The sequence below is a fragment of the Ischnura elegans genome, chromosome X (assembly GCF_921293095.1).
Source record: "Ischnura elegans chromosome X, ioIscEleg1.1, whole genome shotgun sequence".
Taxonomy (NCBI): domain Eukaryota; kingdom Metazoa; phylum Arthropoda; class Insecta; order Odonata; family Coenagrionidae; genus Ischnura; species Ischnura elegans.
In genome coordinates this window covers 90,928,901-91,044,692 of record NC_060259.1, presented here as the reverse complement: position 1 = coordinate 91,044,692, position 115,792 = coordinate 90,928,901, and the positions used below count along the sequence as shown (strand labels likewise).

The 115,792-nt window shown below is 37.9% G+C and overlaps 1 protein-coding gene across 1 annotated transcript; it reads right to left on the bottom strand.

Moving 5' to 3' along the window:
* Nucleotides 1-22,222: 22,222 nt before the first annotated feature.
* LOC124170909 (beta,beta-carotene 15,15'-dioxygenase-like) lies at nucleotides 22,223-67,296 on the bottom strand. Its single transcript, XM_046549957.1, has 10 exons — nucleotides 67,045-67,296; nucleotides 56,740-56,882; nucleotides 43,160-43,300; nucleotides 35,142-35,264; nucleotides 32,429-32,585; nucleotides 29,560-29,759; nucleotides 29,318-29,431; nucleotides 26,548-26,697; nucleotides 26,122-26,325; nucleotides 22,223-23,107 (listed from the first exon to the last, which is right to left on the bottom strand). Exons 1-10 carry the CDS (start codon nucleotides 67,103-67,105, stop codon nucleotides 22,841-22,843), a joined length of 1,560 nt encoding a protein of 519 aa, XP_046405913.1. The 5' UTR covers nucleotides 67,106-67,296; the 3' UTR covers nucleotides 22,223-22,840.
* Nucleotides 67,297-115,792: the final 48,496 nt, after the last annotated feature.

Genomic DNA, 115,792 nt, shown 5'->3' with positions numbered 1-115,792 from the left:
ATCATATTTTACATCTATCCAGTTTAAACCTGAATAATTTAAGGCGACATCATCAGCAAATGCTGTCACATGACCTCTAAAATGGAAATTACATAGATCGTTTATATAAACAAGAAATAATATTGGACCCAAGACAGAGCCTTGAGGCACTCCAGAAGTTATCATACTATAATTATTATAAACATCACCAATTTTTACAAACTGCATTCTCGATGACAGGTAACTGTTAAACTATTTCAGTGGTATTCCACGAAAAGCACGCCACAAAGTGAAAAAATGGTTTTAAACTACAAAAGTTTACGAAGTTGTTGTCAATATACTAGCCAAAATGGAATTAATTTCGCCAAAAACGCCGGTATTGAACTTTTCTGAGATTCACCATATTAAAGATAATGCTACACCAATTGTGTATTAAAGTATTGCAATGAAACCAATAATTTAGTGTTTTTAAAAGGTTACCTATTCTTGATTATTGGGAACTGAATATTATGATATAATTGTTAAATTTGTTGCGGATATGAATTATAATGGCGGACCCTGCTTTTCTAAGAGAATGGGCGTTGTCATGGATCAGAATACTTCCAGGAGTCAGCATGACTACTTTTTTAAACCCATTACCGGCCGAGTAAAGAAATATTTAAAAATATACAATCTTTTCTCTTCATTTTACCTAATTACATGCTTAATAAGGTAAATTGAAAATATGGGCCTTTCAAAAAATTTGCTTATGGTAAAAAATAAATGTTGCGTTTTCGCAACCAAGGCCGAATCCACTATCTATAGGAATTTATGCAACCCGCATTTCCTTATATTGCCGTCTCGTGGGAATACGCTGTTACTGTCATATAAAATCCTATGCCTTTTTATGCCACATATATGACAAATATCGTCATATTGGATAAATAAAATCCTTAGATATTATGTTTCCAATAAGATGTTGTATTATTTGATCTAGATCCACTATAAAATAGACATGTTTTACGGTTTGAAAGAAATAAGTCAAAGCGAATATTTTTACAGAAGATAACGTATTTTCCAGTTTTAACTGACATTTTTATGACTAACAATTCAATTATAACAAATAATGACTATTTATGGAATACATGAAAGCATTTCGGGTGCAATGGAACAAAAACTTTGTACATTCTTTCCGAATTAGTCCTTCCTTACTTCAAGAATCAGCGATATCACCGACTTCCACAACAAGATATTGGTCCAAAGGAAACGATAAGGCGTGGATTTGGATATATTGTTCAGCATAAGGGTAAATGGCTTTATTCGGCAAAATGATGGCTATTTTTAGGAATGACACAATGAATACTGTCAAAACCTGGTTCATACCATAAAAACAATTGAGAAACATATTCAATATGGGTTTAACTGTGATTATTTTTACTGATATGTTGCTTGCTGTTAAACGTTGAAAAGTTATACTTTATGTTTATGTTATCATAAGTACCATATGTATTTTGTAACCAATTTCATTCAAGCAGATAAAATGTATGGTATCATTACAATAATATAATAATAATAAAAATAAATCATCAACCCTAATGAGCAGCAAGAGGTAAGAGGTAAAGATTAAACTACACTATCACTAATAAAATTCATGGTGATTATACGGATTGTCATACCAACCGACGGACGAAGTGCTGTGCTTTAACTACCCTCCACGAAGTACTTTACCAGGCCGCGGGAACTCTTTGAAAAACCTTCGCATCTACTGGTATTTTATGGACGTTAAGGGTGAAAAGCTAACACTACAGCCACTTCACCTACCAGATCCTAGATTATTAACCTAGTAATACAAATAAATTATAAGCATTTCTTGTGCCCATGTCCAATTTTTTTTAACACAACGGATGTCGTATTATTGTTAAAGTACTCAATGTATCCGAATGGTCTTTAATGCCATCTGGAAGTTTTTTATTATTGAAGCATTCGCGAAAAAAATATAACGAAAATAATTCATTTCCTATGAATGAGTATCAAGAAGAGGAGAGAGAGAACGCCCGGATGCCCACCCTACCTTTCGCTGCGTAGCCTTCTCTTCTCTCCCCCGATGATTCGGCTCGGAGTCCAAAGTCTCTGGTCACACAACTTACACTACACCGCACCACTCCGGCCACAAGGCAATACTGAATCACCGCCGTGAGTCAGGTGGACTCCCTCGCTCCTCTCAACAATATGAACAATTACAATATCCATGCGGTCGAACGACACCTAGCGGCCTCTCTCTACATTTACTTAAGAACACAATTTTTAGCACTTCAAAGAAATCAAAATGTCATGGGATTAATAAGTTATTCGTTATTATTAATAATTGAAAATTAATGCATGATTTTATATCTATGACCTAAATAAATATTTTGCAATATCATTAGCCACATTCATGATTACCAACAAGATATCCAGGTCAAATTTTCCTCGAAGATATAAGACAGAATTCCCCGATTCTCGCAGAATTTTTATATTTACGTTGGATTAAAACGCCGAAATTAAAGTCAGATTTTAGATGTCGCAAGCCCATGTGGCTACTTGCGGCTCCTGGCCACAGTGAATACCGTACTTGTTGCATGTTGGGGAATGAGTCTTCTTGCCGACGATACAAGTCGAGGACTTCGATTTCTCTCGAATTCCGCGGGCCGCATAACCACGCACTTCTTATGATAAAACTTCATGCCACATTCATTGCATAGTATTTCTAACTTATCCACGAGCGTGCTGAGAAATGGAGGCGGGAAAGAACATTTGGCAAGTTAAACCTTCATAGATGGAATACCCGACGAAATTATGAAACGGTACACTCCAACAGTACCATCTACGTCTTTGCTTGAATATTCTACCAGCGAAGTAATGAATCTCTCCACTGCCCCTCAATTTCTACAAAGACAACGTTCAATTCAGAGTTGCAATGGTGGTAATATACCTGTAGATTCTTTGCTAAAACGGATTTCATGTTCTTATTTAGAAAGCACTGCCGATGTGACTGACCCTCAATTCAACAATTGAACATTATAAATTGTTAAATCGCCAATATAATACATCAAGGTATTACCGTGGTAGTTGCGGTAAAGTTCTTGGAGGGTTCGAATATGACATTTTCATACTTTTTTCACTTTTTAAAAGAGAGATCCTTATCATCAACATAATCTATGCAGATGACTCAAGAAAAACTTGGCACTGAATTTTTTAAACGACTGAAGTCGTTTCACCAAAAGTAGCCGCCGAGGTAATTCGCATTACGAAACTTTCAACAACAAATTTACTTAGGAGCGGTAACGACGGAAAAAAATCGAAATTCTAAAACGCGTACTCCAGGAAAAAACAATAATATCAATTTAATAAGCACTTCCAGGGTAATTCGCCCACCTCGAGCGTAAGCGTGGAAAAGAATCAACCGAAAGTCAATCCATAAAATATGACATCAATTTTGTCGTAGTTAATTTCCGTAGCATTTAAAACAAGAGCGCCAAAATGGAGCATAACTTTCAGGACTCAGACATGGTCATAGGTAGAGAGAGTTGGATTATAGAGGATTTATAAGGGATAGCGAAGCTTTTCCTCCAGGATATAAAATTTATAGATGCCATCGACGCGGTAGGACTAGTGGCGGAGTTTTTCTAGCCGTTCAATCACATTTACAAGGCACAGCCCACGAGACAGTAAAAGTGTCATAATTATTAGGGGAAATTTTAATCTCCCAACTCTAAATTGGGATTCTCTCTCTGATAATCGAATTCAAAGAATAGGGAAACTAACGTGATCTTACTTAACGCACTAGCAATTCACTCACTTAAACAAGTAGTTGATAGGTCTATGAAAGGAAATAAAACATTAGGCCTTTTAGCAGTAAGCCATCATAAGTTGATAAAACAAATCAGTATTATTGACGGTTTAAGTGATCATAGAGTAATTTTTGCAACCTTGAAAATTGGAGTAGGCTCCTTTGTAAAACAAAAACGGAATATTTATTTATTTGATACATGCAACTTGTTAAAAAAGGTGAGAAACTTAATAAATCGTACGCGGGCTTTGTAGCTAGAGCTGATCATAAAATCACTGACGTATCTTGAAAATACATCTTAGAAATTATACGCCAACGAATCAACTAATATATTCCGTAAAACTTGAAGTTTGATGGTAAACAAATTCCTCGCTGGCACAACAACGATGTTGGGTGGGTCCTAAAGAAACAGAGAAAACTGTACAACTTGTTCAAAATGTCCTTTTTATGCATTATTATTACAAGACTAGACAAGATTTGTTCATTATATACATAAATGACCTATAGCGATACATTTCTTGTGTAGGTCGTCCAACTATCCCCATGTTTGTGCAGTGGATAGTTTCAACATAAAAGCGACATATAAAGTGAAGACCGAGTTCTAAAGAAGTTAGAATTAGTCAAGCATATTATGAGAATATTCTCGAATGAGAAAGTAAAATATAGGTGCTATTTCGCTCTCAAAAACTGTTACGGGCGAACAGAGAGCGTTACACAGATGTTAAACGAATTATGTTGGAAGCCACTGGACACTCGGAGGCTGCACGCAAGGCTTACTTAGATTGCTTGAGCAATGGAGAATGGATATCTCTATGAGCGACGCGGAGAGCATTATATTAGGCCCTCACTACGTTTCCAGGTCCGATACGATAAATAAGAGAGATATTTTGCCGAACGGATAGGTATGGGAACTCGTTTTTCACTCGCACAATAAGGATCTTAATAAATGGTAGGCGTAATTTCGTTAGAGCATTTCTTTTTGTGTTTCAACGGCTGGTGTCCTAACAGTCACCGCCAAAAACCTATTGAGGCGGCTTGCGTTGGGGGAGTATGTAGATGTTTATTTTTTCAAATGATTATTAAATACTATTAATAATTTTACATTTATGAACGCAATTGATATCACCCATATCTACAAACTTATTAATCGCGCTCACCCCGGAGTTTACTATGAAGTATTTCGGTGGGGTGAATGAGCCGACTATGGTGTATTTCTTAATTTGCCAGGGGTAAAATGAGAAAAAACCTATTTATTTCCACCTGGTCCTTATAATAATTGTGGTTTGCAGACCCTCTGAAAGGAAAGCGTCGGTGCTTTTAATCACGTTGTTTCCCACATTTTTGTGACCAAGAACTAGAAAAATAAAAACTGATTATAGATCGAATTACAATTATTTTTCTTACTCATTAAATTGATTTGATATTCGGGTGTATCTGATTTTTTGGTGAGAATTTGAATTACTATGTGTAGGAATTACACTCAACGGAGATTTGACAGCAATTAGCCGAAAAGATGCGACGATACAACTCTCACCTCCCCTGATTATTTCTTCTCCGTGAACGAATCCGTTTGGAAATGTGTTTACGTAGATAAAGTCTTCGATTTAATGACTTTTGTCGTTTACAAAAATTCAGCGCTAACTTTTTCTTGAGTCATCTGCATAGATTATGTTGATGATAAGGGTCTCTCTTTTAAAAAGTGTAAAAAAGTATGAAAATGTCATTTTCGAACCCTCCAATAACTTTACCGCAAATACCACGCAAAGTATAGACCTACTCGGCCACGGAGCCACGTATTAGTAAGAGAGAAACGGTGAGTGGAAATATGAATCTAAAGATAGGAAATAAGCTCTAATAAAAAATTTTTTTTTAAAAACCAGCCTTTATATTTAGATTACAGGGGATGAGCAACGTTTATATATGACACAAAGCAAAAAAACTCAGTGACCCCGAAAAACCAAAAGTGACGTATTAAAAAAGTCACTATATTTATTACTACGAATCTGCAGGTGCTCGAAGGGAAGAAAATTTTTTTGACGATTTTCGAAAAAAATCTAAGTGCCGAAAAATTTCAGTCCAGAGTCCGGACCTGGGACGACGGAATTCGGACGAAATTTTTCCAAGTCCGAAGCCGGACCCGAGACGACGGAGGGACTTTGAAAAATTTTCGAAAGCGGGGGTCTCGCCGAGTAAGCAAGACGAATCCCCCAAGCTAGGGCTGAGTCGATGGGAAATTTTATGGTGGATAACTTTTACTGTGGTCGCAAAACACGAAAATCGACCATTTGGAACTTCTTTGATCAAAAACATGTTTTGGGGGGCTATAGGTTGACTGGGGGGTGGTTAAAGGGGGGTTGGAGAGAAAAATTATATTTTCATGTATTGTCATCGGAAATGAAGAAGTGTGAAAAATTTCAGCGATTTTGCTTCACAGGAAGTGAGTCAAATTTCAGTTACAAGATTTGTACCAGACAAACAGACAGGTTGGTGAGTTGATATAAAGACTGTAAAAACCTCGCGACGGAGCCCGAAATCAAACACTCCGACGGCCCAACGCGAGTGTGGAAGTGACTTACCACCATACATTTCATCTGCTAATCTTAATTCCGATTGCGCTTATGCTCCTGGAGTTTGACTCCAGCTTCGGTGGCTAAGTCGCGTCCGCCTCCGTCCTCGTCGGCTCTTGGTGGCATACGAGTGACGGATGCAGGTCGCTTCATGTGCCAACCTCACAAGTTTTCACCGAATCGGCCCCATCAGTTAAGGTGGACTCCTGGGTGTCTACATACTTTTGAAAACGATAGTACAACGACGTACAATTCAATTACAGCGCCATGACTCCGAGTACGCGAATATTCGTGGCGATAACGACGGACTCCGATGAGCAACGACACATATCTCCATAACAAGTGCACGGTGAAATCACAGAGACGTAGGAGCAAAAAAAAACCAATGACAAAATTGCCTCTATATAAATAAACAGTTTTCTCTTTCCTAGGAACTATCTTCGTGCCTAGAACTGGAAGCAATAAAACACTTGCGGGTAATGAAATGTCTAGGGCGGTAACGTAGCCTATATATTATCGTTTTCAATAGTATGTAGACATCCACGAGCCCCACTCAAGTGATGGGGCCGTGTCGGTGAAAACTTGGAAGGTTGGCACATGAAGTAACCTGCATCCATTGCTTTCACGAAACCAAGAGCCGATGAGGACGGAAGCGGACGCGACTGACAATGAGCTACCGAAGCTGTAGTCAAACTCTACGAGCTAAAGACGTAGCGGATTTCATATTAGCGGATGAAATGCACTGAGGAGACTCACATCCACGCACGCGTTGGGCCGCCGGAGTGTTTACCCTCTCTTTAGATTCATATTTGGACTCACCATTTATGCCTCACTAATACGTGACTCCGAAGCCGATTGGGTCTATTCTGTGCGCGGAAGATGCGGTGAAGTTCTGAAGGGTTCGAGTCCGAAGTAATAATAATTTATTCTTTTTTTGAAAAATGTATTCTTAACATCAATATTCTTTATGCAGATGACTCAAAATAACCTTAATATCGAATTTCGATAAACGACCTAATTATTAAAATGATGACCCTATGTACGTTATCAAATTCATTTCTATACAGATTCAATTGCGGAGTGGAAATAAGCAGAAATATATTGGTAAATCAACTCTTAGCACTACTTAATCCGACGACTATTAATACTCATTCATTTATGACTGAAATAATGGTCACCTTTGTCGGCAACCTTTTTATTCAAGCTCATCTATGATCTTACAGTGATACATTTTTCGGAGTATAATGGTAGAATGTCCACCTTGCTTTTACAGCTCTTAGTGTAACAGATAGTGAAATATTATAACTTATACGGAAACGGCAGAGAAATAAATCAATGAGTCCCAATAATGTGTCCGAGGATGCATTGTAACTAGGAGATGAAGCAATAGTTCCTTACATTCGAAGACTTTTTTTCGTCACACTAAATAATGGAGTTATAAAACTAAAGTAGGTAATTATAGACCAGTAAGCCTAACGTCAGCAGTGTGCAAACTAACTGAAAAGGTTATCGCTAAGTACTTGCGCTAATTCTAGGCTAAAAATGTGTGGCTGTTCTTGTATCAGCAAGGAAGGGCTTATCTTGCGAGACCCTGTTAATGGGGTTATCGCAAGATATTGCTGAAGTTCTGAATCAAAGCAGTGAAATTGATCATTGATTTCCAAAAAGCTTTTGAATCGGTGCTTGACGTTCAATTGGCATAGAAACTAAATATGGAACAGAGAAATAATATGATTGAACCATGTGTACAGTTGCGTTTTGTTTTAAAATGAGTAATTTTTAAGGGTGCCATAGCAAGAATGAATATGTTTAGAATCCGTAGCAGAGAAAATTTCTTTTCTATTGATAGTTTGTATTATTTTTTATTAAACGATTAACATGTTTTATTTTTCACGTATTGATAACATGGTTAGAGGAAAACTTCATGTTGTTCACATTTCTACGCATAAGGTTTTACACCGCATTACAAAACAAATTATCAACTTTAATTCTCCAAAGAGAAATCTTGCACCAACCTGCCTTCCCATCTCTCCTATCAAGTTATGTGCCTGAGTGTCCAACCACCCGACGCGGTGATTAGATGAGGAAATTTGTTCACCCTTAATTATAGTTGAGGATATTTCGCTAAAGATGAGACGACATTACAGTTTTCTACACTTGCATACATTATATATTCCATACGAGTGTTATTTTTTATTGTTTTAATGTGCAAATTACGATTTTATTCATGAGATATAGGTATATTACGGACTCAACGACTGCGCTGGCAAGTCAGACGCTTGTCTCGGAAAGCGCGCGGCTGCAAGGAAATAGTTTCTTATTCTTGGAGAACCCATATCTTACCGCAATGTACCTGCATTTTGCTAACCACACTCTCCTAGGTCTTTCATTGCTCCCATCAGCTCAATCATTGGAAAGGGCTCAAGAGTGGCGGCGGGCACTGCCCTGCCTACCGCGTTAACCCCTATTGTGCCCGTAAGCCCTACCTCAGTCTTACGATTTTTACCTAGCGTTTAAGAAGTTTGGTACGCAAAGCATAGCTGTCCGTTTGTTGAATCTAGCGATTTGATCGTTGGATTATTTTTCCTCATAGGATAATCCACTAAAATCGCTGGCACAGAAATGGTTTCCAGGTTTCGCTAGCAGTAGGACCCGCCCGCCTCTGTGACGGTGCGGGATTCCTCATCCCCGCCCTTCCTTCCCAATCCTTCCCCAGGAGGCGTCGTCGGGCTCCTTTCGCGGCGACGCCTCCCTCCTTTTACCTTACTTGTCCCTCCCCCCTTCTGTGGTGCAGAGGTGATAAAGTGAGCTTCAGACTTCGACCCAGAGGTGTATCTCCGCGAGCCCGCCCTAGGGTTTCGTATCCACTGTCCGTTTGTAGAAATGCCGCTTATTGCTTTATTGCCTCATTGTATGAAGGGTTTTTGCCATTTTGAGGATCACTTCTCTTCGATACGGGTGATTTCTACGAGGTAGCTTGCAAGGGGATTTCCACAAATGTTTTTTCCCAATTGATTGAAAAACTTCCCTTCACGATTTTACCGAGCAATTAGTTTTTACTATTGAGTGCCAAAGAATCTTAGCGCTTGTGCTACGAAAGCGAAGAACCAAGGTTTATTTTCCCTAGAGCGTGATATTTTAGCGTTGAGGACGAACTACCACTACTGGACGATATCTCGCAATGATAAAAAAGGTTCCTATGTTTTCCAAGATAAATATCTCAATGATTTTTTGTGTTGTATTATGCAGGGAATTTTATTCTAATTTCAATTTTCTTCTTCGGTGATTCAGATTGTTGATATTTCGGATAAGAAAAAATTGAGCGCATGAAAATAACACGAAAAAAATACATGACGTTATTGTTAATGGAAGTGGAAATCCGTTGTCCTCAAAACGTAAATTCGCCGTTCAATGTCTTCTCAATAAGTTTAACTTGGAGCAAGAAGTGAAGACGAAGGGAATAATGCAGAAAGTCATGAAAAATACTTTTTCAATACGTATTTCCAGAAATGGGACGAGAATGCAAGAGAACCAGCTACTTTGAAAAAAACGTCGATGTTGGCTAGAGAAGGATATACCCAGCTGACATGCATAATAATCTCCTTGAGACTCCTTGCTCAGGTAGTAACCTTTTATTGTTTAACGTATTCGTATTGGATTTACTTTCCTCTAAGGCGATTTTATATTAACTATTGCCATCTAATTCCTGGTTTTTCTGGGTAAAGCAGCAAAGAAAGGCCTAAGAAAGACTTTAAGAGGTCTTGTGATAGGTCTAACAATAAGAGAAGAAAAGAGACTGATTTGAGAAAGCATCAGCAGCTGAGCTATCGCTAGTCACATCTATGACACTTCGCTCGCAAGGGAATGAAGCGGCAACGAAGATAATCACGGATAGGTATGATCACGACCACCCCCACCCAAGGGAAACGGACATTAAAGAAATGGAGGAAAATACCTACAACTCAAAATGAACTGACGCCAGAAGAAGTTCTTTCGCCGTTTGTTGATTGCAATTTAACAAAATTTCTCTACAAAACCATTCGTAAGACTACCAAGATCTGTGGCCACCAGCTGTATCCTTGTTATGAAAGGGCTGGACGCAAAACAAATCTTCATACCCTGAGGGGATATCAGTGGAAGAAAAAAATTAAAGTGGACCTTCAAGGGCTTCTGAACCACACAGCCTCGGGCATCATAGCATCAATGCCAAGATTCAGTGATGATCACGGGGTTAACTTTTCCCTTAAATGAAAATGAAAACTAGTTATAGAACTGGTGAATTTATTCTCTATGTTTTCTTATGATTTAAATATTTTTGCTAATCTATTATGGTTCATTTATAATTTCATGTTTTCAGTTGCATTTTTCATAATATAAAATGCTTACGAGGTGATTTATGATGAGAGTGTTATCAGAAAAAATGATGACCCAAAGTTCAATTATTAATTAATTACTACTGATGTCTTGAGAAGCAGGTTTCGGCTCTCCCACAGAATTGTTTTCATTGTGTTCTGTTCCATTGCTTCTTTTCATCGGTGTTAATAAAAAGATATTTCTAGCTGTAACTTTAGTAACCAATGTTTTTCGCATCCAAGTGTGACTTTCAAGCAAGTTAGCTGACATATATTGTTACTTTTTATTAATAATTTATTATGTTAGTTGAATATTTTTCGCGAACGTATATATCAAATGAGAAACCTCTCCATTTTTCGTTTGCCACCCGTTTTTCCCTTCCGTTTCGAAAACTGCGGGTGATGATATCTCCATTACGTAAAAAGACTATATTCCGTCAAAAAAACATCATAAACCACAATTCATTATATTTTTTACTTTGTTTTATTCCCAAACCTCCGAATACAGATCTTATTGAGCAATTTATATTGGGTATTCAACAACTTCAACAATAAATTACGCGAACAACCAAGCCCTGGATAGGAGAAACCTACCCAGGCGGGACTGGAACCCACGATTTCTTGTTTGGCAGGCGAGGATTTCATTCAGCCGCCACCGAAGTCGGCGACGCGATTTTAACGAAATGCCTGCTTACATAATGAAGAATAACATCGTCAACAATTTCGGAAATGGTGTTAACTTAAGGGGGCGCCCTAGCACGGTTGCGGAAGACGATGCAGACCCTTTCTATTAACCAGTGTGTACTTCGCTCATTATAGGTACATAGCGGTTTCTCGACTCAGAATATTTTAAAGCTTAAATCTGTGCCTTGAGACAAAGACGGGTCTTTTACCAGGTTTCCTACAGGAGATACTTGACGCTTAATTTCACGAATTTCGATTTTTTTCAATGACTATCACCACGGCGCAAAATCACGTAAAGAAAATCCAGCCAGCTAAAGCATAATATAATCCTTCAACTACAAGCAAAGGCTGGACGTATGCCACACGTCGTAAATCAAAGCTACAATTTGGGAAATTGTGAGACCTTGCAGCCAGTTTTTCGATAACGCGCAGTCGTTTCGAGTCATCTTAAACACCTTTCCTCCTTCCGCGAGTCATCCTTCACTTCTTTGCCTCCCCTCCTGGCCCTCCCTTACGAGGCGCGCAGGCCCTCCCCTCAACAGCAACACCGGCAGCTGGTCATTCGTAAGTTTTCGTAGCTGCTTGATTTTGAGGTCGCATCGTCGTTCTTTCGTTTTGCGTATTTCTTTTTGTGGTGCGATGGAAGTGTCTAGCAACCCGCAAGGGAAACGACGCCGTCGAAAAGAATAGAAGTCTTGGAGAAGGAAGACGTGCAACAAACAGAGACTTCTGTCAAATTAACATAAAATGATCTCAATAATGTTTTCTTATATTTTGATAAAATTGTCAGAAGTATATGTCTACAGTTGCATTTTGTTTTAAAATGAGTAATTTTTAAGGATGCCATAGGAAGAATGAATATGTTTAGATTCCGTAGAAGTGTAAATTTCTTTTCTATTGCTAGTTTCTATTATTTTTTGTGAAACGATGAAAATGTTTTATTTTTCACGTCTTGATAACATGTTTTTTTCACATTCCTACGCATAAGATTTTATACCGCATAACAAAAAAAATTATCAACTTTGATTCTCAAAAGAGAAATCTTGCATCAACCTGCCACCCCACCTCTCCCATCAAGTTATGTGCCTGAGTGTCCAACCACCCGACGCTGTGATTAGATGCGGAAATTTGTTCAGCATTAGTTATAGTTGAGGATATTTCGCTAAAGATGAGACGACATTACAGTTTTCTACTCTTGCATACATTATAAATTCCATATGTGTTATATTTTGATTTTTTAATGTACAAATTACGATTTTATCATCAGATATATGTTACGGACTAGACGATTGCGTTGGCAAGTCAGAAGCTTGTCTCGGAAAGGGCGCGGCTGCAAGGAAATTGTTTCTTATTCTTGGAGAATCCATATCTTACCGCAATGCACCCGTATTTTGCTAACCTCATTCTCCTAGGTCTTTCATAGCTCCCATCAGCTCAAACATTGGAAAGGGCTCAAGAGTGGCGGCGGGCCCACCGCGGTAACCCCTAATGTGACCGTAAACCCAACCTCAGTCTTACGATTTTTATCTAGCGTTTAAAAAGTTTTCTACTAAAAGCGTAGCTGTCCGTTTGTAGAAATGCCGCTAACTGCTTTATTCCCTCGTTATATGAAGGGTTTTTGCCATTTTGAGGATCGCTTATCTTCGATACAGGTGATTTCTACGAGGTGGCTCGCACGGAGTTTTCCACAAATGCTTCTTCCCAATTGATTGAAAAACATTCCTTTCACGATTTTACCGAGTAAATTAGTCAACTTTTACTAGTAAGTGTCCAAGGATCTCAGTGCTTGTGCTACGGGAGCGAGGAACCAAGGTCTATTTTCCCTAGAGCGTGAGATTTCAGCATTTAGGACGAACTACCACTACTGGAGGATATCTCGCAACGATAAAAAGGTTCCTATGTTTTCCAAGATAAATATCTCACTGATTTCGTGTGATGTATTATGCAGGGTATTATATTCTAATTTCGATTTTCATCTTTGATGATTCAGATTGTTGATATTTCGGATAAGAAAAATCGAGCGAATGAAAGTAACACGAAAAGAAATACATGACGTTATTGTTAATGGAAGTGGAAAATGCGTTGACCTCAAAACGTAAATTTGCCGTTCAATATCTTCTCAATAAGTTTAACTGGGAGCAGGAAGTGAAGACGAAGGAAGTAATGCAGAATGTCATGAACAAATACTTTTTCAATACGTATTTCCAGAAATGGGACGAATGCAAGAGAACCCAGCGACAGGTTTGAAATAAAGCGTCGATGTTGGTTAGAGAAAGGTATACCCACCTGACATGCATAATAATCTCCTTGAAACTCCTGGCACAGTTTGTAACCTTTTATTGTTTAACGTATTCGTATTGGCTTTACTTTCCTCCTAGGCGATTTTGTCACTATTGCTATCTAATTCCTGGTTTTTCTGGGTAAAGCAGCAAAGAAAGGCCTAAGAAAGACTTTAAGAGGTCTAGTGATAGGTCTAACAATAAGAGCAGAAAAGTGACTGGTTTGAGAAAGCAACAGCAGCTGAGCTATCGCTAGCCACATCTGTGACACTGCGCTCGCAAGGGAATGATGCGGCAGCGAAGATAATCACGGAAATGACCATCACGACCACCCCCACCCGAGGGAAACGGATATTACAGAAGTGGAGGAAAATACCTACAATTCAAAATGAACTGACGCCAGAAGAAGCCTATTTCGCTGATTATTGATGGCAATTTAACAAAATTTCTATCCAAAATTATTCGTAAGACTGCCAAGATCCGTGGGTATCAGCTTCATCCTAGTTATGAAAGGGCTAGACGAAAAAAATCTTCATACCCTGAGGGGACATCAGTGGAAGAAAAAAAATTAAAGTGGACCTTCAAGGGCTTCTGAACCACACAGCCTCGCGCATCAATGCCGAAATTCAGTGATGATCACGGGGTCAACTTTTCCCTTGAATGCAAACAAAAACTAGTTGTGGAGCTGGTGAACTCATTCTCGATGTTTTCTTATGATTTAAATACTTTTGTTAATTTATAATGGTTCATATACAATTTCATGTTTTCCATTGCATTTTCAAAATATAAAATGTTTGCGAGGTGATTTCAGATGAGTGCTATATCAGAAAAAATGATGACACAAAGTTCAACTATTAATTAAGTAGGTACTACTTTTGTCTTGAAATGCAGGTTTCGGCTCTCCCACGGAGTTTTTTTCACCATGTTCTGTTTTATTGCTTCTTTTCATCGGTGTTAATAAAAAAATATTTCTTGCTCTAACTTAAGTAACCATTGCTTTTCGCATCCAAGTGTGATTTCAAGCAAGCTAGCAGATATATATTGTTACATTTTATTAATAATTAATTATGTTAGTTGAATATATTTCACGTAAGTATATATCAAATGAGAAACCTCTCCATTTTTCGTTTGCCACCCGTTTTTCCCTTCCGTTTCGAAAACTGCGAGCGATGATGTCTTCATTACGTAAAATGACTCTACATTCCGTTAAAATAATATCATAAACCACAATTCAATGCTGAAATTTTATTTTTTCAATTTTGTTTTATTCCAAAACCACCGAATACAGCTCAAATCGAGCCATTTTGTATTGAGTATTCAAAAAGTTTAACAATTATTTACACAACCAAGCCCTGGATAGGGGAATCCTACCCAGGCGGGACTCGAACCCGCGATTTCTTGTTTGGCAGGCGAGGACATTACCCAGCCGACACCGAGGTCGGCGGTGTTATGTTGACGACATGCCTGTTTACGTAATGATGATATCATCGCCAACAATTTCGGAAAAGGTGTTACCTCAAAAGGACCTTCGCATTCACAGGCCTATTTTTTCAGCGCATGAGAGAGGAACCAGAAGTTGGCTTCTAATATTTTTAATTGGCTCGCCGCCACTTAGGTGTCACATATCAACTCCGACTGCGAACCCTGTTCCAACGACCCGTATCAATTTTATCCTGAGTATCAAATTTCTCCTCGGAGTCGTCCCGGGTGAAGTTGGGAGGGGAGTTGCCTTTCCCCCCCCCCCCTTTCTCTCCCTCGAGGCGCTTCGGCTTCGGTCTCCATATCCCGGCGCTGCGGCTAGAGGCCTTCGTGAGCCGTTAAATTGGGAAATTCAAACGCTAGGGCGCCCCCTTAAAAGAACCTTCACACTCACAGGCGTATTTGTTCAGCGGATGAGAGAGGAACACGGCCCCCATACATAGGCTTCCACAATAGGGTGGTTTCCTATCATTTTTTTATTGCCTAAATCGAAAGATTATTACTCCTGGAGTACGTATTTCGCGCTTTTAGATTTTTAAATGACGATATCTATTTTTCGCGATTAAATGAAAAGTGAAAAATTTCAAGCGCGCAAAAACGCGACGCGTAAGTAGGAAAGTCCGTGCGACGCATTTCTGGTTCCCCCTCTCTCCTTGTGAAGTGACCTTGATCGAGGCTCTGAGCGTTGATAGGACGCAGGATGCTAGCGGATAGCTGAGTACCTTGCTGAATGGTAGCGCTTGGCTTAAAAAAGGTTTATTAATACCTTATCAAACGAAGAAAACTTTCCGACCTTAGCCAGTTTTAATAGGTGATTATTAAGACATGTTTCCCTGAGCTCTGTGCCTCATGCATGCATTGGTAACCTCAGACGATGTATAACTCCTATCCTCTCGTGTAGAAACTAGGTCCCTGTGACGTCACGCGGAGTGGAATCGCATGGGCGCCAATCTGGCCTTTTTCAAATGAGGATAAAATTTGACCCTTGCCATTCGCGTAAACCGGTATTTCAAAAACCAAATAATTTGTGTATTATGAATACACTAATGGTGGGTAACGAATCGCAATCAATGCCTATCGTTTTCTTTGATGAAGGAAACTACCCTATTTTTAATTGGCTCGCCGCCATTTAGGTGTCACATATCCACTCCGACTCCGACCCCTGATCCAGCTACCCGTATCATATTTTTCATGAGTATCATATTTCTCCTTGAAGTCGTCGCGGGTGAAGTTGGGAAGGGAGTTGCCTTCCCCCCCCCCCTTTCTCTCCCTGTTAATGGCTGAAAACTTCTATGGAAACATTTACCATCCACGAGATAGATCATACCCAAATCTTGATTCCATAGCAACCAGGTTTACTTTTTCTTAGACTTTGAATGGACATCTCTGCAATTGGCAAGCCGGTCATCTACCGTGATGCTAGGGCACGGCATATGATATTGAATGCATTTCGCCACAAAGTGGTCTGAAATTGTCCTGATTGGTTCTAATTTCTCATTTGAGTTCTTCATTCACCACCATTGACCATCTCCAGTCGAATCGAATATTTTGAAATAGGATTTGGAATTGATTAAATGGGCTTTAGGAATGGGATCTGTATGAACGATGGCTACGAAAGTTGTCGGAAAGCGATTCCCCCAGGCAACTCGCAATGAAGTTCATTATCGAAGTCTTCTATTTCGTCTGTGTCATCTATGGTTTCCGAATCCTCTTCACTCACTTCGAGATTCTCATCACTTTCTTGCAAAATCAATGCAATTCAGCCACTCTTTAGAGCCATCTTGTCAAACTAAAAGTGAGTTTGTGGCTGACCACTCACAGTATTATGTTGTGGGATTTCAGGCGAAGGTATAGTGTGATATACCTCCTTCTAGGACGATAAAATTCGTTTGAGTTCCCAACTTATATTGTTTCGGCTAATTTTTGTAACGTAGATTTTATACATGTACTATATTTTAGCGATCTTTGGAGAAAAAATTTCAACCGTTGAGTCGTATCTTGGCGAAACGCTGCCTCAAAGGTGCCCACGGCACGCCCCCCGACTCCCTGCCAACAGCCGCGCCGCGCGTTCCTTGATTCACGCGACACTACTTAATCCCGTGGATCTCCCTCCTTCCACTTACGTGCTGGCAGAGTGGATCTAGAGAGAGTAATAATGACAATCCGAAGCTCATATTCATTAAACCATTAGGGCCATTCATCACACGCTCAGAAAAGGGAAATGCGGTAGTAAAGGAATAACAGAAAAATATTAATCAAAATGACGGAAAACTTTAATGGATACATTTACCATCCAATGGATAGATCATACCGAAATCTTGATTTCATAGCAACCAGGTTTACTTTTTCTTACTTTGAATGTACATCTTCTCTGCAATTGGCAAGCCGGTCATCTACCGTGATGCTAGGGCACGGCATATGATATTGAATGCAATTCGCCACAAAGTGGTCTGAAATTGTCATATGCCAATGTAATTTATAAAATAAGTACACTTTAAGCGAAAAGAGGGAGGAAAACTAGAATTTTCACGAGGAAAATACGTTGAAACGACTGTATGAGATCTTGGTGCTTTTCATGTCTAGCAATCAAAGTTGACATTTTGTCATTGGGAAAGCTTTTATTATATTAAGACACCTCATGGTTCTTCTTTGACCCATTGTACCATCATTTGCAAAAGTCGTGCAACAAATCGAGCGGCGCCACTTTCGCTCCATTGTCGATTTCTGGCCACCACACATTCAGTGCGGATGACATATATATTGGTCATGAGGGCTTTCCCACTCAGGCGGATGACATAAATGTATGTCTTCGGGAGTACGTTTTTCCGCTGGTCACTAGGGTGCTCCGAGCGCGCCTAGCGTTACTTTTTCACCCTCCCGCAGTTCGGGATTGACCTTACACCATTGCGGAAGTGTCCGTTTCTAGTTCTACGTGTTCCTTCATTTTTAGTGTTTTTTTGTTTACTTTACTGCTGTTTTTGGAACAATTTGGCAGGTTGAGATTTTTCTTTTCATTTCCTTCGTCTCTTTTCCATCGTTCTTATCGTAAATATCATAATCATGTCTTACATATGGATTATTCTTTTAAATTTGTTTTTTTAACTTTATTTTTAATTTATTCATATTTTATGTGCTATCACAAAAATTATGATTAGACTAACTTTTTTATTGAAGATATTTATCCCCGTTTCATACTCACTACATTATAAAAAAATGATCTTAGTGCGGTGCTTCAGTTAATGATGTTATATTTGAATTTCTTTTGCTAGGAACATTTTTTTATTAATGCAAATTACGTTTATCCTGGGTGATTTTTTTGGGTCTTTTTCCTACTTTTACTGCATATTTTCTCATTCGTTTCCCTAGGTCAATTACCAATCCTCTATTCATTTCTATTTTATTTCATTTTCTGAGTTATTCATACGTGTTGGGTTAGTTGCAGATTTTCTTCCTTTTCATAAAAAAATAACATATTAATGGCGTATGCAACACTGCATTACATTATCTACAGTATTGGACTGTATTTTTTTACTTGTTTATTTGTTTCCTTAGCTTTGTAAACGAAATTGCGGAAAAAAATAGACTCAGAGGTATTTTAAGCATTACGGCATTTAACCATTATTTATTCCCTTGAAATAGTATTTTTATCTTATTTTTTAATTTATTCATATCTTATGTACAACCACAAAAATTATTATCAGACTTAGTTTTTGTTAATAACGTGTATTCCCGTCTCAAAACTTACTATTTTATTCAAAAATGTTTCCATGCGGTCCAAAAGGTCGTATTTTATACTTTATTAATAATTTTAAAATAATTATTGCAAATTACGTTTTTTTACATAATTTGGGTTTTTTTCCTAATTTTACGGCATATTTTCTCAGTCATTGCTCCGCATCAATTACTTGTCCTCTGATCATTATGGTGTTTTCATTTTGTAGGTCATTAATACATTCTAGGGTTAGGTACAGATAGAGTCTTAATTTTCATAAAAAACTAAGGTATTAATCACATATGCAACACTCCATTACACAAATTGTACTATTTTGCTTGATAATTTTTAAGGCTCAAGGTTGGAGTCCCTCCCTACCAGCGGCACTCCCAGAGATTATTTCAACTTGCAAATGATATTTTCTTTGAAATAATCCTCTCATAGACGGAGAAAAATGCTGTAAGCATTTTCCTCCAAAATCCTTCACCAAGGGCCTTCACTAAGGGCATAATGGATTGGAAGCTGTTAGACAGGGAGAACTGGAAACTTGGCTGGGCCTTCTTCTCCACATGGGCGCAATTAGGGTTAACACGATTTTTAACGATTGGAGGTCAGAATTAGTGTGAGTACCGATATTCGGGAGAAAATGTGCCGTGATAGGTTTTTAGGAATGATGCAGGCTCTTCATTTCTCCGCTAACCGTGAAGGCATCCGAAGGACAGTGACTGCAATTTGCCCAGAATGTGAAGGTCAACCAGGGCTATAAGGCCTTGCTTTCAAATATATCATTAACATTTGTGAGAATTTTTATTGAAATGTTTCAATTTTGCAATAACTCTGGGGTAACATAGATTTAAAAAAATGTTTATCCCATAAATTTATATTTTTCTTGCCGTTCATTGTGTGTTCTACTTCTGTGACTTGAAAAAATTAAATCTACGGCCGTTGAAACAAAAAAAATACACGTAAAGACTAATTCCAAGATATTTCCGCCAATAACCTAAGGAATCAATGGTAGAAGAAGTATTATAAACGGAAATATGAAAAGTTCACTCCTTCATACAAGGAAAATTGCATGTGTGTAATGCGGGTTGCGTGAATTGTCAATTACTGGTGACGGGTGGCATACATGTATGTCATTAGGGTTTTTTACTAATTGCTTGAAATAGAAACGAAAAAAATTGCAAATTCTGTTGTATTACTTCCAAGACCACCGTTATGAAGCAAAATCACCCATCCGTCACTGGAGGTTTCGGTGAAAATATCATCCGCATTGAATGTGTTAAATTTGAATGATCACTATCTGGGTATGAATCTTCATGGTAGCTCGGGAACGACTCACGAACGAGTCATCGTGTCACGGGAGAGAAATCATTGCGACGGTCAGTGGAGTAAACGAGCGTCGATATTATCTCTATTGTTGCGTCTTCGCGACGTTTGAGATTATTTTTATTCTCATAGTTGACTGGAGTAGAGATTGGGGAACTTGCATGAATTTTTTTATTTCACAGACGGGCAGAAAATTATTTTCCGAATTCAACAAAGAAAACCGCATGTAAATCTGAGTTTTCATTCGCGAAATATTCAATGATAAATATAAGTAACGAATTTTAAAGCGCGCCAAAAAATCCCTCACCCCCCAAGCCACTGCCGACGAAGCTCTGATGACGTCAAAGGTGCCTAAACATCACACGAAGTAATTGTTGTGCTTGTTTGTAATAGTTGCCAGCAGTTTTGAGAGCTTCGTTTGTGAGACGTGTTGATTATTTTCTATTTAAAGATAAATATCCGACGATAGAGGCTCGGAAGCCCTCACATTTTGTATTATTTATAATATTAATATCTGAGTAAGGGCATAAAATATTAAACTGTAGCAGTGAAATCAAATATCTTATAATATCTAAGTAACATCGTTGTAGCAGTCTGGGCCTAGGCCGTTGGAAGGGGGATACGTTAATTGTAAGCTGAGCTGAAAAAAAACCAGCATATTCCTATGAAACGGCAATGTATTGTAATGCGGGTTGCATAACTGCATACAGATACCGGATTCGGCCAACGCAACGTTGCGAAAACGCAAATTTTTTTTAAGGCCCATATTTTCAATTTACCTTATTTAGCATGTTATTAGGTAAAATGAAGAGAGAAAATTATATTTTTTCATGTATTTCTTTACTCGGCCGGTAATGGGTTAAAAAGTATTTCGTTTGCAGCATTTTTACATCTGTGTCATCATATAAGAGTAGCAAGCGAAGTAAAGAAGGAAGAGCAGGTTAATTTCAACAGGAACACTGGCCTCAAAGTAAGTCATACTTGGCAACCCGTATTAGGGTGGTTTTAATATATTTTTTTCAATGGGGTGGTTTCTTATTATTTTTATTGCCTAAACCGAAAGATTATTACTCCTGGGGTACGCATTTCACGCTTACAGGTTTTTTAATGACAATATCTATTTTTCGCGATTAAATGAAGAGTAATATTTGCCGAGCAATAATTGAACATAAACGTATGTAATATGGAAACAGTGACCAAGGCTTTTCAAGGGAGGCCTCACTGATTTGACCAATAGTAAAGAGGTACTTATTGTTAGAGAGAGGCAAATAGCCAGATTGACAAACCTCCGTTCCTGAGTATAAAGCTGTTCTATATGCTGTCATAATAACAGACATAGATAGGTAGTCAACATTCATCCTTGTCCTAGGGGTGTGGATTAAATAATGTTGCCGCATTTTACCCATTGCTTCAATTTAAAAAAAATCATTAATTTGGCGTTATTATATAAACCAATTGATAAATGCTGTGCATATGGATGTACTCAGGACACCATCTGCTGTGTAAGTACTTGGTTACTTGATACATTAAGACATGTTTAAATGCATGAATGGGTGAATGAACTCAAAAATGTACCGTTCAACCACCCAACTTTTACGATTGCTTGATCCGAAAATAGAACCTAATTTAGTACATACATTCGTACATGTACCGTTCCAGTCCACCAAAATCATTCATGCATCCACACATTGGTAATTCCTATGTGCTAATATACCATGTAACCAGACGTCATACATTTTCAGGGAATACTGACACTGCAGCAAATTAATTAAAATTTCAACTTGTTGAGACAGGAACGGTTTTCTATGTACGTCAACAGATTGAAGAGGCATGAAAAAAGAATCTCACTAGCCACTATCCAAACACTTAATTTTTAGCATATTTTTTTAATATGCTAAATATATTTATATATATTTAATATTGATATATAATATTATAATAAATATTTTATCTATACAATATGTGTACATATTTATAATTGATATATTAATTTAGAGTATATTCCAGGAATCCAACTAAGGAAATATAATAGATTTTGGACAAACAAAAACTTTACTGCTGATATGAGTTTCTCATTACAGTTTCACCTTATTTCATCTGTTCAATTTTTCTGGGACATACAGACATAAATTTAGTTTCCACATGGAAATTCACAGCAGATATTGTGCCTTCCCGCCGGCAATATAATATCAGGAGAAGAATTGGATGATCTACTAATTTCCTTCAGTTTGTTATCAAATTGATTCACGTTAACATTCAACAGAAATTCCTTCAATTCAACAGCAGCATTTTTTGTATCCTTTGCTTACTAGTGGACCAATAACTGATGAAATTTGATTCATCAATGCAAATTTTTTTTGTCCTCCTTTTCTGGTTTCTTCAAACTTTATTGTCACAAGGGCTTACTCAGGTGACACAGATAACATTAACAAATAATTAACAACAATGAAAATTTATGATATTTTCTGTAATGGCACAAGGCTGTAGCAAGTGAGGAAGGGAACAAGGGGTTTAACCCCCTGAAATGTTTGGGTTATAGGGTGTCAAATGTACCCTCTCCACAGAAATAAACCCCTAATATGTACCCCCTTTTCACTTGAACCTCTTCAATTTTTTTCAGGCCACAGCCTTTTAATGGCAAGGTACCTAATTCAAATAAAGATACCATGAATAGCAATCGGAACTTGTACCGAGACCTCTGCCCTTGCAATCTCTGTTAGATCCTTGGCATTCAGAATTAGGAGATAGTCTGGCTCTTCTCTTCTGATATCAGTGATACATGACAGGAGTATCCCATCATCTTCTTCAACCTGGGTGGATCCAGATGTCCTAGGAATGAATTGGACTTCACCTGCAAATGTGTATGGCCCTTCCTTCCATGTAGTCACTTCTCCAGTGAGAGTATTCACTTTCACAATCTGATATGCAAGAAGAATACAAAAAATACCAAATTAATTAAAAATACGATCAGGTATTAATACTATGCAATATGATAAAAAGATTAATATCAAATGGGTATAACGAGTCAAGAATTACAAACTAAAGGGGCAATTCAACTTCTTGGGTGGAGCCTTGGCCATGGACCTGAAACACCAGGGTGCAAACATAAAAAAATAGATTTTACATTCCTAGCTGAAGGCCCTCCAGTCCTTGCATGGCTAGAAATAGACAAAAATTGCTGGAGGACCAGGGATAGGAACTGGCTCCCCTTACCTAAGTGTATGATATTTATATACGACTCGTTCACCATATGCAAAACTTTCTCCAGAATTTTTATGCCATGCATAGCATTTGAATTTTTATACTGAAAACAAGAGGGGCATTCATGAAATTACAACACTTTTCTGGACACTCCAGCCACATTTGTCTGTTGCAAGTGACAACAGTTTGGCAAGCATTCCTGTTTTGATCTTCAGGTCGAAGGTGAGAAGCTATTTATTTTGCTGCCTTGTGTACTGAGTTCCGTCGTTCTGCTGAATGATGAATGCCTAGCACTCGTGATGATGTGACGTTGCATTGAGAAATTGGTTGGTGTGTGTTGCCTTTCAATATTGTATGGCATGTCCAAGATTACCATCACCTTTTCTCCAGACCATAACATCCAAGAAGGGTAGCTTGTCATCCCTCTCCTTTTCCATAGGGAAACGGATTTTTTGGTGCCGACTGTACAGGTAGTTTAGAAATTGTCCAGTTCTTCTGCTTTGTGAGGCCAGACAGTGAAAGTGTCATCAGCACACTGCAGCCATACTTTGGATTTCTTGTGGTAATTGCTGACAGCATCCTTCTTGAACTCCTCCATGAAAAGTTTTGCCACTACAGGGGAAAGTGACGATCGCTGCTCAGTCTGACTGCTTGTTGTAATCTCAATTCCACAGGAGGAGGAGTTATGAAGGCAGTATTCAACTAGTTCAGGGAAATCTTTAGGTTTTCCTGAGCTGATGAGTTTTCTCACAATCTCCACTGATTCTTTGATTGACACATTCTTAAAGAGTGAAATGGTATGAAAACTGATCATTATATCTTTTCATGCCACGGTCATACCCCTTATCATGTCTACAAAATGGGCGGAATTCTTGATGTAGGTAGGCAGTTTTCCTATGTGATCATGTAGCATTTTGGCCAGGTATTTGGCAAGGTTTGGCAAGGCATCGATCTGGCTTACAGTTGGCCATGGTGGTACACCTTCCTTGTGTACCTTTCATAAGCCATTGAGCTTCGATGGTCTGGGTGCTGATATTATTAGCTATCTTTGTTCTTCTGATGGAATGCAAAATTTATTGAAAGGGTAAAAATATTGGTACAGGAAAGCTGCTTCTATCCTAGGCAGATTAGGGAAGGCTTGGAAATACAAAAGATAGAAAACTTAAACAGAGACCTTGGCTACCCTATCAGCAACATGCGGAGCAGAGTGCTAGTAAAACAGCATTCAGTAGAACAATGGAACACATTATGTAAGGCGGTGAAATTATGAGCTTCTCGCCTCATCATAAATACTATCAGATGTCACGCACAATCATAAAATTTCCACAATCATAGGTATCCTAGGAATTTTTCCAGTGTTTTTTCATAATGGAGATACTACTGTAAAAGCAACACCACAGCTCTTCCTTTACAACATAACACTTTGGGTATTGGGAGAGAATGAGAGGTATACAGGGTGGTTGTCTCGGAGTCTTCCGTGGCGTACATAGTTCGTGGATTTCTCCATTTTCCGGGTTATCGCCGCGTTTCGTGGTCAGAGGTGACGACAGTTTTGCCAGGATTCCACCAGGTGTCTTCAGGTCAATGATCTTCGACCTAAAAACGCGGCGATAACCGGGAAAATGGAGAAGTCCAGAAAAAGTATATAGGGTTGTTTATTAACCAGCTACTTGATTTGAATTAAACTTTCCATACAAGAATTGCCATGAGAAAAAAATCCCCTGGGCCGGGAATCAAACCACGGACCTTTGGCTTCAGTGCCATCCACATTTTCCATGTAAACAGCCCATATCCAAAGTAGTTTTTAGCTATTTATTCACCAATATCTTCATTAAAATCCCATACCTTTTCTTCTCATTTCACTGTCTGTATAAACGTTACCAATTTTGATACATTTTAATGCATGCATACTGAAAAAAAGCAATTGACTGAGTTGCAATAGTTCTTAACTACATGTACATGATGTACTTAACTTTTAATTGCCAAAAAACAAAGCCATATGACACTTTGGCTTTGGAGGATTCTGCTTGGTTTTTAGTAGAAAGGCAATTAAAATGAAAAGGATGCCTGAGGGTACTGTTGGTTAGGTAAAACACAATGACCTCAACCTAAACTGGAAAGGTTACCATCACCCCTCCCAGGGCATTTTGACCACCTTAACAAACTGCTCCAAAATGATAGCTGACACAGAAAGTCTTCCAATTGAATTGGAACATCGGAGCAACACGTTTAAATGAAATTGATAATATGACAGAGATTTTCACTTCATGTTGAAAAGCATTGTTAAGACAAAACTGTTAAAAAAGTATTCGTAAAACATTGTGACTGGAAAAATATCATGAAAAACCATTGGGTATCCTTTATTCTTTCCTTTTCTCTAATTCTGGAAAATCGGAGGAATTAAGCAAACCCGTAACCTTCACATTTCAGCGAAAATTTGTGACCGGCAGTTAAAAGTTAAAGACAACCTTCCCCACAGGAAGCCTGCAGTACGCAATATCTTGGTTGTGGTATGGCCTGCATTGGAGTGACATTGTGCATGGTGGAAACCATAAGTGAACAAGAAATACTCTATTTAGACAAGAAAAATCAGCTTGTCAAAGCATAGTCTTGGAATGGCACACACTATAAATTTAAGAAGTACTGAATCGTTTGCCAATCACAAGAATACTCATCAGCTGAAGACTGAAAAGCTTAGTTATTATTAAATGATTGAAAGTAATAAACTTACAGAGTTTTGGTATCCTCCAACATTGAAGAGACCTACAGCATAAAAATACTTATACTTTTTGCCATAATAAGAATTGTTCATGGTTGGAAGGTCATATCCTGGCTCTGATATTATCTCACAGGTCAGAGTTACAGCATCTCCCACTTTCAATGCTGTTGCTTTGGTTCCTTTAAGGGTCACAAGGTTGGTATTTGCTTTCATTTCCTGAAAGCAACGAAAGAAAATTACTTTTGAAACTGTTTTCCCTGCATTAATCCACAAAAATATAAGCAATATAAACAGTTCATGTAACATCTCATTCTAATGGCCAAAATTTCTCGCATGAAAATAATAACATATAAATGAAGCATAACTTAAATCATTCCATGAGTAGATAATTGGCAATCAACGATGGCATAATGATATTATATTGAACTATGTACTTACATTTATGGTTTCTCCATCCTTTGGTAGGGGAAGGATAAATCTCCTGCCTCCCCCTAAATCAGAATAGTGAAATTCATTTGACCGTAGTTGTTCCAAATATAGTTTGTCCAGAAGCTCTGGGCTGTCATAAGCAATTATGTCAACGATAAGCTGAAAATGAAACAATTGGCTTATTAAAGATATATGCGTCATCATCTTCATAGCATGGTAATACATGATAAGCACTGCAACTATATTGGTGAGGGCCCTGTATTTGTGGTTCCTGGTTTTTTGATGCTCTCATATCTATAAAGGGAAGGACACTGGAAGGATATCAGGATAGGAGGCGCCGCCGTGATAAGAGCCGGACGACGCCTCCTGGGAGAGGATGGGATGGAAGGGAGGAGATCGGGAAAAACCCGTGCTGTCACTGGGACGACAGGGCCCACTACTAGGGAAACCATGCTTTGCTATTTTTACAGGAAGAAAAGATTTCCCTCTGAGGAAGAGAGACCCTTTGATTTTCCAATCATACTATGGAAGGACAGGGTAGTTCCTCAAGCGAATACAATGTGATCACAAAAAAACTGGAGAGGGAATAGTTTGGATAAGGAGGGAGGGTCGCCAAAAGTCCCTTCCAAGAAAAAAAGAGTTTGGGCCACAAAAATAAAATGGGTGAGTAAAGGCAGCACCGCCTGGAGGGAGATAGGCAGAGGACCCTTGGCACCGGCAAGGTAATGGTACCCTGGGGATTTGGTACCCTTCTCGGAGGGTAGCGCCCTGAAGCCCACGGGAGTGAGACCTGCCTGCCGTAGCGCGAAACCATAACTGAATCCCTATCTCCTCCCTTCCATCCCATCCTCTCTCAGGAGGCGTCGTCCGACTCTTATTACGGCGGTGTCTCCTATCCTGATATCCTCCCAGTGTCCTTCCCCTTCCAAGGTGTGCTAAGGAAAAGCAAAGGCTTAAAAATGCGGCCCTCGGAGGAGTTGCTGCTGGTTAAGATAAGTAGATGACACTTTTGTGATCTGGCCACATGCTATAGACAAACTCGAGGCTTTCCATGAACATCTCAATAACATCCATACAGACATCACATTCACGAAAGTACTTGAAGGAGGAGCTTCCCTCCCTTTCCTAGATGTCCTGATTCCAAGGAAAATGGAAGGAAGCCTAGGCCACTCATTTTGTATGAAGGAGGCCCACACCGACAGATATCTAAATTCAACACCCCATCGTCATCCACAGCAGAAGACCCGCATCATGGAAATGCTAACCCATAGTGCCAAAATGCACTGGGAATTGCATTGCTGCAGCAGAAGCTACATGAGATGGAACAAGTGATCTATCTCCCAAAGGCTTATAGAGCACAATAGAGCATTGCAACATCATGAATGTAATGCATCAGCGGTTGCTGAACATTATGCCTCCAGCCCTGGGCATAAATAAATGTTCAACCATGCACCAGTGTTGACAAAGATGGAAGATTACCATCCACACCTTATACATGAAGCCGTCAAAATAGAGAAAAATCCAAATTTCAATAGGGGGATAGTTATAACCTGAGGCAGTTATGGAAAGGATTCCTGGCCCATTCCCATGCCCAACAACTATCGTCTTCAGCAAAATATTCAAATTGGGCCAATAATGGGGTAACGGAACCTATGTAAGATCAAGACGAGAGTTTTTCCATGCCTCATTTCCTGAAAGGAACATACAAGATGGATAAAAAAGCTGTGAAAATCTTCAAATAACTATTTTGATGCCATATCAATTGAGGTAATGAGGTAATTTGGCAAACTCACTTCCACAAATCCAACACGTAGACAAGTATACCTATGCTAAAGTATTCCCTGGCTTATGCCTACATGGTCTAACATTAGAATGAGAACAAAGCTGGATAGAGTAGACATAATAAAATTTCAAATAAGCATCAAATGACATAAAATGACCACCAGCTGCTTGTCACACTGATACGAATTGAAGACTACTCAAACGTGCCATTTTGAATCAGAACTCAACCCTAAATCTTTATCATTTCTCCTTTTATACTTAATGAAATAGTTCAAATGAAGCAAGTCACCAATCATTTCAGCCTATCAATCAACTTTGCTAATACCCTTAGCTTGAATTAATTGTCTATTTAGGTAGCAACCGACATTGCATTGCATTTGGCAGCCTTGGTGGTAGCAAGTCCCTGCCTGCCCAACCAAAGGTTGTGGGTTCAGGTCCCACCTGGGGAAGGTTGCTTCTAACCAGGGCACTGGTGCTTGTGATAGTCCATCACTTCTGATGGTTGGAATCCCCTCATGTAAAGGCCTTCAATATGCTATCTTCATGGAGATGAATAATTAAAAATAAAAAAAATATTGCAGTAATCTTCCATTCAAATTTTGAAAGGCAACTGACTGCTGTGTGCAATAGTGCCAAGGAAGGGAAAGAATGACGGAAGGTGAGCCTGAAAAGGCATTAGCCTGCTCTTTAGCTAAAATTCCAATGGGATCATGGTTCTGTCCGGAAAAAGAAATACCTATGTACCAATATTGCTCTCAACACAGCACCAAGGCAGGGATTACGTTCTCTCTGAAAATTCTATACCAAAACTGGGAATAAAATCTGGACCTAATACATAGTTGGATGCCAACACTCATGCCCACACACTGACCCTTCATTAGCTTAATTTTACCTTCATTGCAGGCTCTATGGTGGAACAGGTGCAATTATAATCCCATCGTAATCACATCAGAAAATATGAATAAATTGAAGCGCACAGATTATTGAGGGTACTCACATGTCCGTCTTCTTCGTAGGTGTTGATGTGGTGGAAAAGGAAGAATGGTGCAGATGATTTATATTTTACAGGAACAATTTTACCACTACCCTTTTCAATCACAACAAATCTGCTCTGTAAATAAGGATACAACAGTTACTCCAAGGTGGCTTCAAAGAATGAAATATGAACTGGATATGAATGTATCATCTACCAAAAATATTTTCTATTAGCAAATATAAAATGTGAGATAAACAACTTACTTCTTCTTCTGGATGCCATTCCATACACTCTTTTAATGCTTTCCCTTTCAGAGGAAGAGATATTAGCTTCATGGCATTCACTAACATAGGCTGCTCAATGAGAACAAAATAATTTGGAGACATTCCAAAACTGTGGTAATAGTTGTAGTTCACTTTGTAAGGTGATGGAATATTTGCCAACACTTTTGCTTTTTTCCAGGCTATTCACCATGCCATGAAAAAAAATTAATGTTAATTGTACTTTTAATAGGTCTACTTTGCAGTTTTACAAACCATCAAAAAAAAACATAATATGTATAGATATGCCAGTAAGAAGACACAATTATTATAACAACACAAAATCCTATCCAGAAATTTAGTGGGTTGCAGCGAAATGGTAACATGATGAGCTGCAGGAGGAATTTTGTTTGGGAGGTCGAAAACCAAGAGGGAAATTAAAAAAATAACAGGGTAGTAATTGTAAGTAAAGGGTTTTTAATTAATTTTAACACTTTTCATAATCGAAAAAACTTAATTTGTTAAAGAAATATTTTTTAAATTCATGATTTTTCAATATTTTTTTTCTTTTATGAAGGAAAATAATTGTTTTTATATTTTTGGGGGGGGGGGGAATCCAGACCCCCTGGATTTTCCCCTGGCTACGCCACTGCTGCAGGATCCCATGTAGCCCTATAGTAGCATTTGTGTACAAGGGGAAGTTGGCTGGTCCATATGCAGTGAAAGATTTGAAGCTCTCCTGGCCAACGACTTGGATGAATTCTTGTTAAGCATTGCTCTGGGTCATGTAGGCCGATGATCTCTGTGATTCTTTTCTAGCATCCTCAGCACTCAAGCGGGTCATCATTCATTGGTGGAGTCTCGGCCCTAACTTTTTATTATTGGTTTATCAATGCTACCCAACAGGGGTGCAGCTAGGAATTAAGGCTCAGGGGGTTTTACGTTCAACTACCTAATACTGGAATTTAAATTTTAGGGTAAATGGCTCAAAATAATAAGATTCACAGCTTTTTGAGGGATACATATTATATTAATCTTCACAATGTTCCGTAAGTAGCATTAATGAAATTAAGTAGTATATGGATTGGACTTAAATATTTCTCTGAGCTCCATGAGGGGTTTTATCCCCCAAAACCTTGCCTTGCTGTGCCACTACTACTCAACGCTTAAATCAATGCTATCCTTTTTATCATTGGGTTCCAAATCTTACTAAGGGTAAGACCTTGGTTCTTATTGATATTATTGCTGTGGAGGCAGTTCTCAACTGCTTCCTTGGTGAGTCAGTCCCTATATTCTCAGGAACCACCCAGCACTGTGATGTCCTCCCAGTGGATGCAATGATTCTCTCTAATGTCGTGCTATTTCGCTGTCGGCTTTTCTAGTTGGCAAAGACAGATGCTCCTTCAAGCGCAATCTTTACTGTCTTAACCGTCTTGACAATGAAAACCTCACCACATTCACATGGAATGCGGTTAATTCGTGGTACCTTTAGTTCAATAGGGTCTTTTGCTCTTATTAGCCTGAGGCCTTGTGATACAGAATAGCACATATATATATAGAGAGAGACAGAACTGCAGCATCTAACCTCAGCCTTAAGAATGCTAGAAAAGAATTCTGGTGAAACATTGGCCTCCATGGACCAGGTGACCTGGTGTAACACCCAAGAAGAATTCATCTGAAGCCCAAACTAACAATCTAGGCCGCTACATTTCATGAGAAATGGGTTAAAAATTGTTCCCCACTGGGAAAAATAAATTGACAATTTACAGAAATTAAGGTGATGTTAGATGACTAATCTTTATGAATGTACAGTTGAGGAGCTCAAATCCGGAATCCAGAAACCCAGAAAACCAGATATCCGGAACGTTTGAAAATTCCTCTGCGTAGTGTCTTGACTTGCCACCTCGTGGCACCACTCTCTGAGACTTGTTCTGGAACCAGTAGGAAGTTAGCACACGCTATGAACTTAAACTAACAATCTCGGCAGGGACACGTAGGGATCTCAAATATCGAGCACAAGAGCCTGAACGCATTTATAAATTAATTAATTAACAAAATATGCCATGAAGACCAGAAAGAAAAACCAAAAACCCAGAAACCGTATGGTCCAAAGCTTTCCACATTTGAGGTCCTCAACTGTATAAAACCAAAAGGATAAGTAATGCTATGTTCTTAAAATGAACATTCTCAAATTTGTCTAAATTCCAACTTTGCGAAAAAAGTCACATGAAAAGGGAGGATGATCAGGCTGAGAGCACTAATGCAATAACAACCAACCAATATGAAATCAATGTCCCATTGCAGTGACCATCGAGGCTAGGACGGAACTAGCTCAGAATACATTTTAATTTCATTTAGGGGAGTTAATTTGATGCAATAGAGACTTATTATGGATAAGTATGGCATGTTGCAAGAATCAATTCATGATCAACGATCCGAAATGTAATATCAAAAGGATTTGGTATTTTTCCGATCATCAACAAGTTAGAAAGGAAGAGAAGTCTCTCAGGGTAGTCTTAAGAGTAACCTCATAGGTAAGCATTCATGAAAGAAGAGTGCCTATCTAAGCTGTTGTGAAAATTACCTCCTATTGGGAGTAATGGCACCAAATGTGAAGGTACGTTTGTGTCACGAGGGTACTCATAAATGAAAAATGAAATAAAAAGTATTCCACAAAATGTTAGAGCTGAAGGATCAAGCCTAATAGTAAGGAATCAGTCAAAGAAGGCAATTTGAAAACCCAAAGGGCAAAGGAAAATCAAAGCTGGCCGAGGTTTGGAATGATTTACCATTTTCACTTCACCATGGTCGCACACACTTGTGTAAAATTTTGCACAGGTAAAATTATCATTCAATTGAGGGATCAACTTACCATCATTTGCCTTGCCACTTGGGGACTGAGGTATTTTTACAATATGGTGTTTTATTCCTGACAAGATGGAGGATCCAAGGCAATAGCTGGTACCTTTTTCATCTTTCACCACATGGGAGCTTGCGATATTCAAGCCAACAAACTTGCCAAGGTCAGTCTAAGGATAAATAAGGAAAAGATAATGATATGCAATAAAGATTTACTACAGCATTAATTAGTATGTAATATAAACTGTATCTAGGCAAAAAATGTGGATTCTCATGCTCTATTTTCTTTCATTCACTGTTTTCACCAAAACTTTGGATGGAGGCATGTGTTACGTATGTATGCAAGTTGTGACAATTTGTGAATTTCATTATTCATCTGTTGGAATAGATGGATGCACGGGGGCCAAGTTGATTGGAGTAGTACGCAGGCCGAAATGTGGACATTGTGGTTGTGCTTTCCTATTTCTAATAGATTACAGTGGCAACGAGGAAGCCAAATTCTACGGTGTCGGTTACGGAGGGAGAGGAGTTTTGGGAGTCATGTAAAGAATGCTTGGAGCAATACTTCATAACAAATAATTTGGGGAGGAAGGATGTACACAAACCCAAGAAGAAGACAGTTTTGGTATTGTCCATAGGGCATGTTACCAGGAGAAAATTACATATTCTCTGTGAGCTAAGGATGCCTAAATTTTGAACAGTGCTTGTTAGTTTTGAGGAGGCATTTTAGTACAGAGCACTTTCAGAAATATTTTCCCTTTTGAGAACCCATGTCACCACAGGGGAACCACCATGTTAATGATGCTAGGTCACACATTGAGGTCAAGGATAATGTGTGTTAAACTTAGTTTGGGGGCTGCAGTCCTGGGAAAAGATGAAGAACAACAACAAGACCACTGTGAGGGTGTGCTGAAATCCTCAATGGAGATAGGGTGATGGTTTGCCAGTAAGTCAAGTGAGCCCTTTAAGCATCCTCTGATAGAAGATTCAGTTAGGTATTGGTGGAGGGTTGAGAAACCCTTTGAGTCAAAGATAGGTAATCAGTCCTCACATTCCTTCCACTTCAGTAGATTGTGGAAATGGGATGAAAAATGAGAGTATGAGGTGCAACAGGCATTATTCAAGGAAGAGAAGGGCAAAGGTGGTAATGGACTTGTAAAATTTATATTTTTTTCTTTGTCCCTTTTTATTTTTCTCTGGAGGACAGGGATGTCATATATGTATGCAAGTAGTGAATTTCATCCGTAGGAATAAATGGGTCCATGAGGGCCATGTTAGTTGGAGTAGGATACCAAAATTTAAATGTCCTGGTTGTGCTTTCCTCTGTTCAAATATATCATGGCATGAAAAATCTTAGAATACATTTTTTTTAAATGATTACAAACTTTTACCTGCATGCCATTCCAAATAATTAAGAAAATAGCTCATTGTTCATCTGACAAACTTCATACATACAATCTAGCAAAAATCTGTGATTAGTACATGCACACAGAATATATATTATGCACTTCCAGTCATTAATATCTTCACTTTCTTAACCTAAACTTGAATTTTATTCTTTTTACGCCTTTTGCACCAAACATAAAATTTACCAAATAAGGTTATTTTTACAAAAAGACACAAATGAAACATGCCTTGAATTTTCTCAGTCAAAAGAACATATTTCAATTTAAGCTCTCAAAAGATAGCTGCGGCAAAAATAATATATCAAGTGTGCTGTTGCCTCTACAGGAGCACCTTTGTGAGAACTTAAGCTCCTTCTTAGAGAAATGGCTTCAACACAATGACACCATTGGTACAACTCTGATAGGATCTATGATAAACCAATCATAATTCTAGACTATGACAAATAAAATACTTTTAAAAATAAAGGCACTCAAGATGAAGTAGTAAGAAAGCAGAATGTGACAGTAGAGTGCAAGGAGTTTGGTGGGCAGTAGTTACATCCAAAAACCATATCAAATAACAGAGCCCAATATCAAGTGACCTTGTTCATCAATTCATTGATATTGGTTCCATTGATCCAAAGAATTCATTGGACATGGTAAAACTACCAAGGGCCAATTGTTAGGCCCAAATTTTTACAATAATAACAATTAAATTGCGATTATTCTCTATGTGAAAATAATATTCACCTTCCACAATTATTCATATATTGAATTCCCAATCGTATTAGTGATGGGGAAAAAATCTAGATGTAGGTATGTATGTCTAAAATCTAGACATAAAGTTATGCAGTGGAAATAAAAATAATCTAGAATCTCACAAACTTCCTCAACGTAGCCCTGACATTCTTTGCACTTTGCATGCAAAATAGCCTGGCTAGACAATGAATCACTGACCCTTTCTCTCCTCAACCACTTCTTCATCACATTCTTCATATTTTTACTCCAATAAGCTACCAACCTTGACATAGACCTCAGTATGAAAATAGCATGGGAAAATGGGAACGAGAGGGCTCCCACATTCTAAATAATTTAATCCTAATTTTTTACTATGGTCACCATTAATCATTGGAAGATATATCAGTTTCTACAAATTTTTCAACCTTTTTACAACAGGGTCAAAAGCAATATTTTTACTTATTTATAGCTCATGCATTCAAGACCATGAGCAATAACTTTCAAAAAAGGCACAGAGTGTTCCTCATCCTCCAAATCACTTGATAGATTTGATATCATGATAAACTACTGCATGGATAAGAATTTTAAAGTTAGAGTGCAAACCTTTTCATGAGTTTTCAAATCTTTGGGATCAACTCGAATCAAAATACTTGTTTCTGATGCTACATACATGCTGTCCTCCATGGTATAGAGACCAATGACATTGTTATCTGTCACATCTGGAATCTGGAAAATAAAAGGTAGACTTAAGGTGGGAGAAATAGTTAAAAATATTTTTTTCTCTATCCAAAAACAAATTCCTGGATTTTTCATTCTATCACCCTGGGGTACTTCAATCTCAATACACAAACAAAAACATTTCCAATGAATGAAGCCGCTTAAAATTTGCACAATCATTCCTAGAGAAGTGATTTCTAAAATGTAACGGTTACTGCATAAGTATATGGGTATCTCAAATATGGGTTAACATGGGTAACCATAGATACCATAGGTAGATAGGTACCATAGATACAAGATCATTTGAAAAAAAAATCAGATATATGTATTCCCAAAAGTTACTCACCCTCATAATTCCCAAATAGATTCTCTACCAAGGGAATATATAACTCCAATCATGCATGAATGATATGCATGCAGGACACATACCTCAGAATGTAAATAGATGCTGGATTATGTGCAGAATTATTGGTGTTCAAACATATACATACAATTTGAATTAAAGATATGAGACCAACAGGCATAGGGTGCTCAATCATTTAATAAATGATACAACTAGGCATTCTTATGATAACGAATATTAACTGACTGATGATAGAGAATAGGTAAATAAAAATGCTAATTTTGGAGGTCAGTCATTATGTATTATCAATATTTTCTGAATGAAACATATGCTAGATTACATATGGCGGTGTGTTCGAGTAGAAATTATTACGAATTGTACATCTATAAAACCAATTCTTTTTTCAAAGCTGGTGTAACTAATGTACATTTTATTAGAAGGTATTTTTCCTTTTTTCTGATGGGATGTGGCAGTAATGATAAGGCAGGTGCATGCACAATCCAGGGTTCAGGAATATTGGAAAAGAATATTTAAAATAGACTTTTTTTGAAGATGTTCTGAGCTCTAAAATTCCTTAAGTAATTGCATAAGTGCTTTGATTTCAATGCTTTGAAAAACTTTCCCTTTTTTATCAAAAATCAATTTCTCAGTTTCTAATAATTTGCCTCACGCTTTGAAAACTTCTGCTAAATGATATGTTTGGCATATGAGGGTAAAAAAATTTATTTTTATCCATAGGTATTGCACATATATTCGAGATAATCAGAAAGAAAAACTAAAATAGAAACTGGGGTTTCCTCACAATTACAAAATTCATTCCAATAAGTGGATAACTCTTGAGGGGACAAAACCCTGCCCTGAACCCTCTCAGAACTCTTGCTTCTACCATCTTTTTTGATGGTTTGCCATTTTAGTTTAAAAAGCTAAATGATACATAACTTTTCGTGAAAATTATAATTTCTTGAGAAACATTTCTGGTATTTTTAAGAAATGTGGTTTGCTATTCTACCTGATGCATTTCACATTCCCTCAAAACCAAGTCCTAGTTACGTCACTGGTTGAAATCCATGGCAATTCCAAAACCCCTTCCCTCAGGTAAAAAAACCTGCAAAGGCAATCTCCTTGCATCCGACTGTACATACTCTGATAGAGGTGTGGGTTGGATGTGAAATAAATTTTTCATAAAACATAAGAAATAAATCTTTAAGAACTAGTTGCCGAGAAATAATCTGTACAAGAGGTAGGAATTATTTCCCCGGCGGTGGCTTGAGTGTTAGTTTCCTATCCTGTGGATCCAGGTTCAAATCCCGGGTAGCAGAGAATTTTTTTGATATTGCCCGGTAAGTGGTTTGTGGAGGACACTAGAAGCAGAGCTCATCGTTCATTGGATTCAATGTTAAGCTGTGGTTCCCTAGGTGTCTAAAGTTAAGGCTCATGCCAAAAAAAAATATCAAAAAATTCTCTGCTACCTGGTTCTCTATACATCCTTCCCTTCACTGACCGTGCAAATGACCTCGTATGTCGGTCTCCAAATACAGTAAATTCTAATTAACTGGGACACATCGGGGCTGGTGCACTTTGCCCCATTTGAGCGGCTGCCCTAATTAGGCATAGTATCCCGAATGTATGCATGACATGTCAGAAACGACAAAATAATATTTAAAATGCTAAAAATAACGATAAATAAAATCACAAATTTTTCCCTACTTAAAAGAAAACAAATTATTGAAAAATCATGAATTTACTAAATATTTCTTTAACAAATGAAGATTTTTCGATTATTAAAAGTGTTAAAATTAGTTAAAAACCCTCTACTCAGTACCATGTTTTTCAAAAATTTTCCCCCTGATTTTGGACCTCCACCTAACAAAATTCCTGGCTATGCCACTGCCGGAAACGCAATTAGGATCTTTTACCAGACAGTTATTCAATAAGAGAGGCAAGAGTAGGCTCCCGTGTGAAAATAAGACAGAATTTATAATTTAACCCTTAACGACTAGCACGGTTTTTTGAGACATTAGTACTGGTGTGGAGACATACCAGATCCCAAAACTATTTATTTAGTTTCTTAATAACTACTGATATTTTTTCAAAACCACTATACATTTTTGAAAGTTTAAATTGTTTTCAACAGCTGTAGATTATTAAATTTTGATACTTTCAATATTTATCAATTTTTTTTCATATTTTTAGAAAAACTTGGATTTTTTAGTAAAAACGTAAAATCATATTTAATTTTCTCTTCATTCAGGTCCTAGGAACTCATAATTCAATTATTATAAAAAAATCCAAAATGAAGTAATAGACACCACTTCATTTAACAATGGTAAACACTTCAATGCAAAAAAAACGAGGTATCTATTACGCAACTAGCGGCGCGGGGACATACCGAGTCCCCAAATCATTTTGCACAATGTTTACACTTCACGAGGGTGAGATAGACAAAAATCAGTTTGGTGGGAGGGGGGAGTAGACTTGAAGCTACTAAGTAACTAAGCGATGTTACCAATTCACCCTGGAAGTAAACAACAAAGGGTCTAGCCGGTTAACATGGTGAAAAGTGCCCCCAGAGGTTTTGAAAAATAAAAAATGTACACTTAAAGTGAATCAAAAATTATGTGTTTCCCCAAAAATTTCAAGCCTTAACAATGGAAATTAACCCCAAAAAAAATTGAAACACGATTTTTCGTTTTTTAAACCATATCTCCAGTTTTTATTTTTGTAAAATCCTTTTCTTAATTTTAAAATGTATACATAATTACGCTCTACCGTCCTGATTTTTTTTTTAATTTTTTGATGGAAAACTAAACTTTTGCATAAGTTTGAAATTTTCAAAATTAAATAAAAAATTTTAGGAGACAATATGGACACGCCGAAAAATATATGTCGTTATCCCCACATCAAAGTATAATCATAATTTTTCTCCGATTTTTAAAGTTGGTAGAACACTGTCAAAAACACGAATAACTGCTTTGCGCCATTAGCACCTGTGTATTCCAGGGGGATATTTGATTTGATTGTTGACAGCAACGATTGTTGATCAGTTTGTAATATTATTGATTAAGAATAAAGATTAACATAAATAATGCCTATCACACTTTGATTAATCGTAATTATTGGTTATAACCATACTGTAAAGCTTTAAGTTCGTCTTCAAGCTTCCAGAAATACAGCGTCTGCCAAAAATGATTTTTTAGAAGAGAATGATAATGGTGAAAACGGTTGCCTGATACGAAAAAAAAATTAATTTCATCGCAAGTACAGAGTCAATGACGCCGACTTTTGGCCCATTAAAGCGGTATACCGTCCCAGTCAAGCGGAGGAAACTCCTGGATATTCTTCCATTGGGTTTTATTCTTCAAGATTTGCCCCAATTTAGCGGGTTCCCCAAATGACCAAGCGAACAGTACTATTTCAAGGAAAATATTCGCTAACGGGCATGTGAAAAGGTTAGCATTATTGAAGACTACCACCGTAGGCGGATTTAATGGGGGCAAGTGACCCCCCAGACGCTTAAATATAGACGAGATTTTTAATGCTGTTTTTTATCTCAAATATGAGAAGACCGTTTGCCTGTCTGACCCCGGTCCTACCCCTGTTGTGACCCTGGTGGATCCCCCCCCCAGAAAAATTCCTGGATCCGCCCTCGGCTGCCACCGAAACTATATCTCACACGTACAGAAAGTTATTTTCTCATTCGTAACGTTTGCGAAGAGCGCAATCATTGTTCAAAATAGGGTAGTTTCCTTCATCAAAGAAAATGAAAGGCATTTATTGCGATTCGTCACCCACCATTAGTGTATTCATAATATACAAATTATTTGGTTTTAGAAATACCAGTTTAGACGAATGGCAACGGTCAATTTTATCCTCATTTGAAAAAGACCGGATTGGCGCGCATGAGATTCCACTCCACGTGACGTCACAGGGACCTTGTTTCTATGCGAGTAGATAGGAGTTTTACATTGTCTGAGATTACTAATGCATGCATGAGGCAGGGAAACATCTCTTAATAATCGCACATTAAAAATACCTAAGTTCGGAAAGTTTCCTTCGTTTGATAGGGCAATAATAATCCTTATTTAAACCAAGTGCTACCTGCTAGCAGCCTGCATCATATCAGCGCTCAAAGCCTCGCCCCAAGGTCACCTCACACGGCGACAGCGGGAACCAGAATGACGTCACACGGGCTTTTCCCAGCATTCATACTTAGCCGTCGCGTTTTCGCGCGCTTGAAAATTTTCACTTTTCATTTAATCGCGAAAAATAGATATCGTTATTTAAAAATCTAAAAGCGTTAAATGCGTACTTCAGGAGTAATAATATTTCGATTTAGGCTATAAAAAAAGATAGGAAACCACCCTATTTGGCGGGGCATTTGGGATGACGTGACGACGGCAGCGGCCTTGGCCTGTTGACCCCGTATTCGTCCGCCTGGCGCCGAACGTGTTCGCTTTCGACGCTCTCCCAAACACGCTGCTCCAAAGCACGCTTTCGTTTGGTAATCTCTTTCATAGCGACGCGCCTCTTCACCACTTCCGTATGCATTCGGAGTTCTCGCGGCGTGCGGTAATGATTATGACTGCAAAGAGATGTTTGGACATGAGCTACGGTGAGACAGCCATAGTATGTCAGCTGATTTATATCGTCACGCTGCAGGTAGGTCCCCAAAGACGATTCGAGAAAGAAACAGCTCCGGTTATTATGTTACCCGTTATACGGTTCCACTGAGTATTGCCATCTACTCTTTAAATTGGTAATTATTAAATTATGTGTCCAGTTAATTAATTATTTAAGAGACACATGAATTCATTTTCACAATCCTCTGCGTCAATTTTCTAATGGCTATCATTAGAATATAACTAACTCAATTATTCAGCCATCAAAACGTAATTAATGGACTGTGGCTAGGGTGTTTTATTTTAAAGAAATCCTCGAGAAAATTTGGTTCTCACACTGCCCCTATTAAAACATAAATTTAATTCTACAACCACGGTGGTATTTTTAAAATTCACAAATTTTTACCAATTCCATACGCAACGTTTATTATTCTGGCACAGTATTTCATGGGGTTTTGCTTCTAAAACACCCAGAATATAAATTCCATTATTGAAGTGCTGCGACTTACTGATAAAATTAATCATAAAATCAGGATCTTACTTGAAATTCCTGCTCGTCATTATTACTATCCTAGCACTGTATTTCTCGATAAATTCATACTTGAACAACTCAAAGGAGTTATTAAGTAGTTAAGAATCCGCTTACAGTTAAAGTTAATTCACAAATATCACTTTTTTAATTTTTTAACTCCCCGTACTAATTTCCGTGGCCCCTCATTTCATACAGATTTAATTTCCAATGACCTTAAAGGAGACTGTTCATATTTTAAGTCTGCTGGTAGATAACTGTAAAATTTTATTCGTATTATCTCCATCTTGAATCTTAATTTTTTTAATTCTCTTATATTTTAATCGAACTGCATTTCATTATGATTTTATTTCAGAACAACTCACGGGGGAATATTAGGAATTCAAAGCGCCAAAAAACTAGCACCAAAACCTAACGCACAGCACCTAAAACGATATCTCGGAAAATCATCGGACACCTCCGAAACATGAGCTCTTAGAATGGGGAGCTAATCCTTTTGCAATCACAACAATTGCTCCGTCCTCAAGGAAAACATCGAAATACAATATCACTAGAAAAAATTATACGATAAATGCGCACATATAAATTAAGCTTAAAACTTTAATCAAGCCGATTGCATCAAGTAGAAATGATAACGAATATACGCTTAAGAAAGCGAAAGAATTACTATGTTCCCCCCTCCTCCCGTCAATGGCGTAAATGTCAGATGCAGAAAAGATTCTGAAGCATCTTGAGCGGAAAGAATTCTTTCTCACCTTTTTTATAATAAGATTCTTTGCCTCTTGAAGAGTAAAATTATTTTCCACGGCGAATTTTTAAATCTTCAATTACCTTAATTTTCTATCGACAGCCTTGATATATGTTCTGAATAGAGAAATATCCCGAAAATATGGCGCAACATCCGCTTAGAACATACGATTGTGGTCGATGGTAGTGATGGTGATTATAGTCTCGAGACATTTCAAGCAAGTTTCACATTTCTTTTCTCCAGGAGTAAAACCAATCAGGAATGGACTCCTCAGGGAAAAACATGCGTGACTTCAGTGGTCCGAGATGGTGTTGGCTTCAAATGCTTCGATAGAATAGTGTATTAAGTTTCGGTGGACGTGTGAAAAAAAATCTTCTCGGGCGGAACACCAGGAGCAGCGTTAATTGTAGCCGACGACGTTTCAATGCACCAACGAACTGTTATACTTACAGCGTCGAAGCGTTTGTGTCAAAGAAAATTGCGACCCGGTGCACCGTCTAAGAAGGTCTAAGAAGCTCTTGACAAACTCAGCTCCTGCGTTGAGCTCGGCGTCCCTCAGGAATAAACCCTCCAAAGAAGCTTCACAAGATTAAAGATTAAGATCGGCTCGTTCACTCGGACTCAATACCACTATTCATTATAAAAATTCGGTTGCAAGGGTGGATTCAAAGGGGTCTTGACCTCCTCCTCCAAATTTTAACAAAGTGTTTTAATTTTTAATAGTTTAACAGTTTTTGTATCGTTAAATGTCTAAAATTGTTCAATTTCATCTCTTATTAGTAAAAAGAATGAAATTTTTGGCTCCAAAATGCGTAAAAATATGAGCATTTAAAAAATTTGCAAGGGTGAGCGCCCCTCTCTCCCCGGGGGTATTCCCTACTACCATGGCCCCGGTTATGACCCCTCCCCCCGAATTGTATGTTGAATCCGCCCCTGGTCGGTTGATGGAGGGAAAAGATGCTCCACAGGACGACATAGGACGATATAGGACGACAAGAAAAACCTTCGTCTTTCACCCAAATTCTCAAAATGTTGAAATGAAAACATACGAAAGTTGCCGCCCACTTTTCATGAATTGGTGACGTCATTGAAGTCTTGGCTCATTCACTCGTTCTGAGAGAACCACCCTGTGAAGGAAAGAATCGCTCACATGAGTGCAAGTGACAATGTGTCACGAGAGAGCTATGCGTGAGGCCGAAGAGTAGGGATGAAGCGATGAGCAGCTCGGCAAGCGTCTGTGACGTCATAGACTTCTACGAAAGGGTTATGTGTCCGTGGATTTTTCGCAACAAAGAGATAGATAAGGAGGCGATGGATTGACAAACGGAAATATACGCGTCTCTTTTTACCAAATTCTATCACAATCGGCAATAAAAGAAAACTGGTGAACGCGTCCGTGCCTATCCGTTTGGGTATTAACTCCTGTCACTTGATCGAACCCAGAGGTTCCTTTGAATAGGTGAGGGTAGAGCTCATCTTGGCATAGGCCATAGGTATATGATAAAAATTCACCTTTTAATAAGGACACTTCCTTTCCCTTAAACCTCCTACAACGCAAATTCCGAGCTCCAGTGTTAAAAAAGAATCTTATTATTACTTATTATATTATCATTAATGTCACATATTATCCCCGTTATTAAGCCGAGGAAAAGTTTTTGTACTTACCAGAGATGACATCATTCTGGAAAATATATTTTTACAAGGATCAGGATATGACCTCGTCCCATATTCAGTAAACACAGGTCGACCAACGCAAACCGCTCTTTTATAAGCATCCGACTGCAAAAACCTTTTGGAGAAGGTGACCTGAAATCGAAAATTGATTATACATTTCCGAGCATAATTTCAACAAATAAACAGTACTTATAACAAAATTATTAGAACATAATGAACATTTTTTATCTTATTTGGGTCGTTTGATTATCTATAGATATTAATTATATCAGATAAACATAAAAAACAAGTAAATCAGAAATTAAACTAGATGAATTTTTTAAATTTGAATAAAAACTATTGTTGCCCGTATTAAAAATGCCTTTTTCGCACTTTTCAGCTGTCATATTCCTGAAAAATGGAAAATTTGGGCCTTGTCGGCGAAATTCTTCTACCTCTTATCTCCGCGGAAGCAATACAATGGGATTGGATTTGAAAAATATGCATTACAAAACACAAATAAAATACTAATTAGAGATCTTAAATATAACTACCACCCTACTAATGCAAATACGGTTAGATGTAATAGGATTGTAAACTTGCCTTGCTCAAAATGACCTGTTACACTTAAAATACTTCAACCATATCGGAGCATATTTGTCAATAATACGTGCAATTTTTTCTATTTCTAACTTGCAAGAGATATTCAAAGAATTATGATACTTTGTAACGATTGAAGTTATTAGCATTCTGGAGTGGCAAGAGATGTGACAGCTGTTCTTCCTTGCATTGCATATTTCAGAGACGAAAATCCGCGTCTTCCTACAATGCAGACTGCTTCTAGATTTCAATTTTAGACGGATAGAAGGTGAGTAACATAGGACAATTTATTTCCGGGTCTGGAATAATTTAAAGTCAAATTTTGTGCCTGAATAAACACTATTATTGTCCATAAAAATATGCCTTATTCCAAATTTCCAGCTTTCATTGATCTGATAAAAGGGAAAAGGATGGGCCCTGGGCTACTACAAACGCTGCAATTCTCTTACCTCGTATCTCCATAAAAACGAAACAAAATTTGTGAAAATGTCAAAAATGGAAAATAAAAACTTCGGGTCACCGGACTAAAATCTAAAGCAATCTTGATTATATGATAGAGCAAGGTAGGTAACTCGTCCGCTTTTTACTTCTTATGAGAGTATTAATGTCACAGCAAGGAGTACGCTAAGATAAAAACGGATGCATTTATACCCAATGGTACATACTATACATACCAAGGCTACAAACGGGAATGTTTTCTGAAGAAAACTCATGCGACCCACATCACACACGCTGAGATTAAAATTGACCATTTTTTACGCGAAAGGTCAAGGGTGTCAGCTTTGGACTTCAAGGTCAGTGCCTCTAACCTAGTGAATGGTAACATTTTTCTTTTTTGTTAAAGGCGTTTGGAATCAAAATATAGAATAAAAAGGAAATATTTACGTTGACTATAGTCAATTGCTCAGTAGTCCAACACGCATGATTTAGAAGCAATGGGAATCTGTAAATTTCCCAAGAGATCAACTACAGAATATCAAGGCCAAAATATTCTCAAGAGCCTATGATTTCATCGACCGATTACTTCGGCCTATCATCACAGTGTACGCTACTTAAACAAACGTTTCTCGAGACGTTTTACCCCAAGTAATTAGGATTTTACGTTCACGATAAGCACTTTCAAATTCTAGATGCCTTGAATGTTTCTAAGAATTTTACGAAGCTGCGCTAACAAAAAATTAAACGATTTGCTAAATTTTGGTATAGCCCTTTATTTTTTCGCTGATTTTTCGGTCAAACTAACATTTTATGCCATTTAACACTTAAATAATTAATATTATGTTCAGTTTTCCGATGAAGCCCTTTGAACAAATGGTTCTTGGTCAATATTGCGTCGAAATACTGTATATTAAGGCCGTTTTACACGGGACACGGAATTTCGTAGATTAGAGCTGCATTCATTTCTAAAATGGCATGGAATTGCGCGAATGCATGAACGAAATTAGAATAGGGGCTATTTTGCCATCTCACGTCCAGGCAATCTCGCATGCGTTCTAGCAACTCACCGCTTTGCACGATGCAATTTTGACTGCGCCTTAATACACACGTCAAATTGTGCAAGTACGTGCCCCGTATAAAAAGGTCTTTAGGCTTTGAAGGCCTGAATAGTTTAGTAAGTCTGTCGAGCTACGAGGGGCATCTCGTATAGGAAGGATTGCCATTGAAGGTCAGGGCAGTCTCTGCCTCCGCGCCGGCGCAGCATTTGCCTGCTTTTGAACTTACTGCTTTGGACGAAAAGCGTATTTTTAAGTGGTTTGTAAAATTACACTAGACAAGACGCATTCACTGACAAACGAAACATATGATCTTATAATGATGCTTGTGTTTCTTGAAGATACGGTGAAAATCCGTCACCAGATGAGAAATTAGAGAATAAAATATTGATGACTTAAAGAGAAAAAAGAGCGAGTCAATGACAATATTTAGAGGAGACTTGATATAGACCATAATTGGTCATCGGAGCTAAAATTGACCCCGTCGGATAATGCAATTAGCTATTGTAGCGTCAATTAGTGAAAAGAGATTCAAAGATAGTGGCCGACGTGATGCGGTGGAAATCTTTGATGTTCAGTTTAGTAAAACCACTTGTCTGTTTCTACACACTTTTCTTTAAACTGACCATGGTTTCGGCAACTCTTGCCATTGCCTCGTACCTTGATAATGGCACGAGTACCGAAACCATGGTCGGTTTAAATAAAAGTGTGTGGAAACAGACAAGTGATTTTACTAAGCTGAAAAGAGATTCATCATAACTTTTAACTATCCAATGTGGGCCTGAATCACATGATCAGTATTTCCGTCCGTCTGACCAATAGCTTTTCAGGGACCATAAAAAGACACCTCTCAACCAATCAATTTCTGTATCCAGATGCCTCGAATATTTCTAAGAATTTTATGAAGCTGCTCTCGAATGAGCGAAATTTTCAAGATGACAGCGCAAGTTTTGAACAAGCTATGGGCCAACGGAAAAGAGAGAATTCCGGTTGGGTGAGTGGGAGGGATGGGATGACCTTAGGCCCGTTTCACAAGGACGCGGACGGTCCGCTACGCGCGCGGATAAGCTTCCCTCGACGTTAATGGACGCTTACACATGGGTGTGGACCGTCCGAACGCGGAGGAGCCATCCGCGTGGCCCCTCCGCCCCGCGGATCATCCACGCACGGGCCACAGTGTGGGCTTGCTAATGAGCGCGGACGGCAGATGCGTACCTAGCAGAATAGGGTGGTTTCCTATTATTTTTTATTGCCAAAATCGAAAGATTATTACTCCTGGAGTACGCATTTCACGCTTTTAGATTTTTAAATGACGATGCCTATTTTTCGCGATTAAATGAAAAGTGAAAATTTTCAAGCGCGCGAAAACTCGAAGGCTAAGTATGAATGCTGGGATAAGTCCGTGTGACGTCATTCTGGTTCCCGCTGTCGCCGTGTGAGGTGACCTTGGGGCGAGGATGTGAGCGCCACAGCGCTGAAGGCTGCTAGCAGGTAGCAGAGTACCCTGCTATCAGGTAGCGGTTGGCTTAATTATTGATTATTAATACCTTATCAAACGAAGAAAACTTTCCGACTTAAGTCAGTTTTAATAGGTGAATATTAAGACATGTTTCACTGAGCTCTGTACCTCATACATGCATTGGTAATCTCAGATGATAAAAAACTCCTATCTACTCGTACATAGAAACTAGGTCCCTGTGACGTCACGTGGAGTGGGCATTGGCGCCAATCTGGCCTTTTTCAAATGCGGTTAAAATTGACCATTGCCATTCGTCTAAATTGGGATTTCTAAAACCAATTGATTAGTATATTATGAATACACTAATGGTGGGTAACGAATCGCAGACAATGCCTTTCGTTTTCTTTGATGAAGGAAACTACCCTATTAGAGCGTGCTTGGAGGTAACATAGCGAGTGCGTCTTTTTGCCATGGATAGTGAAATTGACATTCAGAAAATAATTGAAAAAATATTTTCATCTGCGCGTATTTCAGGATATATGGTCAGTAAAGCGGCTTTTAATGTTCTTCGTGCCACAATAGGGTGCACTCAAAACCTCCTTTGACGGGCACTTTTCTTCCGCTTTTTTCTAACCTGGTATACAGCAATAGCTTGAATTGCACTTGGCAGCATGACGTTCTTCTACCTTGATAAGCCATGCACAGCTGACATGGTGTCGGACGCGGACCGATTTAGTGGGCGCCTATTTAGCCAACGGCGACGGCTCCCCGCGCCCCGCGTCCACGTGAAACGGGCCTAAGGTAGGGCATCCCTCCCACTCCACCGGCCTTTTTGGTCATGAAATACTCGCGTATTACTTGAAATCTTCAGGGTAACGGTTTCCATCTTTTTTGTCCAATAGTTTGAAGTTTGAACGAGAATTGCGTCAGGAAAAAAAGACAGTACAACTGGTCTGGTGGAAGTGATACGTCTATTCAAGTGTTAATGTATCAAGAGGCAATTTCAGATGCTTCGCTAAATATTTTCATTAATTCGCTCTTTTTCCTCTCTGTCCAATATTTTAGATTCTAATCTCATATCAGATGACGGATTTTCACCGTATCTTCAAGAAACACAAGCGTCATTATAAGATCATATGTTTAGCTTGTCAGTGAATGTGTCTTGTCTAGAGTAATTTTACAAACCACTTAGAAATACGCTTTTCATCTTCCAAACCCAAGATCAAAAGCAGGCGAATACTGTGCCGGCGCGGAGGCAGAGACTGCCCTGACCTTCAATGGCAATCTTTCCTGTACGAGATCCTCCTTGCCCGAGAGGCATAATGAACTCTTCAGGCGATAAGACTAATATATAGAGGGACAAAAATCGATACCGACATAAATGTCAGTTATGTATTTCAAGTTGGTACAAATTTTTGAAAAACATCAAATTTAATAAAACCTTTAGGATAGGAATTAAATGGATATTTATCCGGAAATAGGCGTAATATTTTAGTTTTCAGGGAAGAAAATATCAAGATAATTCAATAGTTAATATTAATTTTGAATAAACAGTACCAGTGTTATTGGTAGGTAATCCATAGAAACCATATGTACTCGGCAAAATGTCAAAAACAATTATATTATATTCAGACCATTACTTTCCCTCTTCACTTATTGACGCTACAATAACTGATCATATTTTCCGACTGGATTAATTTTACCTCTAATAATCAATTCTGGAGATTTCTAGTGCTTCAATAATCATATTTATCAATTCGCTCTTTTTTCTCTGCACCCACTATTTAAGGCTCTAATCTCAAATCAAGTGACGGATTTTCACCGTATTCTCAAGAAACACATGCGTCAGGAGACGATCATATATTCCATTTGTCAGTGAATGTGCCTTGTCTGGTACAGTTTTACACCCTCTTTAGAGCTACGCTTTGCGTCTTCCAATCCCATAATTTCAGCTACTATATTGATCGTTGCTAGGTTTCACAAGACAATTTTCTAGGTGGAATTTACTCATTGATTAACTCTGCTGATTGTGACAAAAATGTAGTTCCTAAGTGAAAAGAATAAGTCCAAGCATGGTGAAACCTCTCACTAACGGACTTTAACGGTCCAAGAAAGTGTATCCGTAAGTTGAAGGCGAACCTTGCATAACTTCATTTAAACGCTTAATTTTATCACACCAGTATTATGCTGTTAGAATTTATGGTAGATGAAAGAAATCCTTCGATTTGAAATATCTCTTCTAAATAGTTAAAGATAAATTTGAAATAACAAATTAACGTAATGCATGCACTCACTGGTGATTGGTGCTCTTCCATTAGGGATTTGCATTTCCAGGTTACGATTTCGTTCACTCCATCATATGTGCTCTGCTTTATCTGCACTGGGTTGATCATTATCAGTCTTTCCCCCAGCAATAGGGTGATTTTCTATTATTTTTATTGCCTACATCGAAAGATTATTACTCCTGGAGTACGCATTTCACGCTTTTAGATTTTTAAATGACGATATCTATTTTTCGCGATTAAATGAAAAGTGAAAATTTTCAAGCGTGCGAAAACGCGACGGGAAAGTATGAATGCCGGGAAATCTCCGCGTGACGTAGTTTGGTTCCCGCTGCCGCAAGTGAGGTAAACCTTGGGGCGAGGCTTTGAGCGCTGATACGACGCAGGATGCCAGCTACCAGCTAGCATGTAGCTGAGTACCATGCTAGCTGGTAGCGTTTGGCTTAAATAAGGATTATTAATACCATATCAAACGAAGAAAACTTTCCGACCTTAGGCAGTTTTAATAGGTGATTATTAAGAGGTGTTTCTCTGAGCTCTGTGACTCATGCATGCACTCATGCATTGGTAATCTCTGACGATGTAAAACCCCTATCTACTCGTATAGAAACTAGGCCCCTGTGACGTCACGTTGAGTGGCATCGCATGGGCGCAAATCTGGCCTTTTTCAAATGAGGATAAAATTTACCATTGCCATTCGTCTAAACTAGGATTTCAAAAACCAAATAACTTGTAGCTCGCTGCGTCGTCGCAGAAAATTTGAACCTGTCGGATTTTCTCTGCGTCAAGGCGGCAGTACGCCGACGATTTCGAATTGGTGTTTGTTTATGGGAAGCTTAGGCATACAAATATGTAAGATAAGCTCTAATGGGAGTGACAAATGGTATCTATTTCATTATTTTCTTATATTTTGAAGTGTTAAGCATAGATTTTCGTATCTTTCCTAAACGTAAGATAGATGTTAACCGTAAATAAATTACAATCACTGAGGAGCACAGATTAGCATAACACATACCCGTCACTGGTATCGCAAGCTAAATACAACGTGAGAGCTCCTTGTTGGTGACTACGGTCGATTAAATTCCAATTTATATTTAATAATTGTGCCCTCATGATCTGCTCAGTTGAAGCTATTTAGATAACATGACTAGGACAATCTGTTTGAACAACAGTTATCATAAATAAATATTCCTGTTAACATTCCATGCTACTCATGTTCACTGAGTGTATGTAATTTGTTATTTTTCGAATACTCCGAGTTAGGAAAAAAAAATCTTAAGGTGATAATAATTCATAGGCAAGGGCCATCACTACATGCATGATTATCGACTTCATGGTCGCCATTTTATCTTCAAATTCTATTTATAGTTAAGAAGAATATTTTAAGAAATTACATTTTGTAAAATTGCACAAAACAACATATGCATTGTGTGTTTGACTCGAAATCATAAGATGACATGCTCCCAGGCCGATTTTTAGGAGCCGACGCTTTTTGCCTTTCATTTGTTATCGCAACGCAGAGCTGTGAAGGCACCCTTAGTCAGAGGCGTCCGCAAGTCAGACGTGTCCTTGAACAGAGGTTGCATTGCACTAAAATCACCTCTATCATTCCCATTTTTCCGATCACTGTGAGGGCCTGAGGGCAACATCCTCATGGCAATCGAAAAGGCCTTGGGTATATTGCGTACGCTATTGCCCTTTTAAATGAGGTCATGGAACATACTTTCCATTGTGAAGCGTAACTTTCAAACGAATCCACTAAAAAATTCTTCTACCCACGAAAAGACATGTACAATGCAAAACCCGGTCGGGGAGGCAAGATTTAATGTCAGCTATATTTAAGAACAAACAGTCTTCGATGATCGCTGATCATCAGTGGTGGTGGTCAATTGTTACACCTCGTGGATGGAAAACAAAGTAAGAGTAACAGAACATTAATCAGAAAAAAATAGTGCATTAATCAGAAAACAAAAAATGGCTATCTACCGATGACGTTCATCGATTGTGAACTGCCTTGGTGGACGAGGATGGTGAAATTCAGTGAACCGCAATGTGTTGTTGGAGGATAATTCATAACTGATGAGTGAATATACAGTGAGTCATTTGAATACACATTATTGAGATTTGATGCTAACAAACGATACCTGCATCCTGACTCGTTTACAGCAAAGAAAATGCAATCTTTGATCTCAAAAAAACTAAAGAAAGACTTCTCTTTTGTTACCCCAAAATAAGTTACGCGAATTAAAACGAGAAAAATGCAATGTATTTAAAAATAGGACTATGGATTAAGCTTGGTTATGTTTAACTGTTAAGTTTTTCCAGCAATCCATGGTGAAAAGGAAAAATGATCTTTATCCTCGGGTGAAACGAACAAATACTTCGTACAAACACGCGGAAGTTACCGCTGCCCGCTTTCATGAGTTGGTGACATCATTGGAGGTTCGGTTCATTGACTCTTTCAGGGTAAACCTTTCAATGATAGAGGAAAATCGCTCAAAAGAATTTAAAGACGCGAGACCCGTGCACGAGGCCGAGGAGTAAATAAGAAGCGGTGTACTGCTTCGCATGAGTTCGTGACCTCCTCAACTCATTTGGGAAAGGGTTGAGAGCGTCGATGTCGCGACTAGCTAGATTATCGGGTAATGGATCGAAAAACGAATAAATAAGGGTCTCTCTCTCTCTTGTAATCAGATCCCCATCGAGAATTCCAAAAAAAATATTGATGAGTCAGCCGGGAAATGAATTCATGAAAAAGTCCACGTACGCTCTTCTTATTTTGTACCTCATCGTATTCCCGACTCAAATGATCGGCCTTTCGCGATTAATTTTCTGTAAATTACATCTAAAAGTTCACGTTTTCGAAAAGGCTCTCACGGCAGAACTAAAGACCACAGTTTTTTTCTCGTCACTCGTCATTACCAATCAATGTGATCTTAGATTACATTTATTCATTAAACATTTCAAATGGCGAGCAGGTCGTCGATCGATGACGACACTAGTCCTTTGGGCCGAGCGCTAGATCCACTCTCCTCTTCACCGCATGCTCGTGTCCAGTTATTCGCGCCACTCATTCCCACCGCCTCCAACATCTGCGCACCCACTTCTCAGCTCCCCTAAAGCGCCTCCCCACTGCGTAAACTCACCCAACATCCATGCAAACAATCCCCTCCCCTAGCCCACAAGAGGATCTTTTCCTCTCAACACTCCCGCTTGGAATTCATAGCCACCGTAAGAAAAAGATCCACAGGGAAAAAATCATCCGCCTTGACCGAGATTCGAAACCGGATCCCCCGATTTCCGGTCGAGTGCTTTTGCCAGTTAAGTTACCGAGGCGTCATTCTTACCTGTGGATAATTTTTGGACATAACCGTGAAAAAAATATATGCACAGGGAATAATGACGCCTCGGCAGCTTAACTGGCAAAAGCACTCGACCGGAAATCGGGGGATCCGGGTTCGAATCCCGGTCAAGGCGGATGATTTTTTCCCTGTGGATCTTTCGCACGATTGAGCATTGCGGGTGACTCCCGTATAAGTTATCACCGTGCCTAGTCCCGGTATACTTAAAACTATCCCACCGCAGTTTCATCGGAGACTTAGGGTCGTAAAACAGAACCTAACTATATCTTGAGTGTTCTCTTTACTTCGGTGATTCTCACCTCAACCTCGAGTTTGAGTTAGTATTTTAAGAACTAGCCTCAACACAATAGATTTTGAGCTGTGTTTCAGAGCGAGACGAAAGACATCATACTAGAATCCCACTGTATTTTCTCGTCCGAGTGGAACGATAAATAAAGAAAGATATTTTACCGAACGGATAGGTATGAGAATTCGTTTTTCCTCAGTCAATAACAAACAACTTTAATAAATGCTATGTGAAACTTCGTTTGAGCATTTTCCTTTTTATTAAATAACGTTCGGTGTCATAACACCCCCCGCCATACGCCTATTGAGGCGGCTCGCATTGGGGCAGTATGTAGATGTAGATGCATTGAAAGCATGTTTACGCCTGGCTACTACAATAATTTCTGTTTTTGAAATAGAAGAAAATTGGATAAATTTGCATCTAAAAATATAGTAATTAGAAGAGGATGAAGTGTAACAAAAGACTGAAGTAAAGAATTTTTAAAAGCACTTTTTTCCGTGCTACGTTACAAATTTTATACTTAATAAATATCTTGGGTTTAATTTACTAAAAAAGCAAAAGAAAAAAGGTCGACATAGAATTCACTGCTTTTGTTATGTTATTAAAAAATAAAAATTAACCCTCGTAGTCAGTAAAATCAACATTAATTCCCTAAAATTGTTCTCACAGAAAAATCTTCCCTAGGTGCGCTTGTGCATGGCACATTGAACAATGGAATATATCATGAAACTTTCATGTCTGCTCCGCAATTATTTAAAGTTGGGCGTAGATGAGGAAGTGAACTAGCAAGCCAGAACACGTTTCTTTAAATGAGCGACAAAGGAGACGCCATAATGTTGTTGTGCGGAATGAACAATGCGGATGGGTGTCTGTCGTTGGATGAGGTCTAGTGTGGCTGATTAAAACTATTTTTCATTCGTAGCTAATGGTGCTCCAGGTCAACTCGAGAAAGGGCTGCCGGGATACAGGGTATTGTGGTGCATAGGTTGCGGCCGAATTCTGGAGAACGGTATATCGAGGGATCAGTTCCCACCTAGAAGCTGCTTTCTTGATTTTAATTATTTCCGTATGTTTTCAATTAATACGCAACAAGAGCAGCCAGAGTGGATTAAGGAACATTTTTAGTTGATTCCAGAAAGTAAAACTTCGTGGACGATAAATAACGAAACGATTAATATTTAAGCAAAATTTCACATTTTAATAATTTCTGCTCTATAGTTGCTAGGCGTCAAAATCTAGCGTAGTCCTTGCGTGAAAGAAAAATGAGACATGTTTTTTCTCAATCAAAGGCATTGCAATATCTTAAGAATGTTCATTAACGATGATTCGTCAATGAAAACAAGGTTATAGTTTTTATTGAAATAGATTGAAATTTCGTATATTCTTCTTCATGGAGGACCACCAAGTACGTATCAAAATGTGTTGAATTATCCCATCTATTTAAATAGGAGGTTCAAATTTCCAAGCTAAAGAAGTGGAAGAGTGGCGATAAAAAGTGTCTTCTGCCAAGGAAATATAGCTAAACATTCCCTAGAAGTCCTCTAATGCAATTGGCTGAAGAGCCGGCATCAATTCTTTTTCATACAGTAAAACTTTGAAGGCAGGAACGACTCAAACCGAAACTGCAGAGAGTCTACTGTACCTGTACTACTTGTACCTTGAAAAGTTGAAAATGATCATATAGGGGAAAGAGGGGCAAGAGTACACATGTTTTTTTTACATTCACTTCATTTTCTTCCAATACAATTATTAAAAAAGTAAATATGATATTTATGGCAGAAACTCTGAAGTTATAGAAAAAGCAATCCTATAAAGTGAGGTAGGAGTCAGCGCCCGTGGGGCAAGAGTCCGCATGCGGACACTTGCCCCAGGACTCTTGCCCCAACAGCACTTGCTACACCTAATACGCCATAACACAACCACATAGTGGGCTGCGAACCTGCTGACTGTATGAATTTTTTAGACAAAGAATACATATAAAGGAATGCTGGAGAAACGCAACAATTAAATAAACACCCAAAGCACATATAAAATTTACGCGGCCCTACAAATTAGATAAACGTTGCGTAAAACTGAAAAATAAGAAAAACTCACGTTCTGTCGTTCGTTGTCTTCCACTAAACGCACCCCTTTGTTACATTTGGTCACGTTAATGAAACTGATCGAGTACAAGTGGCATCATCCAGGTATTTAGAGAAATAGTTCGGAAAAGGAATCTTGCCCCATGCGGACTGTTGCCCCTCACTCCCCTACGTTTTGTTCAATTCATGGAATAAAAACCGGTCAGGCGCGATAATTTCAATTTCGCTCAATATTTCAAACGAGAACTCCAGAGAATACCTGAATAAAGATGTACTTACAAAATAAACATATGTTTCTTTCTAAGATGTGCAGTAAGAAACACAATACTTAGGTCCTAACTCGATATTCGTCACTAAGAGTACACTTCAATTTACAGCTAAAGTATGTGGTTGGGTTCTGTCAAAGAAATGAGTCAGTGGCGAAGAGAAATTTCCTGGTGAAATTCTATCGTGAAATCAGATTATGGATAGGTTTTCTTCCCTATGATGGTTTTAAAGCAAAAATAAAAAATCCGATTGTGTGCATGGACCTCCACTCCCCCGACTTCCTCACCTAAGACGAAACATTTAGTGAAACTCAATTGCCTACTATTAGGTTTCGAGGAATTTGGAAACTATTTAAAAAATGAAATTGAGAGTGATAAAAAACAATTTTTTCAAAGTACAATATACAATTCAATTAAAAATTAAATAAGATTTTCACCTCTTGGAAAATAAATAAATACTGATTAGGTTTATTAGATATGAACGTAGAAGAGCCTAATAGGTGACTATAAGGATTGGAACGATCTATGCATATTTAATTAATTAGACCACAGTGGAACAAAATTTCCAATTCCAGGTTATTGAACACTGTATTGTCATTTGAAGCAAGCAAGTGCATAAAATTCCGAGCCGATCTGACAGTGGGAAGTGGGTTAAAAATAAATTATAATATTTCATCGATGAAACCGACAGACGTGGCAATTTTTAGAGAAAGAGTGCAATAAATTGCTTTCCGATTTCCCTCACACATTTTAAAGCTTCGGTTATGATTTAAAATGAAGGTTTAGAAATTTTAGAGGCTATTTATTTACAAATACAGACAAATAAGCGCGCCACTACTTATTGAAATGGATAAAAATAGGCGAAAGGAAACTAATGCTGAGAATTGTTAAGAACTTGATCGAATATGTACAAAATCCATGCAGTGCTATGAAAGCTAAAAACTTCTGGATATTCTCAAGCAAGGTAAAATAATTCTTGAAAGCAAACATTGGCATTGACGATCTTGTGAACGACCAGCACTATTCATTCCGTTCACCTCCACCGGCAGCGGCCTAATAATCATTTATTCCCACAATTTTATCGTCCTCGGTGCATCAAACCAACTTCTAACTTATTTAAAGTTGCAGAAAAATAGGGATGCCTCTACTTTTATAAACGGAAAAATATAGTAAAAAAGGTAAATATAGTAAATATAGGTGAAAAGCATTTAGAAGCACTTAGCAAGCAGCACTTAGATTTTCTACGAACCTGATCGACTTTAAACACCATAAACTTTGGCGTCAGCATTGATATTCGCGTAAATTGATTTTAATTCTACCATGATTATTTCAAGTCCCTGGAAAGTTAGCCAGGAAATAAATAGCATAGTAAGAGATCAATAGTGTCGAAAAATGGAAGTGGCTAGTTGAGTACTAGCAGTGATAATTTAATTGCCCGTTGTTTTACTGCATTTCATTAAAACTTAGCCACTCTCACTGTAGGAGTTATCACTTGTTTCACGGAAAGTAAAAGTATTTATATCACAAAATTCTTTCAATGTTGTTGATATATCAATTTATTTGACAGCCCATCTGTCCAGTATCATAATGATTTTTTGAACATCATTTATAAGCCCTGTAAATCTGTATCTTAAACATAACTTGGATGAAAGGCCGAACCTCAATCGTGGCTTTAACCTTATTTTGAATTGAACGATTTTTTTATGCTTTGTCATGCACTTTCTTGGAATTGTAGCTAAAATTATAAAAGTTAAAATATTTACCTTTCCATTCTTGATGTCAAACTTGTACAGGATAGCATATCCATCAAACCAATGATTCATCATGAAGTCACCAGTTTTCCCCAGTTCAAATTTGCCAGGTCCCAGCCTGACAAAACTCCCCTGCAGCCATGATGGAAAGTCTCCTAATGGCGCGAAAAGAAAAATGCATAGTTAGAGAAATCGCCAAAATTTTCCAAAACAACCATAGCTAACAGCAGTCACTGAATATTACGCATAGGTGAAAGAATGCTGTAAGCAAATCCACCTTAACGAAAATCCCATTTGGCGTGCACATTGACAATCACATAAAATGATTTTAATTTTAACATAGCTACTTCAAGACAATGTTACGTTAGCTAGGAAAAAATGGCTCATTAAGGGATCAATAAAGTAGAAAAATGGAAGTGACTGGTTCAGTAATAGTTTAACTGGCCGTTGTTTTATGACACTTCATTAAAAAAACTTAGCATATTATATCATTACATTTCACGAATTCCATCGTAGAAGTTGCTGTTTGTTTCACAGGAAATAAAAGTATTTTTATCACAAAACTTTCGCTTTTGTGGATATAATTTCCAAGCAAGCCAGGCTTTAACAGGTATACTTCACGGTGGAAATAAAACAGGCTTCACGGTGATATAGAGGAAAATTCAGTTTAAATTCACAAAAGAATCTTAAACGTTCTTCGAACCGCGTATTAGTTGTTGGTAAAATATGTGCGAGTGCAATCACATGCAAGGCGTAACCAATAGGAAAAATATTTATTTCCAAAGATTCGTATCGCAAAATGTAATGGGAAAAAATCAGTGTCCATGTAAAAATATTTCGACGCGCAACAGGAATATCATATACCATGACATATTAGAAGGCACCGGAAAAGGGATCAGGATATCAGAAGTAAAATATAACTGCATTTACAGTCTAAATTGCTTAATATCGAAGTAAGGCACCAATTCTGTGACGTAGCGAGAGGAGAGTCCGGAATCTCCCTCCCCCGAAATATAGGAACAAAATTATTTTGCTTCATTAAAGAAAACAAAATTATGAAAAATCATAAATGTTCAAAATGTTTACTTGAAAAATGAAGTTTTTTCGATCAAAGAAAGTATTAAAATTAGTTTGAAAACCTCTACTCAGTACCCTGTAATTAAAAACATTTCGCCCCTGAATTTGGACCCCCTGAGAACAACATTTCTGTCTACCAGACTGAGCACCATATTGCACTATGTCCCCCTAGAAGAGCAGAAGTTATTATAAAGAATGGCAAATGGTGAGCGCAATGGCTGAGCAAGGTATTAAAAGGCCTATCTCAATTACGTAACAGTAATGAAGAGCTGCTGCTTCTGACGTCTGCAAATCCTCATGAGTTAGCAGAAGCTATGGTTACATGGCGGAGCTTTTTCGCAAGCTCTTATGCGGAATAACAAATAAATCGAACAATATAACCATAGTGTAACTGAACGCAATATGAATTCATTGAAGAGATTAAACTTCCGTAAATCCGCTCTCGTTTTTATGATTTGTGAACCAAAATCACAAGCTGGGGTTTATGAGCGTTTCGACCGAGAACTACTCATTACACTATTTCATTCCTACGACAGTGGTAAGAAAAATTCGTGATTAACTTTTGCATGTTCATGGAGATCCACTGGAACAGAAGCTATTTTCGAATAAAGCAAAACAAGATAAGATAATAAATCGATTACCTTAGGTAAACATACAATACCTGTTCTTTATCAGGTTCTCATTTCACTAAAATCCATCCGAATGCAAGAGTTTTCTAAAGGTTACGTTTTTTACGCGTACAATCTTTTAATTTTATCTTCCGAGATCCCCAAAAAATTAAGTATTAGACCGTCTGTGTTCATATTAGATAATTAGAAATGGTGACGATGAATCAGCATAATGACTTAAATCTTCTACTATAAAATAATAGCATTAATATTCTTCATTCGCAAAAACCACTTTTTCAAAGAGAAATTATCAATCACCAGAAAAATTGCAATTTATCATAAATCAAAAGTTGAAAATATAAGTAAATTGATATGATTATATTAAAAATTGTAACAATTAGTGGGAGCCACTCAGCCTATTCTATGTCTGTCGTTAAAGAAGGTTACTTACTGTCTAACAAAATTCAAGTCTGCTCCTTTGGAGAGAGTATTGCGGAAACTTCAAACTTAGAAGCGTAATTAATCAGTCAATTTTGTACCAGTCATTATGGTAATATATTGCTTGATAATTACCTTGCATCGAATTTATTTTGCATTTTCCGTCGCAAGCAACTCCCAGTTTGATAAATATATCTTTGATCAAAAATACGAAGTTCTATGCAATAGATGTCAATCCTATCATTCAATGGCAAAGAAATGAGAATTATGCTCTGCTACTGTTTTTGCAGCAAAACAGCGTCTTATATTGCAAGTGCAACGGAAATTGATTAAGACAAAGAACTTTTTTCCTGAGATGCGATTTCAGTTCTGCCCGCTCAACAGTGTTTGTTTTATTGTTATAGAATTTTGACGTGGTCAAATGATTCCGTCATGAAAAATAATTCAGTCTCCCGAAGACTTAAAAGCAGTTCGCAATTGAGTTGACTTTGCCGAAGTATTAGACACTGAAGTAAATAATAAAGATTATGAGTGTGTGAGCCGCTACGCACTCATACAATTCTCACTTTCATCTCACATATGTACGAGTGTATCGTGTTTCGTCGAAGAAAAGGTGATGATACTGAAGAGACAGAACGTTTCAAATCGCTCGAGGTAATTACCTCCGGAGGCAATGCCAACTACAATGACCGTGGAAGGATTACGGGAAGGATAGTGGAGGAGGCATTGAACCTTGATACACGCCATGCGGCTTTTGCATTAGATTCCAACTATCCTTAGAAAAAGTTGCTGAAAATGTAAACTTTATGGTGCTGCTTTTTTCAGGTGGGTTTGTTCGTAGACTTGAGTATGGTCAAAAAATACGTTGAATTCCACCAATGAAAAAAACGCGAACTATCTATCATGGCCTTTTGTTGATTAACTATACTTGGAGCTGGACTCAGAACTCTACCGTTAAGAGATGTATGAACGAAATTTCTCAAATACAAGGGACGGAGACTGAAAAAATGTTCACAGAAACTTTTAAGCTCTCCTAAATCTCTGTTCGCTCCAAAGCTTGCACTTTTAGTCTCTTTTTAGCAGAAACTGGCTTCATCAAAAGATTCGCACATAAAATGCAGTTAAACTGGCAAAATATAAAAGAAAGGCGACCACTTATGGACGTCGAGTGTGGACAGGTCACATTGCTGCAGAACAACTAGATGGTTTCCAGGAATGTGTGGTAATAGGATAAGATATTTATGTATTTTTACTGCATTTTCAACGACTTGGGGTATGAAAGTAACTAAATACTAGTGGGAGGGGTTTTGATGAGGGAAAGTGAGGTTTCAAACACGAGTTGATATGAAAAATTTTCGGAAAATAAGAGAATTTAAATTCTTTCATGTGACGAAACTAGATTGCAAATGGCCTGAACTACACTTCTAATGATCAGCACTTTTTTGTGCCACCCGCTTCAAACTCTACCACAATTTAATGCTGGCCAGTGACGTCATGGAAAATTGGCGGAATGCATTTTCCTTAACTTTATTTTACAAGTGTTTAAACCATTTTCAAGTGTATTTTACAAGTTTACAATTAGTCCGTATGTTTTTTAATTTCTAGTTGTTATAAAATATTTTTTACAAAAATTTTTGCGATGGGTACGAATCTATGTAAATCAAATTGATAAAGTGTTATTTGACTATTATGTCTATATTAACCAGTGCCGGAACGGCGTCCCGGCAACAGGACACCATTGATGATATTTTGAAGAGCCATTGAAGGTGACAGTACCTCAACTGCGACTCAGGTACTCATCAACTCCAAGAATGGATGAGTGTCCAGCATCCTTAATTCTGCTAATTTACAAATGCTTATAATTTTTTTTTAACATTATCTGAGAGTGACAGCTATTTTGAGAAAGCGAAGTTAAATTTGATGGCAATCCTCATAAACAGAAATGGTAACCAATGGAAAAACAAATGGCAATGGAATAACGCGATGAGAAAATGACGGGTCTACATCGGCCTTGAGGTAACCACTCTTATGAAAATTCACTTATTTTACCTCATGAGGTTAAGGACAGTAGATTATAAATTTATTGGACTTTAAACGTACTATATATTTTTATAACGTAAACGCATATTTTGGATCTTTTTGGGCACGAAATATTATAATTCCGCCGCTTCATATGAATCTGGGGCAAATCATAATTTGGCAATGCGGCTACTATTGCCACGATATTGCATTATAATTGTGAAGTCTTTGAAAAACATTGGGAATATTATTCCCCTGCTGAAAGGAACAACTATATAACACCTATTTTCTCCTTTTTTCCCTATTTATGAGGATCCCATTCTGATCAAAACTACTTCATGCTCTCCCGTTCCCATAGATATCATGCTTTTAAGACTCTGAAGTTAAACTCCAGAGTCCCGATTAAGGCTTGGTTGATTAAGACCTAATGAAGTTGCAGAGAAAATCAAGGGTCTCAAAAGTTGATTCCAGGAGATTTTCTAGGAGATTAAAAAATCAGTGGCCGCTACTACTTAAGAGAGAAAAATATATTCTTATCAATATTAATTTCCCGTTCTACCAGTTCATTAAAAATATTTTATGCAAATATACGAACTGCGAATACAGATTGTTTCAAAATAAAAATTCAAATATTTTTTTATTATAATTCAATTTCAAGTCTTCAGGCTCACTACCCGTAAAATTCACACAGTTGGTTGCTTATCGGAGGAAAATGTAATGATGATATCGCAGCTACTGAGGTATTCAAATGCTTTCGTTAGTGCAGGCAGTGGCCCGAAAATGATGCGCTTTGGTCTATGAGAGTTTACTTGGCTACCGAGAGAATTTCAAGTTTCGTGAATCGAGCAATTCAAAAAGAGATTTTCACCAGATAATTATGCACCCTGAACAAATCAGTGTAGTCGTTGTTGACGGCCAGCTGAGCTTTCCTCAGTTTCCGATCTCTGAATAAGTATTCCCCAGCATTCCCTTACTTCCTGCACAACCTCAAGTCATATCCTCCTTCAGAACTCAACTTGGACGCATCTAACCTGAAAAGCAATGCAGATAAATCCAATTGAGCGCTGCGAAAGCCTCAAGCTGGAATTTCCATCGCCCTGCAGCAATGAATTTATAACTACATGCATATTCTCTTTCCCCTTGCATTTCCTTACATAGCAGCAAAGAGTCCTTCAGAGTAAGCAAATACTAGAAAAGGACACTGAAAATCATTTCAATCTTCAAGGGATTGGCCTGGAATAGCATACAGCAATAGAGAAAGCCAAATTTTCTACAAAGGAATATGTGACGCTACTCTATTTTTAGGGAACTTTTTTGACGCATAGGGCATATATCTACGGTATACTTTCACAGCCTGAAAAGTTAAAACCGAATGAACATGATATTTTACAAGGTTTAGGTTAGGATACAATGATCAAGGGTGATTCTGTTTAATGCAGAGAATGGGTAGCATGGATTATGCCTCAGTCTCCGAGAGGATGCATGTACCGTCGAATACAGCAATTATCAACCATGTCTATTCAACCATCACGGAAAATAATTTACGTGAATATCTCTTTTATTTATCATCTGGTGTAGAATATAGACCTGCATTTTATTTTGATTATTGAAATGAACTTTACGTTTAAAGCAAACGCAATGAACGTGGATCTAAACGCGGTTAAAATGAAAATTAATGTGATAAACCTATTTATTAATGTCCATTGGATCCAGAATTAAGCGGAACTGTTCCGAATGAGTTGTAGTACCTCTTTCCGCAAGTCATCATCTAGTTCTTACAACTGTATCGCAATAGATATAAGCGACCTTAAATACGGTTAAGATTCCCTCAAAGCAACCTCTGATATACAAATAGCCCATAAATAGAAGAAAACAAGCATTTTTTGTCAAAGGGATTAATATTTCTCCCATAAATGTTATGAATACATACTTTGTCCATGGAAGTATGTTTTCATCTTTAGGAATCGTCAATGGGCGAAACCTTTACCAACTTATGTGTTATTGTGAAAACCAATAGGTTGTTGCCTAAAGTGGCAATTTTTACACATGATTAAATGGTAACGAGGCTATTTAGACGCCAAACGTAAGGAGTGGTGTATGTGAGGTGACATTCTGGAAAAAAATTTCTGTGGAAAACATAATTACTGAAAATATGAAAGGATCGAGAACCACTGACGATAAATACGAAATACGCCATGAATAACCAATTTCAAAACTTTCTTCACCGTACCTTCCATTATTAGCTCCAATAATTCTTGATAGTCAATATATGAACATCAGAAAAGCCAGAAATTGATCCTGTTGAAAATGACTGTGATAGACTAAAATTTGAATAGCACAGCGTGTATAGTGACGTATCGAAAAGTATCAATTGGGAGGGTTGAGCTGTCTTCGTTTTGTTAGGAGGAAAATGTCGACCCTGTCCTCGGAACATGTGTTTGTATATTCCATATTGTAGTTTTATATTCGCGAATGAATTATTTCGGGCGATTTTCATTACAGATACATGAACAATCGCTGCTCGTACTTCTCTATACTTATTGTTAGTGTCCCCCGTCGTGGTAGTGAATTTCCTTATAAGCCTGATCGAGATGTTTTTCAATCGGTTAAATCACACGGTACCTGGAAAGAGCTGGTTTAAACTGGCTAACTGCGCCTAGAAGGTTTTCCTCATTTATATTAAGGCGTGCCCTTCCAATGCTTTAGAGTTTCGCAACAGGAATGCTGAATCCTGAATGGATAGCACGCAGTCTGTGATTGGCGGGCTACAAATATTGCTTTGAAAAACTAAATATCATCTTTTGTTAATCAGGATTTAGGATTGCATTGGCATTCGAAAATTCTGCGTTTCAAGACAATTTTGTGGATGATTTTGGCGTAAAAAATTTGAAGTCCAAAGGATAGTTCGAGAATGGCTAAAATAATGCGTACCTAGAGCATATATATCGCTGAATATATATCCCTTGAAGAGTTTTATAAACATCACCTAATAGCCATTCAGAATGGTATTACAATCAGGTAAATAGAATATATTCCTCCGATCATCCCTTTCGTAAAACCGGTATTACCGCTTTCGAAGCATCTAATGAGATCACGAATATTTCATTAAAAAAAGCAAGAAAATAAGCAAGAGTTGTTAAAGCTGATAAAGTTATGTGTATGGTTATTCGCGGAGAATCACATGAACGTGGAAAAAAGGCGTCACGTTTTCAGCGTAAAATAAAAAGTAACACACTACAAGTTTCTGAACTAATTGACAAGAGGACATAGCGCTTTGTTTTTTGAGTGAATGTATATACTGAAGGAGATCACTCATTTTAGGAATGTCATAATTACAAATCGTAAATCATAAGCTTAACAAATGAACATGTTCACAGTAATTACGGCTAAGGAGTGCGCATCGATAAATCACGCTAGGACTGAGCTTGAAGGCTAATTAAGGGATTTCCCTAAACCGGTTAAGTAGGTAGTTAAGTAGGAAAAAAATTCCACTAGACATTTTTATGAGCACAATACGTTTCAATGTATGAAAAAGGTTTTCAAATCATTTACGTAAGCAAATACATGCGTCATTTAAACGAATAGTTAGTGAGAATATTCAAAACATTGGCTGAATATTAACCAATTCCGTAACATAATGTTACAAGCGATATTCGAATTCCATAAGAGTCGTGTGTTTCCTATTAACCCTCGCGGGGACGCGCCTAATATTTTTCCACGACCGGGAGCGTGGCGTGCACGATATGCATATGCATTTATATGACAACACTCGATTTCCGCTTAAATGTATCTTTATTTTTAAAAATTATTTCAATTTGTACATTAATAGGCGTTACAGATATTGAGGTACACACGTGGTACACGGCTGGTCGCGTGGCGTAATTTATACGCCGTGCGTGTCGGGCTCCTCTTGCTGATCTAAAATTAATTTGCTACCATACTTCGAGTTTTGAAAAGTCACACTTCAGACAGTAAAAGTTCAATGTAAGAATACACGAGGCCATTCTAGACCAAAATTTACGTAAAATGTTGAAATCCTTGGTTTTCGAAGACTGGCGTACATTATACTCCAGCGCGCCCGCTCGAGGGTGAAATAAAATGCCATGACTTGGTTGAATTACAAGCACATTTAGAGTTAGCACTGCATTGGATTGAAATGGCTTGCCGGGTTTCGCTTATAGTAGGGCCCCCTTCGCTTCTATAGCGTTGAGGTGTTTTTCCTCGTCCCGTTCCTTCCGCTCCTATCCTATCCCAGAGGCGTCGGCGGGCTCCTATCGCGGCGGTGCCTCAATCCATTTCCCTTCATCTCCAGCCCCTCCCCGGGTGATCGGGGGTATAAGCCACGGGCTTGGTTCCCGGCCCCGGTGTGTTGTATCCTCGAAGGGCTCCCCTGAGCCCTCATCCGCTGCATTGGATTGAGATACTGACTTGCCACAAGGTTATAATAGGTATTCGTTTTTTTGATTGTCATACTATGCAAAATATTATAGGAAAGATATTCATTAGAAGAAGCAATACAGCATATTAAAAACTTATGATTCGAGCAGAGAGATTTAAACGTAAGATAAAGACCAGGAATAGGAAGTAGTTGATTTGAGGAATCCGTATTAAATGCAATGGGATAGCAGATACTCATGATACATGTGATTATCTACAAAACTAACAGTGGCCACATAATAGTGACGTACGGGCACATGAATTATACAGGACACTTTCAAATTTTTTCACTGTTTTAAAATAAAAATCTCAAATTTCACACTTTCACTGTTAAATTATATCTGATAAACTCCATAACACTTGGTCTCCAATGATTCAATTCTAAAACATCGCCGATTTAAACTCGGGCTAACTTATGGCGCATTTTGCGTAAATAAAATTAATATATTGTGAAAACTTGGCATCATTTTCTGAAATCGTGGATTCACATTAAAACATGAGCAAATAATCGTTCGCAAGTCCTCAGCGAAAAATTTAATGCAAAATATAGAAAATATATCCAATTACGAATTTCTATTTCATGAAATTAAGCAAATACGATGAATATTTTTCATAAAAATAGTCTACTACTGAATGAATATTTAAAAGTGTATAAATAAGGAGCGTCGTATTAGGCAATTTATTTCGCAAGCAATTTACTTTCGATGCAAAGAAAATTTACAGAAGGCAATGGCACGCATGTTCGAGATTCATTGGAGCTGTCGGGGTGAAAAAAAAACTGTAGGCCTAGTTACACGGTGCATTAACCCGTATAAGTTAATGGCTAAATGTAAGAACGCGTGAACGAACCCACACCACTCGTGCAAATTCAAGTATAGAAATTGGATAGTTATAGGAAATAGCTAATACATTCGTTTATATTCCGTTCCGGACCACATATACGTTCATTGTATCGTGTAAACAGGCCTTAGAACATGGAAAAAGAGCATAGTACAATTTTTATGCAATTCTCTCGATGATTTCCCCTTTGCTATAGCAACATTAATCAATGGCAACTAACGTATTCGCCTTTTTCAGTTTTTACCTAATGTCTCGTGAGTCTTACAAGGAATACGTTTATTTGAAAACTACCCATAAAAAGTACCTCGACGCATCAAATCTCTAAAATCTTCACACAGAATTTGCTGAAAAACAATTGTTTAGCTCTTCTACCATAATCTCCTGAACAAATGCACTTATCCCATTAGAAGACATTCTTTCAATGACTATCACAACTTCACCTCAGTAGATTCACACCAAAATCTGTACACCGGAGGAGGATGCAATAAACAGCTTTTATAATTACCAATATATTTGTGTACTTATTAGTCACTATACTACTCCGTCACTGGCCTAATAACGATAACTTTACAAATACACGTCAAACACCGGGTCGAACATTCCAAGTAAAAAAATTCAGGTTTACTAATTTTAGTTCCCTTTATTCCTCCTTATAACGCATGAACACCACCAAAAAAATCTTTTAAACACGATTTCTGCTCACCAAAAACCGTAGCACATAAAACACTCGCAATTTAGGCGAAGGTTCGCCGTGATATGGGTCGCCCTTTAAATAGAATGGCACCTTCCACTCGTCCTTCGATAGCGAATTGCACAACACCGGGAGACCTGAACGGCCGAAGACGTAGACCGAAAAGCGACGAGGCGGTCGCCCGCCTCTTTCGACCCGCGAACCCACCTTTGACGACCGCCTGCACGGGCTCCGCCTGCTCCTCCGACGACCGGAATAGCTGATCCATCCTCGGCCGACGTGTCGCCGCGACTGGCCAGCGATGAATGCCAGCGGCTGTCCTGGGGGAGTGGCGGGGCTTGCAGAGGCGGAGGAGGGGGCTGCCTCCTCGCTGCCGTTCTGAAAGCCTCCCAGAAGTTGGAAGCACAGAGAAGGGGACCCCAAAACCAGTTTGGGTGACTGGGAAGGGGCCCTGGTTCACTGGCCGGCCCTGCTCGGGTCAAAGAGGCCGCGATCTTCTAGGTAACTACAAAGTATGCAGGCGGCGGTAGCCTTACGGACTAACTGGAGTGTCTCTGGTACTAGGTTCGAATCCTTATACGGCGCTGGATCACTAATTTTATCGCAGCCTATGCAAGAAACGGGCCCTGGGCCACTGGTTGCCCCTGGTTGGGACAAAGAGGCCATAATCTACGAGGCAAATGCAATGGATTCAGGGGGCGGTGGCCTTTTGGGCAACCTTGACAGCCTCTGATATCAGGTTCGAATTCCAGTGGGGCACTGGATCACTAATTTGATCTCTAGGTATGTGAGAGATGGGCTCTGAGCCACTTGCCGTCCCTAGTCGGGTGAGACCGCGATCTTCGAGGTAATTGCAATGTCTGCAGGTAAGGGTAGCCTGATGGACTATCTGGAGAGCCTCAGGTACTAGGTTGGAATCCTTTCTCGGCGCAGGATCAAACATTTTCTCTCAAGATATGTGGAAGACGGGCCTTGAGTCACTGACTGGCCCTGGTTGGATCAAAGAGGCCGCGATCATCGTGGTAACTGCAACGTATGCAGGCGGCGGTGACCTTTTTGACTAACTGGAGCGCCTCTGGTATCAATTTCAGCGCTGGATCACTAGTTATAACTTAAAATATGTACGAAAAGGGTCCTGTGTCACTGGCCGGCTCCGGTGCGATGAAAGAGACCGATTAAACTGCAATAACTACAACATATGCAGACTGTGGTGGCGAGTTAGGGCTCTTTGGGAACCTCTACATGACTAATTGGGTCGCGTTAGTAAAATTTTCACATGGTATTTGTTAAAATAGATCATTAAGACACTAATATTTGTTAAAAAAAATACCGCTTTAAAAAGCTCATTATCTTCAATTTTATATTCACAAGTTTATACGTTATTGCGTCGAATGAAATTGTCTCGGGCTGCGATTTTTTTCGCAGAAGGTCGACTCCTCCTCTAAGGACAGAGAGGCAAGCGGTGGAAAGAGTTGTCAAGAGAGTTATGAAGGACAACCTCCAGTAAGGACAATATTAAAATACTAGTAAAAAGTGAACAACGAGGTCAAAAGATGAATTTTCAGCGAAGAAGGAAAATTCTAACAGAAGATTGGAGTGAAAACCTACGAAAAACTAACCTTATGGTTGAACTATGTTGAAGGCATGAGGAAATCCATAAAGAATGGTATATGGTAGTATACTGCGTGGAATAAAAACCCTCACCTGCCGAACCGTGAGTTTGAATCATGAAGCTATTCTGCACGCCCTTAGATAGTTGCGGTTGCAGTGTTAGCTGAATGTGTAGTGGACTCGATAAATCTTTAAAAAAACATTAAAAATGAGTCATTATAATTATTTATACCCGCAGCCCACTCGATATTTCTCGGAGGGAGTGAAGTTTCTCTCATCACGCAATATGTGATACAGTTAGATGATACCGATGCTTGCATTCATTTGAAAAGATCGGGTTCTCTTATTCCAGGAATATCCGCCGACTAGCCGGAGGCATGCCTTTATAGAGTCAGTTCAAGGAAATTGCGAAACTTCCAGAGAGGAAAAATCAATGGCCTTGGCCGGACCTCCCGTATTCGCGTCAGGTCCTCTATCATGTTGAAGTTGTTTCGGGTTTCCCACCGGGTGAGGTTCTCCATCTCTGCTGACGTTTTGATGGCTGTGCCGTCCATAGTCATCAGGACTTCAATTTTTCTATCGCCACCGTTCATGCTGGCGGGTAAGAAAAGTATGATATCATTATTGCTGAGATAAGTGACAAAAGATCCGTACTTTTATTTCACTACTCTATTATTCAATATTCTACTATTGGTGGTGAAAAGAGAATTATCAATTCCTCATTTCAAGATTACAAATCCATCAATCGTAAATAAGCTTGCTTCAGCAAATAGTTTTACATCGGGATAAAATAATTTATCTCCAAATCAACTTGAGAAAATGGCAGCAAAAAGTTTACTTAAAATTTCCTCGCCTTAGCTGATGAAATAGACACTCAGCATTTGACTACCGAAGGTTTAATAACATAAAAAATAATATTTAACGTGACTACGAACAAACGCTTGTAAATATGTCTGCTAGAGAGAAATGGCGCTGTAAAAATATGAATTATCATTCAGAAAATTATAATGGCAATCTTGTATGATATTACCCATGCGTTAATAACCATAATTTTTCGAAAATTAATAAAACTTTTTGATTGCGCAGCTGTCTGATCACGAATAGTCTACCGCGATTAATAGCCTTTGTCAGATGTATTTTAATAAGCTAATCGACTGCAGAAACAATCCTCGAAGCAAAAAGTTTGCGCTCACCTGTCCCACCAACAGTATTATTTGGCGTATGTTTATCTAGGCAAACCTGATTCTATTGCAATAGATATTTTAAAATTAGGTTTTCCCACTGAATAGCAGCTTCCCTCAATTGGCTTTGCACACAATAATCTCAGTAAATAGTTTTTCGCCTTGATAACATAATTTATCTCCTAATTAACTAGAGAAACTGAGTAAAGATGAAAAACAGTAGACTTAATATTTTTCTCATCCTAGGTGATGGAATGGACATTCATAATTTTACTATCCAAGATGAATTGCATAATATAAGAATGCTCGGTGTTTCTACTCAAAGGATAGTGTAGTCTTTAAAAACGTAGCAGGACCCAGTTGAAATTTTTATCCAGTTGCAGTGGTTTTGGTAATACTTAATAGAGATTGGTAAATATAACTCATAAGTTTTAATACAATATCCTAAAACGCTCGGTTCACACGATAGACCAATTCGCACTGTGGTCTGACCCGATTATGTGTGAGAGAAAGAATTGTCGGACGACGATCATGAGTGTGGCAATTCTTTAAATATTTTTGTTAATATCATTCTGGAATTGTAGAATAATTATTATCAATGCTCCAAGTTGATACTCAATTATGATCGTCGGGTAGTGAAAATGGGTAAAGATGAAAAACAGTGGACTTAATATTTTTCGGGTAGTGTACGATGCATATCCAAAGAACATCCAAAATACCATGTCTGATGAAGGTTCACCACCATACACATCCTATGAATAAACTTTGAATTTTTTTACAGCACCATCAGGCCAAGGGTAGTGCAAAATGAATATCATATGAAGCAATTTTGAACCATCTTACAGCATGATGTGGTCAAGGGTAGTGCAAGATGAATATCCAATGAACATCCTTTGCACAACTTCGGGAGAATGTACTTTTAACTCGCATAGTGGGCCATTAGCTGATTCTTTGGACGTTCATGAAGAACATTCTTTGCACTAAAGATGCTGCACCGGAGAACATTCTTTGCATATCTTTTGAACAAACTTTTCTCCAATGGGATATACAATTTCCGGCGAGACTACAAAAAAACACTAGTAAACTTATCTGCTATGGAGAAATAAAACCCCTCCCTATTTTATCCTCAAACTTTTCCCTTTTACCCTTTCGGGGATTCCCCTCCCCTACCTCCTCCTATCCTCGCTACCTCCACCCCCACCCCTCCCTTTATTATCACGTGCGTGATTCTCTTCTTTCTCGACCCTTCCCTTTCCCCTCGCCCCTTCCGTTTCCCTAGCATATTTGGCAGTAAAAATATTTTTAAAGAAATTCGAATAAAAAACAAATTCTCTATCATGAATATTCCAAAGGTTCATATTCTAATTTAACTTCATTAAATGATGGCGTAAATTTAGATTATCTCCTGACATAATATAAAAATTACATTTGATAATTACATACATTTTCACACAATTTTAAGGCGATACTGATATAATGATTGGGAGAATGTTCATTACAACAAAAATATGAAGGCCGTTGTGACAAAAATCACACAAAATAGAGAGATTTAACTAGCTGTCTCATTTTTCTGCAGCTATTACTACATTCGCCCAACTACCCCATGGTTTTTCCACATCCCCTTACTATCACTCTTTCTCATTTATTTGTCACTCTACTTCTGATACCACCCCTTCCTAAAACTTTTTAAAAACTCACCACTTCCTCTTTAAAATTGTTATCAGTAATTTTCCCTTAATTCTGATGTTTTGAACCAGATAATGGCTCTGAGAGCCGAATCAAGTGGTACGAATTAAAATAATGGTGGAAGTGTAGAATTATTTTGATCATAATATCATCTCAGATGTACCGTATAAATGTTTAGTTCTTCGGTCCGCAGGATCCCCCTATTGAGGTACGCTAGTGACTTAGCGGTCCAAAGCAAATACTTCTCGCGTAAACTACCAAATAAGGTTCTACCATTGTAGATAAGATCCATATTGATTAAATAGACGGTCACAGAACCTCTGTAAGTGAATCCTCATATTTTTATATTAACGTTTTTTCGAAGTAATGTGATTTATCTTCCATTACCACATCCATTCGCTAAAAGCTCACAAAATAATATGCAAAGTGTCTCAATTTTACTTTTTCATTATTTCTATAGTATTATGAACATGATATTATTTTTTGTCAAAAGCCCTCGCCAGCAAAACGGAAGGTCACGGGTTCGAATCCCGCCTGGGAAGGTTACTCCTTACTAGGGCATGCATGTTTGTGGTCGTCCATTGTTATTTGCTGCATCCCCCGATGCTAAGGCCAAACAGTTTTCGGGGTGATGAATATAAAAAAATGGCACATGTACTCATATGATTACTGATAAGAAAATGTTGATTAATGTTAGTATACACTTACACGCTAGCAGCAATCAAGATTTTCTTTTTGCTTTAAGAAATAATGCCATAAGAGCCTGAGAAAACGCAATTTTCAGAAATTATAACAGGGGCAACGTATTTTTTTGGGTATTAGAAGATTATATTTTAAAATTTTCATGAAAGTGGCAAATAATTTATTTCTCGTAACAGTCTCCTTGGAGTGCAAGGGCATGTGTCATTCCATCATCGGCCGATTAGCAGTGAGAGTAATTAATGAACGCGGATGCTTTTGGAGTGGGGCAGAGATGTCCAGTGGCAGTGGGTGGGGGCGGAGGGGCGTAGGGGAGGTGGGCAGGGATGTCCAGCGGCAGTGGGTTGGGGAGGAGGGGAGGGGGGCAGGGATGACCTCGGCGGAGTGTACCGTTACGGCGAGGAGCGCTGGCCGGCGGAGGGGAGGTAATAAGTGGCAGGGACTGTTATTGTTTTGAAGGCACAGGTGGGTGTAGAGGGTGAGTGAGGTAATGGAAGGATACCATCACTGACAGCGGGGTTACCGTTACGGCTGACTGATCAACATAAATACTTACAAAAAATGTAAATAAATAAAGATTGCACTCGTTGAACAAAATATACAAAAGCCTGAAATCCTACTTGAAGCAGAGATGCTATTCAAAATTCCCCATGCCAATTAATCGGCAAACCGTTTTCAAACGAAATTATAAAATTCGGCTTTGGTTTACACAATGAATACAATATTTCGTCGTCTATTTTCGCAAAACAGTATTTTTCATTCCACTAAGGGCTAAGCAAAGTTTTGCTGGCTCTAGGAAATGATGAATTTTACGGGAAGAACTAAAGTGATGATGCTTATTCTACAAATCACATCTGTTAGATGCTCAAATGGTGAAGGGAAATGTGTGAAAAGAGATGTTCATTGGAGCAAATTTAGCTGAGCACAGTTCCCTCATATCAGCAACCGATCATCCATACGAAGGTAGAATATCACCTTTTAGGCTCGCTAATCGATATAAATAAACAAAGGAATATTAGGAGTTGTCAAAATTACAACTTTGCTTTTCCTCATAGTGATATATTTTTTCCGACCATGGTTGCGTTATAGCGCAACATTTTCAAGTCCACCGTAAAATGTTACGCGGTTACGAAACCATGGTCGGGCCACATATCTCACCGCGGGAAAAGCGAAGTTCCTATTTCTTCAACTCGCACGATGAAGGATGTCCACCAAATCACGCCCGGTACTATTACTTATAAATAAAACTTAGCAAGTGTTGCCTCAATATATGATTTCATACTTTCCCGCTGGATAATATTAATAAAGTAATGTCCTGTCGACATACAATTTGCAGCTATGGAAAGGTTAGCATTTAGAAACCCAATGACCTGCGCAGCCCAAGAAAACTTCATAAATATTGCATTTAATGACATAATGATTCAGGGATCAGTAGTCTTTTCGCATAATGAACTCATTTATAAACAGGATTTTATATTAAGTGTTTCAAGAAATCGACTGACACCTGAGGTCGTTTGATCCGTGAGGGCAGAGTATTAGAGGAATAGTAGATAGAAGTTCATTATCGGCATTAAACTGCTCTTACAGAGGAGCGGCAAGGGAAACACGGCCCATTCGACAGAACTACTGCTGCGCTTGAAGTCCCCTCCTTATGACACCTGCGAAGTTACTCAACGACCACTGAACCATTTGTGCTTGCGCTGGAATTTGAACCGGGTTCCAAGAGGCGGAAGGAAATATTTCTAGCCACAAGACCAGCTGGATCCATCTAAAGAAACAATTCACAAACATGAGTTCCCAAAGAAGAATATCCATGTGGGATTTAGATCTGTTCCCTTTTTGAGTTGGCAAGGAAGGAATGTCACTAAAGCCGAAAACGAACACTTTTGAGGTGTTAAGGGAATGACAGCCGTGAACCGCTCTGAAGATATCGAGGAAATCCAGCTGGGATTTTGCTAATCATAGCTTAACTCCCTGCTAAAAAATTATAATTCTAAAACGGTCAACCAGGAGTTGCTCCGAACAGTCCATAAGCTCGTGGTTGCGTTCCAAATAAAATAGTTATCTACCATGAAAACTGAAATTAATTTAGATGACAATTGTAATATTTGACAATATTTGGAGAAAAAAAGATAAAAAATAAGATTGTTAACGGGAAGATAGAAGCCCAACACACGAGCTCTAAACATTACATGGAAAACTTTATGGTGCATTCTTCTTTATGACTTTTAAGAACAAAGATTACGTGAATAAAATTCACGTGAAAATTTGCCTTCGTGTCTTGTAGTGACTCAGAAAAAATGGCAAACAAAATTCCACATATGTAAACCTTAGAAGTGAAGAGGTACTACTCACTCGGTGATTAAACCCGAAGCTTCGTGTTGAATCTTCAAATCAACCTCCGCGTGTAATAGTTTGGATAGGTGAGGGAACTAAGCCAGCAAGTGAAATTCATTCATTCAATGTATTGCTTGCTTCAGGTGTTTTTTGACCTTGTTTGGAGGGAAATTGAGTTAATAATATGTGTATTGAATTTTCATGTGGTTGTAATCAGATGGCAGTTGTGTCTGATAGTCCTCTTCTTCATCGTATATGGTTATGTGTTCTTGTAAATGTGTTTGTCTAATTGCATTTCCTCTGATATGTTTAACAGATTGTTTGATTCCATCAACATTTCACTCGAAGAAGAAAGCGTTCTTAAAATTCAATATTTAACCGTTGCTAAATAAAAATATTCGAAAAGAAAGGGCATTGTTTAATAATAACAATTTTTTGATGGTACGTAAGACGGAAATGTGAATGATGATAAGTTGTGGGGACTGCTGGAATAGGTGGAAAAGGTTTGAAATGGAGCGTTGCACCTGCTGAAGGAGAAGCAGGGAAGTGAATGGAAGGGGAAACGTGTTTTGGATGACAGGAGAGAAGGCAGGAAATGAGAGGCACCTCATGCATTACAAACAGATTTGTCGTTGGGACGGTTCCTACTCAGATAATGCATACAGGGAAATTTCAAGATCATTTGCTTTATTGGCGTGGGTTTTGGGTGTCATCGTTCATATCCAGGTAAATTATTTTTCCTCGCTGGAATTCACAACCTTTATGTGGGGTAACAGGTGACTACGTAAATATCTTATACTCTACTCAAAGAATCTGCCTTGCTTCAGCAGCTGTCACCCCTCACATACTAAACAATCCCTTCCTTACTCTCTCTCAGTAAGAGGCCACTGAATTTGCGATAACACCGAATCCTTGGACATTTTTCTTAATAATCTTCACCACTCTCTTCTTCGTAGAGGATATCCTGAGAACCTTCTACGCAAGACATCACAATACCTACAAACCCAAACTTCATACTAATAAACAACCCAAACATCTATAATATGGTAGTGAGACGTGGACTATTGGTAATAGAGATACGGAAAATTTGGAGTCATTGGAAGAATGTTGTGACTGACAGGTAACGAATTGCCTTGAGCGGCAAGAGTAACGAACGAGGAGGAGTTTAAAAGGATAAGAACAAGACTGTTTCTAATAAGGATGCTAAATAAGGGAAGGGACGCCTGGATTGGCGATAGTTTACGACATTAAAAGCTTGGTCAAAACCATACTATGGCATAGTATTGGGAAAAAACCACAAGGCAGACCATACGGAAACTAAGTGTGACAGTTGGTGAAGGTACTGGATGTAAATCGTAAGAAGGAGTGAAAAGGTTGGCCCAAAACCGAATAGAGTGGAATATTGTCGTAGACCAATCCCAGGATTGATTGCAATCAAAGAAGAAGACTGAGCGTACTTCCCGAAAATTTTAATTCCAATGAATTTCGTTTCAGAAATCGAAGAAGTCAAAATTGCATATTGGGCAACCACAATGGCCAAAGTGCACCTGATACGACACAAATAACTATATGATGTCGTGCGAAATGACTCATTCCATAACTTAACCCATCATTGACGGTGTGGCTCAGATCATAGAGAGACCTGTGCGAGGAATATGGTCTTGTAATATAGACTTTACCTCTGCCATTATGCGACCCTATCCTCATTGTTCTTCACGGCTCATTAGCCTTGCTTCCATTCCTCCTCTCTAACATGCATGTCTCCTCTTGACTTCAGCTTTAGATTAACCTATGGAAGAAATTGCTATTGTGAACATTTAGAGCCTATCTAATTCCCGAAATATCTTCAGGCAACTCAACTTTTTTTTCCTTTCAGACCACGACCAGTGAATACGTATTGTAGACACTTATTGCTTCACCTCAACCTTTGACTGACTCCTTGATTTCTTTTGATCTCGTTGCAAAACGGTGAAGGCCACTTTTTTATGGGAACAGATACGTCAACGTTAAACGTTGGGAAAAGATGACGCATTTTAAAATTTGAATTCCTAAGTCCCCGTCTTCAAGGTTAATCAATGCATCGAAAGTGTTTTTGCGTAGAATACACTTCCAATTCTTTTGATTCGATTAAGGGGTTTAATAATCGATTCTTTTAATTCGATTAACATCCTGTATCTCCAAGCCGATTGGCGCGGCACCGATTCGTCGGGTGGGAAGTCACACCGACTCCCGGTAAGAAGTCGTGCGATTCTGTACGAACAACGGCACCGTCAAGAAAACTAAAGATAGTGCCGACACCGAAAAGGTGTCGGTACGGCCAACGACTAGTGGGATTTATCATTTCCCCCGTGTGCAAAATACGTTTTATTTTGTTTTCCCCTCATCAACAAGTAAATATGAGGTTTGACATAAATATAAGATATGTGTTGATAACCATTAGGTTTACCACCATGCTTTGACTTTCTCTCATTTCGAATAAGTAACACTATCATCATTGTCGTCTCACTTGATATATAAATAAGATATTTTTGATTAACTATGGATTTGCCGCAATGTTATCACTTTAACTCGGAATAGGCAACTTTATATCGCTCAATCATGATTTTTTTCCTCCCTTGACATAAAAAAGATATTTTCCATTAAATATGAGGGTTGCCGCAATGTAATCACTTTCTCTCCTTTTGAATAGGCAGCTGTATTTCATTTCACCGTCAGCCATTGGTTCCCTTCAAGATGAAATTAAAAATATATTTGTGAATACATACGCGGTTTTCCGCAATGTTATCATTTTATCTCATTTGGAATGGGCAGCTATATTTCACCCAATCACAATTTGTTTTACTCCCTTGTCATTACTCTTGTTATAATTACTCCCTGCTCCATATTTTTATAACAATTTACTTAATTGTTCCTCTAATATAACATTTACATTTGCTTTTGAAGCCTAAGGTCATATTCCATGGTATGTGATTTTCGTCCGCGACGGGGCCATTGCCATAACCTTCCATTGATAACATTTAGACGGAGCTTACTTAATGACAACTATATCACAAAGGTATGGATTAATAAAAATATTCGATACCAATATTTTAAAAAGAAAATACGATCTCAAGGATAATTGAAGTAATTCATTCCAACAACAACAATCCCCATCACATGCAAACTATATTTCAATGTTATAATATTGTTTCCATCGCTCCTGCAGGCAGAGCGCTACTACCACACAGTATATAAGCAATATTAACAAGCTATACAATATCGATTATCTTAATCTAAATCACAACTTCCGCAAATAAAAAGACTTAATACAACGACAAAAAACAAACAAACTGCGTACCGATTACTTCCATCCTTGGAACTTGCGGGAATTGAACATTACAGACTCCTCTTGTTTCTACACTAGGAAACATGGGGAAAATCGTTTTCAATAACCCGCTAATGACTCCTGAAGAACTCGCATACCTCCCACCTTCTACATTTGCACCTTCTGCGACAAGTGTACGCACTAACGGTGGGATGTTGTCGCTCGAATTGGAATCTCGCACATTTGAGTGGATCATTTCATTCGAGGACTTTGATTTTGTCGAGGACGAGGACTATACTGTGCCACTATAAAATGGCAAACTATGCTGTATGTGGACAATTTGATAAATAAATAAAAATAAATAAATAACGACAAAAAGAACTTTCTTATATCCACTTCACTGCAATTATGTACCATGAAAACCAAAATTAATTGAAATGATCATTTTCTCAAAATATTTGACAATACTTTGAGAAAATAAGACTAAAAAAGATTGCTCTGGGGAAGCCCAAAAACGAGCTTTGCAAAATTCATGGAAAATTTTATGGAACTTTCTTCTATATGGCTTTAAGAACAAAGAGCATGTGTACAAATTTCACGTGAAAACTTGCTTATGTGCCTTGTAACCTTCATAACGTTATTATTTATACATTACTATCATTATCGGCGTGAAAAAATACAACCGAAGAACGCCAGCGATGGTACTTAACGGCAGGGTCACCGTCAAGCGCTCATAGTTTTTAGAATATTGCCTGAATTCGGCCATATCTCTATAAAGTGACAAGCTTCTATTTGACCTTGACTGGTGGCTATGTTTATCGCACCCAAAATTTTGATGATGGCATTGAATATGAAATAAAGTCGACTCTTTCGTAATAAATTAATGCGACAGGCTTGATTCATTCGCCTGTCATATGATGTCAAAGTTCATTTCTTTTTTGCTTCCTTTTTGTCACGAAAGAAAAGTCCTTGGCCTCACTAAATTTTGGTTTGTACCTGAAACTTTATTCGTTATCAGTCATCCATCATGCTATTTTATAAACCATTAGTCAAATGTGTTGCCTAAGCTAATACAAACTAACAATAGCAGCAGAGCATAATAGATGTTATGAACGAGTAAATTTAATGAAATCACTTGATGAGCCAATAGTAATTCACGATGGATGAATTTTGAATTGAGTAAGCTGAAATTTGAACTTGATATAGAAATTAGTAAAGTATAATTAAACTATCTATGAGATTTTTTTCAATCTCAATTACAATAGAAGCATTTAATTTATCTTAAAGACATTTCTATAGCACGTGTACTTACTTAGTCTGTCTCAAGTTACACATAATAGGTAGTCTATATGAATGACACAATATCAAATAATTCAATACAAAGAAATATAAGCTTATATTTATCCAGAAAAAATAGTTATTTACAAGTTAATTAATTTATTATCGCCCATCGAATATCCCACAGTAAATAAATATTATTATAATAATATATTTCCACTATAGTCATTAATATATACCCTTTCGGATTTCTTTGATGTTCCTTAACATTAGGCAATGAAATATGTCCATTCCTTCATGATTTCAACAAGAATCCATCAATGTAACCACCATTGCAAATTCATATCCAAACTTCAGTAAAGGTCGATAATGTTTAGCTTTCTCACAATATTTGTTCTGCATGGTCGTCTCACATGTCTTCCGCCTATTTTGCATCCCGCATCTTCGGTAAAAATTCTACACACTTTCTGCGGGCGGCTGTCCTTCGAATAGGTTTCTCAAACATTCGAGTACAACACTCCATTCAAAGACTTTCACTCGTCGCTTCCTGTTCTAACTACATCGGCTTCCTCAGCAAGAGATAGAGACCTATTCATCATGAATGACGTTCTTTCTTGGACTCTAACATTAGCGTGTCATTAAAAAAATATGCATTTTGCCACATTTTATCATTTAAAAGCCACGTCGACCTTCTTATGCGGGCGGGTTTAGCGAGCTTCCCATTTCTAACATTAGCGAAGAAGGATTTTATCAGGTGGAGTCATTCAGGTCTCTGGTTTTCTCTGGCCATTTATTTTATTTGTTTGCTCACTTAAAAACCAAACTCATGTTTTTAAATAAATAAAATATCGTAGCACTTTTCCACAAATGTTTTACTGCGTACAACGAGTTTCGGCTCACTGAGCCATCATCTGGTACCAGATACTGTAAAAAAAATTGTGGAAAAGTGCTAAGATCTTTTATATATTTAAATATGTCCTACTTCCACCAATCGAAGCCTGAATATGTTGAATCAACTCATGCAGTTATTTCACTCACTTATTTCATCACATAAATGCTAGAAGTACAAATTCAATGTCAAAAATTTATTGGCTCGACAGGAGATTACACTCTGGCCTCCAAATTGCCTGTCGGGCACTATACCAGCTACATCACGCAGTCTTGATGATATGACGGGTATCAGGCCGATTTTCTGAAGTTCTGGGTGCGATTCCCGGCCAAACGATGTGATTTTTTGCAAGATAATTCATTTTACACAAATTTCGTATATATATCATTGCACCTCTGCATGCTAGTTTTTAGACACAAACTAATCCTAGTACCCACGCTCATTTAAGATGTCCCCCTTCCGTCTAATTCTAAGTGATTATGATTAAAAAAAAAAATATTTCATTTTACACAAATTTCATATACTTCATTATAATTCAGCATGCTAGTATGTAGTCATGCATTCACAATGGATTGCTGATGTGTGGCGATAATGCCCACCTGAATATGCTTAGCACCCACGCTCCTTGAAGATGCTCCTATACCGGTTCATTCTTTTATGCGATTCTTCAACGTGTACCTATTTTCACGCAATGCAATTCTTGGCTGATAGTGCAAGCGACGTCAATTCGATTCGAGCAGTAAAAATCAATCCGTGAACTGTCAAAACCTTTGAATAGCCTTTGGTGAAAAAATGATATAATATCTTTCAATGAAACCGACAACATTTTAACAATATATTTATAGCTGACGATGACGCAACTTGTATGGAAACTTGTAACTAAAATTGTAAAGCAATTAAGTGAATTGTAAGGATATTTGTCGGTCACGTCGGTCACAAATACGTTAGATTAAGCCCAGAAAGCTATAGAGTATGTATTATATTTTTAGTTTAACCCAAATTTTTGGTAATTTTAATAATAATAATTTAATTTTTAGTTTAACCCAAATAGTAGTAATTTTCAATTTTCATGCGAAAACTCGACGGCTAGGTATGAATGCTGGGAAAAGTCCGTGTGACGTCATTCTGGTTCCCGCTGTCGCCGTATGAGGTGACCTTAGGGCGATAACATGTGCGCAGCTGCGATGCACGCTGCTAGCAGGTAGCAGAGTACCCAGCTAGCAGGTAGCGCTTGGCTTAAATAAGGATTATTAATACCTTATCAAACGAGGAAAACTTTCCGACCTTAGCCAGTTTTAATAGGTGATTATTAAGACATGTTTCCCTGAGCTCTGTGCCTCATGCATGCATTGCTAATCTCAGACGATGTAAAACTCCTATCTACTCGTATTATAGAAACCAGGTCCCTGTGACGTCACGTGGAGTGGCATCGCATGGACGCCAATCTGGCCTTTTTCAAATGCGGTTAAAATTGACCATTGCCATTCGTCTAAACTGAGATTAATAAAACCAAATGATTTGTATATTATGAATACACTAATGGTGGGCAACGAATCGCAATCAATGCCTTTCGTTTTCTTTGATGAAGGAAACTACCCTATTCTTTCAAAGATATGCACGTGAAGAAAACTTATTTTCCTGTCTATAGATTAAGGATTAATAAGAGGAATTAGGGAGCTGTAGAAGACATGGAGACGCTTGGAAACGAAAATGAAATATGAAGCACTTTATAGCCAGGATATTTGGGTCAGAGGAGAAGAAGAAAGGTTACTGAGACGAAGAGTCGTTGGACGTACGGCGATATGAAGAGCGGTATGGCGTTATCGGGCAAGGAAGTGCGGCTGCTTACATGCGGTTATCACTTCTGAATGACATCGGCGCCAACCCACCCGGCCAGGTAGCACTCATGATCGACATGACCTTCAATCCTTTAGGTGGGATATAACGGAGCTAAATCATGTACTAATAACTTGGCGTAGCATTTTCGATTGCAAGTAGAGTAAGAACAACTGGTCAGCGTGTGTCGTTAATGGTTTAAGAGTATAATCACATCACATTTTTCCACAGAATATAGAATTTTAAGAATTTTTATCGGAGTAATTTGGAGTATTAATTCAGCGACATCTGATATGTTGCTAAACCGTAACTGGCCGTCTAATGCGAATTTTACTAAGTTGAAATTATTAATTTACTTTTGCTCATACAATTATTTTACCGATCGTCATCACAGTTTCGGCAAGGATATTACTAGCTTCCAATAGATCTGCATCCATTTTCACATGATAATAAACCTTTTAATGCGTTCAGTGACTTCCAAATTTGATCATATGAATTTATTGACTTGAGGAAATCGTTCGGACTAAAAAGAAAACGAAACTTTCCCCCACTGCTATCATAAATCAAACAATGCATATCAATGAAAGTCAGCAGGATAAAAAAGGCCAATCCGCAAAGCGTCAATTAAGTCAAAACAACAAAAAGGAAATTTGCGGGAACAGAAAAAAATACATTTACCACTTCACGAACCAACTGTGCAGAAAAGACGTGGCCGCTTCTAGATGCACAAATTACTCTGCATTTAGGTGGAGATTCATGCTCTGCACCGCTCGATATTAACGTTCATTAACCGCCTTTGTCAGCATTATCCTCCCGGCCTCGCGGAGATTAGCAAGGTGATCGAATATTCAAGGTTCTGAAGTAAAGATGAACCGACACTGCACACTTAGGAATGCATTTCTGAAAAGGAGAAGCACAAAATAATAAAAGAGTAACAAAATAGTCCTCACGATGATTTTAATTGATAGCCACGAAGACGCATCGGCCCACCTCAACCTTTCCCACATTCTATCTTTTTCACGGAATTTTACTCCGTTAACAATTAATCGTATTGAACTTTTCAGGCCAATAAGTGTAGATATTTATCAACAATTTCTTATACCTAAACTATAAAAACTTAACCCATTTATGCCGAAGGTTTGAAAAATGCGAATTTTACCCTGATTTTTACATATTGTAGATAAAAATACGTATGAAAACAATATCCGAAAGAAAAAATAATGTATCTCTTGCCAATTATTAATTACGAGGTGTTCCAAAAATGGAACACTAGGCATATCCACTACTATGAAGTACTCATTGATAACATGCAAAAAATTTGATTAAGACTTTTATTACGTCACTACTAAGAATGATATCCAGGTGAACACTTAACATGCAAGGATAAATTGCAATTTTAACATTGAAAAGTGGCATTTTTGTCACGTTGGACACAGTGAGTTTGCTTTCGCTGCTTTACATTATAATGATTCATGCCGTCATGACGTGAGTCAAAGTAACGCTTCATAGATGGTCTCCCTTTCTTATCAGGCTCAGCAGTGTGATAATATGTCTCCATATAGTGACAGGTCACACGGCGATGAAATTCAAGAAGATTCATTGGTTTCACATAGTTTATTTTATGCAATTGCCAAGCATTTTGTGAAGCCAGCTGAAAGCATAATAGACCAATAGTTCGAGTACCATCTCTTTCCACGGATTGATACTTGACACTTGTCAATATTTTCATCAGCTTGGTCCACTCCTCCCATATACTTATTATATACCTTGATTAAAAATTTAGCTGAGTAACTTAAGTAAGCAGAAAAAAGATATAATTGTATCTTTTTTTCTGCTTTTGAGAATAAGGACTGACTGTTGCAAAGGATTGACACTGGCACCGGAAGATGCAACAGTCACCACACTGTTATCACTCCATCTACAAACAATATTGCCTTTTCCATCAATACGGTAATCAAATATTCCCATATCTTTTTATTTAGGGTAGCATCAGATAGTAAAGGAGGTTTGTCCACGCGATCTTTTCTCGCTGTGCCTCTTGCTTGGTTGCCCATTTAGTGAAGGTTATCAAGGAGTGCAATACTTGTAAAAAAAGTTGTCGAACACAAAATGGTATTTACCAGGATGCTGCGTTGGGAGTGCCTCAGTCAATCGCAAAATAGCTGAAGCACCTATATCATATTATTGTATTGAGTGTTCGGGTTTTTTCCTTGATAAGGCTGAAACCAGCCTAGACGCGTTGGACCATACAAGAATTTTTACCCAAAGTGAATAGGCTTACCCCGATTGAACTGTTTGCATTCGTGACGACCGAAATAGGAAATCATGGCCTCATCAAAGCTGAAGTATATTTCATTTGGTAAAAATTTCATACAAATGTCATTCAGACGCTCAATTAGAGGTCACAGCTTGGAAAACTTGTCCATGTGGTTCAAGTTAGAATTGTCAGCAAAATGCAAATTTGAAAATGTTGTTTCAAAAAGGTTACGTTTCATTGCACCACTAACTAGAGAATTATTGAAATCTGGTCTTTGCTCCCAAAACATACGTCGTCTCGGAACAGGGACGTAGACACTCAGCAAAATTATTCCCAAAAAACGCCGTCAGTCAGTTGAAGATTCACTTCAATATCCAGAAAGAGTTCTAAATATTCTGCTAGGGTTTTCATTTTCGAGATTTGTTCTTCTGAAACTCTACCTCCTACTGGCTGGGCAGTCAGATCGGCTTTTTCCGTTTGCGCACAACTATGGTTAACTTTTTTCTTTGAGCAAGAAGTGGTTGAGATGAAGAAGAAGCCGATGCACCGTAATTTTCATTAGTTTCCCCATCCGGTATCAGCGAAAGGTCAGCATCGTCAAAGTTTTCGTCAGAAGAACCATGAATGAGATAAGCAGAAGCGTGCAGCAATGAACTGGGAATATTATTAATTGTTCCACATCGAATTGCTTGCTTGATTTAAAATTAAAGTGAATATTTCAGTGCGCCTGAATGCACGCATAATAGTAGTGGATTTGCCTAGTGTTAAAAAATTGAACACTGTTATATAAAAGCTTATAACTAAAACAAAATACGTTGTTTCAAAATTTTGTTCATTAAGCAATTTAGGTTAACTATTTCTGAACATGCCGGGAAAAATTTACAACATTTGGGCGAAATGGAAAATAGTTAATAATAATATAACATTAGAGATGGTCTCAGAAAAACTGCTTTGATATAAAAGACCGATATTTCTCAACACATTGGCTGCGATGGGTTGGCAAAACTGACTAAATATTTTCGCCTCATAATACAATATATCTTTATAAAGAGGTACAGGAAGAAAAACCGTGGCATATTGGTGTATTATGAGTCGTAGTCATTAAATTAGAATGTCGCGTTAAAAATGGAACACTGGGCATAAATGGGTTAATCCCTGAAAAAATAATAAGGTGAATTAAATTCATGGAAGAAGGAGATACTTAGGGAAAATTCCGAACGTAAAAAGCTTATACGAAATATTTTTGTCATTTGGCTCCTCCCAACTTGAAAATGACGCTTAGACGTTAAAATCGATCGGGCAACTTATGAAGCTGTGTGGTATGTACAAAGACATTTGATGTACCTACCATGTTTACTAAAGTGAAATTTTATATATAAGTAAATATAGACAAGGATTTCTTACACATTGTTTAAAAAGAACATATGGTAGGTCAGTCCTGAAAGTCTCATACGTCTTCGTAAGAAATATATCAAACGGCTAAATCGGGCATAAATAGGTAGGTTAGGTAGATTAACTGATTCTATCATTTAACTCCGGTGCAAGAATTATAACCTGGAAGATTTTTTATTTATTAAGAATAATTTCCATCATTACCCTCGCTTAGGGAGTTGACTTGTTTGCCAAAAGGCCAGTTAATTCCAACTTTCTCCGAAATAATGAGGAATTATTGGCATAAATAATTTATTAGCACTGTCTTGTTCCATTTAAATCGTTGCAATCATTCGTGTTTACAAGATGGACCATTCTTTTCTTTCAAAAATGGGAAAAATTACGTCTTTGAGTGAGGTGGACTCGGGGGCAGAGCGTCGGCCTCAATGTAAGGACCTTTGGGTCAAATACCACGTGAAGCCTCCAGGCAACGCCAAGGCACTGGCCTAAATACAAATATGTTTTAATTTTGCACACCAAATGGTAACCTTGGTGGTAACCTCTATCTCCTCATCTCCAATTTAACTTCCGGGTGGAAGCGCTCAGTGAATTACCTTTGCAATCACAAAACATAGCTGTGTTTGCAGAGATAAGGTCGTGGAAACAAATGTTTTTTTTAAATCGTGAAATATCCTCGTTCGATAAAATATGTGTAGCAGGAGAGTAATATCCCTTTAGTTGATCAAAAGCTCACTTTCGACAACAATTGACTGAAAGGCAATGAAATTTGTGCGCGCAAATAGCTGCATTTTCCATTCATTCATACGTCCTCACTATCACTTAAACATTCAACAAATGTGAGAAAAAGGCGACTATTTCAAGCCTTGAGCATGAATGAATTAAGGATATCATGGAAGTAAGAATTTTGACGACTGGGGCATTTAGATAAAGCGACTTCATAGATATTCCAAAACTTGCCAGGCAATAATTTGAATATAAAATTGACGACCAGCGCAAGATTTTATATTTTTCAAGCAAAATGGTAGTAAGTAGTAGCTAAAGTTTAAAGGCGAGATTGAAAGACTTCTTGCCAAGGCAAGTGGGTATGATCAAATGAGGACAACCGTAGACTAGATCACGGAAAAAAACGAATAATTGAGGTGGAATGAAACATAGCAAGGCGTGAGTTAATTAGCCAATTCAAGATACTGAGCTGCCGTAGAGATATAAGTGAAGTTTTTTTGAAAGCTTCAAACCGCCAATAGAAAGGAATTTGATCGCTCGCCGTCACAGCTACTCATTTACGCTGTTATGTTAGGCAAAATACGAGTAGACTGTCTACGTGTGACGCCGAACGTGCACGCCGAAGTAATGCGATTATCTCACGGAAGTCCCAGGAATACTCCCGTCTTCGAGCAAGCTTTCACTCAGCAGTTTGCCATTAGCTCACTACATTCATGATTAGTAACGAATGGAAATTGAATTCTCTTCTTTCTATTATTAGTGCCACAGCCAAAGGCTGGCACATTTAACAGGTTATATTCTATATCTGCATTAGGGCACCCCAACTTCTATCGTAAAACATCCATATTTAACGGGTAAAATGGATATGGAGTGAAGAGTGAATTGATTTTAATATGGATCATAAATTTGATTATGATATAGTGGGTTTTCGGTTCATCCACCCCAAAGGGCCAAAGTCATTAAGATTACCAAATGCGATGAAACTTAAAGCAAAAAGTAGTCGAGATCATAATATACTTTTCCGAAAATTATTTGATAGTTACGACCAAAGCTGACGATGAGTTAAAATTTCTCATCGTTATGATACACTTAATTCAGCCATCGTCAGGATAAATTTGTGAAACGCTTGCCTGATTCCAACACGGCGAGAACATTTAAAATAAGAAGCCGTGAATAAACAAGAATCAACAGTAAATGGTTATCTCTAAGGCATAAACTGGTTGTGTTCACTCATTCCTCGGAAAAAATAATAACTTAAAAAAATTGACATAATTTATTGGACAATAGAAACCCGGGCGCGTGCATTACAAATCCATAGAATTGTACAAGGTTAAACTCTTCGTCACAAGATAGAAGAGTTTTGAGAATGAACGATCAATTTAACGAAGCGGCACAGGAAGCAAAGGCCGATGGCAAGAACTAACTCCTCTGCTCTTAGATTCACCACTAGAAACCATTTCGCATGGCAAGAGTAGTGCTCCGAATTCCGCGCGAGTTATTTGAGAACTCACGCGGCGCTCAGGAAAATTATAGCCTCACGTCATTATAGCCATGCGTCATCACTGTACGTTTGACGCGGCCTCTGGTCTCGTCTTACCTGCGGCCAACGCAGAAGCAATTATAGATCTTGAGCGAATGACGATTGCTAGCTTTCGCATGAGCTTGTGTGACAAAGGTTAGAAGGTGAAGTTGTTAGTCATTGGTTTGTTTATGTTAAAGATAATGCCCACCGCTTAATTGAGTCATTGTAAATACCGGTGGCGGCAGTCCTTGGTTGCTATTAAAATTGGCCAAAATAGTTATTATTTACCTTACTCCGAAGTGGTTCTTGATGGTTCTTTAATGGCTCCAAGAGGGGAACGTGGTTTTCCAGTAGAAGGTGCGACTGGTCCCTGATCGGAGGATCCCGGGTTCAGCACTTCGGACGAAAATCCTCGAAGTGTGAGTTGTCCCAGGGGGAGAAACTGGCCAACCTGCCCCGAATGTGTGATTTGACACGCCCGTGGCTTACCCCGGGTCGATATCCATCCTAATCTATCTTAACCAATCGCAAGTTAAATCACTGCGTGAATAACTCTAATGGAGCTTCTTGTAATAGTAAAGCTGCTAAGCTAAATAATCTTCAAAGAAACATAACCGTAGCTACACAAGTTCTTCCCAAACCGAACTTAAGCACAGAAATTCACGCTAAGCAATGCATGTTGTGCAACGGAACGGAATCCCTTTCGGTAGATACTGCGACCTTACTGCGCAATAATGGATTCACTTTCACTCCGACCCAAATGTTTCCAGGAGCCGATACCACCCCAGCTAACTTCATGGGATGAGAAAGCTGCCCTTGGACCCAAGAGCATGCGATGACTTGCACACCCGGACCGAAGGAGGCTGTTCCGTCTTTTTCGCGTCCAGGCGGGAATCAGCGCAGGTTTGGGTGACGATGCGCGGTTTCAAGAGGCATCATTGGATGAAACTTTCCCACCGCATCTTCATGGCGCGTAGCTAACCAAGCCACATTAATCTGCATGAGATATATTTATATCATTCCTCTCGGCTACATTTCCTTACCAAGAATGCACTACTGTTTATTATTCAAAAATATTGAAGGCATCGAAAATATGGTATTTTGATGATATGTGGCAACGTTTTGAGTTTCGTCATTTTTGTACTGAAGGGAATAATCAATTTATGCACTCTGATGCTCTTTTAAATGCAATGCTGTTCATTACTAAAATAACTCTCAGTGTATCTCTCAATGACTCTCTCTCTCTCTCTCTGAAGTAACTCGGTGAGCCTGCATTAAAAAAATTTAATGACAGGTAGGGTGAGTCAATAGATGTTTTTTAAGCCCTGGGGCCTGATAATGGTTCTTTCTGGCTATCGCCAACGCGATTTGTCGAAGAGTTTGGCGAACGGTGTATGCATTCTTATTCTCATTTTCATTCGCTAGCTATTTCGTTTCGATTCGTCCCTCTGACGATGAAAAAGTTAATCTCGTTCCGTTATGTGAACATTAGCCAAGAGTGAATTTCGCTAGCGACGACAATGAAATCGCTACACCGGATTCGTGAAAGAATTGACGAGAGGCAGACTCGTGATTGTACTACCGCTTTACATCATTATCATGTTGTATTTTTTTGATCCCTAATGAGTTTAATTGTTTTGAAGATGTTTGGCATACAACCTGTGCGTTGTTTCACTCGTATGTTGGTTCAACGTAATTGATTAAATGGGATTAAAAGTGGGTTTGCATTTGAATGACCCGCGAAGCTTTTTTTTTGATAAGCGTATTGTGTTCTCGTGGGAATGCTGTTATTCTGAGCATACTAATGTGTTGGATTACTGAAAAAAACTTGTTGTTTTGGTTATTATGCTCGTGAACGTTTCATCGGAAAATATAAGAAAGAGACTGCTGGGTGTTTTGCCATATAAGAGCGTTGCATTCGGTACTTGACGTAGTGGTGCAGTGGATAGCATAGCTAGCAGCTATTTTTTTTAAGGCCATGAGAGCAATTCTTCCCGTAATCACATTTTTTCTCCGCCACAAGAAAAAGGTTCGCATAACATGATTTTCATCTTCACCACTAAGTCGCTTGAAGTTGACAAAATATTTTCCATGTACAGGAAAATCTCTTATCAGTTGTTCAGCTCTCATAAAGACTCACTGACTTTCATTATTAGGCTTTAAATTCATGTCCGGCAGACCCCTAGGCAGCATAAGATGTGTAGTACGCTGTTATGCCGCCTTTAATGTTCATCCAACATCAGCAAATTATGTTATTATGAGAATAACTGACTGCAATATCTCTCTTATTCTTCCCTAAAATCTTATCCTTGCCTTGCACAAGTTCCTTAGCGTAAGACAATCTGCTTATCATTTTCTTCCGTAAGTAAACCATAAGAAACAGATATCCCTTTTACTTTGTGCCATCTGGGTTAGGTTAAAATTGAAAATATTTACCCATAAATTTCACCGGAGTGACTTTTGGAGTCATCGTTCACAACAAACGAAAAAGATGAAAAACAAAGACAAAGGTTTTATGTTCAACTACGGAAAATCAGGAATGAATTATCAATATGGTACAACAATACTTTATGTAGCAATTTTATAGTCTCACGCAATAAGCAAAATATGGCATAATATATTTTAGAAATGTGATTTGAACTTACCAACGTGCTTCGCGCTCTTCAGTTGTTTCGGACTTCAGAGGCAGTTTGTTGATCGCTGAAATTATATCGTGCCCATTGATTGATGGATATTCGTCATTGCCTACGTCACAGTATTTCGCCAAGAGAACGAAGTTACCCGAACTGAAGCTATAGGCGTGCGAAAAGAACGAGAAAATCCGCGGAGAAAATGTTCGCTTCGCTTCGAGTTGCCTTGGCGAAGACCCGGGCGAAAGGAGAACGAGAATCAACACCATGAAAGCTAGGTAACTAGACTAATTGTAAATATATGTTCATAAAATTAAAATTAATGGATTTTGATCAAATATATTAAAACGCTACGAAAAAATAAAACACATCTACTAAATAATTGAACAAATATAATTAGCAAATATATGCATGTGTTCCAAAAAAATTAATTTCATATCAATCAACTTCCACTCATTCCATATTTGTCAGAAAATCAAGCATTCCTGATGTGGTCTCACGAGTAGAAATGGCTCAAACTTCCCTAGAATACCGTAAAGGTAATATGACAACCGTCATCAAATGACATATCAATTAATCTCAAAAGTGATCGTATCCATTACCTCAACTAATTTAAAGAGGGAAAGATAAATTATGCTCAAGGAAAATTTCAAACCCTATTTCCAACTCCAATTCAAGAACCACTGAAAGAGCGAACCGAAGAATCAAACCGACCCAATCAAACTTTTAACAAATACATTTGCGATTTGTTTGATCTGTCATGTCAATTGAACTGAATTAGGCGAGATGTGATTGAGCAACATGGTGGAGGAATTGAATAAATATTTTTCGTACGACCCATATTATATTGCGACAGTTACTCGTACCTAGGCGTTTAGAAGAAAAACGTCATCATCGCGTCGATTCGACTCCATTACTTATTCGATTAGATGATGGTGCTAGGAGTAGAAATACACACTGGATTTTCTCGGTAAAAAGTGGATATTACGAAGAAGTTCTATGTAATTCATTCTGTCACATTAATATTGAGGAATCATCAACCAAAATATATTTTAAAGAATTTTCACTGGGTGACGATGAAACTGCTTGAAACCTCATAAATAGCAGCAAATTTTAGTTTTTTTTGTGGCTGTAGAGTATCATCCTTACTGCTGCTGCGCATAAAATTGGCTGTGGCGGTATTTAACGCTGCCTTACTTCCTGGCTTTAGTTTTAAACGAGTAGAACGTGATTGTTTTCCTTTTCCTACCGGCACCAAGTACTGTATTTTGGCGACAAAATCATTGCACTTGGCAAATTTCGTGCCACCTACTCAGTAAGTTATTTTATGCTCTGCCATCAACATCGTTGGTGTGTTATTCGAGAAGAAACGATACGTGACATCATTTTTGCTGCAGCGAGTGGTCGTGGGACGTACTGTAGACTCCATAGAGCACGTATACTGCAATACTTCACGCCTCTCTATTGCATTGCGTCGAGACTCCAACAGTCATTACCTAAGGATAGGGGGACTCACATAAAGCCGATTACTTGGGCCAACGGAAACTCAGAGGCTCGATAGGGGCCCCACTCGCACACTGATGGCCAATTATCACCCCTGTCATAAAACGAAACTGGTAGCGAACTCGGTGTTATGATCGTTATATCCCAGATACTACCTAAAACACGTGAACGCCTGCGTTCTCGGCACTCACCTCATATCTGCTTCAATAAATGACTATACAGTTGATAACTGTGAAATGATCTTACTTTGAAGCACACAAATAAATTCATAGGGTAGAAAAGAAAGGGATAGGAACGCATAACAGAAAAAGACGGGGGCAACGGTGCTGTTGTAAGAAGCCAGAAATCAGACGTATATGTCAATTATGATTACTTTTATTTCATCATTCAAGCGTAGAAGTTTTTCTTCGCACTTTACAAAATGTTCATAAATTTATATAAATCGTAGTATTTTGTTTTTATACATACATTCAGTCTTTCTAATGATCTCAAACGTGCTCTTTTATTTCCAACATTTCATGTACCTAATACCTAACATGAGATGACATTCATGACTGCCGAAGTTCTCCTAACATGAGATTTTTAGCATCGAAATTATCCTCTCAGATTCGTATAAAATATGGTATAATAAAAATAAAATTATTATAATAAATATAATGATAAAATTTGGTATACATATTGTTAAATTTTCACAGAATGTACCGAAGTACGTGTCCAGTAATTTCTCAATTTTTTGTAGTAACTTCTTCTGATTTTTATTTATTTTCAAAAGATACAAGGGTGAAGAAATATGTTGAATTTGAAAGAAAACGCATGGCTGAGTAATGTGCTAAATTCAAATGGAAATGATTTCTTGCCAAAGTGATGTAAAAAGTAATTGGTGAAAGCGGATGTTGATTGGATGGGGCGTGTTAGTGAGTATATCAACGAAAGGAGTGAGGGAGTGCTATCTGTGCACTGTGCAGGCGTGAATGCGTTTGCAGTGAAGTGGGAGGGATGTGGAGGTGTTGATGACCTCAAGAGCAGGTAGGCTGAGTGGACGACTCGTTCAAAACTTGCTCATGGCTTGGGCAAGGTAGGTATGGTTATGAGTTTCTCTCTAGGTGAACAGATATGCATGCTAGATATTTTGCAATACCAGTTTTTATCGGGAATGCTCTATTTATCTATTAACCAGGAATGGTGTTAGGGGGACAAACCTCGAGGCAGGGCATTAATAAAGAGTATTAGATTGAGGCAGATGCCCAACTTCTCCATATTCAGTAGCTTTTCAAAGGAAACAACACCTTGAAATACGCAGAAGCTGGAGAATATGCAAAGTTACTGAAAAATTATGGAAGAGTATTCTTTAAGAATTTCTAAATTACTAACATCAAAACTTATGTTGCGATACAATGGGAATGAACATATTTTAAACATCACAAAATAAAAAATATGGTATAGAAAATGTGAATACTCGTTTCTTCAGTTCATCGTTTTGGGAATGTAGTTAATAAGATGCACTAGGATTCCAATATAGGTCAGCAGACTGGAATGGTAGGTATTATATAAAATTGAACGATAAACCAGAAATAAATGTGAACTTTGTGTGATGATGGACTGATTGTACTAGCTTGAAATAAGTCAATGGACGTTAGAAAATTCTTACGAGCAGACGATGGGATAACAAAAATCTAGATAAATTTAATTGACAGAGGAAGTAAATTCTTATACACCTCAATATTTTTAGCTTCATAATTTGCGCCACCTTTATTGCTGGAACATAAATTTTGATGCCATGATTATAATATTGTTCAATATGTAGATCCTGCATTTTTTTGTCATCACCAAACGAACTTCAGTAATTTTTACTGTCTTCCGTTAAAATATTTTAATCTTTAGTCCGTTGAATGATAGGAAATTGTTGTTCGACAATCTCAAAATAAAATTTAAAATTATTAGGCCCCTCAAAGGAAAAATGCACAAAAGGGGAAAACATACTGGGAAACTGTGAGTAAACTTCTCTCGGGTTTCCCACCGGGTTAAAGGCTTCATAATGGCCGACGTTTCGAGCACCGAGTCGGAGCTCGAAACGTCGGCCATTATGAAGCCTTTAACCCGGTGGGAAACCCGAGAGAAGTTTACTCACATCATTCGCCGGGAAAGCATCAAATCTTTCTTCATACTGGGAAACTAATAATGAAAGGTGCTGAGTGTCCTTGGGTGTAAAAGTTTTCACAATGATTTTGACGCGACCAACGCATAAATGCAATGCCATTGAGTAAAACACAATACCTTTCGTGCGATACATCTTCACAGATCCTTTGAACTATAGGCATTGTTGTCTTATGTAAATAAAAAATGAAGTTTGCCAAGAGTCGGCGTGCTTTCATCAGCTCAAAGAATTACGAGGAGGCAAGCACAAAAACGAAAGCCAGGAAAGTGACGAGGAAATATTAATTGATACACAAGAGAATTCTCGGAAGGAGAGTGCATTATTTAGCCAGTCATATTCCTGTCTTTGTGTTCTGAATGGAGAAGGGTTATCGCCGCGTGCGATATCATCAAAAGCCAACGGGCTATTAAGAGAGCGAGAACCTCCAATGTCTTGAGCGGCTGAAGAAACGAAAGTGTAGTACACACAAATGATAAAGAAAACGGAATGATGCCACAAAAAAGTTAACCAATTTTCCATTGTCATTTCCAAATAAATACGAATTCATGGAACATTTTACTTCTGTATGTTGACGTAGATTATTTGCTATTTTACGAGAAAGGAAATCTGGAGAGAGCGAAATAATGGCATTTAAAATAAGCCTTTGTGAGCAACGAAACGAAATGACGTCGAATTTCAGCCTCGAAATTTTTAAGCTTTCTTTCAGAATATTAAAATTATGTAATGGATATTCTCGCCAGTAATTCACCTCAATTTAATCGAGTAAGAATTCTTAGTGATTTTCCAAGAGAAAATTATTCCTTCATCAAGACGTAACAGCAATTATTAATGGAGTCCTCTGAATGAAATTAAAATTATTCACAAAGGACGAGAGTGGCTGTGTTCATGCCAATAATGGGCTTAAAATGAGGCAGTGATCATCGGGCAGGCAGAGCAATCTACTGAACCGAGATTTATCTTAAGTAATTAAGTAAAAGGCATAACTAATCGATGCCTTTACAATCAAATACTTGGTTATCAAAACTATTAAATCTCATCTTTATTGATAAGAGGAAAAAAATTATGGCTAATATTATAGAACAGCATTTCAGAAAATGTTGGATTATGCAGGCCAAATGTAAAAATTTGAGATTATTTCAAATAAAGTTAGGAATTTGAAACAGTTTTGCATAGTTAGATTAAAGGCTGTAAGAAGGAAAAAACAATCAATGCATCGCTTCATCCCTAGCTTATCCCTAACTTTATATAATATTAATCGCTAAGAATCTAAGTTTCAACACGTAATCAGTCTACTTCAATACAGAGGTTGATATCGTTTCTGCGAACGTCCATAGTGAATACCTTTGTATGACAGATTTGTGAAAGCCGAAAATCCAGAGGGTGTTTGCGGAGAACTTAATCCCTGGGCAGTCAGGAGAACCATGCATAGGTAATATTTCAACAGAGTATTAATCGTCCATGTGCAACCCTTGGTCATTGCAACTAAGTCTGCTCTTATGAGGAGCTGCTACCACGGACTGAGGCTATATATTCTAAAATAAACTCTCCGAAATTTCTCTTACATTAACTCCAATACATTATTACAGTACGGCATATAACAGAAATTTGAAAATAATGAATAAAAATAATAATGAAAACATTTAACGGACTGGCTAACCAGCATTAATTAATATTTAACTAATTTATATTTGAATTCCACACTGAATACTAGAACTATTAAACTGCCAATTCATTTTTTTATTTTAAAGTAGGTATTTCAGGTCCTATAATTATTTCTTCCGCATTGAAACAGAACTAAGTCGTAGGTTTTCGCGATAAAACATATTTTTTTATAGTTCTGATGCCATTGATAATAAGTAGTTCTCCGTAAGCAACGAACCAAATGACAACTGAAATAAAACATGTTTCATTTTATAATAGCTATAGTAATTATTTACTATTAATATGAATTCAATCCTTCAAACAAGCAAGTTGAAATCATGCTCAAATTCACAATTCACTTTATGTCCAAAGTGAAAATAAAACATTCATGAAAAAAGTAATAAAACTGTTCATCGATGCTCTGAATATAGAGTACCTTTAAATTCTAATTTAAAAATTTACTGCAATTCATGAATTTTCAATAAAAATATAATGCCTTGAAAATCACACAACACTCGCCAATGCTCGCTCAGTACTCATTGACACTCATCACATTGGCAGTGGAGTGGATGCCAAGCATCTGCGGGAGCTTGCTCCTCTTGCATCTCACCGAGCTTCTCGGCTCATGAAGCGCAAAGTGAGTCGGATCAAGGTCAGCCTCGCACGCCTAGCGGCGTTCAGTTCCAGTCATACCAGCATTATTTCCTCCTGCAGCGAGAGGACGACGGTTGAGAGATTCATCGATGTCTACCTGTTGGTATAAAATCCACATTTCCACAGATATTTCGGTTCGAGCTTGTTTGAGAAAAGGTTCACCGAAAAGATTCAGAGGGATTTTCGTAATGAAGGCTTTTTTCGAAGGCATTCGAAGAATGTCCCAAATTATTTTTCATATGCTTCAGCAAAATCCCATAAAATGTATGGACACTGAGTTGAATTCAGGAAAAAAACACTTGAGAAATACAATGCGCAATATTCTCCAGAAGATTAAGTGGGATGTTTGAGCCATTTCTACTCGTGAGACCTCAGGAATGCTTAATTTTATGATAAATATGGAATGAATGGAAGTTGCTTAATATGAAATTTTTTTTTGGAACACACGCATATACAGAAATAATAGCTTCCAGCTTTGAAGGCCCTTGTATATCTGCAGAGAAGAAAATAATTATAGAAATTTACCAACATTACACCGAGTTATAGCAGTAGTTAATTGTAACCATTAATACTATTATTGGTGCCTTGATAATCGAGTAAATGCCGTCGAAGGCAGAGTTGAACTATAGTGCTCAAATAATACCATGCAATCACGCCGTGGATGTAAGAAAATAGCAGATAAAATTGGAGTGGGGACAAAAAGTTCAAAATGCATGCTCGTATTTTCTATACTGTACATTTATTATATTATAAATACAGTATTGTGAGGTATTTCCAATAAAAGATAAACGAATAATTGCTTCTTTCCAATAATTTTATAGCACCACCCAACCACCATGTTGTGTGTCCCGTTAAAAGGCAACATAGAAATCGTAACGCAAACACCGTTGTAGCCCGAGGAATGTGGAGAAAATTAATATACTCCAAAATAAAGGATTAAAACATCGAATTTTGGATAAGGTAAAGTAAGCGTCATACAGATTCGTGTAAGGTTAAAGCAGAAAACCGAGGGTCCACTTATTCCCATGTCAATACAACAAGCCCTAAATTTATAAAATTGAAGCATACGTATACATTAACGAAGTTGGATATATTCATATTTGTATTTCCACTATGAGAGCTTCAACACGAACTAAATAAGCGATATCATCACCGACGGGTTCAACAAACCTAACAAGGAAGATACTTCAAGGCCATTTCCCTGGACTTACGTCCGTATATATTCTTCTGGTTTCGATTCCATCTCATTGGCAAACAGTTTTTGAGGTGTGTTGGGATAGAAATTATTCCGATAATTATTCAAGGATGCTTTCTTTACCTTGACATACGCTCGTCTACAGATGCATCATAAGTGAAACAATTTCGAAGGCGACATGTTTACGCAACTCACTTGCATACCTTTGCTGTGGTTTCTCAACAAAATCGAATATTATCATTTAAATAATGTTTCGTCATCACTTACAAGACAATTTTGTTACTTTATAAAACAATTGAAGAGAGAATGTTCACGTTGCCAGGTGAAAACAGTCTTTGAAGTTGTAGCGCATGAATACTGAGTAACATACACAACGTACCATTATATCCGACTCATAAATGATTTATGTCTACGTACCAAATAAAATTATAATTTGCATGTAGAAACTTGATGTTCCTAAGCGTTTAATCTCATTTACTAGCAGAAAAAGTGCGAGATATAAGAATTATGTAATATTAAGGTACAAGAATATTATAATATACAGGTGCAAAAGGATATTTTGATGAAGGTACTGATTATTTCCGAATATTGTAAGTAAACTCCCCCCTTGAGATATTTCTTTTAAATTCTCCCTCTGTATCATTAAATGAAAGTTAAAAATAAAAAAAAAATGAATTCTATTCTTCACTTGGTGCCTAATTACACGATAACGCTACTCAGTTGATTCCACCAGCACTACTATAGCCTGTAGCTAGTCTTTATTAGCTGGATTAGTCGTAGTAGTCGTATCCTTATGCTATCTTCCTCCACAACCTCGTTGCTTGCCTATTTGATGAAAAGCATACCTATCAATTAATATTTGTTCAATCTTACTAGGAATTTATTTTATTTTGTTATCCTTAAAAAATCAAAGCTTAAAATATGCACCTGCTGTTACTTAGTAACATAAAAGTTATGGCATCAAGTTGTAAAAAATATTATTCTCTGAGTTCATAAAATTAATTCTCTTACAATAGTAAGAAAATATTTTCCAGAGTCAAAGCTCGTACTCTAATTTTGACCATTGATACGTTGGACAAAATGATGGTTTGCATCATGACCATCACCGTAAGACATGGGGTAGTAGCATGTGTAATTTATAAAAAATTATAATTAGATGAAGCTGTAAGCTCTGTGCAAGCAAACGACGGCTTATTTCAACTCAAAGTAAAAAGCTGTTTACATTTAAAAATTAACATATTAATTTCTTCATGAGATAGAATTCCCCAAAGAAACTGTAATAGGTACATCACATATTTCTGAGGTGTCTTTTTACGACATAAAAATACGACTAAAGCCACCCAAATTAGCATGAAAAATGTAGGCAAATATTTTTAGAGGTAGGTAGGTGTAAGAAACTATAGGCTGTTTATGAAGGAATGTAGTGTAAAATGCTTAATAGTTACTAAAATTATTTATTATAATTAGCAGTCGTATTTAGCCTCGATCACATACTGTTCCATGTTGAGGGAATTTCATCGATTAGACGAGGTATTCTGGGATTACTTTCATACACGTTGGGGACCATTTTCACCATAAACATCGAGTATTGCGAGCAGGGTCAGGGAGGAGGAATCTAGAGTTCAATGTGCACTAGGTCACAATATTTAAATTGCTTACCTTGGCACGCTGGTAACTACTGCTTTTGAGTTTATTGTATATAGTTTATTGTACCGTGGTGGCCTGACGGTGGTTTTACGGGTTTCCCACCTCCTAAGGGCAAATGCCAGGCCAATGCCACTCCCGTACCAGTGATTCATCCCCAGTAATGCTGAAGAGGCGCAAGCCTATAGCAGCTACACGAGCTTTTGTTATTGTTGTTATTACAAATTCTATGTATCTATTTTGCTCGTGAATAAACATATTTTGAACGTGAACTCGATACCCAGGGAAACATCTCAATACCCATCGAGAATAATGGTGACTATAGTAACAAACACTAAGCGGTGCTTTTTCAAATGACAACTGAGATCATGCCTACTCCGCTGCATTTATGTGTGCGATATTCGTCGGGCTACTGCAACCGAAGCGGAAACAAAGGTCCTAGGTTAACCTGACTGACCCAACCCGGACGCCGTAACACCTATCAGGCTTGACTCCCATCTGTAGTGACGCAAAACTGAAGCGGCGAAAACAGCGACGCAGCAACCGGCGTTCTCTTTCGCAAAAGTTGTCACCCACGAAATCAATTCCGGCCTCCGAAGTGAATTCCTCACAACATGGTAATTCAAAAGGAGAGACGTGATAATGACTTTTTTGCGTTGATTCCGCTACTAGCACAGCGAAGCGAGCTCGCCTGAGTTCACGCGACTTTATGTTATGCCGGTCATTTGCAATTTATTATGCGTAGAAGAAAAGCTACCGTAGTGTTATTATGAAAGCAGGATTTTACCGGTTGGCTAATAATCGGTTGACAGAGTCGGATGGATATCATTTTTGTATTTGAGATTGTAGGCTCTAAGGGTTCCGCCAATTAGTTTTACAGAGATCCCTGAATTTTCCTCGTGGAAACAAACATCACGTACGGATCAACCCTTCATAACCCAGAGCTGATTCTGGGAGAAATGAAATTACAAGACTTTTCATTTTGAAAACTTGAAAATTTTACACTCTATGATAATTATCGTGGCAGCTAACTATTTCATCATTAAAATTTACACTACAAAATAACGGGTATTTTAGATATTTCCTGAATAGAGCTGAAAGTTTAAACATTTTTGATGTTGCTTAGAAACTGCATTGGGTTATAACGGGTTAAGAAGGTAATAACATGTAGCAATGATGACTTTGCGTTAGAAAAAGCGAGATGAGAGCTTTGGCCGGCTTTCTTCGATACTCGCCCGCTGTGGCGTGGCTTCTTCCAAGACCTTAGCGTCGAGTCACGTGCACCGGCCGCGGCTTGAGTAAGCCCGAGGAGGAACCTCAGCACGCCCGTCCTTTGAGCTTCGTCGGGAAAAAATAAAAGCTTTCACTCTTTGGATTAGGAAATCGTCTATGACACTGACAACACTACGGAGAGTTAGCTAACCTTTCGTTTGGCAAGTGTGCACAGTCATCCGTTGAAAAAGAGCCGGCTGTGAGTGACTGGAGTGCATGGAACAATTGGCGGCTGAAAAATACAACAGAATTGAGTCGATTCAGTTCCTCAGGTTAAAAGCGCGGAGAATTTTCACCACTCCACTAAAGAAAAATGGGTCACTGTTTGCTTAGCTTCCTCTACATGGTGCTGAATAGGTAAACATTGGCGAATTCGATACACCAATATAATATCAGATAAAATCGCTACGTCAGATCTCTATTATTTTGTGTATAGGATATCTGATTGCTAGCAACGACAAAACGGAAAAAATGACTAACCCCCCCCCCCCCCCCCGTGTGAATAGTTTTATTTCCGAAGATGTGCCTTGTACTCAGATGATATTCCGCACAAAAAATAGGGAAACTTAGCGAATTGTTTTTATACACTCATCAGAGAGGACCGAAAACGCACAGGGACGATAATGAGCTACAGACAATTGTTGAGTAAATCACTACCCCTTCTACATATCAAACAATCAGATGAACATTGTCGCCCGAAGAATCAACTCATCAGACTGACGTTGAATGCATAAATTAATTAATGAAAAAAATCTACCTAATAAGCAGTTGGAGGTACAGTTATTGATAGTGCTAGGCGTGAGTAGCGAATTTCAGTCAAATTATGTTTTGGTGAATCGACTGGGATTGACACGCATAACTCCTCATAAATGTTAAACTAAATGCGTAGAAGGTAGATATATATTCCGGAGTCTTTTTTGAGAAGTGAAACATGTTTTATAAGGTAATCAATATCGAACAAAAGCAAGCAACTAACTCCGGTCTGATTTTGTCCGAGCCACGTTGCGAATTGCAAAGTAGCAATGGCTATTGTAAGAATATGATGATGAGCACGCAAATAATAAGCAATTCGGAATGCTCCCTCATCCGAGAAGAACTCTCTCACTAGATCACTCATATAAGTGTCTTACCCTTTTCAATTCCTATTCCTACGCTTTTAATCTTGTCGTTCTCAAACTATCGGATATTTGTAAATGCACTTTTAGGTATCAATGAGGAGACGGTCGTGCATAAAACGAAAGTAAATCTGATAACGCAATCGTATAAGAAGTAACTTTGGGCGCAATCACGCGCACAGGCGAAAGTTTACACAAAAAGGAAATGCCTCCTTGATAATGTCATTTTACTTGGAAAACATTTTTTTTAGATTTAGCCTCTTGATTAAATAGATGCCAAAAATATGAGGATAGTTAGCATTTATGAAACTAGGTTATTAATTTATATAATTTTATTTTGTGTGGTTTTCATATATATATTTTCCATTCAGCCTGCACGCCGGCTGGGATACCTGTTACACGAAATAGCTTATTGCAACAATTAATTGAAAAGGCACGGGAAAAATTTTGAATGGGAAAACGAACTACAGGGCGTGTCCATTCACAAGCATGCAGGCCCCTTCATTCAAAAAATATATGTTGAAGGCGTAAAAGTGATGCACAAATTCGCCACTTCTAACTTAAGGAGTTAACATCGCATTAAGTCACAGCCTTTTGAGCATTAGCGGTCTTGCGGGGAAACAGGTCAATTGTCAAATTGTCAATAATTTGGACCATAATAGTGCTAAAATGTTTAAATTTCCTTATTCTGAAGCGATTCATTAGTTTTAGTACGAAAAAATAAGAAATTATTTTCAACTTGAATAGGAAATAATGCTGTTGAAAAATCTCAAGATTAAGAAGTCAACTTTGATCAATTTCGATTTGGAATTTCGAGTGGTTTCATGGTGCCGCAACGCCGTTCCGGCCCTGGTTAGCAAAAGCCATAATAGTCAAATAGCACTTTTATCAACTTTGTTGCCTCAAAATTTCTAATATATACATTCGTAGCCAAAACAAAAAAATCATAAAATATAAATAATAACTGTAATAAATAAAACGTACAGAGTAATATTTCACTTCTAAAAAAGTTACGGAAAGTGTGTTGCGGCACTGCTAATGTTGCCCTGACGTCACTGGTTCCGATCCTCCATGGACCGCAAAGGCGTAGCATTGAATATCAATAACCTGGGTAAGATGAGTGAGAATAAATATTATGTTGAGATTGGCGGGTTGTTATTGCCAAGGGCAGCAGTAAGAGGATAGGCCTGGTTTTCAGGTACAACTTCAGGCCGCGAGAGCACTCATGGAAGAGATTGTATTTACACCACGCAGTCCTTTATGCGCCCCTGTCTTAGCTTCGAGTACCTCTTAATACTAGGGTCTTTCATCACATTCATGTCCCTCCCTCTCCTAGATCGAAAAAATATTCTTCAGATTATGTCGACGCGGTATTTTTCATCCAACGGTTGCTCTGCTACATATAAATAATCGACGCTTTCATAGCCGAACCACTTCTCAAGCTCATATTCCATATGGAATACCATTCCCAGCTGTCCAAAAGAGCGCGAACCAAAGCTGTTTTAGCTTCAGATGCATTAACACCGAGAGGGTAATTGACTGAATGATCAAAAACACACTTCATCAAAGCCTAGAGTAGTCCTTCAAAAGCGTTGAGTGAAGTGACTGCTGATAAAGTTCGTCCCATTTGCGAACGAAAAGAGGCTGGAATGAACGTACCTAACCAAGGCTTCAACGTATTACTCGTACGGGGTATGATGCCGTGAATCTATCCCCATTTTTGCACAGGTTAAAGGGAAATAAATGTTCACAAAATAATTTACAGCCAGTCTTTAGAAATTGTGGTGTGGTTCATAAAAAATATTGGAGCCAAAGCTATGAGTGCCCGCGTTCAGAATGTATCCTTCTACCGTCCCTTTACGAGCCCCGTGACCACAACGCACTATTTTACTCAAATAGGTACTACTGCTATAATGTCAAATAATTCATGAGCTGTACGAAAAGAAATCCCGCAGAATACGTAAGTAATTGCGGATGAAAACTCAAAATTTCAATCGAAAATCCCCATAAGTTATAGAAGAATAGGCACCACGAAATTTTTTGATTGATTTGCATTTAAATTGCATGCAAATTCCATTAAGCTATCTGCTTGCGACGAAATATTATCACAGATGGTGGGATGTAATAATTTGAATCGAAATTTTATTTTTTTCAGTTTATCGACAGAATCATAATAACTTGCTAGGTTTTTCCTATTAATTTTATTTTGATGATATTCATACGAGTCTACATCGCATGAAGCCGATTTAGAATATCGTAGAAGAGCATACAGTTCTAATATAATTATCGTGAAAGAAAGAGATATCGTGTGGCCACCTCAGTGATACGCAATCGCATCCTAGTCTCTGAAGTGCATCTTTGGATGCATTATAAGTAGAGCACGTAACTTGGGACAGATTTTCACAAATATGGGATACTCTTGGAAAAGTGGCGTGGCGAGGGGTCCAAGGGATATGAACCCCCTGGAAATATAATACAAAAACAATTATTTTGCTTCATCATCAAAGAAAACGAAATATTGGAAAATAATGAATTTACGAACGATTTCTTCGAAAAAAGAAGTTTTTTTAATCGATTATGTTAAGTGTTGAAATTAGTTACAAATCCTCTACACAGCACCCTATTTTTCAAAAACTTTCCCCTTGATCTGTTTGGACCCCCCCTCCGAACAAAATCCCTTGCTACGCCACTGTTTGGATCATCATGATCACTGGTCAACAATCCTAGGATTGGTTCGACGCAGCTCTCCACTCAATTCTCCTCTCAACTAATCTTTTCACACCTACTCATTCTTCTCTTCCATATCCTATTTAATCTGTTCCATATATATTTCGTTCGAGGCATACCTTTTCCCTTCTTGCCATCTACTTTTATCCCTAGACGATTGTCTTCATCAGGACATCATGTCTCAAGATGTGACCAATACGATTGCTCCCTCTTCATGAGATTTTCATGAGGCTTGTCTTCTCTCTTGCTCTTCTTAAGAATTCCTCAAAACTAACTCGGTCGATCTATTAGAGCCCCATCATTCTTCTGTAGCACCACATATCGAACGCCTCTACTCCTAATTTCTCATTTAGCCTTGATTTCTCATTCTCTTTGATAGCGGACACAGTCTCAAGGAAAGTTCATCAATTCATCACGGCAGAGGAAGTAAAATATCACAACGAGAACACTTATAAGTCTCAGAGGCATCGTTAGCCAATTTTTTTCTACCGAAACGGAAAAAAATTTGGTGATGCTAGAAGAGTCACTACTTCACACATATTTCTGAACCCATATTTCAGCGAGGGTTATTCGGTATGAAACAAGAGAGTGTTGCACATTGTCACTCCTACACGTTTACTCGTCATCATCTTCCTATAATGAATGCGACGTTTACTTTTATGTGTAGTTCAATGTAGATAAAACGGAGAAATTTCATTCTGGTGAGCGCTTATTACATTAACTTTGAGCAACACCAATTGGCAAATATACTGCGCAATAGCCTCCTAATAAAATATAGAATTATGCACAAAATTAGAATATAGCGGCTTTCACTGTCACCGGAGACTTATGGACTAATATGATTAGCTATTATTCTTTTGAGATAATGTTGAAAATATTAGTTTTCACAAAAAATATTCGATCACAACTTCCAACAGACTATATGCTAGCTCATCAGGTAGCTGAACATTGATTGCTGCTACGATATACCCCGGTAGTCCCTGGGATTGATGAAATAAGCCTGTTGATTTTATAATCTATCTTCTCAGAGGCCTATATGTGTCTTCTTAATGAGAATGTATCTCTATCATACAGTAATGATAGCATGCGTAAAGAATTGCTACCCTTCACTTTGAGGGATGTGGAGGAGTAGTTTGACCCAAAAATGTTTTAGCTGCAATGATACATTTCTTTTGTAATGTAATACAGGTACTATTTTAATGACTGTGGCTCCACCGAAATTCAATCCAAGGTTTTATAATCAGTTACAGTATTAACTACGAATTGAGGGCAATCAAACATTAACTTCCTAAACATTATAGTCATTAGATTTCTGTGAAACGGAGGCCAGTTTCCATTTGAAAGAATTAAAATTACCCAGCTACTCTCAATAATGAAGTCGCATCAATGTCACGGAACAAGGCGAGTGCGTGTTTCGAAAGAATCCAAGGTAGCTTATGCGTAATTAATATTCACAAGTAGCGGTGCACTTAACCAGTCGCTCGCGGAAGAAGTTACAGTAGAGTTGATAGGTGGCGGTAAAGGCGCGATGTGTATGGGTGACAGGCTCTAGCGGAGAAATTTCAAACTACGTTCTCTCAACTCGGACTTTCTTGAGTGGTGCGAAATTTAAGAACTATCTCACCAAGGCTTTACCGGTTTTCGCAGCAATGTACATTCACTGCGTGAAAATTTCCGTGTTCTACATTATATAACATAAAATTAAAAACTCATGAATTTTTAGAAAATTTTCTGTACTTGAGAATACAACCCACAGTATGAATGGGTACATTTTTTGTTCCAGAAATAAATTAATTATATTTATGCAAGTGTAATCATTATGTAATGACGAGTCATATTAATAAATAATCATTACCACAATTCTAGAGTGACCGCTACTTTCAAATAGTGAATTGAAAATGATTATGATTGGTTATTATTACACCCACTGCATTATTTTTAATTGAATATTTAGGAATATATATCCAAAGAGCAACATTGTGCATGAGAAAGGATTTAGAAATTTAAACCATTAAACTCCAAAACTCATACTTGATAATTTCGTGTGCCAATAAAATGTTCATGAGTTCAATTCTTAACGCTAACTTAAACAAAACTCAAGTATAATATTTAAGAGATCAATTATCTTGAAAATGATTATTCCTGGGAAATTGGGCTTACTTTTAGACGTTAGTCGAAGGTAGTTATAATACCTATGGCATTTTTTAATTCAACACATAACGAAAAATCGTATCAGATGGAATTTTTAATTATACTTCCTGGGAAATTCACCAAGATATGACTATTGTGGTTCATCTTTGTGCTTAAGTAATAAATGTCCTTTATTACCTTTGACGAGACAATCAAAATATAAAGGGTCTAAAAAGAAGGAATCATATTCGGCTACAGAAGATAGAAATTCATTTACAGCTTGTTTCAACCATGTGTTTAGAAGAAATTGATTTATCCTCACAGGATAGAAAATTCCGCCTATCATTATGCAGTTGAATGTAAGAGAAAATAGTCGTCCAGCCAATATTATTATTTAGCATGAGCATTTGTCTGAAGTATTTGAGTACGCGGCGATGTCTTCTTGTTGGATAGAATGCTAGAGCCACAGGTATTCAAACGTGTTGATCATATTAATTACAATTCAGCTTTGATATGCGATGTAAATACAGAAACACTACTATTTCTGGCTCAGAAATATTTTTACCAGTGTATCCCCGTTTCATTTTGGCTAGGGAAAAACTTTGACATTCTATCATTACAAAAACACTTTGAAAGGGAAATGATAGTAAACTACACCCTATCAAAGAAACACAGCCAAGCAGAATAATCCCAAGAGAAAATAAAACTGTTGAAGCCTAGCCTACTTTGCTAGATGGTTACGTGACCTATCGAAACTGAAGTATTTTTTTAAGTGCCAAAAAGAATACGATCAGAGCGATTGCTTTTCATTTGGCAATTAAAATTTTATTAAAATATTTTTATTACTTAATGAATTAGCTGTATGCATTATTGCCTAATTCAGTCGAAATAAAGACGAGAAGAAAGAATGAAGAGGCTATGGGAGCAGCACTAAAAATACTGAATATATCACAAAAATTAATTTATTTCTGATAGTGCATCTTGGATAAATTGAGTTGCCACTACGTCATGTGGAATTTTCATTTAAATCATTAGGGAATGACATGCGAAAAAAATCACTTATACTTCATAATATAAACCCCCTCCCCTAGGTCCTCGATGGCAGCTGCCGTGGAATGCTCACATGAAAATCAATAACATGGATGAAGGTGTTAATTAAATTGCACTTAAAGTGAACTTTACTTAAATTTCTTGTAGTAATTTCAAACGAAGACAAATAGACAATTTGATGGATTTAGCATTCATTTTCAGCAACATCTTTTATTGATACTTATTTGCGATACAACGGCCGAAATCCCGCATTTTTCTCTGAGTTCAGCGACATTGTATTTTACCGGTGCTACGGCACTTGATTTACGAATTGACTATCCCAATGTTAATCATCTTACTAGAACAGAATTAACTAACTTCAGAAGGAACGGAGAAGACGGACGGTCTGGATGGATCGACCCGTAAACGGGGTGAGGATGTTAAAAAGCGGTTTGGAGGAAAAGATATTAGGTAAGCGGAGAAGGGGGAGGAAGAGGATAGGATTTATCTATGGAGTGAAAGGGAATAGTCCTTATTGAGAAGAAGGAAGGATATTGAAGAGGGAAGCTCCGTTTGGGAGGGAGCCAAAAGAGAATCCGTACAAAAGCCACTTGAGCTGCTGGTATGACTTCTATATAAATAAATCAATTTCAACACTTCGCGTGCTATGGGCGTAATATTATGCCATCTATCATTTGAAAATATGTAGTTTTCCATTTTTTAACAAAGTCATACACCTCAAAATAAACAAATGAAAAAGATACAAGCAAAACTCATTATTTAAAATTATACCAAGCACCTATTCCTCGGATCAAAGGTTGGTTGTTAAGAAATAATACAAAAGTATTTAAAAAGGCCGGGATTGGGGTACTAAAATCTAAAATCTAAAGTCAGTAATAAATGTTGAAAATAAACGAGAAGTAATAAAAATTGCAGACATAATGGAGAAGCAACTGGAAAATGATGTAAATTTTCAGGAATAAATGCCATAATTTAGCCACAAAAAGCTGTTAGTTAGTAAATGCCAGTATGATACTCATTAATCTTCCTTCTTTAACTTAATAATCCTTCGCAGTGGTAATCGAGGCGTCTGTTTGCCAGCCAATACTAATACGTCCATCAACTACGAGCACAGAGGCCGAAGCGCTGAAAATTGACGCAAAGACGGTGGGAATGAACTGAGCCTTTGAAATCTGGTGGTTTCGGGGAGGACGGGAGAGCAAAGGCAGGTTAAGCAAGTGAGGAAGTTCTTTGGGAGTCAGGCTGAGATTGTTCAGTGGAGTCCAGAGCCGTAATTGGGTGCGGTGTGGAGGGCCCTTGTGCCATCAGTGTTGACGGGCAGCACTACTCAGGATCTTTATGGCTCATCACTTGGAAAGGGTTGAGGAGCCAATGCTGGTTCCGCCTATTCCCTCTCCATTCATTTTTCGATTGAGCTCATCTTCTTTTGCCACCGTTAAGCAGAGAAAGGGGGCTTCCCCAGGGCTCAATCATGGCTGCGGAGGCCTACGTCTGTCTCTTTTTAGTCGGTGCGACGACAGCGAGGACGACGATGACATAAGGATAATAATTACCCGGGAAATTTATCATAAACTCCTTGTTTCAGCGCTTATAAATAATTCAAAAGCAGTGTCATCCCATTTACGTAACGCTCCTTCATTTTCGCGAATGAAATGTTTGTAACGAGGACTGTCCAGATAGTAACAGACGTTTTAAAATAAAAAAACGAGCAAAGTGAAAATAGGATTTTTATTACACGTATTTTGATGGTTAAGTCTTTGTCTGTACTTGTACATAATTCCCATTTAAATACGGACATTTATCACAACGTGGTGCGAGCTTTTCAACACCTCCTTTGTAGAAATCTGCCGCCTGCGAGCTCGACCACTGGCTTTTCACCGCAATTCAGTTCAGCGTCAGTGCCAAATCGTTGCATAGCGAGCCACCTCTTCCTCGCTGGGAACAGGTGGGAGTCGCTCGGCGCCAAATCCGGGCTGTACAGCGGATGATTGAAAACGACGCATCCAAAACCATCCAAGCGCTCTTTGGTGTGATTGGCCGTTCGCGGATGAGAGTTGTCGTGGAGAAACAAAACTTTATTTCTGAGTTTTCCACGACAATTGTTTTGCATCGCACGTTTTAATTTCTGAATCATTATTTTTGAGCGTACACATCACAAATCTTGAGATAAATTTCAATTTTTGAGTGCTTTTTTTGCCAATGAAAACCTTACCACAGCTCGTACGTTACAGCTAGCGGGAATTTTCATTGCAGTGCTCATTATAATACTTCACTGTACACAAAGTACGATAGCAACGATGCGTAAGCTACCACACCTTTTTGCAAAATAAGTGTAGGAACATCCTGACGCTAAGATGGCGGTCCCACTCATTGCCGCGCCATCACAATATATCTATCACTTTCTGGAAAACCCTCGTACTTCACATCTTTTATATTTATCTCACAATTTTCAGAATTTGTGTCGTTATTTACGATTTTTTCCTCAATTTTTATAGTACTTGAACCTTACCTTTAAAAAACTTACATTGAAAAACTGAAAGCAAAAATGAGATCAAGAAAAGTCGCATTCGATAAAATAAAGAAGCTGTACTATGCTCAATTAATACCATGAAGGTATAAGTAAGTTAAGGTTCTGTAGGAAGAATTGAAGGTGAAAGGTAGGCTAATAAGCACCAGCAAAATCTACCAAAAATATTTTGTTTTCACGATAAAAATTACAAAGCAGCATCATCACACGTATGCTCAAAAATGACCATGGTATTCGAATAAATTTTAGGTTTAGTGGATGCCATAACAACTCGGATAATTAGCACCAGCTAATCCGACCCAAAAAAATTTCTTTCAACGATAAACAATAAATTTAAGAGAGGTGTCATCCCTTATATGCTCAGTAATGAACATGGCAGTCACAATGTCACAGTGGGTGCCCCTAAAATTAGTGTCAGGCAAAATCTACGTGGGGAATTCCTCATTTGTGGAATGTTGTGATGATAAAAGATATTCGATGCATGCGTCTGATTCACGAACGATTGAGTAATTTTTGTCACATTTGGCATGAAATGGATCGATATGACATGAGATCTCTTGATATGAAAAGCTCTTTGCCTCCTGCCACTGATCCCCATCCTACTGAACACATTCCGGGACCTGCTACGCTCCTATTTATAGACTTACAACACGGTGTGGTAAATTTAAGTATGACAGAATCGTTAAAAAAACTAAATATTCCGCAACATATTTATTAAAACTACCTGATTCGACCCTTGATTTACGATTAGACTTTAATGATGGTAATCATCTAAATGAAAAGGTGGAAGCCCGTAGTTTTTAATCATTACCATGGAATACTAAATAATTAATAGGGACATAGCAAAGTATATTTTTTAATCCACCATGTCACCATCCCACGATGTAAACTCGCGCACCATTGAATTGATAAGTTGCAGTAGCCGCTCTTCAAAGTCAAACATCCCTCGTCAAAACATGTAAGACAGGAGAGGTAAAGAAAATGACGATATTATTCAAAAAACTACGACTCAAAATTACTATAATGGTGTAAGAGAGTAACAAACAATGTTGACTAGTTACGCTTTTCATCGGAAAGTATGAAACTTTGGTTAGGAAAGGATAGGAATAAAAACGCGAAACTAATGACCAAAAATGTTTTGTAATGTTGACATACGTAAATATGAGATATTTTTCTCCTTACGGCTAATCGAAGAAATTAAAGCTAAATGCTAAGACTCACAAAAATAAAATATTTTATCAGTGGCGCCACTACATCTTATTCCTGTTCTTACTACCGTATCTAAATGTGATCATGTGTTTCAATGATAGAAACCTCATCATATTCGGCATCACCTGTTCTGTATTATTAGTTTCTATGTCTAATTTGTATTATAATTTTATATGTTCACAATGTATTAACATGAAAATTATTATGTACTATGCATCAATGTTAGCAACGGATGTATCATATGAAGGTTGCCTCAACACAGGTACTCTTTGGAGGCAGCCTAGCTTGCATGACATGAGTATCTTGTTTCAATTCGTAATAGTTGTGAGCAATAAATCTATCTATATCAAAATCCCATCCATCAAGTATAGCATTAAGGGGGGATGAAAAGTGTACTAGTACTCACTAGTTATTTAGAATCCCTAAAGTCTTCTATCTGTTTTTCGTGAAATAAATGGTTTCACCCTTGTATGTATGAAAATTAAATACTACCTGATACCTACTAATAATTCTATACCACGAGTAGTTCCATTTATCGTTAAATTGTTTTTCCGGTCCGAAACACTGAAAAATTCACATCGAAGCCCATCAGATGATTAGTTTCTGACTAATCTTAAGTAAGATGCAATGTAATCACAACATTTAGTAATAAATAGGGATATCAGTGGCGACCACACTCTTCAATGAAAATCTCTTTTTTTTTGAAGGGCACATAATAAGCATTTATCTCATGTGGCTTGGTATCATTCCTGGCGAACAACAGAGCGATTGTAAATAAATTAATGGTCTCAAATTTGTATTGAAACTCTATGAATGTCATGCCATCAACATACCAACATGATCACACGCTCAATATCATACGCACAGTTCGGAGAAACATGCATTGAATGAAGTATCAATCTGGCATTCTCTGACGGAGCGTCTGCGTGAATTCAGGTATTCAGGTAAATTTAGCGCGGGGAATCTCGAGAACTCAGCGTATTGGTTTCCACTCAAGGAATTGATTGCCATTTGAGAATTATTGGAACCGTGATATTGAGTTTCCGCAGTGAAGCGAACGGGCAATGCTTATTAACTACAAATTCTACGGCTTCCGCCGTCTGCAATGCCCGATATTATTGAAAGTTTAGTCGCAGAATATTTTCTTAGCGGCGATCACACTTCTCAATAGAAATCTTCAATTTTGATAGACGAATAATAAAAATGTAACTGTTGCATCCACACGTTTATTGGAAACTTCCCTCGCCACGATCCTTTTTGATATATTTTTCTCCTTCAACAAGATAATTAGATCTTGACAGGTGGTAAATGTAAGGCCAATTTAAAGATATCAATAAGTTTTGTGAAAATTATAAGAAACTTTGAATGCATATATTGAAAGAGAGTATTGCATTTTATTCAGGTAAGGAAAAAATAACCGAAGACAGATACCTCCAATAACACGGTTAGTTGAGCTAGTTTTCAATTAAAGTGATTTTAAATGTTTTGTATCTTTTCAATAATTTAATAATCAATTAAAATTTTAAGAAATAATCAGGAAGTATAGGAGAGTATACCTTCGAGCGTTTGAGGTTGGATTTTAAATTGGAAAATAGCATCCAATATTATTCATTTCGACATTCAATTATGAATTTTAGGTAAAGAGTATCTTTTATCGATCATTTCAAAGATTTAAATTAAATAATTGAGTAGATTATTTTAAATTTCTGTTATGATATCGGGCCACTAAAGAGAAGTTTGTAACCGGAAGAAAAAACGGCAGTATAAGATAAAAGCGAAGCTACTCTGTAACATATTCTTTCGTATAGAACAAAAAGTGCTAAAGCACCATGCGCGATAACAATGCTTGAAGTTAGTTAGAGGTACCTATCAATTGTCGCTTTATTTTATTACTCAGCAATTATGAATCCACAATGGGTGCTTTCCATTCATTGACACACATCGACACAAGTCGACTTGCGTCGCTGTTTTTGTGTTCCATTCTCAGTGTGTCGCCGACTGTTGTGACACAAGTCAACAAACGGTAACGTACTGAAATTGGAGAGTTATAAACAGTTACCGCGAGTTGACACTAGTCGACGCGTGAGTCGCATGAATGGAAAGCACCCAATGAAGTGAAGTATGCTGTTTAAAACAAAAGACAGGGGCATTGCGTGGTTAAAAATGGCATTGAAACTAAAATGTTGCCATGCAGTCGGGGATTATTTAAATAGTGAGCGATGTAATGATGACTGGATTTTACGCTCCATAATGAATTTAGAGAAGAATATCAACCAAGTAAAGAATGACATGAGATCAAAATTTTGTCATCATTAAATTAAGGAAAACCTGAAAAAATGACACATTTTTATTCCATCATATGATACTATACGTAAAAGCAGTGAACGTTATGTGTCGACACAATGGGTCATTGTCTCACGTACAATGGTTAAGATAAGTGATATTACATTTAATAGGATGAGCGATGGAATACAGGTTCATAAATCTTTCAGTTTTTAATGAAAAACTGCTTTACGTGACAATTGTCAATGTGATTTGAAAATTCTTTTATGAAGCTTTCACTCAGGGGTGGTCTGGGGGGTTACCATGTAAATTCGAGACCGTCTTCGGATTCGCCTTCGGCACGGAATTCGACTTCGAGTCCGCTTCCGAAGGCTTGCCGAAGACGAAACCGAAGGTGCTTCGGCGCGACCACGTAACAACCTTCGACTCGCCGGCTTCGAATTCGAAAAGCTTCTCGAAGAGACGCAATAACTGACGGATGAAACAATGACGTAATCATTTACAGCCAATGAAGAACGTGTGCCGCATTGGGTGTGTCTGCTTCACAAATACACAGAATAAGATGTAAGTATTTCCATTTGAGGTAAGTAACTCGGATAGTTGCTCGTATTGTAAATATCCTTCATTACTTTTAAGGCGCAAGAAGTTGTTTTTATTGTATAAATAAACTTATTTACGTCGATTACGGTAAATAATGAAATGCTGATGAATGATATTGAATAAACAAGCCAACGAAATCGAGGCTAACGATGCCGGAATGCCAAACTGCAGCTGTTTCAACATTCTGAGGCTTTTATTTTCGTCCCAACAATAGATGAACAACCTTTTAAAATGTCAAACAAAGTATTTCTCTCATAATACGTAATGCGTATTTCAACAAAGCAAATGTTACAAGCCGCCTAATTCGTTCGTCCATCCACTGTTGGGACTCCTGAATTTAATCAATGTGAAATCAAGCGACAATTAAATTAAGGTATCAAGAAATAACTCATTAACCGAATATATCATGTGACCATAGCATTGATTCTTTAATGTCCATTCATTCATCAGTCACCGTTGCGGCTTCATCTATTCGCCAGTTTTGGTTGCCATTCTCTCTGCACAAATTATACTAATATTGGTTTTTCATTTTAGTTTTTGCATTTAGAAAGTTAAGGAGACTGGAGCCATGGAAGGACAACATCATAAGGTGAACTACAATGTTTGTTTACCTACTTCTTTTGAGGTAACACATACTTGATAACTGTGAGCATTGATAGTTCCCTGAATACTGACTGGATAACCGAGAAGGCAAGTGGTATAAACCTAAAGGTATGACATAATCATTTGGCGCATTTTATGATTTAAGTGCTCTATATAACTGAGATGGTATGTTTTGCAATCACTGCATGTCTTCCTTTACCAACGAAATGGAAGTCTTATCCCGGAGAGGTAAGTTGTTTGTTTATTTGTTTTGTATACGGTGGTGGGAATATTCATTTATATGGTGGGAATGTGAGGAAATATAATAAGTTGTAAATGAATTTGCATTATGTTTTTGTACATACGAAAGGCGTACTTGATACCATGAAGGAAGGTATTTACCAGAAAAGTAATATTTAATGGATGCTAGTTACTTTGGCTGTAATGATACTTGCATTAAATTGAAATGGTTAGTAAAAAATGCCTCTAATTCTGTAGTAAAAGCATAGACAGTGACATAAATGGTTGCAATCCTCCTGAAAGATGAATTATGTAAATCTTTAGTTTGAGTGTTAGTGTCATTGATGCCATTCCATGATTAGATGGCATGATTCCTGTGAGGCTTTTTTTACTGTGTTACCCAACCTGGGTTATATTTGTGGTAAATACATTATTTATTTAATATATTAATTGAATGCCTTTCTACGTAGTTTATAAAGTGTGTTGTATTTTAATTAGATCATAAAGCTACTGTCAGTACATGCAGATGTTCCGCGGTAACAAATGTCATTTATTTTTACATTAATGGAAGTTATATTTGTATGCCTGAGAGGTTAGATGTTTTTGCAGTATGTAATAATGTTATTTCTATTGCTTTATTATGTTTTCTAATCAATGCTTGTGTTTCTCTACCAGCAAAGATTACATGCTTTTGTTTGTTACATGAATGAAAGGTGTGCTCATACTCAAAAGGAAAAATTGAAACCTTAAAATGCTTTTTAAAAACAGTTTTACCTAACAAATACATCTTTAAGATAATATTTTTTCCCTCAGCATTCATATGTCGTCTAATCCATTATGATATTTCTAAACGATACCTTTATTGATTATATTTTGTTTGCAAATTGTTTTGGCTAGTTAAATGAATGTGAATTATTATAATTGAAGGAGATAATTGTTTTGTTGTGATTGATTATTCACAATTCATCTTTGCAGAGTACTTCAATTTACAATTTCAGAACATGATACAGGCAAAGGAGCCAATTTCAGGGTCTCTGTAGAGCAGCGAGCCATAATGCTGCAATTTATGGAGGAGCGCCCTGC

What these genes read in the sequence shown, in the direction of transcription:
- LOC124170909 (XM_046549957.1), bottom strand. Translation starts at nt 67,105, where the DNA reads ATGGATCAGCTATTCCGGTCGTCGGAGGAGCAGGCGGAGCCCGTGCAG. An exon ending in TTGACATCAAGAATGGAAAG is followed by an intron (nt 43,301 to 56,739) that starts GTAAATATTTTA and finishes TTTCGATTTCAG; the next exon opens with GTCACCTTCTCCAAAAGGTT. An exon ending in AAGTGGCAAGGCAAATGATG is followed by an intron (nt 29,760 to 32,428) that starts GTAAGTTGATCC and finishes CATGGTGAATAG; the next exon opens with CCTGGAAAAAAGCAAAAGTG.